The 133,163-nt window shown below is 47.2% G+C and overlaps 3 protein-coding genes across 4 annotated transcripts in view; 2 read left to right on the forward strand and 1 right to left on the reverse strand.

The window, feature by feature from the left end:
- Positions 1-4,852: 4,852 nt before the first annotated feature.
- On the reverse strand, positions 4,853-9,295 carry LOC119440640 (cholinesterase 1). Its single transcript, XM_037705532.1, has 2 exons — positions 7,791-9,295; positions 4,853-5,018 (listed from the first exon to the last, which is right to left on the reverse strand). The coding sequence occupies exons 1-2, from the start codon at positions 9,293-9,295 to the stop codon at positions 4,853-4,855; spliced, it is 1,671 nt and encodes a 556-aa protein (XP_037561460.1).
- Positions 9,296-44,286: 34,991 nt separating this feature from the next.
- LOC119442402 (papilin-like) lies at positions 44,287-105,096 on the forward strand. Of its 2 annotated transcripts, none has more exons than XM_049662118.1 (15): positions 44,287-45,833; positions 70,582-70,648; positions 77,549-77,769; positions 79,612-79,690; positions 81,505-81,607; positions 85,953-86,086; positions 87,286-87,481; positions 89,528-89,700; positions 90,298-90,496; positions 91,530-91,677; positions 94,190-94,427; positions 95,434-95,592; positions 96,670-96,819; positions 98,164-98,343; positions 98,907-105,096. In XM_049662118.1, exons 1-15 carry the CDS (start codon positions 45,811-45,813, stop codon positions 99,210-99,212), a joined length of 2,376 nt encoding a protein of 791 aa, XP_049518075.1. In that variant the 5' UTR covers positions 44,287-45,810; the 3' UTR covers positions 99,213-105,096. The 2 variants fall into 2 exon arrangements, with proteins under 2 accessions (XP_049518075.1, XP_049518076.1); XM_049662119.1 differs by having other exon boundaries at positions 94,193-94,427.
- A 20,558-nt stretch (positions 105,097-125,654) lies between these two features.
- LOC119440641 (BMP and activin membrane-bound inhibitor homolog) overlaps positions 125,655-133,163 on the forward strand; it is a 32,725-nt gene continuing 25,216 nt past the window's right edge. The window contains exon 1 of the mRNA XM_037705533.2: positions 125,655-125,745. Coding sequence (XP_037561461.1) covers positions 125,655-125,745 — 91 coding nt within the window. The remainder of the gene's footprint in view (positions 125,746-133,163) is intronic.

The raw sequence follows: 133,163 nt of genomic DNA on the forward strand, positions 1-133,163 counted from the left end.
TAATAATAATAATAATAATAATAATAATAATAATAATAATAATAATAATAATAATAATAATCAATCAATCAATCATGTTTATTTAACGTGCCCAGGAACAACCCTAAGGTCTGAGTGCTGGCGCACGCATACATTACAAACCAAAAACAAGACACTCAGGGAAAAATCATTAAAAAATAAATGAATAAAAATAAAAATTGTGAAAAGAAGAGAGTACGGTAAACAAAGCGCAAAGTAAATACAAAAGAAAAAGGAGGAGAAGGACACTTGAACAATACATGATATTATAATACAAGGCAAAGCTCGGACAAGAACGATGACAAGGAGTTATGAAAGATATCAAGTTCACGAAAGTAAGCGTTATAAAGATTCTGTATTCTGTGGACAGTTGAGTGTTCGTGATGACAGGCAGGCACTTGGAAAGGTCTATGTTCTCTGGTGATCTTGCGTGGGATGCGGAACATGACACAGCTGAGAAGTTCGGGACACGTGAGGTTACCGTGAAGGAGTTTAAAGAGAAACAGAAGGTCAGCGCGATTACGTCGGTCGCGAAGCGAACGCCAGAGACGCCTGCTGCAGCCACGGACACCTCGAGGGTTCGGCGCTAATGCGGAGAAACGGAGAAGCGCGGATGGAGTCGGCAGCACCTCTGCGCGTTTCCTCGTTGGTGCTGCTACAATTTGTTCCTCTCTCTCTCGCTCTCATTTTCTCTTTCTCTCTCCCGAGCATAGAGCGCGACGCTTCGCGAGGTGGTTGCTAGGCAACGCAGTGGCAGGCGGCACACATTACGGCCGGCTTAAACAGCTCCGCTGTTGATAATAATAATAATAATAATAATAATAATAATAATAATAATAATAATAATAATAATAATAATAATAATAATAATAATAATAATAATAATAATAATAATACACGGACCCAGGGGCCTATATTTCGCAAAGCTTTTTCGTCGTACGTGCTTGTTTGACAACGGCTGGGCACCTTCGCTAATATATCCAACATCACGATTAGCTGACAGCTTCTCTTTAGCTTTAGCGTAAGAACGTTTATTGTAATACGAGCCCTTATTGCAGCACCCGCATAGCTCTCTATTCAAGTGGTGCCGATTCCGCACCCCAGTCGAACAGCTGTAGCCAGGCCTGCGCGTCGCATCTTCTTACCACGAGAGATTCGACAGATGCAGATGCGATGAGCAGCCCCTAAGACAGCAAGGAAATTACAATGACCACTGCCTAAAAAACAATAATATTAATATGTGTAATACAAATCTGAATGTGCTGCTCCCCGACGTTGCCATCTCCGTTTTGTTCTTCTTTCTAGTATTTACGTGCGTCCAAGTCTTGATACCCGAGAACTTGGGAGATGATCTCTATCGCCATTGATTGATCGAAGCCCGCTAAAGAGATCCGCACCACAATCGTGGATCCTGTTCTGAGGAGCCTCATTAGCGCCTTGATCGAGGCTCGTTTTTCGCGGCGGTACCCTGGTATATCTTGCGCAGGCCTCTTCGCGGCCTGAGCGCGCTAACGATCTGCGAAGATTACCGCTCGCGTTGCAGCGTCGCATCCTCGCGCGCCTATAGCTAGCTATAGCTAGGCGCCTTGCAGTCGTAAAACGTAAAGTAAAACGCTCTGTCGCGCCCCTTGAGTCTCTGGCCGGCGGCTTTGTAAACGAGGCCCTGGGAAGTTGCTTGCTGCCGTGCCGCTGAATAAAAGGCATCCCGCGCCTTGTACAGGGCCGTAAAAGTGAGAAGCTAAAGGTTTGAGAAGAGGCAGCATCCTTCCGCGTACTCCGATCCGTTGCCGATGCGGTGCCGCTGTCGTGTCTCTGCTGCCGGGCGCCTCCATACACCTCTCAGACTCCGCCATGGAGGCACCCTATTCTCATTCCTATATACGGAAAAAGAGCTGCTCAGTCGCAAGATTCTTCGCTATTTTCTACCGCACTGTAGTTTGGATCGTTCATGCGGCGAGATGCGGGGTTTACCTCGCCCTGATTGCCCCGCGACTGGCCGCTCGAGGCACGTTGCGTGTATTCACGGGCTCCATTCACGCTCGGAAAAACACTTTTATGTAGCACGTATTGAACTAATGAAAGCTCTATCGGGAGTTTTTCCTGGTGCTCTACAATTTTGTCATTGACGCTTCTTATCTAATTATCATATTTGACACGTTGCTTAAATAATTAGGACTAATTATGTAATTAGGAGGAATGAAAAAAATAATCTGAGTATCTCCAAGCGACGGCAAACAACATTGCCTTGGTTCTGTCCAGCTACGTAGCATTTGCAGATTTTTAAATCTTGGTGCATGATAGTTGGGACACTAAACACTTTGTTCTGAACATATGTAAGAAGTGATAATCGTCAGTCAGTTATTTGTTTGTGCACATGATTAGCTGGCATCGATGATCTGAACGATCATCCTGCCATTTAGCTGTCGATCAACGATAAAAATACTTTTCCGGGAATTATTATCGCATTTTTACCGAAGTGTGCAAACGCTGATGCCGTACTTTTGTCAATTGCTATTAATTAAACAGTTTTTGAGACGGCCATAACCGATGCTCACTAAGAAGTGTAGTTAATCGTACAGGTCCGTAAATTAAGTCAATTGTTTTTGCGCACATTGTTAACGATTCGAAATGATTGCTCGATCTTATAATGACGTTAAGTTATACTTTATGAAGCTTAGATATGTTTTCTACGCTATCCTTACGAGGCTTATAGAGTTCCAGGCGAGTCAACGCACCTTATCCCTCTGAAGGTACCCTCTCAAACCTTTCTATAGTTAGGTTTGGGGGACGTCACAGAAAATTATTGACAAAAATGACGGTGTACAACGACACTGAGTAGACAAATGCATGCGGACCTCAGACATCCTTCACACCCAGCGGTTGTAGAAGATTGAGTAAGTTGTGTGGGCCTTGCGCGCAGGTTGCGGAGTTCCCACAACGCGTCACCACAGTGCCTTTGGAAGCGAAAATAACATTTGGTGGTACTTACTGCCTTGCAAGCAGAATGGCGACGCTATGCCAGGTGCCAAGTTCCTGCCGTGTTCTGTTTTTTTTTTTTTTTTTTTTTTTTTTTTGCCGCAGTATGAAAAAATTCACCATGTAAGCCTTATTTGCCGTTTCTTATATGCCTGTGTCGTGCGCGCGTTCGCGGTTTTGTCATCTTTCCAGATGAGGTTGGCAGCCATGCAAGTTGTACGGCTCACACCGTGAGCGTCTGTTATTGTCTCTGTGGCTCTGTAGATAACAGCCGCCAGTCGTATTGAGAAAACCCACGAGCCACGCCATCACCACCAAACAAAACGCTTACGCAGTTTATAAAACGTCTATAGACTTTTCCTTTGATGACCGTAGGTCGCCTATGATCACCAGTGCTATTGTGGGCTCGCATGGTTTGTCGAATAATATCTACTATAAACCTTCTGCAGGTCAACAGTGTGGAAGTTTATACATCACAGTTAAAAAAAAAAGAAAGGTTCTCATTTAGGTCCATATAAAGCACTACATATGCTTTGTAGAGGCAGAACAACAAGTCGATAAGATATAAAAGCGGTCTGTAAGAAGTCTGTAGACAATATACAGTGTTCTTTTTTTTTTTTTTTACTTCGAACACTTCTTTAAAAAAAGCCAGCAAGACTTTCTCAAATTAAATCACTACAGATAAATGTTATGCCCAGACGGACATCATTTGCAAGGCAAACCAAAGTAATTAATTCACAAATGAAGCTAATTACAATAATTAACTCCATAGTTACAACCATTAGGGCACTTGTCTATATTGCAAAGTGGGAGGGAGGAGGAAATCTTTTTGAAAGTTTAGTTACGCGTTTCTACGTTTCAAAATGGTGACGTAGCCCAAAATATCTGCAAAAAAATTATTCGTTCAACTTACCGGATCACGAACGCGGCAACGCGAAGCGTGCCTCTCTGTACAAACTTTCTGTGACGGTGAAGCGTGGCATAAAATGAAGGTGCCGTGGCATTTTACTTTTTCCCGCGAGCTTTTTGCGATTGGTGCTTTTCGCAACTCTCGATAAGAAGCACAGACAGTGGGCCTCTTCGATTATCAGTCTCTGACAGGCCCCGACTGTCCGATACGCTGCGCGCGCAACGCTCAATGGCTGAAAGCACTACCTCGGGCAGTCCGAGACTGTCAGGAACACATAATCAAAGAGGCCCACTGCAGCAGCAGGGGCGAGGCGGACCGCTTTATCGAACGATGTGGCGAAACTTCATTTTACGCCGCCCAACAACGTAACAGGGGAGTTGCACCGCAAGCACACTTCGCGGGGCGCGCACGTGCGTAATCAGGTAAAATGGACGAATTATATGACGCCAATTATATTGGCAGTCTACATAGCTGTATTGAAGTGTATAAACTAGTAATTAAACCTTTAAGACGATTCCCTTCAACTTTCTAACATAGACATGTGCCGTAAAGTTTTCAACTAAGAAAATAATAATGTAATTAATTTAATTATGAATGAATTGTGTTTGCTTTTCTGGCAAATGATGTCCGCGTATGCAGATAATTTATCTGTAGCGACATGATTCGGTTAAATTTGGCAGGCTATTCTATAAGTGTTCGAAGTAAACAGAAATAAATTTAAATGATACACTCGTGGTATAAGCCTGTGTAAGTTGAATTTATAAGAGCGCGCCACTGGTGACCCGTTCGTTTAACATGCTTCTATTGAAGTGCGTACCGGATCCGCACTGACCAAGGCGCCGTCCTCGGCCGCCTATACGAGATAAACGTCTGGTAGTCAAGTTATTCGCAAATTTATTTGTACGCAATATGCTTTCGTATGTGATCCGTGCGCGTATAGGGGATTTCTCAGGGAACTGGGACGCCCAGAACCTTGTACAGCGTGCGGTAGACGTCGCATCCTTCGCCGTGAAAATCCGATCCGATGCTGGCATTGACCGCACGCAGGAAGACATGCAGCGGTTGCTCCTTGGTGAACGTCGGCCACTCGCCGCCTCCCGGCACTGCAGGCTTCCTGCGAGACAAAGGCCAGCGCACTTCTATTTTCGCGTGCCACGCTCAGTGCTCCGAGCTCAAGGCCCAAGGTCAATGACCTTCAGTTAGGAGTTTGTCAGTTTAGTTACTAGTTCAAGCTAATCTACGAGCAAAACGTGTGAGTGGAAGAAGTTTTACGCCTGCACAGATGCTGAATACGCACGAGCGCTAAGATGGCCGATGAAGAGCTGTTTTAATTTGACGTTACGACCCCGGCTATGCAGACATAAGCAGACGAAGGTGCCCGCGGGTATTTCATCCTTGCCTTACGCGGAAAAGCTGAGTGGTTGCTTGTGTGTGTGAAAATATTTAGCTACCATTGTAACGCTTGAAACGGGAAATGTCAATTTTTATTAAAAATATTATTAAAGTACGCAGCTGTGATTCTTTATTATGACTCATTTACGTCTGCGAGCAGCTACTCGCCCAAATTAAGGATGAAGCATTGTTATGAGCGAAGCAGACATGGACGAAACACATGTATACAGAGTTGTGCACGACGTAGAATAAATCGTTGGTTGTGTTGTGTTTGTGGCGTCATAGCTAGTTTAGGAATATTTTTGTCCCTTTTCTCACTTCTGTCTCTCTGCTAGTGTTCACACCCGATAACACGCTTTCATCTTATTATTATTTCATCTTATTGCCTTATATTTGAGACCTTTCGTAATAAATTATTGCTATTTACGTAAGCGAAATAGTGTATACGGAAGTATGTCGTGCGACATTATCCTCCATGCACATACATATGCACCGATCAGGACAACCTTTCCGGTAACATATGAGCGGTTCTTAATCGCGACCCTCCCTGTCTTTCTTTTTTTTTCTCTCTGTCTCTCTCTTGATCGCAGCGTGCCGTACGTCACTTAAATTGTATGTCAAAATTAATAAATCTTATTTTATTCATACAAGTAGAAGTTGCGAACAGTTAGCGGGAAATAATAAGGTGGCGGCACTCAATGCAAGCTTGCATCATATGCACGGATCGGCCCAAATAGTACGGCAAGCTGCTGCTGCCAGCTTGCTAAAGCCTGTATGGTGAAAACGAGTCGAACGTGTTTCACAATGCGAGATTTGGCGCAAGGAATTTTCGGTTCTGTGTCAGGGGCATAAATCCTGCGATTACACACAGAGATGCCGCAGGTCGCTGGCACTTAAGCATGTTCGCTAAAGTAACAGTATAGCAAGGAAGCTATCTATAGCTACAGCCACAACTGTGCAGCTTGTACACGTGGCCATAAACGGGCTGCGGACCGTTTGCTCTAATGGCATCATTATGCGCAATTAGGGACGACGTTGGCGACCACTTCCTCCGTTTTTGACCAGGGGCCTTTTGTTGGTACCGATAAAGTCGAGCAATAAGTTATCTGGCCGGCTTCAACTTACGTCCTGCTCTTACAAAAGCGAGTCCGCTCGCAACCGCAATTAAATGGAGCTGAAGACAGCCACATAGGCTTCCACATTCGCCAACATACCGGCTGATAATATGCAACGAAGCGGGACATATGTTGTGCACAGAATACTCAGGTTCGTGTCATGAACTTGCTGTTCGACCTACACGTGCGAACGGGCCCGCCAGAGAGATCTGTGCACAGCAAAACTTGTGCGAGTGTTCGTTCACGAGCCCGATAGCATCTCAAGCGCGGAGTCAAAGCTGGAATGGTTCCACGACCTCGCGGTGCCGAAGCGAGGCTCCGTTTCGGGTACGCCCGCGGCCTGTTTGGTGCGTTTCATCGGCGCCAAACAAACGGTGGCCTGCAGCGACTCCAACAAAAGAACGTGGAAACGATTGTTGAGCGCGTAACCGCGCGGTTTCTATTCCTGAGATGTTTTCTTCGAGAGTTCTGGACTTGCCTTTCCCGCGCCGTCAGCCATTGGCTGGTGTTTTCGCATTTTCTGACTCCGAAACAAGACCTTCGGCTGGTTTTCGAACAATGAGGAGAGGCTTGCAGGTGTTAAGTTCACGGCGGCCGTTACGTCTTTAGTGCTTCAGAGCCTCGGACTGAGCCAGGTTCACTGTTGTGCGCGGTAAGCCATACGTAAACTTTACGTCCCCGGCTGATTTACGGTGCGGCTAAGCAGGCGTCCAACAAACGCTTTCACACAAGCACGAACGTGATAAAACGCCTCGGGCAGTCGAGGTTCTGTGAAGCTTCCGTGGTTTCCCTGTGATGTACAACTTCACACGCCCGCGTCTGACAGGGTCGTCTGTTAACGTAAAACAGGCGCTAGCTTTGTTAAACAGAACGCTACCTACTCAATTTCTTTTCACTTAACAATCAGACGGCTGTTATCTGGCTCTTATGTGTAAGCCGGGCAGAAGAATGACCGTGATAACTCAATATTTTTTAACTATTAGCAGACGTAAGGCAGCGTAATGGCACTGTCAGTCGCAAGAAAGGCAAGAAATACATGAAAACGGAAATGATTCAAGGTGCCACTCAAGTTTCGTGACGTTAAATTAGTCCTAATGTTATATGCTAACTTAAGGATAAAGCTTTCGGCGACACTGCTGCGATAGGTCTCCAGACTTTCGCCCCGTTATGTAGCCTTTGCTGTACAGAAGTCCACTGGCGTTGTAGCAGTAATTTGCTTCCAAAATACTATAGATTAGTCTAATCTTGAAGCCAAGAAGCCTTCGATGGCGCACAGCTCTCGCGCGAAAGCGGCATTAATTTGCTTATGGTTGTGACAAGCACATACAAGAAACGATTAACAAAAAGGGTGGAAAGTAGAAAATGTAGCTTGAGCGTACCCAGTGTCGACGTACGAGCCTATGACTTGCATGCAAACTCTGCTCTGCTCTCGATCCGCATCCGAGTAGCGCTCGGGAAAACGGAAAGGCATTCCGAACGTGAACTGGAGGTCCTCGAAATGCGTTGCACCCATCCAGGGTGGCCAAAGGCCGCGCTTGTATTGGTAGTCGAACACGTAGAAGTATACGGGACGGTTCGTCTTGGCGAATGCCTCGGAGTAGAATTTGGTCGGGCAGAAGATGACAAAGTCACCCAGGGTGTCCATCAGCGCTCGCAGGTTTCCTCTCCAGTCAGAGACCCCAGGTACACGGCGCAGATAGCTGCCGGTGATCATAGACTGCGTCGCCTTGGGCAAGAAGCCGAAGTAGTGGCGCGCTGCGAAGTCGGCTACCTCTTGTTTCCTCAGTTGGGGCCCCGACGAGATGTTGGCGAAGGATGGTCCCCAAAAGTAGACAAACATGCTACCTTCCTCTGTCATGCCTCCCGCAAGAATACTCTCCAGAGGAATGAAGAGGCCTCGGGCGATGGCATCCAGCTCCGGCAGCGGAAGGTAGTCGTCACCGTGGGAAGGAGTAAAGGTCACCAGCTCTGTGGAGAACTGGGTGTCTTCAGCATCGATTATCTTAGCGACGGGTGCCCTGCGGAGACATTCTATGACCTCCTCGGGATGTGTCTTCGACGACGGCTTCGACTGATCCAGGCAGCCAACGTACTTGGCGATTCGGTCGGTGTACGAGTGGCCCACGACATTCTGCGGCGGAACCAACCAGTAGTTGCTTCCGCTGGACATGATAGCACGACGAATGAGACCGGCGTTACGAGGTGCGACGAGCAGCGCACCGATTCCAATCGAGCCGGCGCTTTCGCCGTACACGGTCACTCGGCCAGGGTCGCCTCCGAACTGAGCGATGTTGTCCCGCACCCAGAGAAGGCCGAGGTGCTGGTCCCAGAGAGCGTAGTTGCCGCTGGATGAGCCAGGACCAGTGTAGAGAAATCCAAAAGAGCCGACTCTGAAGTTGATCGAAACGACTACGATATCGCCAACAGCAGCCAAGGCTTTACTGTCGTAAAGGGACGCCGAGGCAGTGCCTGTTCTGTAGCCCCCGCCGTGAATCCAGAAGAGTACTCCTAATGGTTTGGGTCTTCCCACGGGGCTCCACACGTTCAGGTAGAGGCAGTCCTCTTTGACTTGGTCTCGGTTTACCAGCCAGGGAACCGGAGGAAGAGAACCGTTGGCTTGAGCGCAAGGGCTTGCGAACTCTAGTGCGTCCAGAGTCGTGGGACGCCATGATTTTGTCGGCACTGGTCTCCGAAAGCGCAGCTCCCCGACAGGCGGTTCCGCGTACGGAATTCCCAAGTACCGTGCCACGTCTATGCCTTCCACCTCCTCAATGACCCCCCTTACATGGCCGTTGAGTGTTTCAGTCGTGATGTACCTGTCTGCTGGAACGCCGGTCGTAGCGATGAAAAGAATGAGTAGCTCTGCTGGCACCGCTGAGAGCATGGCTGACTGGCGTACGACTTGTGGTCCACCTTCGAGTCGTGAGCGGTTATTTGTGGCCTGTATACGGTGCGCCCTTGACTGTGAAAGACAAAGTTCCTGCTGACATGACTCAAAGTTAACGGTGCGTATCACACAAAAAAACCTTCAGGAGCCTTTAATCGTCACTATATACGAGCGCACTGAACCTTGCATTATTAATGAAGGTAAAGAGCTTTGCCTTCGCGCACTAGTGATTGCCTCGGAAAGCCACAATTAATCATTGCCAAAATGCTTGTGTAGACTTATCTTTATCCACAGCACAGATAAGAATAACTAGTTCTCAATCAAATTTATGTGAAGGGACTGAAAGAGGACTGTCTCGAGTTAATTACACGGTATGTGGCAAAAAATAATTCTTGCTGGCCTAAACTCAAAGGAGAGGTGCGCACCAGAAATTATGTGATAATCGCCAATTCGCTATTTAATGAACAAAAGTTAAGTGATCAAATCTAATTGGTAACGTTAGCACGCACATTCCAATTGCGAAATTGAAACCACTCAGTGCTTGTGTGCTTAGTAGAAGCCATGTGCACTTAGTAAAAATCCCGACAACACCAGTTTCGAGATATTCATCTCCAAGATTATCAACAAAAGGCATCGGTATTTCACCTTTAATACTGTCCCACGTAGCCCAAAGGTAGCCTTATGGGAAACGGTAAGCAGTATACCATTGCACTGCGCCGTACGTTCGGGGATGGTCATATCGAAACCGGTGACCATCTCTGGACAGTCTGGGGATTCGTAGTTAAGAACAACCATATTCTGGATTAAAGTGCTGGTTAGCGAAATAATACAGTTAAATTATTATTATATTTATTATTTATGTCACTTCAATGTCTGCCGCTGCTGTAAATCTTAACCAGCAATAATTATCACTCTCTCTTAAGTCCATTGTTCTCTTATTACTTGGAGACAGTCGTCTCTCAAACATATGGTGTCCCATAACATTTAATGAACAGAGCACTTCAAATCGAAGAATCACTTTCGATGTATATCCCAAAGATTTCAAGTAACGTGGCAGTAACTTGCGCTTTATATCGTTGCAATTTTAAGATCTTCCAATCTATATGAAGCGTTTAGAGGAACACAGTGCGTCTAGATTGCAACTGACCTTTGGTTTCGGTAGTGAGGAATCACATAATATTGGCGACAGCTCTTAGCTGGAGCAGTACGTTAGAGTGGTCACGCGTACGGGCTTGCAACGTGTCTTGATGCTGCAACGTTTAAATGCTAAAAAGGACAAAAAAAAAACTGTTAGTACACTATAGGAATGTCCTTTCCGAAGTACATTGAAGGCACCTTCTTGAAGCAAGTAGATTTTATTGAGATAACGATTGATTGATTGATCGATTGATTGATCGATTGGTTGATTTATTGGTTGCACCTCGTTATAACCGACGCTGTAGTCTACGCTTTAGAATTAATTTTAACCGCATGGCGGCCTTTAACAAGCGTAAGAAGTATATTTCATCTTACTATATAACACGCAATATATCGCGAAATATATGGCGAAATATATCCACGGAAAAGTATAAAGTTACCTGTCAAGAAAGGGGTCAGGCAAGGAGACACAATTTCTCCAATGTTATTCACTGCATGCTTAAATAAGTATTCAAGCTTTTAGACTGGGAAGGCTTAGGAGTAGGTTAAACGGTGAATATCTCAGCAACCTTTGGTTTGCAGATGACATTGTCCTATTCAGCAACAATGGGGACGAATTACAGCAAATGACTGAGGGCCTTAACCGAGAAAATGTAAGAGTGGGGTTGAAAATTAATATGCAGAAGACAAAGATAATGTTCAATAGCCTGGCAAGGGAACAAGAATTCAGGATCGCCAGTCAGCCTCCAGATTGTGTAAAGGAGTACGTTTATCTATGTAAATTACTCACAGGGGACCCTGATCATGAGAAGGGAACTTACAGAAGAATAAAACTGGGTTGGAGTGCATACGGCAGGCATTGCCAAATCGTGACTTGTAGCTTACCACTGTCATTGAAAACAAGAGTGTACAATCATTACATTCCACCGGTGCTAACATATGGGGCAGAAACTTGGAGGTTAACAAAGGAGCTCAAGAACAAGTTAAGGACCACACAAAGAGCGATGGAACGAAAAATGTTAGGTCTAACGTTAAGAGACAGGAAGAGGATGTGGATCAGAGAGCAAACGAGGATAGCCGATATTCTAATTGACATTAAGAGGGAAAAAATGTAGCTGGGGAGGCCATGCAATGCGTTGGATGGATAACCAGTGGACCATTAGAGTTACAGAATGGATACCAAGAGAAGGGAAGCGCAGTCGAGGACGGCAGAAAATTAGGTGGGGTGATGAAGTTAGAAAATTTGCAGGTGCAAGTTGGAATCAGCAAGCACAAGACAGGGGTAATTGGAGATCGCAGGGAGAAGTCTTCGTCCTGCAGTGGACAAAAATATAGGCTGATGATGATGATGATGATGATGATGATGATGATGATGATGATGATGATGATGATGATGATATCGTGTGAGGATGGTCGCACGCACTGCTTGTGCCCTTGCCGTAATCGCGAACCTAGAAACAGATTCACAGAGCTATCCTCTAGTAAGTGCTTTACCGGCAACTTAGCTATTGCTTGGTTTATCGTGTTGCTGGCTGTCAAAAGGCTGTCTGGAGCATACCCTTCCATATGCAAAGATATCTTCGTGAATCAGGCTAATGAAATTTCAAATTTCTGTTTCACGACTCGCAATTCGAAGGCAGTGGCACGCAGATCCGAAATTTCCGCCATCCTGCCTCCAATGGTTAAAGCGATTCGTCACGAAAAAAAGCACGTGGCAGGCCTGTCGGGCGCGCTATGTAGGCAGGACAGAACCCTTTTCTGGTATGTTTGTTTTCCTTGAACCCCGAGAGCCGAGTGCTTGCGAGCCGCCAATGCAAGACAGTGCCGCCGGCTGACCTTCCTGGCGTGCTGCCCTGTCGAGTAGCCGCCGCGAGAGGAGTGTTGAACGAGGGGCGTTCTTCTGTTGGGCCTTGCGTAACGCGCACCGCGCTCTGGACCCCGCCTGCTTGCTTATCTTTGACGCCAGAGAAGACCAAAAGGACCCGCCGCCGAGACAAACCGTATACATACGCCGCTCCATGGCCTGCGACCGTTGCAACAAAGATATGCTCGACGGCGACGCCTCCCTAGGATCTCAATACGGAGTCTTGAAAGCACACGCGCGACATCAGATACAACGTATTAGTCAGCCTTGGATATCATGTGCTCGCGAGAGTGTGAAATAGCGGGATATGCGCTAATATCCTGTAACTCGTGGACGCATTCTGCAAACGCGTTCACGAATCACGAGGCGCAATTCATTCATTCCAGCCTACATTGCAAATTATGTATTCTAATTACCTGCAATTGCAGTGTTGAAGTAGCTGATTAAAGAACATTCACTAATTACCTCTTTATTTATTCAATAAGGGCAGCAATCGCGAAGTCGCGCCAGTATTCACAAAAAATTTCTTACGCTATAATTGTTCGCAACAGAAAATTCTAGCCAGTCATGATGCTGGATATATCATTAGCGGAAGCGGCTGACCAATATATAGCAAAGAGAACTTACGAAAGCTCTGTGAAATCGGTCCTTCAAGCCCAGCGGTACTAAAGGCATGCCTGCTAAGCTGTAATTGGAAGACTAGCACCATTTTCGATATTCGTCCTTACAACCAAGGCTACGAAACACATTGACACTCCCGTTAAGTTTCCCAAGAGCTTTCCGCGAGCAGTGACGGACGCTCTTAACTAGAACTTCATTGCCTTTGTTTGCATATTTTGAGGACGGATATCTGGAAAGCGGTGCTAGTCTAAGAATTTCTGCTAAGCAGACATGACTTCGCTAGACAACGGGTCCTTGCTTCCTCCCATTGGATTGGCTACCCACTTCATTCCAGGCCTGGCACTACCAAGGCACAGCAGTGCCGCGGCTGCCAACAAGTCCTGGCGCTCGCTACGCGAATTTTACATGACCCTGAGGCTCCAGCTGCTGGTAGCAGGCTTGTTTATTTCGCACGTACCGTCCATGGTATCAGCTCCCAATATGCAGATTAATGAGTCTGCCCCATCCTCACTCTCTCCCTTTCCTTTTCACCCCCATCCCTTCCCAAACCAATGCAGAGCAGCCTTCGAAGGGATAAAATGTGGATAACAGTGTTTAAAACAATTAATGCTCGGCTTCAATTTCGCAATTGCTGCAAGAGCCATAATGTGAGTAGTTAGAGTTATTCAATTTTTCATTAGGTACTTGAGCATCGCGATTTCTTACCAAGGTAATTTTGCCTATTGGGGTAATCCAGCTGAAACGACCAAATAGCGCTATATGCTCAAAGTTATTTACTATTTTCATTTTTTTTTCTGAGAATCCGTTCCATATGTATAAGGAAACAACCAGTATGATGCAGTATAATATGGGGATCTAACGTCGTCGCATTAGCAAGGCTACAGTGGCTGATATAAACAATCGTCCACCCATCATTTCGGTCAGAAGTACATATCTTTCTGTCATCGCTGCCGAAGCCCGCTGCTTCCGTCTTCCTCTTAGCAACATTATCCGCATCTATCGTTTTCACGTTTTCACAACAGCAAAGTCCTAAGAGGGAGCGGACCTTGTGGCAGATGCGATAAGTTTACATTTATAACACAAAGTGATAGGCCTTTTTGTAGATGCTTGAGGCGCCAAGTCAGCATTATGGCATAATTACCGACCGGACTGCGTTTCCGGATGACTGTCTGGTCTATGAGCAGGCGTCTCACAGCTCGTTCTTCTCGTGGCATGGTTGCCTCAAACCGTATAACTCCCCGTCTGTGCTGACGATATTTGCATACGGGCGTCAGGCGTGACACGCGTTTAAGTCCACGCACGACTTCAAAAGGCCTCGACAGTAGTGTCGACATGCCTATAAAAGCGTTCGAACATGTTTACTCTTTGTTTTTACACGCAAAGCGATGACATCGTACGTCATCGACAAAGCCCTCTTTTGAAGCACTCACGTCTCTTGACGAAGTGATTTACTACTATTACGGACCTTCTCGCATTTCTCAGCGGGAAGTGTACTGGGGCGCTCCAATACAGTCAACACTGTAGTTATACGACGCAAGATTTTTGGTATTCTTGCTGTACAGCTTGCCTGTACTGGGAAATACTTGCACTATAAATAGCCGCAGATTTCAGAGTGATCAAGTTCAAGCCTTCAGAACGTGTCTTGGTCTCCTGAGAAGTGCATATTTCATCGCGACAGTGGGCACTGCCCGATATTATCCAATCGCACTCTACATCACGCCTGATGCACTGAACAAGCCCTTTCGCTTGCCGGCCAACAATTAGCCCGCATTAAGCATTCGCCAGTACCAATGGTAAACATTAGGCCAACTTAATTGTTAATAGAATTCGCGTCTACTACACGACTGGAGGCACCATTGTGGTGTATACACTGGCTTAACATAGAGCTAATTATTACGGGTATCAAGGGAAAAGATGGAGCGCTTTGACAAACTTTCAACAAGAAAACTTGAAATAGCTTTACTACGTGCACAAAACGCGAGAACCTGTTTACACAGATGGTTCGGTGAAGCTAAACAGCACTGCGGCTGCAGTCATCATCCGGGTGAAATCCGCAAAAGTTAAATTGAAGACATCTTTGGTGACTACAATGACCAGTACAGAACCTGCCGCACTAATTGCTGCACTTGAATTCATTAGTCAGGAGTTGCCGCAACAATTGGCGGTTTTTTGCTACTACAAGGCAGCCAAAACGTACAAAGCATACAAAACGCCGTGCGTCGCTGACTGAATAAAAAACTGGTCTCAGAGATTCGACAAACTCATCACCACAGCCATGGCAAGAGACAAAACGCAATTTTTATCGGTTTTCAGGATATGGCGGTGTCAGTGGGAGTGACCGCGCCGACGAAGCCATCTGTTTTGCACATGAGAGCAGTCGGTGTGATTTTGGTATTGTTTTTGTGGACTGACGCTCCAGTTGGGCACGCTTGATGTCCTGTAGAGAGAGAGGAAGCGAAGAGAGGAAAGGCAGGGCGGTCAACCAGACGAACATCCGGTTTGCTACCCTACACATGGGGTAAGGGAAAGGAGGAATAAAAAGAGGAAAAGAGGAAGAGTGAGCATTGTGTGTGTAGCGAAGCACCATAACACCAAAGTCAAGTCCCATAGCTGGTGATGTGCGTTGTAGACATCTGACGGAACCAAGGGCCAGTGGTCGTTGCGTGAAAAGGAGGCTGCGGGTGAGCCATGGGGCTTACTCGAGACTTGCAAGCACTGGATTGAGAGCATCCAGTACTTGCACTATACTTCGCGCTGACGGAGTATGCAGCTTGCTTAAGAGTATACGTAGGGTATTTACAAGGGACCGAAGCATCACAACCACTTGCCGGTATTCTTCAGGCAATTTATCGGGAGTCGGCATTGTGGACTCTACCGCGGTGCACTGTATTCTTTGATGTGACTGTGGTGCCGGGTGTGGCATCGGTTGTGACTCCGGCTGTGGCCTCGGCTGTGGCTTGAACTGTGGCGTCGGCTGTGGCATCGGCTGTGGCATCGGCTGTGGCATCGGCTGTGGCATCGGCTGTGGCCGTGGCTTCGGCTGTGGTTTCAGCTGGGGTATTTGCTGTGGCTTCGGTTGTGGCTTCTGCTGTGGCGGCGGCTGTAGCTTTGGTAGCGCGGGCCAGGCTTCAGTATTGGTGGTCTCCGGCACGACCTTGTCAGAGTTAGATGTCCTGTAAAAGTGCCTTGCCCCTATGGGAATCGAAAGTTGCGGCCATGCTCAAGTTACATTTAATTTCCTTCGAAAGAGAGAGAGAGAGAGAGAGAAACAAGTAAAGGCAGGGAAGTTAACCAGGCAGACGTCCGGCTGGCTATACCCTGCCCGGGAAAAGTGGTATGAGCAGAAGGCAAAGGCAAGATGAGACACAGTTCATGTGCACAGTCCCTGAATCTACGCTTATACATCTATCGCCTGGTTTGCGAACGCAATGTGAACAGAATACGTTCTACCTTTTGTGATACAGCTCGTCACTTATCAAGTTCAATGCCTTGCTAATTGGAATCGCTGTCAGCCCCATGTGCGACATATGCGGCTGTGACGAGACAGTCACACGTTTGCTCTATGTCCGCCCACGCTATAGTGCCAAGAGGCTATAGTGAAGTGCGCAGCGATTGAAAGAGTGTCCCCTTCTACTATCGGAACAGAAAGTTCTAGGCCGTCGTTTCAAATGGATCTCCGCTCAGGAAGCTACAATGTATACGCTGCTGAAGCTCCTAAGGTATACGACCCTACGTATAATAGGTTTAAGAAAGTTTAAGAAAAAAACAGCGACACTGTTTATGGCTAGGATTCCGTGCATTTTTCGTGTCCGTCAACAAATCTGTGTGTGCAAAAACGCTACCGCCCTCTCTTTGTTGATGTTACAAGCGCTTGCGCTGCCTAGTATCCTTCCACTCTACCGGGGTGGCGGTCCCGTCACGCGTGTCCAGTTTCTTCCGGCTCCCCGAGGTAGTTTTCGACGCGAATGTCTACCACTGAAAATAAAAGTGTGTGCGTGCGTCTTTCTTCGGGATGACCGCCGTCACCGCTCAAGAGAAATGAAATGGGCTCATACCTTTCATCTAAATTCTGTGTCACCTCTATGTCGTGTGCTAAACTGCTTCGCTAGTAATCCACCTTCACAGCAGTGGAATGGCGCGTGATCTTTTTTTTTTTGTGCTTTTCTCATCTTCTCTCCCCTTGCCTTTGGTTTCTTTATTTAATGCGACTAGCATTCTTATGATACTTCAGGCACGTTCCCTCAGCACCTGGGTACCGTGCTGAGGGAACTGGATTCTGCAGGAATTTCATTTCCTTACCTTCTGCCCCCTTACATACTTGCCTTCCTATACACCCCTCCCTTCCTCTCGCTTCCCGCCTGCTAACAAAACGCGCAAGTCGAGTATCGTGAGCTAGCCGAATGAATAACGCGCGTTTGTGAGTGAGCTACTTAGTACATGATTTGGAAAACAAACAGCTTCTTGTTTAGTCCCGTTTTTAGCGCTGTTTGTTTTCCTTGCCGAAATCATTGTGGAGCGTTCGATAAATGCGGAACTTGACGAAACTTGACGGTTCTCTTGTTCACGGTTGATAAAAGCATCGCGCATCGCGGTTGGAGTAAATTGTTAGAAGGTTAACAAAACATTCATAAGCGTTCCGAATGCCGAACATTTTTTTCTCGATGGCCTACTCAACACCTTCTTAACACGCAGTCAGTTGGCCTTGTTTCCCACATGCAATCATGCAATGGATTACCTTGGACCGCAGGGTCTGGGGTCCCGTTTACCCACGACGGCGAACGTGTATATTGAATTGACGCAGTCGTAAACTCTTGGCAGCTTGCCAGAGCGCCCGAAGCCAGTTCACTTTTACGATTCAAGGAGTGTAGGTGGGCAAGCAAGAACGAGGTGACGGACATGGTGATGGCAAGTAACTCTTGTCGTCGGTGAAGTGTTCCGGAGGCGTCACGAATAAGCGTTGAAAAGCCGAAACATAAGCAGGCCCGATTTATTTTTGACGTCTGCTGCCCACTACTGTTCTGCAGCCTGAGCTGAGTCAGTGACCCGGCAGATAAGAGCTATAGTCCATAGTAAGCCCCTTGGAGAAGCTCTGTGCACTTGCTCGGACTCGGAGGAGCCAAGAGAGCCTAGAACAGCGTTGCCAAACCAACCGTGTCTTCGGGAACTGGAGCTTGTGTAAGATAGTGGAAACGGGCTTATGGGTGAAAGAACAGTGAATGGAGGACGACGAGGAAGAAGAGTAAACACAACTCTAAGAGGGAATGGAGCATTGAGCCTTTGTGCGTCATGTGGGGATGTAGAATCACTGGACGATTTCCTCCTCCATTGCCGAAAATATAATTCCGAAAGAAAGGCCACACGCAATAGGGGTTAAAGCAGCCCCTATTGCGTGTGGGCCTTCCGCTCTCGGTGATTAATATTTTATCTTTTGGTACAAGTACCCTTGGTCGAGCCCGAAAGGAAGTGTGTCAAGTTGAGCATGAGTACGTCATTGCTACAGGGAGACTCATGTGAAACACCTTTTCCTCGTTATTAACGTTAGATCGCATCACTTGATATTCATTTGAAAGTGTTGTTACTTCACTATTGCTTGTTTTCTCCCACCAATGATCGTAGGTTCCAGTGTCTTCATTAAGTATATCTTAATTAACTATGGCCTAACTAACTGTTCCTTAATTAGCACCCAAGGTCGTGGGTTAATCGACCATCAATGGTGGTACCATTAATTTCGATGCCACTAAATTTTGGTGATATAACGCGAGACGGTCAATTTTTCGATAACGCCGAACATCGGATTTCTCCCCCATGAGCCACTTAACGCTTTCGCCTAATTAAACATAATTTATAATCTCTATTAATTAAATATAGGTAGAACATATCAATAAGTTATCAGGAAGCAAAGACTTCATATGTTTCCATTGCGAACCATAGCCAATCCCACTCTCGTGGCTACGTGCATAAGTTGAAGGAAGAAGAAGAAGAATGTAACATCACCTTGTTTCTTTAAACACCTACTGCCGACCGATTCTCGGCCTATTCCCCTTAGTGGGTACGAGCCATGATAGAGGTTCATAATCACCTTCTTCTTCTTCTACTTCAATTACAATGGCGCAGTCGGCGAACAGCTACAGGTTTAAGGTGACCCAGCCTTAAACACAGAGCTTCAGAAGCGTCTTCCTACTCCAGCGCCAGGACTTCAGGGGTCACACCATGCTTCCATGGATGCAAGTAGGGCCCGCTGGCCTGGCCATGGATTCCCAGACGGACGCTACTGTCCGGCTCGCGGACTCGCGGACATTGTTCATGGCTCCTCGGCTGGATTCGCAAGTGGTCGAGCGCTGCACTGCTCGCACCCACCATCGCAGGAACCCGCCACAGCAGCCGCAACAACACAAAACAGACTAGTTTCCTTTGCTACAAATTCAGGTCACTGGAATTGGTGACCTTTCTTCTCTTGTGGGCACAGGTGCTGAACGACCCGCAATACTTCGGCGCCACGCTCCATCCGCATTGAAAAGGCACCCGTAATGACTTAACTCGACTTAACTTAAGGCTTTGGGAGAGATGTCCAGCGTAAACTTATCTATACAGGCATGCTAGGGGAATTAGGAACTCGAGCCTTTCTTGATAATTCCTTCTCTTCTCTGTCTCTCCCTAAACTTTCACCCCAATTCTGGAGTAGCAAGCCAAAGACAGGCTCCTCGGGCCGACCTCCTCACCTTTATTATCAATAAGCCTTTCTTTAATTCTCTCTCTCTCCTTCCTCTCGAGCATGCATAAATTCCGTCTTCCATTATGACTTTTTCATTCATTCGTGTCTTTATACCTTACCCTTCCTCACCAGGGCTTGCATGATGAATCTGACCATTGTTTTTTAAAGCTGCGGTCTGACACGTCATCTCTGGGAGCCTTCGGCGCACTACGCATTAACTTGAAGAAGCCAGGCAAGAAAGGAGGTAGGGCTTAATTGATGGAACCAGGTGTACCTATACATGGAATGCACAGATATCATCAATTGGTTTCTTTACAGCGATCCGAGAAAGAGTCTGTGATACTGCGTAAAACTTTTACTATAATTTATTTATTTATTTAAAAATACCTTACAGGCCCCTAGAGGCATTGTGTAAGGGGGGAGACTACAATCAAAGGTAACTTAAACAATAGGTAAAATACACATGAGAATACATATACAAAAATATCGGGTAAGAAATGCGTTAATATACAGTATTAAAGTGTTTCAGTATGTACAAGGAACAAACCGAACGCTTTTGGAAGTGACAGCTCATTCAACAACAAAATTTCACACAGAAAAACATAATCAATAAAATAACAGAGAGAGCAAGACATAGTTAGACTATAAGAAAACAATATTTACCGCGTAGTTGCACATTAATAACGGGAAAGGCATAGACAAAAATAATAAGTTAGGTTATGTGGAATTGTTAGAAAAATGCGTTGTAAGAAGAAGCCGGAAGTTTTCCTTTCACATGCTTCAACGAATAAATGAACAGTGGGCGGTGCAAACAATGACACACATTATTCGGGTTAAACATGAGGGTTGACCATGTAAAACCAGCTTAGTTGTGCTGGTTGCTGTGAATAGCAGGAAAATGTGTGAAGATGAAATCCTTTGACAGCAGTGAGGCAGTGAACATTGTGTACAGTCGCTACATGAAAGCGCAAGCGCAAGCCAAATGCTTGATAATGAGTGAAGCGCTAACCAGCTAGAATCCATTTGTCTATTACAAGCTAGAGACGTTACGGGTGCAACGAGCCAAATCTTTCACAACACCCCTGTAGGCATGATTTCCGCATACCCATGGGCCAGATAAGTGGCCGAGTCCCTCTTATGCTTGGGCAGCCTACTCATTGAAAAATTAACTAAGAACGAGGTTGCGCGTTTATACGGGCAATTACCAAGAACACGCTAATTGCAGCGTTGACTTGAAAGAGAGAGAGGCGTTCTCCCCTTGGCAGGAGAGACATAATTGAGATTAAGCGACCTAATGGGGTCGTTTGGTGTTTCTGAAGAGTTGCTATGTATACAGATGACCCAATGAGGCACGCCTAATTGAGAATCTAGGTCGCGCTGCGGCCGATCCCCCACGCTCGCGGCGGCTGCTTTGGTTCAGCTAATGCTGCACAGGGAGTCGACGGTGCCCATTACGGCGATCGCGTCTACGCCGCACGAAACTATAGAGGGTATGTGCGTACAGTGCACAAACTATAAGCCTTAGTTATGCCTATCATTAAGGGAACGATCTGGCATCCTCTCCAGGAATCTTTGTCAACAGCGCCCTGCGAAAAAGTTTCGGACGATCGTGATAACGTGTAACCATCCGATGTAAAAATTATGCACATTCAACGCACATATTCGAATCTATGCGAGCCGAAGATTTCGTAGAGCGGTTGTTAAATGCTATAGAATTAAATGCGATGCGTATACAGTTGTCTGTCATTCTATGCTGCGTGTAATCTCATGCGATGTTTACGTTTATGCACCGCACAAGACACAACTTTAATATCGTGCAATGTTTATGCTTGCGCGCTTACCGTTCACAAGCTATGGCGAAACGCAAAACACTAGTTCATTCGAATGCACACTGCGATACGACGAGGCAATGAGATGCCACGAGAACGAAAGCAATATTGTTTGATTATTGTCTATGGAAGCATGGCGAGGAGAGGTGTATGCAGAGAGAAGGACGGAGCGAAACCCTTTGGTAAGGTCGACTATTATTCGCCCGTTTCATTCCTGCGTCTGTGGCCTAATGGAAACTGGCACGCACGCACTACGCGAAACACACGCCAATCGTACGGAAACGGTACTTGGTGTTAGCATTGACATTAGCGGTAACCTCGGCTGGTAAACCGAGGTTCGATCCCTTCATCGGACACGTAATTCCTTTTTTCTTTCTTTATGTATGAGCTATTGGGCAAGACAGCAGCAGCAGCACCCAGCAGCAGCAACAGCCGCTTGCAGCAAATTCCGGGAGGGTTCGCTATAAGAAAGTTTCGGTTTAACAAAACCAATTTTCTCTTCTGGAAATGTTCGAGTCGCCCTACAGAGCCCGGGAGTGCTCTACACTTGGTGCCGTGCGTTTACCCCCGATGACAGTTGATGTTTTTCACTATATGCACTCGCTCACTATGTGGCTAAGCGCATGTAACAGAGCAAGCCTAACGTCGTCTTTGTTCGCTTCTAGAGTCCGCTTGAATGAAAATGCCATTGCATCAAGCTATGTGACCGAGCCTTGAAGAAGGTCGCCTGGCGGCAGCCTGACAGCGACCAGCAAATCCTGGATGACGAGTTTGACCGATAAAGAAAAAAAAATGAAAAACCGACCGATACGAAATTCACACGTCTTTGGGAGCTATGCTCAGACGCTTTTAGGACTTGGGGTAGGACCGTACCAACTCATCGACTATTTTAGACAAGCGATTCCGTCTGCGTACACCACTCTCCTAACGCCGCTTAACGAGGCAAAAACAGACTCGACTTCACCCGAAGTGACACCAGGCACAGGCCGCATGCTTGCACGGCGATCCTCTGCCGCGACTATATTAAAAGCGGCAACCGCGCCGCGTCTCCAAGTGCGGCTGCAATGTTTCGAAAAGTTTCGCACGGCGGCTATTTTTGCGCGTCCGCCGAAGACGTACGTGCGTCGATGGACAAGCAAGCAAGCTACAGAGCCAAGAGCAGCAAGTATGGGAGCGAGCGGCAGCCGGCAAGTGTGCGCGGCTGCCGTGTAACTTCTTTTAATGCATGGGCGAAAAAACTCTCAGATGGGTCTTCAGGATCAAGGGGCGATAAAACGTGGCGCAGCCGGCGGACGGAGAGATCAACAAACAACCGAGGCCCAGCCGCGGTTGGCGACCGGGGGCCTCCTCCCACGGCGCGTCGCTCCGACGACGAGGACCGGACAACGACCGCCGAGGCATCCCGACTCCTCCTCTTGGGCCTCTAGACGTTCTCTTCCTGTTTTCCTGCACGGAACGAAGAAGCGAGCAAAAGTTGAACGCAGTATACGAGGAACGCGCACGACACGCGGACGAGATCGGAAGCTCGCCTACACGTGCGACAAACACGTGCCGGAAGCCGCGAGGCACGCCTGCCATGAGGCAAGGTTAACGAGGTGACGTGGCTGCCAACGCCGCAGGTGTACCTGTCTAGTGGTCTCGTTATGCGGTCTTTGGCGGAGCGCACAGAATGGGGTATAAGACACGTTCGTGTGCGTGTGAATGCATGGGGGCCCCGTCACCTCTTTCCTCTGATCTCCTACGTGTACTTCAGTCGCCGTTGATGGCCGTTTAGTTTATATTGGCTAATTTTTTTTCTGTCTCCTCAGCATGTTTCTTCGCGCCTTTCGCATGAAAAGGTGGCGGCGCGTGAGGCAGCGCTTACGGTAGCCACGTCGGGCTCGACGCACTGCGTATACGTAATGTGCACGCTGCACGCGGATCCGGACTCTAAATGAGCTCGCCTTTGTGCTCAAAGTGGAATGGCTTGGATAGGCTAAGTTATAGGACCACGGAGCCTCATCTTCCGGTAAACTACACATTCATTGGGAAAAAAATATTCATGTCACAAAGACCTGCAGCAATTTTTTTTTTCATTTTTTTGGAAAGAAGAAAATAATTAAGAACAATGAAGGGCCACCGTTATGAAAACGTGCCGTAACTCGCAAGGTAATAAGCGATGCTAAAGGTCCACAAAAACTTCAACTTTAACACAAACTCTCGGATGCGAGTGTCTCGTATAACGTCGCTAACTTACTTATACAACGCCCTCAATTTTTTTTTCTTTCGGGTTTTTACGTGTCTCACTGAAGCTCCCGACATGAAAATTGCGTAATGATGCAGGGGCCGCTTTTTAAGAAATATAAATGGAAACAAAAAAGAAGCGCAATGCATCAAGAAATGTATTAGAGTCCTTGCGAAATGTTTCAAAGCGACTCCGCAAAGTGGCAAGCTCTGTCGTCTGGCAATAGCGTGGAACGCCAAGTGCAATGTTGCAGTCGTCTGGCAATGTTTCAGGCCTCCTAATATGGCAAGCACGGCAGTCCGAAGTTTGGGAGGGCTCACATGCATCGCGAACATATCGCTCACGTCTTGCTGGTGTATAGACGATTGTTACGCGCTTGCATTGTGTTCTCTATGTACGTGGAGGGCTTTGCGCGGAGGGAACACTTTGCTCTGACCGCTGCTCATCAGTGGATCTTGGCAACAATAGCGTTCTCATCTTTGCGGCGCGATCTGAGAATGAATATCCTGCCTTTGACTGCTGCTGCTCGCGTAAGACGATCTTGGACAGGCGCTACCGTCGTGTACGTCATACGTACGTGGAGGGCATCGCGCAGAGCTCGTGTGAGCAAGAATCATGTTCCGACTGCAGTATCCAGCGCTTTGCGGAGCAGAGAAACAAGTAATTCATGTGGAGAACCTTTGCATGCCTTCGCGCGGCGGTGAGCGCACGGCGGAAAGACTTTGCGTCTATATTTTGCACCGCACATCCGATAATCTCCGACGTCAAAACCGTCACGTACGCATAAACCTAAACCGCCAAATCACGCCTTCACCGCTGTCCGCTTTGCACGCTCTGCGGCGGGAGCACTCGCTAATCTCCGCATTAATTATTTGTTCATAAACAGCCAGGGCGAGGGCGGGACATTTTCGTCAATTATCACGAGTGACCACGCAGTTCTTATGCGTCGACCTCTATAGCGGCGGAAAAGTCGAACACACGTCGCGCAAAGTTGTCCTTAAGTAGGAAACGCGCAGGCTGCGTAAACGTTGCCCGCACTCAGCGCTCCTTATATACGTGTAACTTCGCCCTTAACACAGGTAGTAATCCCTCACTGCGATTAACGCAACTATGATTAGGCTACCAGGTAAAAGCGGTTTGGCCTGAACGGCCGAAAGCGTATACGAACTTCCCATAGCGCAATCCAATTATAGCAGGCTGTGCAAGGGTTTCATTTAAGCGGAGCGGAATTACAGCACACCACCTCGAACGGAACGGTGGCGCAGGGCAGAGCACCACGTCTTCGGCGATCGGCAGAAGACACAACGCGAGACGTGGTGAATAGAAACGGAGTCACGTGGGAAACCAAGCAAAAATGATGTGACTTACCGCAGCACTTGTTCCACAATTCGCGGCCACTCGCCCGAGCCTTGTAAAAGACCACGGCTCCAAACACCATCAGCACAACGGCGAACAAGAGCATGAACAGCATGGCACCGCTCTGTGGACTCTTCTTTTTTGTCAGCTTCGTTCGGTTGGGGTCGCGTCACGAGCTCAGAGACAATGATGATTGAGGCGCGCGGTGGTTGAGGTCACGCTATTGGCGTTCCCATACAATATTAGCGGTATCAAATTGTTGTTGGCGCACGTGAAGTAATGATTGCTGCATCATTTTGAGAAATAAAAATGCTATACGCGGGCAAAACATAGCAAAGCAAAAATCAACAACAGAGGGCTAAGTGAACAGGTAACTAGAAAAAGAAGAGAAAGGAACAATAAGGGGGATAGCTCAGTTCAGGGTTAACTTATACGTCGTCATCATCATCGTCGTCGTCGTCATCATCATCCCTACAAGCTGTATTCAGCAGTCTGTTGGTCTAAACATTCGCTGTTGTCGATATCGACAACAGCTAAAGTCAGGTACATATTAGGACATATGTCCTAATATGTACCTGACTTTGGGAGAACAGAACAGCGTAAGAAGGCGAGTTGTAACTTTGTTTCAAGTTTACACAGCGTTGAAAACACTGAATCCGTGTAGTAAGCTTGTGGCTAATCTTCGCAATTCAATCTTGGCACTTGTCTTCGGAATAAGTAACCCTGCCGGGAGAGCCTTACATGGTTGTAACGCTTTATGGCATACAAATATATATATATATATATATATATATATATATAGATATATATATATAGGGGGGGGGGGGGGGGGGGGGGGGGGGGGGGCACTTCTACTGTGCCAACAACCGCGCTCGTCGCTCGACCGCACGGTCTCTTATCTCCACACGGCTCTGACCTTTATTCACTGTGCATTCGCCGCTCAGTTTCTGTTGAAGCGATAGACCGCACGTACCTTCGCCGCTGCGGCGTATGCGCTTGCTGCCAGCGTTTTGACAGTCGTTGTCTGCAGTCATTCAGTGTGATCTATTCATGTTTGTTTGTGCGAGCTCACACCACGCTTGTTCATTCAGTTAGTAATAGTCGGGCCACATTTTCCAACGCACGCTACACATGTAATGCTGCCCGGATCGGCAGTGCAGCGCTACAGGTGTGTCCCTTCGCACGCGCGCTGCCCACGGGAAGCGCTTCTCATCAACACCACCGTTTCACACGCGCCTTCTCGAGGTCATCGAGTCTCTCTTCATGTCGGTCTACTTACGCCGCAGCACACCTGCTTACTTAATCAGCTCATGTTTACTACAATTCATATTGCTACCAAAGCCGCTCACCTTACTTCGTATGACATTGCTGTGTTGCTATCGCATTCATTGCTTCGCCCTTAGGGCGAAACTGTGACATTTTTTTTTTTGTGTGATAGTGCTTTTTTTTTCTTCTTTTAATGTGATAAGCCTCCGGTGTGACTGCTATATCTTGAACATGACTGAACTTCCAGTGCATGGCTCTCTGTGCTGCACCGTGAATGGGCATTGGATTTGAATAGAAAGAGACAAAGGGCTGTAAAAGCAAGAAGGCAATGACGCTTAGCTCCTGCCACAAGAGAAATTGAGGACCTAAGAAGATGTGGCTAAACAATATCAAGAAAGACATGCACACTCCGAACCTGACGAAGAGTTGTGAAGGCTATGACAAAGTGGAATTCAGGAACACAGTGCGTCAGTGGGACCTACCTGAGAGGAGAAGATTGGAAGATAATTACGGTCATTGCCAACGACGCGTGTTAGCATGGAATCTGGGCAGCATGGAATCAAATAAGGCGGTTATGTCAGGAGCACAACATTTATTTCCTTTTAAATTCTCATTGAGTCTTGTTGAACGAGTGCTTAGGGCAGGTTATTCGCTCTCGCCCCGTCTGTCTCAAAAGACTTTCCATGGTCGAAGGCTCGCCGAGATCCTTGTCTACGTGACACGGTGCATGACTTCACGAAGAGGCACAAGGACTTCGCAGCGTGCACGCCAGCAAGCATAGACAAAGGGTGAAAGCTATGTTGTAAAGTACAAGGTCGGATAAGGAACTTTAACATTCGTCAAGGATGGAATATGAGCCCCTCACAGGAACTTCAAGGAGAACGTTAAAAACCGCACAAGCAGCTCAATGGGTTCATTTGATTCATGGAGGGCGCATCACGACAAAGACACGACGACATTGTTTCAGGCAGTTTCCTGCAACGTTCCTATACGAGAAAAGCGTGCCTATTCGTCAAGGCAGGCCTCCGTTGAGGGCGCGCAAGGAGTCCCAGCTGCGCGCGGGCTCACTCTGGCTTGAGTTTGAGGCCCAGACGCCTTCGACGCTTGTAGACCATGAGTGAAGCTAGGACGATGCAGAGGACGGTGAGCACCACGAAGCACAAGCCCAGCGCGTGAAAGTCTACTTGGCAGTAGCGGCAGGCTCGACAGCGTAGCGCCGCTTGCCTCTGTCGGTTCCACTCGACCATGAGCTGGTGGAAGTAGCCCATGAAAGGCTCCGCTGCTCGTCCCGTCGTCGCGGCCGTGGGTGGCATGTCGTGCCTAGAACTGGCGCTGAAGAAGGGTACGGCTGTCCGGAAATGGCGAAACAATTAATCGTCTTGGTTCGCAGGGCCTCGAATGTGTCGCAGTGGGTTGATGCTGATGCTGATGATGATGATGATGATGCCTCAATCAATGGCACAACCCACTGGGGGATAGGCCACGAACCGGGTGGTATTATGATAGAAATTTAAAATAAATTAGTTTAGAAATAAATAAGTAATAAAAATTAAAGGAAAATAAATAAATAATGAAGATGTGAAACGAACCGATAATAAAAGAATTAAGTAGTCTATACCAAGTTAGTCAGCCTTACCTAGATAGGAATATTAATATGAATTTAATAATTAATTAAATACAGTAAAGGATAGACGTAAATTTTGAATAATATTATATTAATACTAATATAATTGTGGTTTTGGGACATTACTTTTTGAATTTGCTAAATCTATAATTTATTGAAGAATAAATAAATCAATCATGGAAAGATGGGAAAATATTAATAGGGTTGATGCAAGCCTCTCTAAACGATGGTGTTGGATTCGGATTGGGTTCGATCGGCACTGATGATATCTAAAGCGATTAAAAGCCGCCGGAGCCCCTCCTGCGATGGCGATCACGCTATACTTTATTCAGTGAAGTGGGTCGCCGTCTCGCTACCTAAACTGGAAGCACGATTAATTGGACCGGCTGTAGCCTGCTAAATTAACCATGGCCCGCTCATGTAGACAAGCAGCCTGGCCTAGCGTGTTTGCCGCCAGTGTGTCCTGAATTGTAGAAGATAAGAACTACGGGGCTCAGATATCTCTCTGCGTATTCGCACAAAGGTTTTCCTAAGCCTGTCGGTATTATTTATTGCGCAACTGCTGTGAAGTGTCGATAAAGATATTGCAGACAAATCAAGATTCCTTTTTAACAAGAATAAAAAGAATGTTTAGTACCTATCTCTCATCGGTAGCTTTTATGAAGACGCCAGAGCTTTGTGTAAAGCCCGCGAGTGCAACACTACCGTTCTTAATTCCATCTAAATATGTAACATAAGCCCTACAGAGTTGCGCTAGATTGATTTTAAATCTTTTCTATCATTGGCGCGCCAATAACCCTAACATTTTTAGGCATATCTTCACGATTCTGATTATTTCGCACGTGCGAAAAACCGCGATGGAGCAGCAAGATAATGAAATGGGGTTGGTTCTCTGTAAAAACGTAACGAAAGTTTGTATACACTTTGCTGCAGATTTTCTTTTTATTTATTTAGTCTTTTCTGGCAAAAAAGTGGGTCTGAGCAAAACTTTTTCGTATTCGTCTTAGTGCGGTGACCAATACATTAAAGCATTTGTTATCGCTACAGAGATATTGAGATTGTGTAACTGTGAGATTGTGACCTTTTCTATGATAGTCTTCATTTCCCGCATTTTCATTTCATTCGCTTCACTTCCTCGGTGTAGGAAGCTAGCATACGTGGTACTCGTCGTTGGCTAACGGAAAGTTTGCAAAGCCAATCACTGCAGTGCTTCTATCACGCAAGGGTGAACGTAACATCTCGTCGTATTTAATTTTTTTTTTACTCCCTACCAAGCGTTTTCTTTTCTCTTTTTTTTTTTTTTTTGAAGCTTACAAAAGTTACTCGAATCACGTCACTGTACAGAATAATTATCCGCCCACGCAGACGTCATTTGGACAAGAAAGAAAAAAAGAAACAATGTAATTTATTCGCTAATTAAACTAAATATATCAATAAACTTCTTACTTACGAACATTACGGCACATGCTTATATTGACAAGTTGAACGAACTTCTCTTCAATGTCTAGTTACGTGTTTCTACATTTCAAAACTCCCATCCAAACCGAAATAACCGGCGTCTAATTATTTGTTCTGGTTTACCTTATTACCCATGCTCCACTTCGAAGTGCGGCTCGCAGTGCAACCCCCCCCCCCCCCCTGTAACGTAGCAGGCAGGCGTAAAATGAAGCTGGGTTCTACATCGCGATAAAGCGATTCGCCTTGCGCCTGCTGCTGAAGTGATTAGGCATTCAACTATAGGAGTTGCGCACAGCACTAACCGGAATAAGATCGCGAGAAGATGGAAGTGGCGACGGCTACGTCAATTTACGCCTCGCGTTTGCGTCATACAAGGGTTGGACAGAGAGCCGTGTTCCATATACTTGGTTAATTTATGCATTTAGCTTAATTTGTAGATTGATTTAGGTTTTCTTGGAAATGTTGTCCGCCTGGGTAGATAATTCATCTGCAGTGATGTAATTCAAACCCATCTTGTAGGCGTATCAAAAGAAAAAAGTGTTCGAATAAAAACAAAAGAGCACGCTGTATAGGCTCTACCGCGAATCAGTCGAGTTCAATAAAGCAGGAGACACTTTTACGTTTCGTGATGCGGGCATCTTACCATGCGCGCATATCACTGTTCGCGATACCCGCATTTGTGAGTGCCCCGCGATCTGCAATTGTGCGATCTGGGCGCTGCACTTGTCATGCTGACGACGCTCAGCAGTCGTCGTTGCAGATGTCGATGCGGCACCGTCGAATTGACGATGGCGACAGCCAAAAATTGCCATGAATGTCTTTTCTTTTTTGTCCTTCGAACCGTGCCGTGTGCTTCCGTTATGTATTTACATACTTTTACCATCGCTCCTCGTTATCAGGGGACACCGGAAGTTCTAAGTCGAAGCACGTCTCGAGGAACGTGATATCGATTGATGGTGCGTTTGAGAAGACAAGAGGAGGGCGGAATGCAGTAGGATCGCCGGTGCCATCGCTAGTCGGTATCTGAAGACCACGCGACACAATGCGATGCGTAAAGGCTTCTCCCCCTTCGGCGAGCACCCCGCTGGTGGCGGTGAAAGCTTCGAGGGAAGCTGAGGGTTCTGTACTTTCAAAAGCCTCGACGGCAGGTGGTCCGCACCGAACCATAGTACACCCTGGGAGCCGCAATTGAGTCCCCAGACTACGGTGTCAACCCCCGTGGCGCGCGTCATGGTGTCATACGCATGCATGCGGAATTCCGCACTGCGCCAGGGGGTCCTTCTTTATGACTCCATTGTCTCGGCCAGGGCCAGTGTCGCGCGGGAGCTGAGGCCACCCGAAAGGGGGTGGTTTCCTCGGTCTGTACGTGCAGCGTGCGATGCACGCCGAACCCTTCACCGAGGGCCCCAGCGGCTGCCGCTGGCGAGGCGTGCGCGACCGCGCGTGGGACGAGGAGTCGTCGTAGGAGGATTATCGACGCCAGTGTCTCGAGGAAAATATATGCCCCCGTATTTGCATGCGTGCTGAGCGGGGAACGGAGGTGTTTGTGAGGCCGTGACGGCTCTGTTCGCACGGAGGCGCAGCAAACGCGCTCGTTTCTTTGTGCTCGGATTAACTAATGGTTTATGAAATACGTTACGGATCTGCCTTCGTAACTGCGACGTGCCGGTGTGGCCGTCGGTTCTTCGGCACTTGAATGGAGGAAGACAAAGTCAAGCACCGTCGAGCATGAGCGAGAACCTTTTCCAGCTATATCCCTTCGCAAGTTAGTAGTTTCTTTAGTTGATGATGGTTTGCAACGGGAGCGCCAGCCTCTTTATATGACAACACAGGGAGAGTGCGGAGTACTCAGTTTATTGGAAGACTTCGAGCTTTGTGTTTTCGTTCCTCTCATACGAAAGATGGGCAGGTAGGTGACATCCATGAATCATGTTCAAGAATTAAGGGTCAGTAGAGGAAGTGAGGATGAAGATGCTAGGAAAATAAAGATCCATCATGCACTTACACACAAAAATACAAGAAAGAAAGAAAGAAAGAAAGAAAGAAAGAAAGAAAGAAAGAAAGAAAGAAAGAAAGAAAGAAAGAAAGAAAGAAAGAAAGAAAGAAAGAAAGAAAGAAAGAAAGAAAGAAAGAAAGAAAGAAAGAAAAACTGTAGGGTTGTAGAATACCATACCTAGCGGCAAATCGCGTTCTTAGCCTTTTCAGAGCACACCTCATGCTCTGTTTATCTATTTATTGAAAATATTCTTGTAAATATGGACCTATCCTATAAGGTCGGCCTGCATTCATTCCATTCCATGCATTCCATGCATACCATTCCTCGCGGTTCGCACGTTAGAAAGTGGCATATTGAAGAATGGCCGCAAGACATACTACATGTCCTAGCTCGCTCATAAAGTCACTGATAGGTTCTTTCACTCAATAAGTCAGTCACCATGTCACTCACTCACTCACTCACTCACTCACTCACTCACTCACTCACTCACTCACTCACTCACTCACTCACTCACAATAAGCCGCAGCTCTCCGCGGCTCACTCACGAGAGTTCTGAAGCCGGAGACCTGTAGCCGCAGCTCCTTCAGCCAATTCGGCCAAAGCTTTCACGCCGCGGTGCTCAACCTGAAATTCCACACCATGGCCACTCTGGCCACTTCTTACAGCCGCAGTCCATTAGGGCGGTGATTAACGCTTCTTCAGGGAGTTCCAGTACAGCTTTGAGCCTGCTCCGGCGAGACCGTTTAGGAGGAATCCTATTCAGCCCCGAATGAAAAGAACTTGCGGCAGGAATGGGCAATGCGCAGGCCACGCTTTCTCGCATCTTCTGACAGCTTTTTTCTGTTCTTATATTTTTGTTGAAGTACGCGCCATTTCTAGCTCCAGATACGGGCCACGAGAAGGCAACCCGGAGCAGCTTGCGGCAAGGGCCACCCGGGTGCGCTTTGTCGATGCCGGACGGGGTGCGTCTTGTTTTTGGCCGCGCCTGATAAGAGCGCCAGAGGGGCATGTAACAACGCGGAGCGCGTTCTTTCGAAACGCTTGGCGGCTTCTCGGGCAACTTTTCTGCACGGCGCCTTCTTTTGTTTTCTTCTGCTCGGCAGAGGCCGCCCACTTGATTGCTCCTTCTCCGCTGCGTGAAGGAAACAACTTGTAGCTGTTCACGTACTTTGTTTAGACGATAGAGCGCTAAAGGAGTAAACACATAACAGGTTCTTTGCAAACCAGCGGAGAGTGATCGGCATAAAGGAGGTTTAGTGTTCGCTTAACACATAGGGACATGTTTATAATGTTAAAAACGGAATGTCTTGCTGTTGAATAGAGACAGTCATCAGGGCTGCGCGTCGGGCTAGCGACTCCTCCTAAAAATAGGAGAATTCATGGTTACATTTCTGTAAATAAAGCACCCTGTGAAGCTCATTCCTCTCGATTCCGGTGTTTTATTGTAGCTGAATCATTGAGCTTATCGCGAGCAACAAATGGCGAGCCGCACTGCTGACTGTGCAGTATATGGAAATGTGTAGCATACGGAAGTGTTTAGTATAACGTGCATTCTTTGGTATCATAGGTTGTAGGAATTAAGGTATGGAGAGAGATGTTTGATGAAAGTTCTCACGTATTTTCAATTGATATAAGCAATTTGTTCTACTCCTATCCATAAAAGGCGCTGCTCTAGTGGGTTCAAGGGTGCCATGGATGCTTTCGGCGTTGTTTCTTTCATGTGAAAATTGGAGATATCTGTTCAAGGCTTCTTGAAGTGCCGCGCTGAGGAATCTGGATCGGATTGTGTATAGCACCAGTCATTAGCGATTTGTTCTTTGGCTATGTTGATAGGTTCCTTGACCTTGGGTTGAAGGCCACGTGTGTGCTAAGTGTTTTCAGGTGTATAAGTTGGCGCTATTGATTTTCTTTTGGCACCGGGCCGACATAGTCTTGAGTGGGACGTTGCGCATGTATTACGAATGTTCGAAGACATCTTGAAGTCACTTGAGGTTACTCAAGAGGTGCGCGAGGACCGCGTGCCGTCATATTTCTGGACCCAAGGCTGTACATTTCGGAGCGTTCGACTACGCATGTTGTACTGGCGAAGAGCGGTGACCAAGCTACTCGTGAAATTATACAGATAAAACAGTTAGCGCGGGTATGTGAGTCGTACATTAGGGGCGCGATCTTGTACGCGTTCCAAAATGGAACGGAGGCGTTCCGTTCCATCGAGCCGCACACGATTGGTCAATTTCAACCGTGACGTTCAAATTGACCAATAGTGTGTGGCTCGATGGAACGGAACGCCTTCGTTCCATTTTGGAACGCGTACAAGATCGCGCCCTAGAGCACTGCACGGGCTCGGGCTTACCCGAAAGCCCGGGCCCGGCCCGGCTCGTGGGCCGGGTCGGGCCGGGTAGGGCAGTTTTTTCACGGGCTCGGGCCGGGCTCGGGCACGGCATGGGCTTTTTGACCCGGGCCCGGGCCGGGCTCGGGTATTTTGACGCGGGCCCGGGCCCGGCTCGGACTTTCTGGTGGTGTGCATGTAACGTGCAGCGAGTTATCCTCGCGCGTCTCGACTCTGAAAACCTGTTGCCCCGGCGCAGCTGGAACGTAGCAGTGCTACTCCTGTGTACTTCCCTTTTCTTCTTCCGTCGTATTTTGCGCTGTTTGAACAGAACGTAAAAGTCCAGAAAGACCAAACTCGCCTCAAACCAAAGGATGCCATTGTATTCCTTTCCTAAATCAATGTAATTAACGCTTTCAGTGCGGTGTAAGCGCGTTCGCGACTTGCTGATTCTTCAAAGGCGAACTGGTAAACCGATTACTGGTAAGATAAGATAATTGGTCACACGGCTGAATTATAACACCGCGTCCATCTATGATTGCACGCATGTTCTCAACCGGCCGCCTAGCAGCAGCGCATTACGCTGCACCATGGATGAACGAGAAGCTTTCTTTCTCCATCCAAGCGCTGCGCTCAGGACCTGTCGTGGCGTGGAGATCAGTGGTCGTGGCTGCGCTTCGGCTAGAGTGTACTAGAATACGGTTGAGTGCGACGAGCGGCTGGGGCGACTCATGCTTTAGGGTGCCTCGATGCCCAGCGCCGCCGTCCAGGGTGGAGACAACCCCGCTGGCGCCGCCATATTGAGTCACACGAGCTGAGACTCAGCTACGCTTGCGTTCATAAATAGTGTTACTCGCGGCGCACTTCCAAGTGCTTTGCCTTGATGAGCATTTTTTTATCGGTATCGCATCTGCACATCTTTATAACCAATAGCCGTTAACTCGTCGAAGGTCCAAGACGTAAATGTATGGCGCCGGGAACATGCCCCAAGTTGCCTAATTCAATTTACATTTAATATGCCGTGTGTAAGTTTGAAATACGCACTATTTTTTTGCGCTTCTATGCTTGGTATATAAGGTTTGCGACCCCCTGTGTGTGGAAGTTTTTCTTTTTCCCTGTTGTATTTTGGTTTACACGTCACGCCTCCTTTACCGTAGCCAGCCACTCGCGCACGGCGGTTAGTTTCCCATGCGCTGCGCGTGCTCTTCGCGTTCGTTGCAATTATTTGACGATATCTACGCGCAATGTTGCTTTCTTTTTTTGCCCACAAAACTGTGTGCTGACAGGATTAAGCTGGTGTAAAAATAACTGCGATGTGAAAATAAGGTTTATTTAGTGCTGTAGAGAAACATGTAACGTAACTTGTCAGTGTCAATCTTGCGTAGTACACACAAGAAACCAAACGATGCACAAAGTACATTTACTTATAATGTCTAGTACAATCAATCATGAAAGAGATATGTACATGAAAAATTATATGTACTGTGTGGCGCCTGAAGGTTATGTTGAAAGACGAGATAAAAAAAATTCGCAAGGTAGGCTCGACACACAATTCGGGATAGTGAGAGTTTTTTTTAATTTATTCATTACATGGGGGGGGGGGGGGGGCGGAGGGGTTCAAGTGAGTACATCAACCTTATTACACACACTATAAATCGAAAACAAGAATGCAAACAAGAAAACGCAACCGCGGGTAATATTAATCAAGATATCCAGCCAGAATACATGTGCTACCATCAAATACGTCGCATCAGCCAAACACATCGATGGCGAGTACAGAACATTTTATAAATAACCATTAGAACACTGACAACTACATTGAAAAAATAAACAACACTGCATACATATCGCGTACAAAAACCGTAAATGAAACTAAGACAGTCAAATACAGATTAGCAATGTTTTTCACTTCGAAAATGTAGTCCATGATGATGTAGGGCTGTTGACTTTAACAGACGGCGCCCATCCTGTCGATTTCCCTCGTACTGGTCCTCTTCAAAGTGTTTCTAAGTACAAGTAAAACAACAAAAGTGATTATTGATATGAAAAGTTGCCTTGTAAATACAGAGAACTCATTACAGTGCTTAAAAATAAATTTTCGCAGAAGTAATGCTGTATTACCTCGCTTCACACGTTTCGAAGAAATGCGTAGGCTACAACAGACACCATGCCAGAAAGCGCCGAAACATTTTGGTCCCACGATGCCCCTTAACTCTACTACACCTGGGCATACCGTGCACAGGCATTTAAAGACCGTCACAGTACCCACTACGATCGGGAATGAGCACGAATGACAATCAGCTTACGAGCACCACGCTACAAATATATTCGTCTAAAAAATCAGCTATATAACGTAACAACCTGAGATTCGCAAGATATCTGCTGAGAAAATAACAATGCTTCGCTTGCCACGTACACAACAGCCGCTCTCCTCAGAAGAAGCACTGCGTTCTTTAGTCCCAAATAACCAGTAGCGAAAAAAGAAACTGAGGGAAAAAAAAAGAAACAAGAGACACACGATGTGTGCTTCCCGTGAAAAAGTAAAATAGGTGGTTTACATGACGATTTGTAACTAATGTAAGGCTATTTCGCGGCGAAGCATTTTCGTCAGTCCTTAAAATAAGGGTACTACTCGCATACACTGCGCCGATCAAAACGGCAAAAGCCTATGCGACGCGCGCTCGCAAACCATAGGCTACTCAGCATCGGTGCAGTGCTTAGTTCATGAGCGAACGTAGGTACGTGAGCGAGGATCAGAGAATACTTTCTTACTTAAATGAAAAACACGATGCGATAGTCTAAACTTTCTTGACACTTACCTCGCAAATGTAGGAGCTATCCGTTGCTTTCCAGTGATACCGCTTTACTTGGGCTTCCCATCTCTTCCTTCGCTCTGGGTCCCGGGGGAAGCGTAAACAACGAAACAACACGTCGATCCGGTGCACTTGGGAACACAACAGCCCGTCATGTCGACTCGATGCACTTGACAAGCTTGTCATTCATGCGGCTGAACACTGTCCAGCAAGTAGAAGCGTCAGCGAAGCATCCGCGCGCACTGTGTCTCGAACTAAGCACCGGCACCAAGCACTCGCAACCGCTCGCTGTGACTCAAGATGGCGTCGCAGCGAGAAAGCGGCGGCGCGGGTGCGGTCAAAGGATGGCACCACCCTGAACGGCGACACTGGCATCGAGGCACCCTACTCATGCTATGCGATGAGGCGCCCGACGTGGAGAGAGAGAGAAAACACTTTATTTGCACCCGTCAGAGAGTATCGGTGATGCAGCTCCCCCTTTCACCGTCTACCTCCCCCCTAGACGTCGGCCGGAATCAGTTGGCTTCCAGCGGCGGCCTGGGCCTGACAGATGGCTTGTCTTTGGGCTAATCTCGAGCTGTAGCGTGAGACACTCTTCACCAGAGGAGGCAGAGATGGCGGCGATTGCCCTGGCAATCACAAACCCATCAACCAGAATAACCATCACCGATTCTAAAAGTGCAATCAAAGCCTATGACACTGGTAAGGTGTCCAAAGAGGCCGCCAAAATTCTGCAAGCAGGCAAGGAGAACGTACCCAATGACGTAATTAGAATAATATGGGCGCCCGCTCATAGTGGACTCACAGGGAACGAGATCGCCAACGAGGTCGCCCGAGGACTTTACACACCGGGCCCCAGCGCAGGCATACTACTCCCTGTCCAAAAAGCGAGACTTGACCACATACAGAGAAATTGTACAACACTATAGAATGGGCAGGAGAACATTCCCACCCCCCCCCCCACCCATAGATCTCTCACAAAGAAGGAAGAAGTAATCTGGCGAAAACTGCAGACGGGTACCTTCCCAAACGCGTATATCCTACACAAATGGCATCCTGAGATGATCTTTTCGAAATGCAAAAACTGTGAAGGCATAACGACCCTAAATCACATGCTCTGGGCTTGCCCAGCGCTAAACGGTCTACATGGGAACAAAGAGTCATGGGAATCCTCCCTTCATAGCCAGGAAAAACAGGCCCGACGTGGAAAAATACTGTGGCAGCGTGGAGATAGAAGTGGATTGGACCGCATAAATGTCGCGCCGTTGGAAAGTGCTGGCGATACTGCTCGGCAGGGTCATTCGTACTACTTCGCGCGCTGGTATTTGCGTTCAGACGACTCAAATATGTTCATAATTGCATATGACATGTATTTATGCTTTAAGAATAAATGCCTTTCATTCACTTCTTTATTTTATTTTTTTAATGCCACTCGGTGGTCTTTCTCGGGCTCGGGCCGGGTTCGGGCCGGGCTCGGGCCTAAGGTAAAGGGGTGGCGGGCCTGGCCGGGCGGGTAACGTAGATTATTTCCGGGCCTGGGCCGGGCCCGGGTCTCGCCATAAAACTTTTGGTTGGGCTCGGGCGGGTAGCCCGACGTAAAATCGGGCCCGGGTCGGGCCCAGACTGAAAAAATCGGCCCGTGCAGTGCGCTATCGTACATAGGCAGGCGTCAGTATTTTTTACAAGGAGCTGACATTTCTTTCTAGATAACAAGGGTACGATAGTGACTGTGTATGCTATATCCACTCTACGTGTGCTAATGCATATATATATATATATATATATATATATATATATTTTTTCGTTCCTCTCGTCGAGATGGCACGCCGCCCTGCGCAGCTCCCATCTCGACGACCAACTCTGGGCATCCCAGCAGGCCTACGAAGCGGCGAAGAGGCAAGACCTCGACGTCCCATCGTGGGAGGCCTAGGCCCAGCCGACTAAACTGCTGGTTCTCAATAAAGTTCTCTCTCTCTCTCTTTGTAGTTTTTTTACCTTCGCACCCCTCAGGTGACGTATTGGTGTTCATAATTGAAATGCAGATACAGACAGCGAATTGTGTGTACTTCTGTCGGTGCTGTTGAAGCTAGCCCCCTTTAGTCCCTGGTTGCCTGCCACGGATTCGGTATTCGGCCTCGTACAGATCGATACCGTGTTAATTTTCCCGTCTCCTTAATCTCATGCGCTTGGCGGACAGTGCCGTTTACGAAAACAAAATGAGTCAGGGTGAGAACAGCCGTCTGTCACTTCGTTCTGCACAATTCGCATTTGCAGTTGCACATTCGGCTGGAGATAAAGAGATAACGGCAGACAGCAAGGACAGAAAGGCTAAGTGAAAGGTGCTTCTTCTCATAAAACGATAGAAATCGTCTAAGTGGGCTGTTGTATACCACTTACACGACTTTACACAAGTTAAATAAACTAAGGCTACTTACACAAGTAGCCTTTAGACGAGTACGCATGCCTGACGTATTGTATTAGCGCTTTCTCGACTTCGCGCGCTGTTGTCAGGAGAGGACAGAGCGCGAGTATGCATCTTAACTTTATGATGTGCTCCGGCGAACCGGTCTAGCAATAGACGAAAACGGAGCTTTTGAGATCTAAATGTCTCAATGAGAGTTCTGCCTGAACAGGATTACCATACCGACTTTGACAACATATATTGGGAATCGTGAAGCGGTATCAACATCGTTTCCGTTGCGGATGCGTTCATGACTCGTCCGAGTATATGATACCGACCGTTTAGGTACATTATTTGACGCAACTGCCTGCCTAACAAACTATTTATTGTTCTGTTCGTAACTGTCCCATTGTAAAACGTGTAGTGACAGAACATTTTTTCAAGTCTGTAGCGTGACCCATGCGTTGCAGAAATGTGGAAGCCATTCGGTGTACTTATACATTCCCGCACGTAGAGACCGCAGCTATCGGAATCACTATCGCAATCCAAGAATTTGTTTTATGCTATATTAATGGTTGGGCATCTCTTCCGCTACAGTATTATCACAAGGATCACAGCATAATAAAGTTGTGGGCATTGTATATAAGACTCTGGCTTTCTTTGTTGTAGAGTTCTATAAACAGACTAGAAAAATCACCATTGGCACCGTTACGACTCCTTTGTCTATAGGGTCCTTGAATCTGCCTGGCGAGTCTGCAGCCATTACGGGGGGCTCGTTGAATTTAATTTTGCCGTTGTGAGAGAGTATATAGAATTGGAGGCAGCGTGTAACGGGGGTTCAGCTGCAAAAGTAATTTGAACAGGAAGATTAAAAAGTCATACGAAAGAAAAATGGTAAACGTACGTCCGTTGCGCCACAAACTCTTCGAAGATACCGGCGATCGCGGTGGCGGCAGCGACTGGCGTCGACTTGGATGGGCGGGGCCGTCGTTTCTTCGGCGCTGGAGCTTTACGACGCATGTGCGCGACGAGAAGGCAGGGCCGATAAGTGGGCAAAGGTCGCGATTTCGATGTACGCCGCGCACCAGGAACAAACTTGAGGCACACGCGTCCCGCAGGTCATCATACGTGTACCTCGCGAAGAGAAGGCTCGCGCCCAAACGATCGAATACACGCTCATGGTACGACGCGGGAAGTTGCGCAAGATGAATGTATAACCGCGGCAAGAAGAGGGTCTCCCCCTCGCCCCGCAAGCGATACGTCCCTCTCCGCAGTCCGGGCCCTCACTTGTGGCTTCTCGAAACGGCCATTCGCCGGCCAAGGTGCAAGATGAGCGGAAAACATAGATAAGGACGTAGTTTACGGACATCTACGAGTATATATGGTTTGTGGCATGGGATGGATACGGCTGACGCAGGTCTGGGGTAAGCGCTGATCTGTGAGGGAGGGCTAGTGAAGTCCTACGTGAACCTCACTGACGTGCACAGGCCAACAAGCGCAGGCAAACATGATTAGCCATCCTAGACTAATCATGTTGGCGATGGGGATAATGATGATGATGACGACGACGATGATGATGATGACGGTTGTGGTGGAATGGTTGTGAATTGTTGTGGAATGAGTTGCTGTCGTTATTGTTGTCGTAGTAGTCGTCGTGGTGGTGAAGGAGGTGGTATTGGTGGTTACCGCGCATACGCCAGTAAATGTGCTTTCCGGGTGGCATGCTGCTTTTTTACCGTCCGCGCTGCTTTTACTCTAGGCACCTTTTATACCTCCGCACGAGTAACACGCCTTCGAACACAGAAGGGTGTTGTGCTCTACCTGGTGGTAGTTCTCAGCCAATTTTCTTTATTTTTTTTTCCAATTTCTTTCCCTCTCTCTTTTTTTTTTTGCGTGCCATTTTCTTTTAACATTAGATGCAATGCGTTACATACTTTACACTGACTGCAACTGCACGAACTAAACATTAACACACACGCACTCACCAACGCGCGTATACATGAAACATGCACAATGTACATGTTACATCTTCGCGGAAACCATACGTGATCAAATGTGTGCAGACTGTACCGATGGTTGGATAACGCGTACGTGCTCTGCTAGAGGAAATCTTGTGATGCGTGGCGGCACGTGTTCGCACGTGTTCTACAGTCACGTGTTCCGTTTAACAGTGCATGGACTATATGTACCTCTATAACTGAACTCCTGTACGTCTGAACTGTATGCGATGTGTACGTGCGTGTATACTCGTATACTGTGGTCTGGGATAAAATTCTAATTTCTACTTGAATTTATTTTTATTGCGATAGCAATTATATGGACACTCCAAAGCAGATTCGTGCCGTCGGCGTCGCCGTTGTCGTCGCCGTGAGGTTCCGTATGACGTCAACGGCGATGAAATCGTCGCCGCGCTCCGGACGCTGTATGTGCGAGTGAAAGGGCGCGAGGGACGCGCGCTTTCACGGGGAGCGAACGCACGTCGGAGAGCAAACGCGCGTTCTGCGCCGTGCTCCTTGAAGGCTGCAGAAATTAGCGTCTCTTTCCTCATTTCCATATATAGAGAGCAAACGCAACTTTTTCCGTCGCGCGAAAGGCTGTGGGGGGACGGGAGGGAGGGAGGGGAGGCGACGTTTAGCTGCGGCACCAAATGCGTATTTATATAAAAACGCGCGCGCGTTCTGTGCGAACTCGGACAAAACGCCGACGGCGTCGACAACAGTTCTGCGCGTTGCTGGTGCTGCAGCATGTCCAAGTTTATACAGCTGATAAAACTACTATCCTTACTCCATATAGCTCTCTACTAATTTGCTATCGCAATTGGTGCTTCACCTTTCGGGTGAAACTGCGACAATTTTTTTTTTCATCACTTTGTGCATACTATAACATCGTCATCACAAACCTAAAGGAACAGTAGTTGCCGACAACAAATAGAATGTGAGCATCTCAGAAACATTCGTTTAAGAAAGATGATATACGACACAATACAATAAAATACCAACCGATGATCGGATGGCTAATATACACCTTGAGGCCTATCAGCAGGTTGAGCTTACGAAGGTGCGCGTGTAGAAATACACCGATGCTGAGGTGAGAAATAGGGAATTCTGCTAGGCGTTATCATCCCGGATGAGTCCATCTATAGTCCTCTTCCCCGTGTGGATTCAATCTCCTGCCCCTCTTCTTTTTAAGAAAATATGTTCCTCTGCCTTTATCTACAAAGTCCATTCGAGAATCGGGCTGTGCTACGCACTTAGGCGAGAGAGCGTTAGATGTCTGTTTTGTCACGGCATATATTCTAAAATTTTTGCTAATCCGTAGGACAACGCCAATCCAAGCACCAACAGAAGACCAGTCGCAGGCCCAGCTGACAAGTCCAAGACCTGAGGACCAGCTGCGGCTGGTGAACAGGCCAGGCTATCAGCACAGGGTCACGGCTACTTGGAATAGGTGGGCCGCCCACTTTCGGGCATCAAGAGATTAGTCTCCGAAATAAAGTTTATTCACTCACTTGCCCGGTGTTATGTAGCAGTTCTATTCCAGTGCTATTCCTTCTTACGCTTCATCTGTGGTCCAAGCGCAGCCCTTCCTCCGTTATCTTCGGATTGGTGGTCGCTCGCGAGTGGTGGATGATAACGAAGAAATAGAATCAAGGGAAAGGTTTCCTTACGTTATACGTGCCGGCCCTGTTGTCTGCTGAGAAATTCAGAGCCGGTATAATTATTAAGGACTCCTTTCGCCTGGTTATTTTGCTTTCTTGTCACCCATGCACCGTTTACGGCTGGCCGATCGCGGTAATAGCGTAGGCGGAGCGCCGTTCGAACCACTGACGCAGCGCGAAAAGGAATAGCATTGGTACTCGAATCGTTACACTATCCCGGCCCAGTGTTCGGCAGCTCCGACAGGGTAAAAACCTTGATCCTGCAAGCGCTTCTACTAAGAAGGCCATGACCCTCTCCTTCCTGGGCTTCCAAGCCGCGGGAACGCGTGGCACTCCGCCCGTCTGCACCCGGCACGAAATTCACGCCTGCGTTCAGAGCCCAGTACCTTGACAAGTCGCAGGATCCATCATGTGACACTTACGACGCGGATGAGGCAGCCACAACGGACCACCTGCTAATTCGCACTGAGAAACATCGGCCTTGCTGGGACACAGCGATCAGTCGTTACATTAAACGACTCGTTCTATCCAAGAGGGGCTCCTGCTCACCGGAAAGCCATTCACGACAGCTTAATTTATACCTGTTGAGGAGTAAGCCTCTAATAGACTTCTTAATTTAATATAGGCAAACCATGCACCGGATGCGCCAGAAGGGTTGCCTTTATTTTTGTTCAGTAAACGTTTTTGTATCTCTCTCAAACGAGCACATATACTCGTACGCTGAAATGTTACATATAGCCGCGTATCCATGCGGCTCAATATGTCATCATTTATTTGTCAAACGTAAAATGGCAGTTTACGGTGCGCCGGTGGTCGGCTGATTAGCAAAACCGCTTGCGCTGCGGTACTCGCTCACTATAGCGCGGTCCGATCCTGGAAACAAACGTAGTATTTAAGTGCATGCGAAATCAGTTCGAAAATAATTATAATCTAATTAACTCGAATGAAATAAATTCACTCATTTCATGCTTTGTATGCTACACTCAAAAGTTAATCCTGGCTTTCGCGCACAACTTAATTTTGCTCGCTCTGCTGCTTTAGCTTCATCACATTCTTCGAGAAGCGTCGAACCAGCCGTGTAGTAACTGTATATCTTTGGTTCTTCTTTCTGGGGTTTCACGTGCCAAAAGCAGTTCTGATTAAGAGGCACGCCGTAGTGGAGCGCTCCGGATTAATTTTGACCACCTGGGGTTCTTCAACGTGCACTATCTTCGGTTCGGATACGAGAAATCCGCTTGTAATGGCACCCCGAACAACGGTCATCCTCTTCGGTTGTTCGCGTCCGATGTCATCTGCTGCACGACGTGGTCCGTATTCGCCTCGGTTCTTGCGACGCGGAAGCCCCAGAGCTAGTGCTGATTCGCAAGCTGTACCACGTATAAGCAATACCAACGTGAGACGACAGAGATGTGCTCGGCCTGCTCAGAAACGACGACAGGCACGCGCAAGACGTCCCACGTCGACGTGCAAGAGACGTCGTGAACAGGCAGGCACCAAAAAGAAAAGCTTGCTGCCGCTGAACGAGCCGGACGAGGAAGGGGTTCCCCGAGATGAAATGGTGAGAGAGGAGGCACGCGGGCAAGAGGTTTGTTCCTCGCCCTCCTCCTTCTCGACTCGAGACACTTGCACGGTGCTGCGAGCCGCGTCCCCGACGCGGCAGCGGAGCACGCGGCGTTTTTTTGCGAGAGCAGCGGGAGCAAGGCGGAGAAGCGGCGGACCGTTCGCGCTCCTCTCTGGGCGAGCCGCGCGTGCAAGCAAGCGGCTGGCTGCTGGTGGTTCTTGCTGGGCCAGCAAACGTCGTCGTCGCCGACGCACGCCGCTAGCGCCCCCCGGCGATCGCCACGAAGGGTGCACGCGTCGGCAGCAGCCCCTTCTGTTTGGAAGTCGTGCGCCTCCACAGGTGGCCCGCGGTGCGAGAGAGCAGCCAGCGCAGCGCGCGCACACACGCACGACGTTCGCCGCTACCGCTGCTGTTTGGCCGATGGATTCGTCAGCGGCGCTGGCCGCACGGGAGAAAGAGGCTGGCGCGGCGCCTGCCGGACCACGACGACTACTACGACGGCGGCGACGACTACTAAGCGCTTAGCGCAGCGGGAGGGCACGCAACCGACCGCTAGCGTAGCGCGGCCCCCGCGCGGCGGCGTCCGCTGGGTGGTCCGTGACGGACGGCGTTGGTTGCGCCTGCTGCGTTTGGAAAAGACTTCTCCGGCGTTCAACTTGGCTCGCTTACCCTTCTCTCGCCATCGCCTTGCCGCCCCCCACACCCCGACTCGCCGCCCCCTAGCAAGAGACGACAGCGATCGACACATCTTGCGAATCGCTCCGCGCTCTTCCTCCGGCTCCTCCCGTGAATTGTGCATTTTTTTTTTCCTCTCTCGCTGACGCCCGAACAGCTGGAACTCCCCCACCCGCTTCCATAGCCAACATCCGCATCCCTCCTCCGAAACTTTCTTCGCAACGACGGAGGAGTGTGTATAAGCTTCAAAGCGCGAACAGGTCGCAGCCGGCGTTCGACTCGGTGGCTCGCCCAGGAGCGGATGCTCAATAAGACCGATACGCGAGGCGAGCCGTTCTCTCTTGTCTTTGCTTTCCTCTCCTTCCTTCCCATCGGCGACATCGAGCGCGACGCGCAGTGTCGTCGTCGTCTTTTTCCCACGAGGGAGCTCCGACTGTCTCCTAAACGTCACGCGGGAGTATAGTGTCGCTCGTGGCTGCATCACTCCCACCGCCGCCCACGACATACCACCTCCCCCCGCCCCCCCTCCCCCCTTCGTCTTCTTGTTCTTCTCGGCTGCCTGTGTGCTACACGCGTCGTTTTATGCCGAGCGGGGCATTATTTTTCGTCCCCGCTTTTGTTTCCCGTGCCGTCGTGTCCGGGGGGACTCCTGCGAGAAGATGGCACTGGGCCGCGTGAGTTGTGACCGGCGGCAAATTTAGCGTCGACCACAAAAAACGCCCGCCTACCCGCCGTTGTCGGCGTCTTCTTCTTGCTCTTCTTCCTGTGGTCGTAGTCTCGCGCGACGCCTGGCTCGCACACGCTCCGAACAGGAAGCGGTGGTCGCGCGGCGCCGCTCCGACCGTAAAAGCGACGCAAGTGGACGACAAGCCTCTGCAGCGCAACAGTGCATTGCGAAAGGACGTGTCGCCGGCTGACGTCACCGATCCCTGGGCGAGCTTTCCGGAGGCCCCCCTTCATCGCGGCGCGAACTTGAAGAACGGGAGCCATGGGCGGAGCCACGCATTTGAGGTGAAGTGAGAGTTTTATTTCTTCGTCGCTTTCGCGCGTGCTGGTGCGAATGTCATTTTCCTCCTTTTCTTCATTTCGTTTCCGCGCGAGATTTTCTTTGTCTTTCCTGCGTTTTTTTTTAATTCTTATTTCACTGCACTGTCACTTTTCGATTTCCACCAAACCTCTTCACAGAGATGCGCAACGTTTCGGGTTGGTCCCTTTTACTGATATCAGGAACCACTTCGAGAGTTAACAACACGAAGAATTTAAAGACTCAGAAGCACGAAACAGGGGTCGAATTACCAACCTTTTCGTTCGCAAGTGCTCTTTGCCATTGGCCAGCCAATTTCATTAATGATATGTCCAGCATCAGGCTGGGCTGGGATTTTCTCTTACGAATAATTATGGCGTAAAATGTTTTTTTTTTATACGGGCCCTGGTGTATACCAGCGCTGCCTTAATTAGCAACTACTCGATCTTACTTGCCGCTTGTTACCTGATAGTTTACATTTATATATAAGCATATGTGTGTCTGCATGTAAACATTCCTGTGATGTTCGCTTTGGGATGTTTTCTTTGTCAGCAGGGCAGATGGTGAAAAATGATGTAGAACGAAACGCAAACAAATTGAGTCATACTGCGGGTTGCGCGATAAACCCTCGCACAAGTTACTGTGATAACTCCGACGCTTCGGTGGGGCATATCATTAAGTAAACACCTGGCCACAAAAGTTTACGGACCGTGGTATCTCAGAAAACGTTCAATTCCCGAGCAGCCTGTAGCAGTAGCCAGTAAAATTGCATACGACAATGTTGTTAGCATACTACAGTCGAGGCCCGAAATGCAAATATCAGGCTGCGTTGTGAACTGCGGAGATATTGAGCTTTTTCTCAGATTTCATGGTCCGTAATATTTTGTGGCCGGGTGCACTCAATATGACCAACAGCGGTTTCGCCTGCGTGACCGTTTGAACACCCTTGGAACAGGATAATATTATCATATTATCGTTCCCAGTTCGTTGTTCGACTCGTCCGATATTTTCGCCAAAACGTTTTCTCTCCAGTCTTTGTAAAGGCTCGCTTTTCCTCAACCATTTAACCCGTAAGCGCAGTCTGTGTTTGTTCTAGCGGTCTCTACTTATTGCCAAAGACAAGCCCTAATTGTACAGGCCGTACCTTCTTTGCTTTCCTTGCAGAGAATGAATTACTCTGGTCACTTTATTTCACATAGTTCCTTCGACTTCGGCGCCAGTCCGCTGTCTTTGAAGCTTTACGTTCAATTCGTTATCAGCTAGTCAGTATTTTACATTCGAAATCTAGACGGGCATGAAGGCGAAGCCTCCTCCCTTTTCGGCACAATTGTCTTTTACTAAGATCTATAGCGAAACGTAACGGGTAACTTCACTAGAGTTTTCTACGGGCTGCTTGGCACATAGTCATGCACACACTCATGAGACACTGCTTTCTTTTACAATAGGTAAACACGCGTGTACCACATTCGCTTATTAGAAATGTAATATGCTAAAATTCGGCGGAATGAAAGAGTATGGAAATTTTCGATTGATTTTTTTTTTTTCGACGAACGTGGTAGTTAAATAACTATACGGGCATAGCACACGCAACCCGCTGAATCTGTCTCGCCGCAAACCGCTCACAGCAGGGGATGACATTTCCCCAAAGTAAATGTGTTTCACGTCGCACTAGCCGAATCGCTTCGACACCTCCACTTAAGTAGAAGCATTTCCATTCTCGCGTCCAGCCCGTACTTGTTCCGTGCCATGGTTTGCTTGCAAATTGTTGGTTTACTCGGAGCGTATAAGTCAGCACTACAGCTGGCAGATGAAGTTCCTTGTTTCTTTTCAGTTCTTGTTGCCGTCCAAGAGCTTGTGTTCTTAATATTTATTTCACAACTTGCATTTCTTATTCATGTGGAGGGGAGCAATTAGTCAGGGTCATGAATTACGGTTAATAACAGCTATTTATTCGGCCTTAAACGTTGTGCAAGTGGCGTGGGTGAAACCGGTCCACGACGATCTAGCACGTTTCGTGAGCGCCGTTACACGAGATGATTTATGCAGATTACACCAGCATCGTCACTGCTTTTTTAGCTCTTCTTTCTAAAGTTCTTCACTCGTGCGATGTGGGGCTGCAGGTTGCGAGTGCAAACATGCTCCGCTTGAAGGCAGGACACTAAACAACGAAAATAAAAAAAAGAGAGAAGAACGATCAGGAGCAGGGAATTGCGAAGTTTTACTTAAGCGTTTTGGTTAAAGCAAGTCACGTATTCGCAAAACGCTCTCTCGTCAAAATTGTTCTTAAGAGCAAATTCAAGTCAATCCTGGGCCCGTATTCTGAAAAATCTCTTACGCCAGACAGCTCAAACGCTCGGGAACACCGTCTCGAAAATTAAAGTTTATTTCATCATCATCATCTTACGCCAGAATTGTTCGTAAGAGAAACTTTCAGCCAATCGTGAAGCCGGACATATGATTAGTGAAGGCGACCGGCCAATGGTCATCACTTACGAACAAAAAACTGTGAATTCGGCGTCTGGGCCCGTATTCACGAAACGCTCTTACGCTAGAATATTTCGTAAGAGAAAATTTAGGCCAATCCTGACGCTGGACATATAATTAGCAAAGGCGACCGGCCAATGGGAACGAGCACGTACGAATGGAAAGCTCTGTAAATTCCGGCCCTGATTTCTCACGTAACTAAATAAAGCACGCCCCATTCCAAGAATATGTCACTGGCTTGCAATTGCCTAAGTACAGATTGGGTGAAATTTTAACGGAGAAGAAATATGAATGGCGTTCAACTAAAGTGACGTGCACATATCGGACACGGAAGTGACAAAGAAGCAGCGCACTTGACGGAAAACGTCAAATTCAACCGCAATGACATGTGCAAATTATTCCTTTCATTCTGTACGAATTGCTTTCAGACTCATGACACATGTGTTTAGGTTCGTGAGTCTGTATCTTGGTGTGTTATTATTCCGTTTGTATAGCGCAGGTTCGCGAGTGCACAGTTGGCTCTCAAGTACAATTTACCGCGTTGCCACCAAGCAATTACCATTGCGTAGCGTTATCATTCCTCTTGGTTCCATCTCCCGTCGTGCAGTCCTTGTCAAAAGGCACGAGCTATTTCCCCCTTGGTTTCCTCGGATGAGCATGTGATAAAAAAACAAGAACGAAACGTAGTTCTCGGGAGAGTCAGAAGTTGCCAAGCCTGCTGCAGTTAATCTCGACACCCTCCGCACTGTGCTTCTTATGACCCAGTTACCCACTACCAGAATTGCTCTGTTAGCCTTGAGAATAAATAGCGTCGGGACGCAAAGCTGATGGAACTGAAAACGTACGGCAGCGAATAATAATGAACGCTTTCCTGTAGCGCGGAGCAAATTCCGGTTTCCCAGAATGGATAAGACCGCCCGAACTATGATGCCCCTTATATGCCACTGTAGCTAAACTTTACGTCTACTGACTACCTGCTAAGTAGCACCTTGATATCTCTAATTTTCTACATGGGAGAGTTTATTGCAACAACTTTACAAAGATAAGCTCCGTTCGGGACCGACGTTGGACGCCAAAGCTATGTTTATTCTAGTGATTACACCCCCGCCTCCAACGTTTCTGCAACCTTGTTAATTAATTACTGGCTTGCGAAATAAACAGGACACACTTCAAGGGACTCACAAGTACCTTGACAAGCTCGACTCACCATTCTAAAGTTTTACCACGCCGCTACTCCCCTGTGTGGTCTCTTTCAAAATCGCTATTGCACACACCGAAGACTGTGGGCGGACGTACAGGACGGATGCGCGTCATAGCGTGTATGAGCTCTTTCTTACATTACTGAACTACTCGCAGCAAGACTCAATAAAAAGGAAGCCAGGCCAATCAAAAGTACCCAGCCGTCGTTGACTTACTGCGACAACGTATTTGGAAAGTTATTGCTCGCCACCCAATACGCGTGCTTTTGATACATCGGGCTTGAGTCTGACCTCTGTAATGTTACATTAGACTTGTCGCTTTAGAGCACTCAGAGCGCTTTGGCAACGCGCCTTACATACGGCCGGTCCAAATCGAGCTATCGGAACACATTCTCCTGGTTTATAATATTCAGAGCGCTCGGAGGTGCCCTCACCTTCGAGTTCGGAACGCCACTGAGATCCTGCAAAAATTCCGGTCACGTGGTTCCTCCCATTGTTCTGGAAGCAGCAGAAAGGTGTGCTCGAGGATGCTTTCTCAGGCAACATTTTCTTTACACTTGTACACCTGAATGTTCAAAATTTGCAGCATGATCCAAAACATTCACGCTTTTTTTTTTTTTTTGAATGTCCAGCCAAGCTACACAACACAAATTAAGACAGCATATCAACAGTGTACCCCTATCCCTCCAACCAAACTCGTGTGAAGAGTGGATCGCACTCTCCTTCCTGAGAGATGCCGAGCTGTCCTACGCCGACTTCATGCCGGAAATTCTTGATGAACAACACTGTCAAGCCTCCGCATTAAGACCAATAATAAACGTTTACACCTGTCTCGAAAGGACTCGGTATCGCCTAATTCAATTTAATGGAACGTCGCAGAAGCCAGATCAAGGTACCATAAGTATCTATTGTCTGAAGAAAAAATCCTAAAGCACAATATTGCAGCAGATGATGAGCTTTTGCCGTATTCACAGTATCCGGACACTTAGATCACGTCGTTGGGTCATCGGACCGTACCAACGCCTCAAAATGTCAAACTGCACAACAGTGCCGCAGTAACAAAGCAAACAGGTCGGTACAACTGCCTTTGTGATGGTTTACCTTCATTTCCTTAAGCTGGACTGGTGTACTTTCTTTCTTTCGCACACGTGTTTTTTGTCACATACTTTCGTGGAAGTCATAGCTCGACATGGCTTCACCAAACGGTTGCTATTTCTTACCCATTTGGCCTCATCACGGGAAATGAATGCTACTGTAGACAGAGAGAGAGAGAGAAGTTTAATGATACGAAATGCAGAGAGGTCGGCCTGAGGTAAATTCCTCTAGCCAGCTACTCGGCGTTGGGGGAAGGGAAAGAGGGAAATTTCGCTATACGCTTCATCTCATCTCGGCAGCAAAGTTCGGGCGTTTATCTCGGTGGTCTTATTGAGATTGCTTCTCAATATCAGGGCACGAAGGCATTGCTTGCGGTAACATAGAATTGCCTCGCCACGCCACTGTATGGCTAGGATGACATGTCAATAGAGAGGTTTAGATTAGGGGGACGCAAGCGTAGGGGGCCCCCTAGCGCTCGAGGGCCGGGTACTGCGCACGCGCAGACCCTAGCGCTTGGGGCCGTTACGCTTGCATCCCCCTAATCTAAACCTCTCTAATATAGAGACATTCCCATGTCGGGTGGTATAGTGAGGCGTAGTCGGCACTGGGACGACATTTATACGAGGCCAGGGCGTGAAGAAGGCTGAGGCGTGGATATGGGGTTGTCTGATGTTGGTGACATACCACAGCTTCTTTCCTCGAGAGGGACTTGTGTGGGTATATAGGTGACTGTTGAGTCTGTAGCAGTTGGGGGATGGTGCTGTATTTTATAGGTACGGTTTCCGCCGGTGGAGTTGAGTCGCCTTGCCCTTGCGGGCGCCCGGGTGGCATGATCTGGGGCCACAGATCATGCCACCCGTACGCTGGTTTCCACGAGGGGACTCGTGTGCGGCGGTCCGTACGATGTCTACGTTCAGCAGTATGTTGGTGTGTTGTAGGATTCTGCAGGCAGTGGTGGAGAAGCTCGCGATTCCACGTGGTTGAAACGCTCATTCACGTTCATCAACGCAGGAATGCGTCACAACGCTACATCGTTCTCGACTAAACGCTCCCTCGACGATTGGCCCTGAGCACGTGGGGGGCTAAAGAAATCTTATAGATTTAGCTTGGACTTCCGATTTCTAAGCCGCGGGGAGGCCCCTGGTTTAGTTTTGTTTCCCGAAAATACACCGTGGATCCGTAGTGAGAAAGTGCTGCATATCAACGGCAGGGAGTTCAGCAGACCGAGTTAGGTAACACCGCTAGAGGAAGCGTCTGGCGGAACGCCTTCGAAACTAGTAAGAAAGGCTGGCTGCACGTGATCGCGCTAGTCGCGTATATATACAGGGACTGTCCGCAAGCCAACGTGTTACTTGCACAATTCATCATCGTATGATGATGATGATGACGATGAATGCACTAGAAAACTTCAGTCCACGCAAACGCTCTGCATAATTCAAGGGCTGCGCCGCATTGACGAATGTCATAATAACGAGGCATGACTGCCTGCTCTTCTGTCTTAAGAGAGTTGTACACACGCGAGCTCAGCTTCCGCTGCCTTGTGACCGCAGTCTGCAGCGGCACGCGCTGTGCACGCGCTACGCTGCTTGCCAGGGCCAAGCGGGCCGATAATGAGGCGCTTCCCTGTTCCGCCGCTGCCGCCGTGTAGACGTCGAGCGCGTCCCGAGGGCCAAGCGTGCGCTGCTCGGCGCAGTGAGCAAAGCGCGCGCGCGCGTCTACTGCGACGTGCAGCTTCCGCAGAACGGACTGCAGCTGTCACTCAATTAGCTCGCGCATTCATCAGCGGGACTTGGCCGTGGCTGCAGCTCGCTGGCTCACTCGCTCGAGCGCGCGGCTCGATTGTCGGGCCACCGAGAACGGGGGGACCTATCTGTCATCGCCGCCGGCCCCGGGCGCGCAGATTTACGGCCGACCACACGTGGAGATCCGTGCACGACGAACGTGCTCTCAGTTTTAGTATTTTTCTTCCCCTCCATTCTCTCTCTCGCTCTCTGTATCGTTCCTTCTTATTTTCGCGTGAATGTATTTTTCCTTCGATATGCCGTATTTGCACTCGTACTACGGGCATCAGTTACGCATGGCCGACCACGCTTCAGATCCGCGCACTACAACCGTGCTCCCCATTTTTTTTTAAACACGAAAGTGTTTTATTCCGGGGTCCACCAAGACTTCACTGACGTATTTCCGTCACGGAAATACGTCATAGAACATAATACAAAGAAAGAAACCAGAAGAAAAAGTTCCACAAACATGCAAAATTTGGGAATCGAACCCACGACCTCTCGGTCCGCGACGATAGATCGCCGAGCGTTTAACCCATTGCGCCACAAACGCATTCGCAGAGAGCTACACAGACGCGCCTTATATATCTAACACTCCTCCGTGTACCCGCGCTCTTGCTCGGGGCGGTGCCGCCGCCTATGAGCAGAAAAGAGAAGTACTGCATTATGACACTAAAGCCCGGGATACATGGAGCGAACTTTCTCGACGAACTTCACGCGTCAAGTAACGACGCGGCGACACGACGCAGGATGTTTGCTGTGTTGCAATACATGCGGCGAACGCCGCCGCGCGTTGGCCGCCGTGTTGGCGGCGGTCCCGGCCGCCCGCTTCGAACTGAATTTGGCGTTGTCCTTGTAGAATTCACTTAGTTGGAAGCAAATGACTGCGTAAACGGCTTTCGCTTAGTCTCAGGCCGCTTCGACGACAGAGTATTATGGATAACCTTGAGTAGTTTTCGAGATCGCTTCTCGTTTCGAACGCGTCTAAGCCTAGCGAAAGAAATATCCGATGCCAACGCCATCTATCGGGGAAGTCGGGAGATAGGCATGACGACAGCATGTGGCCTCTGAGATCAGAAGATTTCTGTTGAAGGTTGTTGTAGAGAGCTTGCACTGCTTGTCTGTTTCCTCGCAGATCAGCGGATATGGGATGTACAAATACAACGCGATTCCTGAGAGATCATACTAGGAACTACTCAATCGGTGCAGAGACATGCAGACACGGCAACACCAACGCGATTGCAGACGACGCGAAAAGGCGCGCGCGCGCGAAACACCAGCATGCATTGCGACCGGAACTAGTGCCTCCTGATTGGCTGTCGTCCACCGCTGCGCGCTAGACGCTTCCGGCGGCGGCGTTCGCCCGACGAAAATGTTTGGACAGGCAGATCGGCTGCGGACGGCAAATTTCTTGACGCCGGCCGTCGGACGTTCGCCGCCCGACGAAGTTCTTCGCTCGGACGCCGGTTATTCGCTCCATGTATTCCGGCCTTAACGCGCACCGACAGTGAACGCTTCGGTGGTCTCAGTACTACGACGCCTCGATGCCAGCATTCGAAGGGACGCTGGCATCAAGAAGCACTACCAACGCCACCTAGGTGGCGTTCACCGTACTCAGCACAGCGGAGCGTGGCCTCCGCAATTAGCTCTGAAAATGTTTCTGAAGTTGATCGCGGAGGCTGCAATTACGACGCGCTGTACGCGCTGATTTGACTCGGTGACGATTCAGTTACGTGCTTTGTCTTGCGCGTTGTATTAGTGTGTCAGTTACGTGCTTCGTCTTTCGCGTTGTGCTAGCGTGTGCAGCGTAGTGCAGCTTCCATATGCACGACGGTTGCTCATGGTCATCGACGTTGGTAGTCGTGATGGAGGAGACGTGCCACCAGGCGTCAGCGTGGGTGCATCAACGCCTAAGGGCGCTTTAGCCACAAAACACCAATAGACATTATATATCAATGTGCAATAAACATTACACTACTTCTGTGAAGACACGTTTCACTTTCGTGTTCTATACCGATTCCTATATAAGAGGGATCAACCACATTTTTTTATTCTTTCCGTTTTCTACTCCGACTGAACCTGCTTTCCATCCACATACCTTATCTTCTGACGTGTTACGCGCACCAAACATTCGAGAATCCCAAGGAAGACATTAAACACCCTTGTCCGCCCTGCCATAAATGCTTCCGATTTCAAATATGACAAAAAATATGGAAAAAAAACTGCTGGATATTGTGCCATAAGTAATTAGATCACCCCTATACCACCACCAATACGGCATGATGACAGATCACCCCTATTCTGTGTTTCATTCTTCTGAAACATTTATTTTCCTTTCTTTGGCATTAAAAGAAGTTTTGTTCAGTTGACGATGTAAGCGACCAACGGCCGGTGTCCGGGCATAGATAAGAGGACTTTCACAAGCGCGTGAGCCAAAAAAAAAATGATAATAAACTATAAAAAACTATACGATAGCTCGTTTAACATAACCTCAAGCATTTTATCGTTATTCGCAATATCGAGCGGCTACGCTGCTGGTTAAACACTAATTTAGACATTATCGCATCGCTCATGCCGGTTTGTTACCAACTTATTTCTCTTCTCTGACGCCCCGGGGATGATGGATATTTTGTTTACAGGAAAGGCAGTATGGTCGGCCTGAGCTGATGCTCTATATAGCCTGCTACTCTACACTAGGGAAGAGGGAGGGGGAGTGAAAGTACAGTGACGAATGATGGTGAGTAGAATGGAAGGAGTGGACGCGTGTGCATATTACACGACGGCGCCATATTAGAGCCTCTCGTCCAGTGCCCCGGCATGCAGGAACTCCAACTACGCTTCCGTTTTATGCCTCGCAGCTGTAGTATCACGCCACTGGCCGACAACAGAGCCTTTCGACAATTAAATATTTCGCATACACAAAATGCGACCAGACTATTACTAAGGCCTATAGCCTTCGTCTTCATGCGTTCGCGCAATATGTTTCTGCAATGTACCGTCAACTATCTTTTAAAGGAGGTCATCAATCGCTACACTCAATAACGTGTTGTGCTCGTCAGGGCTCTTACAAGGCGTGCTCGCAGTGGCGCCTGCACAATGGGGGTACGCATCCATCTCCGCCCGCGTGACTTGTCTTCGATTGGCTGGGAAGCAGCAATGACGGGTGTGGCAGTGATTCGAACGTTCAAGATTCCCTAATTCATTCCTTAATTTCCTTCGAAGTGCACATACGCAATGCGAAAAAAAAATTATTTTGAGCGAATAGCCTAGGCTAGTGCAGGCCCGTGTCCGCGTACACACTTTACAGCAGCAGAAACCAACAAATTTATTGAAGGTTGCGTACGTTATAAGTTCTAACACGGAATGAAAATGTATCCAAGTGACAAGAATTTCGGAACGACGTGACACAAAGAATGCTTTTTGTCACTACGAAGCAAACATAACGAAAATAATAAAGCAACGAAGTAATTACTATATACATAAAAACGAAGATGAAATTGTTTCTGGGAAATTGCTTTATATATCTATAAGTGAGCAGGTGGCTTGTGTTTTAATTAATTATTCTGTATGGCGCTCAGTTACGACGCCCCCATAGGCGCCTCAAAACTTCTATTTTATTTCGTTGAGGAAGACTATGCGCGCAAAGATACGGCATTTCTTAGCGCACGACGACGCCGTTCGCGGCGTCTCTTTTTCATGGAAAACAGCGCGTGCGCGTTTTATGCACGCGTGGAAGTGCTACCACGTGATCTCCCGTTTACGGCCCGTTCGAGCAGCATAAAAACCGCGCCGCACGTTCGGATTTCTGGCCGTTCGGCGCAACGAAGACACACGTGGGGGACGTATACGCACGTAGGATACAAATATATATATATATATATATATATATATATATATATATATATATATATAATATATATATATATATATATATATATATATGCGTTGGTATAAGTCTCGTCGGCCGAAAAAATAGTTGCTTTTCTTTGTCACGCCTTTTTCTTTCTCTTTATTTTTTTTTCTTGTGCGTAAGCAGTAAGAGGTGGAAAAATGTTTAAATATTCTTTTCATATGCTAAATCTCCTTCGTGGGCTGGTTCCTCCAGATTCGTTTATTATTTTTTTTTCTAAGTCTGTCGTCTTTAATCCGAAGGCGTGCACCATTTCTTGTTCGTGAAGTTCTCCAGCTTGCTCTTTTGAGTAAAGAAGCCGTTGTTTGGTGGGAACAAACTGGGGGGGGGGGGGGGGGGGGTTGCAGTATACTATATTTTATTCTCTTACCTTTTAAACTATAAGAACGCCCGAAATATTACACGCGAGAGGGCGCCTGAAGCTTGGCAAATGTGTACGAAATTATTACGACACCTCCAGAGAACTGTGCGCGCCCCACATAAAACAAACGGCGATGGCAGAGATGCTCTTATGCGCCGACGTTGAATGCTTACCACCAGGATAGTAGTTGCAACACGCGTTGCGTGAAATCGCAGCGTCCTCCGAGGCGCGCGTATAGCGAACGCGGTGTGCGACCCGGAGTAGTATTTCACACGAGCGGGTAGTGTGGCATTGTCGATGCATAGTCGTTTATAATACGCACGCGTCATAAATCAAGTGAGTTGGTACGCGGCCATGTGCAGCAAACAAAGCACGCGCTCTAATGGCTTTGGGAAGATTAAATGATCCTTTATTCAGATAAAAATTAACAGAAGAGTGCTTAATGATGTATAGGGCGTACCCCATAGAGGTAGGCTTCTCATCAACAGTGGTGGTTCTCGCGCCGACTCTGCATATGTCGGTGCAAACATATACATGTATATGCCATTGCGGTATAGCATATTATTTTCATCGTGGAATCGCTGTTGCTTTATTTAAGAAAACCTGTGTAACTTGTTACGGCAGACCGATGGCGATGCCTGCGAATATATTCAAGCCAGTTAGGAGTCCATAACTGTAGCAGTAAAAAGAAATCAAAACAGCGAAATAGACAGGGGAAAGCTTGCCAGGACCTCAGAAAGTGCATGGTATAGGCTTGTCCCGAAACCCTCGTGGTGCTTGTGAACGAAAGACGGTCTGTACGTATACACCGGAATCTCTGAAAATAAGCTGGGTTCCTCTGGACAGGAATCGATAGGGGATGTACGAAATGCTGGATGTGGGCTTTTACACCCCATTGGGTTCAACGACACCGTCATTGAGCTGAGGGTAGGCTTGCGAGCGAGGATGTAGTAGGGAAGAGATGGTGAAAAGTATAGTGGCACCAGCTCGTCCGCTTCTGCTTTATTTCCACTTTTTTGGCGATGCCTGTCAAAGTTTGGATGAAACTCGATGTGCGGGGAAGCTCACTGGGGGAGTTTCGGATGTCACCTAATCCTGCAAAGGAAAATATTTTGTTCATTTACACGTTCCATTTGTTTCAGCGAGTTGTCGCTGTTTGACTTCTCTTTTTTTTTTTCTCAGTTATATTGCCCAAAGAATGGTTTGGTATACATAAGTGTTTTACTTACCTTTCATGGAAGAAAAAAAATCTAACTTTCAAAAGTTGAGTTCCCAACGAGTTCTTAGATGAAATTTTGAAGCCGCCTTGGTTCCTTGATCGAACTCCCACATGCATGCTAGCCTACATACATACATACATACATACATACATACATACATACATACATACATACATACATACATACATACATACATACATACATACATACATACAGCAACATACATACACTACATACACACACACATACATACACTACATACATACATACATACATACATACATACATTACATCATACTACATACATACATACATACATACATACATACATACATACACACCCACACACACACACACACACACACACACACACACACACACACCCACACATACATACACTAACATACAGTACGGAAACATACATACATACATACATCACATACTACATACAGTACACACACCATACATACATACCTACATACTCATACATACATCACATACATACATACATACATACATACATACATACACTACACACCACAACACACACACAACACAACATACATACATACATACTAATACATACATACATACATACATACATACATCATACACATACATACATACATACATACATACATACATACATACATACATACATACATACATACATACATACATACATACATACATACATACATACATACATACATACATACATACATACATACATACATACATTAGCGCGTGTTTCCTTTGGAACGGGTCCCTCAGTGAAAAGTGTATTGCTGACAAGTGGCGTAAACGTGTCCGGCATGTGGCCTCACTACACACAAGGGGCGGCAATCAGAGGCCTCACGTCAAGCCATGCGCCGCGTGCGGCGCGAAAGAAAGAGCGACGGGTGCCCCTCCTGGACACGCGCGCAAGTATCGCGGCCTACGGCATTTGAGCCAGCAGCGCCGACCGAAGGGATCAAGCCTTCCGAAGGGGCTGGGTCACGCGGACGCGCGCCTGTCTTTCTGTAATTGCCTCACGACGCCCACGTAAAGAGCGTGACGGGATTGGCCCTCTTGTTCCGGCTTGGGAATTGAGACGCTGGCGGCAGCGGTGGGAGCCACTATACGCAACCGCACACCTGTCCTGGGCACGCTGTGGGCTTTTCAAGTTGCTGCGCCCTGTCGTCTTCATTTTCGATATACCGCTTTGCGCGCACAAGGCCTTCGCGCCTCAATATGGCTCGTATTCGGCCAAAAGACAGAGCCTCGAGTTTGGTTGCGCGAACACGGCGGGGGGCACGCCGGATCCGTGTGCCCGAAGGCTTTGGTATTGGACAGAAAGCCAGGGAGACTCAGATACGCTGACAGAACTGCCAAATCCTGCAGTCGGCGCATTAGTCTCGGCCGTGGAAGCCGCTTTTCTCGCGCGGACAGTGACGGACGACTCTGTGAGACTGGCCACCTACCGGCTTTCTCGCCCACAAGAAAACTTCCGAACGGTGTCGGTCCTGCGTCATTTTTGACGAAATATTGCCTCCAAGGAAACATGACCTTTGCACTGTTCGTCAATGAATCCTGCATGTGAGCAGGATCGCTTGGTGTGTGCCTCGCGGTGATGTATAGCCTTGAGCTTCCGCTGGAAGTGTGCGTGAACGCGAACAAGGAACGGGCATTCCGTCTCGTGGAAGTATGTGGGACAAGAGAGTATTGAATCTGAGATATGTCTCATTTACTAAGCCAGGGCGTGGACAGCCTATAATCTGCATGGACCTTGTAGTGGGAGAACAGGAGCACTTGCAGCTTCTTCAGAAGTGCGCACAGGTGGTCTTGCGTTGGCCTCGATGACACCACTTATGCTACAGGTTCTCGTCAAAGCACTTTTTCTGACGGTTCTAGTTCCTCCGCTTGAAAGCGCTGAGTGCTAAAGGGGCTCTTGAACACGGTCTCGCTGGCGCCGTTGCTTTTCTTCCGCTCCATCTCGGATTTCATAATCTTCAAGCGAGTTCGTTTAGGTCCGGTGCGACTAATAGGTGCAACGCGAGCCCGCTCGCGATACTCTAGCAGTCCTGGGTGACCGTGGTCGATCCTTTCTTGTATTCTCTACCGCCGAATCCTTGAGGCATTGCGCATAAACCGTCGTAAGCTTTTCGAGTGCGATGTCTTCACCGCCTTTAATCAGATACACTGTTACTTCATATTCTTGTGCCGCTTTCCCCCCAGGACATAAGCAGTGACGAGAAAATGTCTGGTGACCGCTGATATCTCTTTTTTCGCAGCCAGGCATGGAAGCAGAAATGAAATGGAGTGTCTACCATGCACTGTTGCACGGCTGTGCCATCAGATATTTAAATTTATTGCTGATGTCGTGGTCTCTGAGCTTTCGCTCCCGAGGGTACATCTTGCAAAGCCCTTCAAACTTCATTCGTAGTTGGACTTGGTTTTGTCGCACTTCTGCAACTACGCTTGGTCACGGCTAACATGGCTGTCCTTAGTACTGCTCGTTCACTATGGGATTCATCTGTCGCCTTTATTGTATCATCAAAGTTGCTAATGACATTGCCCTGTTTATCTCTGACTGCATGCGCCATGTGCCTGTCTTTGCCTTATTAATTTCGTGCTCGACATCCTTATAGAATTTAGTAGAATAGAAAAATTCAATTTCATTACTTATGCAGTTCGTTTCATTTGAGCTATAAAATTCATTAATGTTTCCCGCTATGGCCTTGCTTGCTAGAAATCGCTGTACTCCCCCTTATCAGGAACGTCTCCGCAGCACAAGACGTAACCATTAGTCAGCATTAGATAGCCTGTCCTGATGCAGAGATTTTCAGCTGCAGGTCTGGCAATCGCCTGTAGGGTCAGATGCTCTGCAGCTGCTGGGAAATGAAAGTCTACTGCTGAGTACGCAGCTCAAGAATAACAGGGACAAAAAACACATAAACAGTGCATGATAAGAGCGCTGCGTTCTCATAAGTTGGCTATGAACCTACTTGCCCAAATCAAACTTCTGCAGAGTGTCGAAGGTTAATTGCAAGACTAGGGCTTCACGCAGCGCCACGGCACTTTCGTACTATAGTACGAACGCCCTAACTATGGCAAGAACAAACTAGTCGAACGTTATAAGATTCAGCAATGAGAAATCAGCCACGAAAGAGCCGTCCGCAGTCATCCAAATCCTGATTACATGAACAAGGAATTAAGCTTGCACGCTATAGACTGATTGACTGACGCACATAACCAACTATACATATATATGTTACTTGCACGCCCCAGACATTTTATGCCGCTTCGGCTAACCTAAAAATAAAGAAAAAAACGAAAACAAGAAAGCACCGCATTTTTATAGTACCGGTGCTAAAGAGCTGGATGCAAACGCGACGGTTGACCCTAGACAAAACAACCTGGACCTATATTCGCAAGAAAGTTCTTACGCTAGAACTGTTCGCAAGAACAGATGCCAGCCATTCGTGACGTTGGACATATTATTAGCGAAGGCAGTCAGAAAAATGGAGAACAGCAATTACAAACTAAAAAGTTTGCGAATTTGGCTCCATGGTGATCTTGCAATTTTCTGTTCAGTATTGTAGACGTGAGAATATTTACCTATCTATTCAAATCTATTGATTAGGTAACACTGCGTGTAGTCCGCAATTACTCACGCACGGAGGTGGATACTAGGATTGCTTTTTGTAGTATATTTATTGTATTTGTGCGCTAGTTGACTGGTGATGTGGTTAATCAGTGTACCTCCCACTGTAGACTGATTACGTTCAAGAGTCATTACGTTACGGCCCACAGTCGCTCTTTCTCACTGTATTGGTGTATACTCGAAATTTGTCCTAGGTCACTTTGTATATAGAATAAATGGCCGACATTCTACACGAAGTTCCACACTGGCGTTGACATGTGATGACATTCGCACTTGTGCATGTTTTTGTCCTGTTTAGTCAGCCTCTCTCATTTGAGGTCGTGAGTTCAAGACATCGCGCTTCCTCTTTCGCATGAAGCCCAGCACCGCCAACTACGAACGCACCCGGAAATTGTCTTCAAGAGCGTCCCGCCTTCTTCTTCGCAAAACAATATTGAGTGTGGCACTACCAAGCTCAACTGCTGAGTTTGCAAGTACGAATTCTCACACACACTGTGGTGCCCCTGCTGCTTACGAATTGGAGGTCACAATTGTAACTCATTGTCGCACTGTCAATTTGCTAATCCATTCCAATGGATTAACAAATAAAAAAGGGTCGTTTGTTAAACCACCGGTGCAGGTTATAAAGCACCTGGAATGGCCGTAATTAATATAAGACCTTCCACATAAGCGCATCTGGTCTGCCGTAGATTTAAAACGGTGATATCAATCAGGTTGTCACGTCCCTACCACACCCTATATATGCCTAAAAATAGCCCAGGTAGAGATCATGGTGTCGCCTTTGTTTTGTAGATTCACGCTCCTTTCACTGATCTACTGCGCACATGCGCTCCCCATTTTCTTCATCTACAACTTCGTTATGCGCGCACAAAAAAAAAAAGTAAGAAAAACTTGGAACACTTCCGCTCCATTGCTTCACTTTCCAGGCGCCCTCGGTTTTTAACTGATCTGTCGAGTCCCGTAACGCGCGGAAGGTCGAAGCAGCGGGGAAGCGCTGCGCTTGACTCCCTCCATTTCAAGGCAATGCATGCAGAGTCGACAGGGCGACAGTGTAGCTATATACTATAGCGAGAAAAGGAGTCGACTGGCGGCGCGCACTCGAGCGTAAACAGGTGTGACGCGCCGAGTGCCTTATAACGACGCGAGAGGCAAAGTTATGGGCGGCTCGGAACGCGACCTGTCGAAGCTGCCAATGCTAACGGAAAGTCCCTCCTCGGGTCACGTTGGTTTAGAGCGGGGCCTTCCTTCTTTCTGTCGGGTCTTTCTTTATTGCCAGACGCTTCTTTCTTTCTTCCCGGCTCCCTTGCTGCAGGTGTCGCATAAAGCAACGGTTGCAGCAAACAGCGGGTCCACGAAAGAACCGCTATACCATGCATTCGCTTCGTCGACGGTGTCTCGCTGCTGCTTCTTCAGGCGTCCGGGAACAAATCAATGATGAGTTCGATTCCGCAGCGGCCGTTTCGCATGTTCATTGGGTGCGTTGTGATCGGCGACACAATGATCGCAGACAAGTAATCTTCAAGTGCCGAGATTCAACGCACGATGACGAGACCGGCGTGAGAAGAGAGACGACCAGAACAATACACGCGGGATGTAAGGACGTTTCAGGGGCTCTATGCGACAATAAAGAGCCATCCGAGATGAAAGGACAAGTTTATAAGACAGTGGAACGGCCGACGACAGGGTTGTACAGAGTGAAAGCGGTCCAATGAAGAAATTACTCTGGAAATGTCACTGGTGGAAAAGACAATGACGAAATTAATGTGAGGAGCGACAAGGAGAAAACCAATTCACGCAGAAACTCATCTGGGAGTTGTTTAAGTATGCGTAAGCATTGTGCCACTTGCTCATCTCCACGCAGCCCGGCGTCGTTACCAATGTTATGAAACTTATCAAACTTACTATGAAACCCTTATCAACCCTTATCTGTCCTTATCAACCTTATCGGACACGATCCGGCCTTTATCAACTCTCATCGGTCCTTATCAACCTTATCGGACTAGATACGGCCCTTTTCAACCCTTATCGGTGCGTATTCACCTTATCACAATTGATCCGACCATTATAAGCCCTTATCGCTCTTCGGCACCTTATCCATCTGTGTCGAACCATTATCAACCGCGATGCGACCTATATAACCCCTCATCACTCCATATCATTCTTATCAACTCAATGACTGCTTATCTGTGAGTGTTGCGCGACGTGCAGCGCATGAGCCCTCAGAAGTCGGTTGCATTTCGGTCGGTGAAGGGACGCCCCAACTGCAGGCGCATCCCGCGACCACCGAAACGCATCGGGGATTTCGCGTGTTTGGCATTAAATTTTCGCAAGATCAGAATTTGCCTGATGGCTACAGTGCTCCCAGTCGGCTCTCCCGGTGGTCCTAGAGATGGATTTTATTCCACCATTACCAACTCTTTCAACAAAGCCTTCACAGAAGCTGTTATCCTTTGACATTTGTTTTGTAGCGCCGGTAAGACACATTCATATATGGTTCAGATATATTAACCTTCTGCAAGCGTGGGTGTTTAGCACTCAGCTTCTGAGCGTGGGGTTGGGGTCGTAGATTCGAAATTCACCACCACCGACGTTCTTCCTTTCAATTTTGTTTTATATACATGAATTTCTTTATAGAAATTCGTCTTACATGACGGACGGACGGACGGACGGACGGACGGACGGGTTTATCGTTGGGTATATATATGCATTGAAATGTAAAATATTGGAACGACTGCATTTGAGAAATGGTCAATGTAGCGGACATTGCGGGACATGTTCAAGAGGAAATTTTGCGATGGTTTGGTCATGTAATGAAAACACACGAGGAGCTAAATCGGCAAGAGAGCGGTGACTTTCGCTATGACGGCAGCGTAAAACGAGGTCGGCCTGAGAAGAAATAGGTGGATGATATATAATCAGAAAGACAGAAAACGTCAGGCGACACTCTTGCAAAATTACCTCCGTCATGCAAAATCCTTGTGAATTTGATTGAGCATTTGTAGCGCCTCTTTTCGGTGTCTCTTCTGTCCATGACAGTGCATGCGCATACTTGACGACTGCTAGGCGCACACGAGCATACGTAAGACTCCTCTATTTTTCAATAGAGGCTCCTCTATTTTGAAAAATAGAGGAGCCTTAAGCATACGTTCTGAGCTACGCATTTGCGGGTGCGTTGGTTATTGGACATCGCGACGGTAGAGCGATAAAAAGTTAACACAGCCCAAAAAAGGCGCTCTTAGTTTTCTTCGCGCAACCAAACCCCACCCTCCCCAACCTCCTTGTCACCTTGTTATGGTTTATTTACCCAACGTCCGCCGACTTTCAACTGCAATTTTACGACGCTCGTTTATTTTATGCTAAGTAGCTCTCCGCCATGTGCTGTTACTATCAGCACCCGTGCCGCCTCAACGTTGTTTCGTTGCCATATCGAGCATAGACATACAATGCGTCAAATCGCAAAGTGGGCCTTTTGTGGCATCGCCGTGGTTTTGTCAGCGTAAGTGTGGGAGCTCTTAGCTCGTAAGTGTGGTTGTTCTTAGTTTCTAGGTATATACGAGTAAACACGGGTGGGGGCAATAATGTATCACTAGTATCAAAGAGCACCCTCTTCGTGACCCGTAAGCAGCTGAAGTCGATCGCATAATAGGCATTAAGCCTTTTACTAAGGCGGGACCACGTACTTACTGTATACCTATTGAAATCACTTTCCTTAGGGGGGCAGGCACGCTTGTCGGCTCGTGCTTGCGCGCGGCGTACAAAGGTCCGCCATCGAGTTCGGCCGCGGAGGGGAGGAAGCGGACGGGAAGGGTTCCTAAATGCGTCGGTGGTTCGATGCTCCGGCGTGGCTTGTTAAAGGAGGCAGCCAAGTGGCTCATCTGATGGATGGACGGACAGGCGCAAAAACACGCCGCCGTCGTGTCGGCAACGCGGCGGAGCAACCGGGGGTTCGAGAGCGCGCACCTTTCGCCTCCTCGGAACCCGTGCGTGTAGACACACAAACACGCCGTGTTCGATACGGGCCCTGTGTGGGAGTGCCCTTCGTGGATCCCGAAATAGAACGCGTCGATCCACCCGCGCATCTTTAGGTGTACGCTGTGGGACATCGGGCGCCTTGCTTCGTTTTCTTTTTTTTTTTTAGTTACCTCGTTAGAGCAAGTACGGTGAAAGTTTTAAGTTGTTGCACAGCTGTTAAGCTGGAGCTGAAGGCTGGATTCATGCTGCAATTTGAGCGTGCATTACTATAGGGTGTGCTTTTTTTCTTCTCTTGGAGGAGTGAAGTGAAGTGGGTGACGTGGAACATATATTATTTAATCCTGCCAAGGTTTGGTCTTGAGAAACAGAGTCCAGTCGATAGCTTGGTAAGAACAGGATTGCTCCCCAAAGAACCACGAATAATGCAGTGTGAGTTTTTGCTATCTCTGTTCGCATTTCTGGTCTACACTGATTTCATAGACACGTGGTGACGTTCCTTTGCGACCTGGGAAGAGTCTCTCGGATACGTCAATCGCCGGCCCAAATTGCTATAGGCAAGCCCAACCCTCCTGGAGCAACAGAACCCAATGCTCTAGGTATCCCAAGGCAGCACAGGAGCATTCAGCAATCTGCGTTCTCAGACGGTCTCCCGTGCAATGGCTGGCCAGTAAGATTGATTTTAGCTTCAGTGACCAAACTAGCACCACCGAATCCATCATGACGTAGCCGATGGCTTAGATGCGTCTCGAGAACTAGTCGAAAACTCGGAAATTCTGGCCGTCAAGGTGAATCAGTGGCTATGGCGTTCAGCCGATGAACTCTAATCACTGGTCACGTTCCTAGCCGCGGGGGCTGTATTCCCATTAGAGCAAGAACACCCGTGTTATTGTATTCGGATGCGCGTTAGAGAACACCTCGCAACCAGCTTAATCCCGGTGACCAAATTAATGCAGAGCCCCCCTCTACACAGTGTCTATCACAACCCCAGCGTTGCTTAATTTGAGAAGTTACAAATCAGCGAATCAATAAATCAATCATTCAGTCAGTCTATCAATAAATCAATCATTCAGTCAATCAATGAATCAATCAATAATTTTATAAATCACTCAGTCGAATCTTCGCGCAGGCATGCAGGCTTACTATACGGCAGCCCAATTCAGCGCTTACTCAGCCCGACCTGCGAGTGTTTCCAAGACATACAAAAGCAGCCTGCAGGCCAGTAAGCAGACTCGGTCTATTTCTGTGAGGTTCACATTACCGGCCAGTGTGTGTTGGTGGTAGAAACTGTCTGTAAAAATATACTAAATGTATTTATTTGTATTCCTGTATATACACGGCCACTCCACTCTACTGTAGTCTGTGATGAAGGAACTGGTGTGACTGCAGAACACGGGACCTAAGGTCAGGCCCATTTCAACGAGAAACTTGATAAGCGAGTGTAGCACGTACGGGAAACGCTGCAGTTCTCCGCTATTGGCCACCTGTTACGTCGTCGTTAAGGAGAACAAGACGACCGAAGCTATATTCTAAAGAAAACTCTCTAATCGGGCGTCTAGCAACCCCTGCCTCTTGTATCGTTACGAGAAACGTCAACTGTGCGTTTCGTCCTTATTTTTAGCGACACAGGGGGCTATACTGTAGGGGGAAAAAAAATACGCGCACGTACCATCTGCCCTCTTCGTCGCGTCTCTGTAGAGCGCGCTCGCGCTGTCCTTCAGGAATTTCCGCTCCTTCGTCAGCTCGGACGGGCGCTCCCGTTTTTGACGGGCGCGTGCAGCGGCGCAGGATAGCGCCCTGTACGAACGACGACGCGCACCGATATAGAGCGGCCCATCATCTATAGATAGGGACCACGTCCGTCCGAGGCGCAGCGCTTGCACGCGGGCGCGCCCGGCGCGCCGACGGAGGGTCGTGCTCACGGCGCTCATTAAAGGCTCTCACTGGAACGCACACACGCGCACGCGAGACTTTAAATAAAAGGGGAAAAAGAAAAGATCGCGAAGGTTCTCAAAATAAACGGTTTCTTTCACGCTTCCCGTAAACATGCGGCAGCTTCTGCACCGCCCTTCAGAGCTGCCCGCAGTGGGCGGCCTCGCGGCCAGCCGCGAACGCCAAGCCGGCCACGCTCGGACGGCAGAGAGAACAACACCCTGCGGTCGCCCGTCCCCATCGCGTGCCAGCGTGAATGCCGTCGGCACAACGTCTGAGGTCATGACCGTGAAAGGACAAACCGATGGCACGTGTATTGACAAGCCATAATAACTGCTTATAGGACCCCAAGGGGGATTCCGCTGACCGTCTTTCCACTCGGTAGCACAAATGCTGCGAGGCAGCTTAGCCACCTGGCGCGGAGTACCCAGAGTGGAATACCCCAAACATAAGGCGCACCAGAGTACGCGAACTTCGCCGTAACTCTCCGCTCCACGCAGACTGCACCGATGTGACGCATCGATCGGTTCTGTGTTGCCTGTGGTTAGAAGTTGCCTTCATGAAGGCTTACGCAAGACTAATGGCTGGGAGTGCGACATGGTATGTCCGCGACTGCAAAGAGAGCATCGACGATGCACTTATTGCGCCACCGTACTGGTATAGGTATAGGGTTAAACGGAGTCTAATTGAAGAAACTATATAAATACAATCAACGTCCAGTGCGTTGTGGCGACTACACGATCGTCCTCTGTCCATGCAGACACTACTGGAACACCGTCCTCATCAATCATTGGCCCAGAAATCAGTAAAGGCACAATCCGTGCTTTTTGAGAACGACTGGCCTGTGCGATCGCTTTTGACTCCGTGATGCTGTTCGCGCACGGGCTCACATTCACCGCCTTCCTCCCTCTCGTTAACCAGGCGCTTTTCTGGTTAACATCCCTACCTGCTCTCTTCTTTTCTCTCTCTCTCTCTGTTGAATGTCAAAAGTCACCCGCCGTGACTTGGCACGTTTGAAAGTCGTAAAATGTATACTATATTTTTGGAGACACAACCGATCCAGTGGTGGGTCGCGTTGACAAGTAACCAAGGTATAACTGCGCTCCCATGCCGCCTCAATGTCGCTAAATTTCGTTCTTTGCCTCCGTAGCGTCGCAACGCTAAAGAAATATGAGGCTACTATTCAAGTCCGTGCGCCTAGTTTGCTTTCTTTCTCGCGTCATCGCACATTTTGTTTTAGCATGCAGGAAAGTAAAAGTGCACGCATATGGTTTAACCCACATAAATATATTGTCCATGTTAACACAGTGACATACAGACATAATTTCGCTAACGCACAGGTTGCAGTTAATATAAATTTACTTAGGTAGAGTAACGGACAAAAGCACAAAAATAACGTAGCGAACAAGAAAAAAGAGACCAGGCTTATCTCAACAACAGTTCAGTCACAGCCATAAGGGTCGAGTTGCGAAGACTCACTGTTGAAATTCGAAAATATTAAAATGTTTGGTTGCTTCGGAACTTTTGAATGCAGACGAATACAGCGGCCGTCGGGGCCGGGAAACTGAATTTCTTAACTTTAGGCCTTTCTTCTCGCTGCAAGTCTCGACGGCACACAAGCGTTTCTGTCGACATCTTTCAGACTGAAACGTAGGTCGCCGTGAAAAATCATAGCCTCACACGTGGTTGAATGCCGCGGAACAGCTGCGCGTCGTTTTTTGCTTGAGTTTTTGTAGGCCAAGGACCAGGATGCGTGCTCGTTATCCGTTGTGGGAAGAGCCGATCCCACCTGCTAAGCGGTATTTTTCTTGTCTTTAGTTATACCGCTCTGCTCTAGGCCTATGGAGAATATAGCTGCATTATCCGAGACCGTTACAGCTGTGCGCATAACGCTTCGTTTAGCGAGAATTTTCAGTGTCTTAAGTGTGGCGGTCTTTTAACATGTTTTCATTGCTTTCATGCAAACTTTAGAGTTCAACCATACGTCTCTGTGAAGGCGTTCAAAAAGTGATGGTCGGGTTGCTATCCCCTTCAGTCGCGCATTATGATCGATTGTCGATAAGTGTACGAAATTTGCATAATTTTATGCCAAGGTGCTGCAGACTCCATTAAGAGTAAGTCAAGGTGGTAGAATAAAGTTTTCTGCATATTATGATAATGAAGTCACCATAATTAAAGAGTGATAAGTATATAATTATTGTGCCCTCAGTAATGATACTGTCTCTTCATAAAAGAAGTTGAATCAGTAGCGCGAATGACCTGAACAAGTTAATTATTGGTTGCAAGAAAAATCATGAATAAATCGTTGCAGAAACATCAAAAAGAAAAAAAAATCATATTGCAATTGCTATCAAAACGCCCCTACGTCACACATCCCGTGAAACACTATAGTGCCTTCTCCAAAACGATCTTCGGTAGTGATAGATTTCCCTCACAAGTAAAATGAAAGTACTCGAGGTAAGCAGAACGTTCAATTTACCCTAATCTTAACGTTTGTGGTCTATTCCTTGCCATAACTACATATAAATGGCAAAAATAAGTCACGTCCACGAATGTGTACACCGTGACTGAAGCGGCTATTGCAATCTAGAGCAGGTACACAATGGGCGCGCGTTTATGTCGCATTTGCGCTCATGCAAGTTCTGTAATTACACCCTAATAGCAAAATTTTGCACTTCATTGAAAACATCAGTCGATATCATCGAAGTAGCTAAGCCTCAGTCGGGCCGGTTACTATAGCGTCCTTAGGATAATGTGGCGTTACATGATGTGATTGATGACTGGACTTGTTCAGCTTGTTGCTGTGAAGTACCAAAAGGCACATGATTCTAGTCAATGATGTAAGCATGTTATAAAGCTGTTTACATAGCAATAACCGCCGGAGTAACGAACACGACACTAACAATACGAGACCTGTTCACCCAACGCGAATTCACATGCAACTGTGCGGCGCATGACTTCGATTGAGAAGTAAAGTTCTGAAGGTAAGTTTTTCAGAGAACTGCGACCCAATTTCCTTTCAGTGTTTGTTTATGTTTTTTTTTTCCTTCTCATTCTTTTTTTTTCTTGCTTGCTTGCTTGCTTGCTTGAGCCGTGCGTGCTTATCTGAGACGTAACGTTTTCGGTCACATCTTGCAGGTGGTTGCTCCTTCTCTGTCTCTGCTGGAAATCGTTGACGCTGTCCCCCGAAGTTGGGCAAGCGCCGGTAAGCATATTTGCATTCGCCTGCGCACGCTAACCGTGACACGTGTGGTGTCCTTCAAAGCGGGCACCAACATGCATACGTGACCTGGAACGGGCTCGAATCGAACCGCGTGGTGACCCCATATTGCACTTCTCAGCTGTATTTGTTTTCATACGTTTCTCTTTACTTCATTCTTGCGCCTACGAATGAGAAAAAAAACAAAGGCTCGCACGTATACGAAAAACTTCTCCTGCTCTTCCTGGTGGCTTCATGTAGTTCATGCAGTTCTGTCGGCAGTGTGTCTGGTTTTATAAACATTTTTGTGCTTTTAGTAAATAAGGACTTCTGTGTATGTCAGTTTCTTTCTTTCTTTCTTTCTTTCTTTCTTTCTTTCTTTCTTTCTTTCTTTCTTTCTTTCTTCTTTCTTTCTTTCTTTCTTTCTTCTTTCTTTCTTCTTTCTTTCTTTCTTTCTTTATTCTTGTCATGCATTAGGGACATTGGAAGTTAGTCAAGTTTGAGGTAACGTGCAAGTACTGGCTTTCTTGCCGCCAATAGTTGCCGAGTGGATATGGCCATACAAGCGGATATGGCATAAACGCAACATGCGGATGCATGACGTACTGCAGAAAATGCTATACAACTATTTAATTCCAGTGGGCGCACTGAGGCTTTTCTTTTTGTAACTGCGTTATTTTTACGTAAGTGCCAACTTGTCCTTTGATGATTTCTCCGTTAAGTGTTAACTTATATAGGGTTATATTAGTTGGATTTATAAATTACCGTAGGTCATATATAACAGATCCTATAATTGTTAACATATAGCTAAATTCAACGTGGCAGCGGCAGTTGCAATCGTACGAGAACAAGGTGAGCAGTGTGGGCTTCCCATGGGCCGCGCGACAGCCAGCGAAAGTTAAAGCTCCTTTCAGTGTCGCAAGATGTCAGTCGAATGTCGTTCAAGAGAAACATCTCTTCTTGCCCACCACCATCGTGGGTTGGCGTCATCGTGCGTTCAGATGCGTCTTCTTGAGTTTCCCCCCGTCGAAGCATACAGAAGGGACGAGGGTATCTTCGTATGTGGCGGCTTCATAGGAGTGCGTCGCATGCGTTGTACGGCGGCGAATTCCCGTAGAGACTCAATCCCCACTGTCTCGCGTTCTTGACTGTTGGAGGTCTGATTCTCGGTCTACAGATGTCGGCCGCCGCCACATACACAACAGTCTCGCGCACATCTGGTTCGCCTAAATACGCAGGCTCATTAACGCAGCCCACGTCGCTGTACCTCGTCGTCTTCATCTTCGTCTCATGTTTCTCTCTGTCCACATCCTTAGAGCAACCGTCGTTCGCCCCTCCCCTGCCAATGCGTTTTTTTTTTTTTTTTGCGTCATGTATCAATGGCAAACAGCTATCTCTTCCCTAGCGGTACCGACGAGCAGGCCCTCCGCAAAGGGCAACCGAAAGACACAATGATGAAGACACCGGTCGGGGAGAAGACGTGAGCTACATTTGTTGCCCGGCACTCAACTCATTGCGACCGCGGAGGGAAAGACGACACATACGGCTCTCCGCCGGACGTCCTCAATCAAATAAATGAAGTGCGCCAGTCGCTTTCTAGCAGCCACCGGTGCTCTCTCCGAACTCCTGCTGCACGCCGCTCTTCCAACACACTTTCACTCACGTCCCCTCGTTCTCTCCGAGCAGAACGAGCAACTTGCCGTCGCGTACACTTTTCCCACGTTATTCTAATTTGTAAGCTGCGAGTCCATGAGAATGGACTGTAGTAAAGAAGGGAGCGCGAAGAAAATGAAGCAAATCGCAGAAGTATATGGTGGGACGCTGACGTAACATTTCAGTGATATGTGTGTCCGGAGAAGGAGGGTGCTCGAGTAGATGCGTACAGGGAGAACTTCAGCGTTCGAACTGTCACGTCCACGTTCCGAGAACGGGCACCGAGCAGATGATGGATTCCGAAAACTTCTCATTGCGATCCGCCCCAAACGGAAGCGGCTCGGTCTAAAGATTCCAGGCAGCGAATTAATTGCAACTGCAATCACCGCCCATTGCATCATATGATTCTTCGGCAAGTTTGTACGCATCACAGGCGCTAGAAGGCCAAAGTTACATTTTACTAAGGGTGGCGGGCGTGAGATTGGCTGGCATATAGCACTGCGTAACCGTCGACCCGAGTGGAACGCGGATGTACGGTCCTCTCTCTAGCTGCGCCTCCGAAACGGCTCTGCGCTCACACGCACAAACACAGAGATGTACGCGCATCGTGGGGAAAGGCAAAAGGAGAGCTCGAAAACAGTAAGACGGGATGAAGACGGATGACGTCCTGCGAAAAAGCGGCTGCGCTTTATGCCCTCTGCGCGCTCCTCGCGTTGTCGTGGCGTGTGGCGCTGTGGCGGGACGACGAAGAAAAAGAGCTCAGCTTTCACGTCGCTCTGTCAAACGATGCGCCTTGTAATTCAAGCAGGAGTCGTAAGGCTGCCTTCTCACTCTCAAGATCAGGACTCTTTAACCTTGCTCTCGAGCAGCTTTTTTTTTTTTGCCTTTCCTTTTTTTCTCGCGTGCTTTCTTCTATTGCGTCGTGCGGCGCGTAGGCTATGGTCAAGTTCGAGCTAGTTTATTTTCAGACAAGGCCACCGCCTGCGTTCCTTGTTTCAGTCGCGGAAATTTACGCCTCCGGCTGGTTTAAGCCATGGACTGCGTCAGTGGTTGTTCCAGCCGTCGCCGCTCACCGGAATTGCTTATTGTCACATTGTAGCGACGGTGAAGTACCAGATAGTGGCACAACTGCGAGTCCTGAAACGAACTCTTTATTGGACGAACTTGTGCTCAGGGAAAACAAGTAGCACTCAAGCACAGATATAGCGGAGAGCGCAGTTGTCGTCGGTCGTCGAAATTTCTCTTATCTACGGGTCAAGTGAGTCGTTTATTTATACGTGATTCATTGTACACATTCCAGCGTAATAGCGCGCGCTTGCGTTGGTTCCAGATTGTTCACTGATGTTCACTTCGTGCCAGTAGCTCACCCAGGATCTCCGCCAGGGGGAAGGGGGGGGGGGTGAATTTTTGTGGCGGGGAGGGGGAGTGAGGGAGCAAGCATTTGTGCATAGTATGCAAGTCCCTTGCTTTAGCCAGAGCAATCCAACAGCAAATAAAATGCCTAATAATTATATAATAATAATGAGAACAAGGATGATGATGATGATGATGATGTTTATTTCTTAAGCGTTTTACTGAAAGACTTGAAAGAGCTTGATAGGGCCAAGACGCTGGTCTGCAGAGCAGTTCACGTGGTCATCCGTTGAAGCTCTTACCTAAGCGGTCGTGGCAGCAGTGAATGCTGGCAGTGTCTGAGGAGGTCACTTATGACTGATGGAGTGGGCGAACTCAGGAATGTCAGTAATAGGGCGGTTAACTCGACCTCAGGGGAAGGGGGGGGGGGGGGGGGGGTTAGAACCCCCCCTTGTTGGTGCACCACTGCTTCGTGCATGCAATCTGATTAGACAAGATTCCTTCGCTATTAAATTAGCGACAACATTCAGGAAAGTTCCGATACATGAAGGTGAGTCTTGCGCCGAGCGATAACTTCGTAACTGTGGTTAGCCGGTGAAGAAATGGTCACCGAAAAAATCAAACAATGCACGCGTGTCAATATTATACGGCACGATGTCGCAGCAGGGAATACCGTATGGGGTACAAAGACGACCGCAAAGAAGTTGAAGATGGCGGTGCATGTACGCTGTGAGACCCTGCTGCTAACGCAGGGTCTCACAACGTTTAGATCCGCAGGAAACGCTGAAATCTGTTGATTTTGGGATGTTACGCCTCTCGCTTGACATCCGCTTTTTTGTGCATGCTTTCGTGTACGAAAGCTTACTGAAGTAGATCCTTGGATGTCGTTTAAGCAGATTAAGAGGTTTGTGATGGAGGTGATGTTCAGTCAAAAGACGAGAGTGGGGAAAGTTCGGGCGGATCAAGCCTGTGGCGAAGGTGTGCCGGCACTTGCATTATAGCATTGCGCAATATCAGTGCCCACTCTGATATCAAGTATGCGAGTGCTGCAGAACCTTCTCTTGCTAAAAGTTCTTTGTGTTCCCCACCCCCTCTCATAAGACTATATATGGCTATAGTGACTGCCATGTTATTACTCTAACAAAATAGAATACACCGTAGTTCACCAACCGGCGACTACATGCCATAGACCCGCATATGATATTACAACTTTTACCCGGTTTTAACCGACGGGAAGAAACGACTGTGCCGCCTGCGGCGATTATAGGAGTTTCTTTCACAATCGCCCACTCATTCCTAATTGAAATGACGGACAGTGACAAGTTGCAGCACACGTGATGTTGAAGAAACGACCAAACATATACTGTGTGACTGCCCCGCATACTAAGACGATAGGAGCGCCCTCCGAACAACTTTGGGGCACTTAGATGACAGGCCTTTGACAGAGAAGATCTTGGGCCCACGGCCACAAAGACGCTGGCCACAAAGGCGCTGCTGCGTTTCTTGGAATGCACCAGCCTGTACGACCGCCTGTGACTGACTCAGCGATGAACGCTTGTGTAATAGTGTAAAGTGTGAACTTCTCTCTTCGTTTCCCTCTTTCAATCCCCCTTCCCCAGCGCAGGGTAGCCTACCGGGCTCCGCCTGGTTAACGTCCCTGCCTTTCCCTTATGACTTCTCTCTTTCTTTTTTGTCTAAACTGTGCACTGTATTATCATTCATTTCGTCGTGCTAAACGCTAATTACAAACCAACTTTTCTTACTATTACTTTCCGAAGGCACCCTCCCCTCTCAATTCGAAGTCAACCTCCCCTCTCATGCTCCAAATGTTGGCATTTAACGATGGCAATAGCGCAGTGTGCTCTTGAGTGCCGAAAGGTGGCGGACCGCCATGCGCAGTCTTTCTTTCACACTCGGGTTTCTCAAAATGTGGTGCGAGGGTCGCTTCCCAAAGGCGAATTCGCCGTCGAGCGCCCACGGCCGTACGAGGGACAGCTTCCACGCGCCCCTCAGCAGCCGCAGCCGTTTGCGGCGTCGGCGCACGTCGTGCATTATGTATACAGAGACACGAGCACAAAGGGCCTTCGCCGGAGCCTCGCCGAGAGCGATGCCCGTTTGCATACACGAGGCGCGAGGCCCTGTTCTTCCTCTGCAAACGCCGTGCCCAGCCAGCACGCGCCGTCAGCCTGAAAGGGAAGGAAAGGGGGGGGGGGGGGGGGGGGGCACATTACTCGGAACACGCGTCCGTCGCCTCGACTGCCGCCGTCCGTCGCAACAGCAGCAAACAGCAGCAGCCGTATACCAGCCACGCCAGCGGCGGCGGCGGCGAAAAGGGCCCGCGCACACGCGAGCCGCTCGCATTAGCGTCGCGCCCAGAGCCCGCGGTCCGACGTACCTAGAGGATTACTACGGCCACCAGATTTGCCGGAAGCGTGGGGAGGAGGAAGTGAGAAGGGGACATGGGTGGCCTCGAATATCATCGTGGTGAATCGAGCCGTGCTCGACCATCACGCCTGCCAGAGCCTCACTTGTCCCTCTGCCTTGGTATACCTTATCGCCATTTTTCATTTGGTTAAGCGTGAGCGCGCAGCATACGGAAATTCGCACTTCTACTTCCTCCTTTGGTTCGTACCTTCGTACTCGGGAAATTAGGGCGAGTTAGAGCACGCCCTAAATTCCCTAATTAAGGGGCCAGAGCACGCTTGTTATTGCACGATGTCGCTTTAAAGCAGCTCGATAGGCTGACCGAGCTCTGAAGCTTCAATCACGTTGGTAGAAAATGAAGCGCGATGATAACAAAGTAATATTCGGTCCATAGGACATGCTCGTTTCATGCGAGTGAGTGAGTGAGTGAATGAGTGAGTCCTGGAAGGTAGGCCTTCTGTAGATACGGACGCAGATTTTGAAATCAGTCGAGACAAGAGCTTGAATTTGGACGTCAGAGTAAGCTAGTTTTACGAAAAAAAAAAAAAAAAAAACAGTCGTGCGATTCAGCACCTCAGTAGAGAGAAAGGGGAAAGAGGGAAATGTGGGCAGGTTAGCTAGACCTTGTCGATTTTGGTCATCTACGCGTGGGGAAAGGATGGGGGGAGTGAAAGGCAGAGGGAAAACAGGAATCGTGATCAAGCACCATACGTATCTACAGTCACACACTCAAGTCTGTCGCCCTCAGGTATACTGTAGAACTCATTTCGCTTTCTAGGCTGATAAGCTGCGAGACCAGGCTCCCAGTAATTTCGCTTCGGTAAAAGGCTGATCGTCCAGTCTACACAAGGCACACTAGAGAGTCCAGCGTTGTGAACTTCTCAACGAAGGGGGACACGAAGATCACTAAGCCTGGAGCGGTGTTGTAACGCCGGCGTGTTGCGAGGCATTTTGTTCTATGGCATGGTCAAAGGAATACGATTTGATCGCTTTGAAGGCTCCTCAACAAACCCTACATATGCGTTACGTACACAGCAAATAGTAATGAATGAAGCTCAAAAATACACTCGCTTCTTTTGTCCAACAGAACGCACTTGTCATGGCGACTTATATGCACACAGCTCTCACACTTTTGACTAACGAAATAAAAAGTCACTTACGAGCAGCAAAGGGTTCTTTAGATGGGGAGAGTTGATGTTTGCTGGGAAATGCAGAACTTTCTTTCTACACTGAAAACCCTAGCACCAGTCACACAAACACTGTAGACCTTGTTTTTCTCTGTGCAAATAGAACACAGCGTGCCGAACACTGGCACTCAGTTATTTTAGAATCCGCTTTGTTTGGTCCTGCGCTACTAATTTTGAAGTTTCGTGCTCGGATCACGCTATATCGACTTGTAAGAAGGTTGAAGCTGCCCGTGGGACTGGGTCAGGGGCGTAGGTCACGTTGACAAGTTCCCTTTTCGCGGCCTTACAGCATTCGACGCAATCGAAGGCGGCAGACCTGCGCCGGCGCAACAGCATCGGAGCGGACGGCAGCCCGCCGTCGTCCGCCTCAGCGGCGGCTGCCGCTGAGGCCACAGCCGGTGTGCCCTTGAGCCGAAGCTGGACGAGCTGGAGCCCCTGGTCGCCGTGCTCGAGATCATGCGGTGGCGGGCTCTCCTACCAGACACGGCGCTGCCTTGGAAGGCCTCCGCGGTGAGCATCACGGCTGGCCATCGCTGGGTGTCTTGGATTTGTCACCCCGGACTGCCCGAGACGCTGCTATATCAGCCAATGAACGATGGCGTGCACAGCGCCTCGGGCAGTACTGGGCAGTGCGGCACGACATATCGAACAGACCCACTTATGGCCTTCTTGTATCATCCCTATCTCTTCCCTGCGAAAGATTTCGCCGGCTTCTTGTCAGCCGAAAAATGTGAAATGGTGAATGTGGTCGGTTTCTATAAAAGTAAATGTTGCACTCACGCAGGAATCATCAGCACCTCAGCACTAGCTCTCGGCGATATTTTTTTTTACCGGTGTCAGGCGCCACTCCATGCCTGAAAATGTAGTGGACTGGAGCAAGATTCAAACATACAACCTTCAGATTAGAGGCCGGGTGTTCTACCTCTGCACCACGCCACCACACGTCCATCAATCACTGAGAACGAAATATTCTTTGCCCACGAGCGACGAGACAGGTATTTTAAAGAGAAAAACTGAAATGCTCGCTGTTGGCCTGAATCGCACAGTTGTGGCCAGCTAATTACGGGTCTGGTAGAAGGGAGAGAAGCTTTATAGCTGCGATGGAGATCAAGATGGATAAGTTTTCGCGCGTGAAGAATCGTCTTTACATCTGCTTACAGCCGCTTCCCCGGAATGCACTGCGCTATACTTCGAGCCAGCCAGCCAAGCTCGGCCCCTCAGAAAGTCCTCGCGATTACCAGCGGCATTAATAATCATGGCGCCACGCTTATTTAATCAAGGCTATATAACGTGCAACGAAGCCAGTTCGTGATTGCGAATGCAAAATAGCAAGCAGCAAGACGACGGCGCTCCGACTTCGCTCATCCAACTTCCGGCGTCCCAAACGCATGTAACACATGTAGTTATTAAGGTCGCCCCCCCCCCCCCCCCCCCCTTCTGCTTCAAGGCAATGGAGCCCTAAACCACGTCGCTAACGTTTAGAAAAACGACCAGCGTTTAGGGCGCTCGGGTCGCGTCTAGCACGCTCAAAATGAAAGAACGGCGCCGGTTCCGCACGATCCGAGCCGGGCGAGCGAGCCGAGTGTGTCCAAAGGGTTGCCCCCTCGGCGGGCTGCTCGTAGCGAGCGCGGTTCACGGGCATCCTTCTTCATCAAGGGGCGCGCCCGATGCCGCCGCCGCCTGCCTTCACCATCTCCTATGCCACCCTCGCCCGCAACGAGGGTCGGCGAGAAACTCGAGTGTCGACGACCCGCCTCCCGCACAAGGTTTGGCAAAAGCCTCGAGTCACGGCCTCGATTCCCCCGACGCAATTAGGACCCGTGAGTGGTATACGTGCTGGAACTCCGCGAACGGCGGATGGGATCACGTTCTTGACAAGCGTTTGGCGCTGTTTTGCTCCTGTACTGGAACTCGCGGTTGCAGCCGTTCCGTTTCCGTGGCTTTTTAAGTGCCGACGCCTTGGCCTTTCCTATAGTTCCTCTGCTATGCCAAGAAACGATGCAAGACGTAGCAGGATGAAGTCTGCATGCTGCTAATAGCCTCGGAGCCTGTACCTGTACCTCCTATCAGAAAAATTCGTCGCTCACCCTATACTCTGGCAGCATTGATAGGTTCGTGACCATCGGCTTGTGCGAGTCGTTCCTGTATGACGAGAGTTATCGCGCCGCCAACTATAAGTCGTATACGACGGAATGGCATTGGTGCGGTGCAACGTTATCCGTCGTTATTTATGATTCAAGTATATCGCGCAGTTTTTGTGTTAAACACCAGTGCACGTATCTGCTACCCTTCGCTTTATGCAACAGTGCAAAATGCTCCCGCATTTTTGGGCCCGTTGCATTGTACTCGCAGACATCGGCGTGTGCGCAACAGCAAGAAGGCTGGTCGCTGCCGTGGACCTGCCAAGCGTTATCGAATCTGCGGCGTTGAGGTACGTCATGATGGTTTACGAGTAAATTTACGACTAAACCTTGAGCGTGGCATTCCAGCACAATCCGGCAGCGATCTTCTTTTCTTTCCTCTTCCCTGGTGTCTTTTAGATGAAGTGGCGGCGCCTTTAAGGCCGCTCATAGTCGATTGATGCAATGCAGTGTCCTAGAAGTGTGACTTCTGAAAGTTGGCAGTTGTCAGTCTTGTCTTGACAACTGCCAACTTTCTTGTCTTGTCAGTCGAGCGCTGCTCTTTGCATGCTAAAATTAAGGTACTCACAGATTCGCCTTTTTTACTTTACTAGGCTAAAGATGTGAACATAAAAAAATTTAGAAAACAAAACAAAAGCGAAACAAAAAGAACGTGGATAATTGTTTTTTTTTTCCGTAGACACTCAAAATTTTTGTTACATTCAATTTGCTATGACATATTAAAGCTGCTTGTGTTTTTAACAGGAATCTTAATCGACTTCAATACGTATTCGGTAACCATCATAACCTTCATTCTCGCGTTGCATTTAGCACGTGTTTGTGCATGTTAGCTGCATATCCTCTGATTGGCGACGATAAACTATAAGTTGGCTTTTTTTTATGACACAGCAGCCGCTTCTTTTATACCACGCTAAGTTACAGGAGTCGTGAAATACTCTCCTGCGTCTTACCAGATGCCCATACGCAGCCAGACCTGAATAATGGATAGAGATTTCATCTACTAGATCATCTCTCTACCGTATACGCGACTGTAACCTTATACAAGGTCTTCGACACCAAATCCATTCTTGATCTCAAACGTTTGCCAATTGGAGAATAAGGACAAGCATTTTATTAGATTATTATAGCAGTATTGTCTCATTATTGTTTACCGCACATAAACGTTATCATTCATTCATTCTCTATTTCATAGACTTTCTTCAATGCTTCCAGTCTTTTCTGAGGAATCATACGAAGTGCTTTTTATACATTCAATTTTTTTCTGGAAAGCTTGCACTTCTGTGTAACAAGGCAGACATAAATTTCAAGCCGACGTCTAGCAGAAATTACGATGCCGCTTCTCCTGTCAGCCAGAACGAATGTGCTATGCATGCGCTACTGCAGTCATTTCATAATACGTTTACGCGACAGAAGAAGCATAGGAACGGCCTTTCAAATGTTCGCATAGTCATCGTTCGAAAGTATTGCGTGACTTTAGACATGACAGTTGCGTAGTATTTCTGTTTCATCACGTCACTCGCATGTTCACGTTCCCCTTTTGGAAGTGCACGCCATATTATTGGGCATTTCTTTACATTGGTCCTAAGAGAAGGTCAAAATAGGGATTCAAATTTACACGCAGCTTATAAAAAAAATCAGGGGCCGAATTCACAAAGTCTCTCGTTCGTAAGCGCTTTTTGCTATTGGCTTGCCGTCTTCGCTAATAATATAACCAGCATCTGGATTGGCTGTAATTCGCTGTTATGCAACAATTATAGCATAAGAGCCTTTCGTGAATACGCGCCCAGCTTATGGGTATAGCGCTGCTTGAAACACTGAGTGAAGGAGTGCAAGAGTACACGTAATTTGATCACTTTTCGACCCTTTTTTTTTTCTTGCTCTCTTCTAGGAGAATATCCTATTTAAACACTCTCTTACTATTTCTCTAGCCGTTAGGTTGATAACAATTGCGTAAGTGATTGCTGGGGGTGCACAGTTAGCAAGTAAATCAATTTGTTATTTTCGTGCATTTTCACACTGTCTTTATGTTATTCGTTGGTTTTTTTTTCCTTACTCTTCTTTAATTCCTGTACGTGTTGAACCCTCTTCTTCTGGACCACCGTAGCCGTGTAACGCAAACGAAACCGACCCGAGACAGGAGCAGTGCTCTGCCTTCGACAACATGAGTTTCGGAGGCAATAAGTACGTGTGGAAGAAGTTCCTCAGGGGTAAGTACTTTCTGCCAACTTTCGTAAAGCGAACGCTGTCGTAAGAGCGGGTGTTCTCGTATAGTTTGTTTCATTGACGATGATGTCCCAGGTATTTTTTTTTTTGTGTGTGTATAAGTGACTGAGGCTTTTGCATGTTTGAGAAAGCCATGGTGTAGCCGCATCACTCGGATCTTTTGTTCGTAAATCTGTTTTAAAACTCCATGGATTTCATCAGTAATGTGGTTTCGTGTAGCCCATTTGATACTCCCGAAAACTATACCTCGTCCTGTGAATGTACCGAATGTAATATTACGATAAGATAAGCAAGCTCTCGTAGAAAAGGAGCTTCTGTGTGTGCGGTTTCTACGCAAAGAACTGCGCTGCAGGCACTGACACGGACACCAGAAAAAATCTTGTTTCCTTGTTTATCCCTTCACCCTCATCAGTTGAACTGCGCATTTAAGGCCTGTTTTTCGTTATTATTATTATTATTATTATTATTATTATTATTATTATTAGTAGTAGTAGTAGTAGTAGTAGTAGTAGTAGTAGTAGTAGTAGTAGTAGTAGTAGTAGTAGTAGTAGTAGTAGTAGTAGTAGTAGTAGTAGTAGTAGTCGCATTCTTATCAAATATTATTATTATAATTAATATAACGAAGACATGCAAGCATAAATACAACAAATGTCACAATTTCGGCCGAAAGGCGAAGCATCGATTGCGATAGCAAACTATTGGACAGCTATACGAAGTAAGGATAGTAGTTTTATCGGGCGTATAAACTTGTAAGCATAGACATACTAAGTGAACAAGCATAGTGTCACGCGCGCACAAGCAAACGTGAACACATCTCACTCGATGACCGCGGAAACTCGCCTGTCAAAACGCCGGAGTGAGAAAGTGCGGCAGCAAGCAGCGAGCGAATGTACCTTCGTGCTGCGTCTCGCTTCAACGCAAATTAAGCCACGAAAACACAGCGCGTGGCGTACTGTGTCCCCGACGCAGATGGTTTTCAAGATACAGCGGCCCAGAGTAGAAGGCTGTAGAACGATTTTATCGCCTTTGAAGTTTATACGGAACCTCACGGCGACGGCGACTGCATAAATGCGCCTGGAGTGTCCATGTAATTGCTATCCTAATAAAACGAACATTGCCTGCTTGTATTAGCATGATACGGAAACTAAAGACGCTCGTATACCTAACACCGTCCGAAAACGCGTTTACAGAAACACAACTACACGGTTATCCCGGCGGTTAATTGGTAATGGCCGCATGCTTCACAGAAGACGTCCCGCTGCAGACTTACTCCTTCAGCACGGCAACCACACGTTACGTAACAGGTCATCTTCGCAGAGCAGCGCTAGCTGGCGCCACGCAAGCTAGAGAGCTATCCTCGGCAAGTCAACAAAGGAAGCTCCTCCTGCCAGCACGGAAGTGCGCGTGCCATGCTCACGATGAGTGCGAGAGGCAGCACTCGAGCGAGGGAGGACAATGAAGCAGCCAACGAGATGCATGCCAGCGTGCGGCCTTGCTTGAGGTCTCGTAACCCTAGCCGCCCCGCGCAGCGCGTTCGGAGAATCGTAAATTGACTCTGAGCCCCCCCTTCCACTTTGTTCATTTATGCGCCCCGTGGCGTCCTCTATCGGTCAGAGAGGGTGCGAGCACTGGTTCCGGTCGACGACTCTCTCTTATCAGCATGAGAGCGGCGGGCTCGAAGCCATCTTGGCAACACGCCACTCGCTTGTTTCGGCTTTGCGCGCGTCAATTGGTCCATGCTTGCACACGTTCTTCCTTTCTTTCTGTGTTTTTTTTTATTTACTCTGTGCGCCCGCGCATGTGGAGGCTGATTGTGCGCACACCCACTAGGGGCGAGCAATTCATCTGAGCTATTCAAGTCCACCCACTTGCGACACACGTTGCAAACCGGCGCCAACACTGCCGATCGATTATTCCCCCTTCCTTTCCACGTGCCTAACTGCGAGCGAAGAGAATCCGAGCAGTGTCGGAGCTAGCTGCACCTGAAACAGCATATATTAAACTGAGCAACTTGATATGTGACATCGAGTAAGAGACGACTATGCAGGTATGCTTGGCGCTCCGCGTCACGCGAATCCTCTTGTCCGGTCGCAACAGTGTTTCTCTAAACTGCGACATCGCGCTAGAAAGTAAAACACCAGTGTACCGAAGATTTGCGACCATCGAGCCAACAAAAAACGAATGTGCAAAGTTCACTCTCTCACGATGACCGACCAGCAGGCTGCAGCCAAGATGTCCAGGAGACACAACAGCGAAATAACCGCGAACGTTGAATTTTAATCTATATCGCCCCGCTCATAATGTGTGGAGACGTTGAGGTAGAATTTACTTTTGACAACATTCTAAGCAGAAACATCAGTTTGTAAGTAGGGCCGGTATAATGTAAATATCGTATTTCAATGTTATTCCTTCTCGGGCTTCGTCAGTGGTCCGAGCAGCGCTCCGCCCTCATTATCACCGGGATCAGCCGATCCTGGACGATAAGGAAAGAATAGAATCGAGAGCAAGGAATCCGCACATTATACCGATCTAGGTTCGCGTGCTTTTCTGATACTTTCCAACATATCTTGCATTCGATACAGCTGAAAACGCGATAGTAGGCCTTCATATAGTACTTCGTATGAGCGCCCAATTCAGGCATGTTTTTGAGCTGGATTTTACGCATTTCCTTTACCTTACTTTTGGAATCTATTTGTATATATCATGTTCGAACTTCATCGTGTTCGAACCTAAACGACATAAGCGATCGCTGAGTCAATGCGCAGACCAGGTACAACGTGGTTGGACAGCAAACTGTAAACGACACCTAGAACGATTACTCATTACGACGTGGCTTGAAATTATTCACATGGTGACATTCACGTGCACTTTACCTATTTATCAGTCAAACACATTTGAACGGCCTCCAACTCGGCTTGCGCCGCTACTTCTTGCACCTGGACCAGAAACAAGGGAAATGCACTTAACCTGGAACCACAGTCGACCACACACGGAGCAACTAAATCCAAATTCTGCGTCGAGAAATTTCTTCTTAAATTTAGAATGTCCACCTTTGAAACGATTGACTGCGTTGTTCCTTTGCCGCGGGGCCGCGTTTTCGGTTACACGACATTCATCCTCATACTGCCGCACTTGGCGCTTGCGCTGAGCGTCCTGGACACAATGTTGATCCGTGGCACGAGCCGTTGTTCGCATTGTCGTCTCTGTTCTCTTCGCCACTCCTCGTATGCACACTGCTCTTCAGAAGTCCTCACTATACGTGGCCTTCCCGTAGCACTGTCACAACAAAAATGCAATGCTTTACTAGGTGGGCCGTCTCTCTCTCTCTCTCTCTCTCTCTATATATATATATATATATATATATATATATATATATATATATATGTGTGTGTGTGTGTGTGTGTGTGTGTGTGTGTGTGTGTGTGTGTGTGGTGTGTGTGTGTGTGTGTGTGTGTGTGTGTGTGTGTGTGTAATGTAGTGACGTCACGTCCTGTGTTACAAACTCTGCTGTCAAAAACCTGCACTTTATATTTTACACGGGCATTGACGTCACGCCCCTTTTTACAAGCGGATGTCACTATCAATCATTCGATGATTTCCATTGTTAACGACTGCCTTATCTTCCATCAATCGCAGGCTTCAAATTTAGCCTATGATTGCACTACCTCCGGGATCGGCCCACGAAAGAGGTTATTTTTGGCCACGGACACGACAACTGCATGGGGGGGGGTAGAGGTATATAGCTTCGCTGTAAAAAGAAACGCATACACAGGGGCACGAGACAGTAGGTTCATCTGCCAGTTAACTATACCGCTCTGTCCATAGACTTCCTTTCTTTATTCTTTTCATTTTTTGCTTTCTTTGGAAGCTGATACTAGCCCCTTCTTCGACACATTAAACAAAGCGAATCTCCACCATCACCCGCGCCAACTACACGCATATGTCTCTTTCTGCCTTAACCACTTAAGTGCCCTGACGCACGCGCGGTCTGCGCTGGATCCGTCGTTCACGAACGCGTCACAGGCGACGCGCCGCAGCTGCACAAGGGCGCACGTCGCGTCGCTTCTGGTCAACGAGACGAGACGATGCGCAGCGCGCTGGCTTGCTCTGCTTCCCGGTCGCCGCGTCGCGAAATATATGGTCTGCGTGCCAAAACAAACGAGGCCCCTTTAACTACACAGGCTCGCACATGGAAAGCTCTCAACAAGCGCTGATCGTTGTTGCAAACCGTGCCAAGGAATGGGGTATATACGCCGCTGCATGCGCCGATCAATAAACACACAATGTCGTCGGTGACACGCGGACGCCGCGGTTTCGGCTTGCCCGCAGAACCCGCCGACTGCCAGTTGCATTGTCAGCCGATGGGCCATCGCTTCTACGCCACGCTGGCCAAGCTGGTGAGAGACGGCACCCCTTGTTCCACTGGCCTGGACGATCGCGTCTGCATTGGCGGCAGCTGCCTGGTAAGTGTATAGTCCGCGCAACTGAGCGGCCGTTTGAAACTTTTAACGGCGAGCTCGCCTACTTCTTCCGGAATCATTTGTAGCCTCCTTGAAGCATATGCGGTTTCAGTTATTTCTCGGCGTTCAACAACATCTATACGTCAAGCGAAACTTGCGCGCCTCCGTCGCATGACGAGCGCACGGGCCATCTGTTCTCGAGAACACGCGCGCGTGCCGTTAATTTGAAAAGCGAGAGGCTGCCAGTAAATGGCGCCCGTCGCTGGGTGTTGAGCAAAGGTGTATGACGTCGACGGTGCCGAAACCCGCATACTCATTATGAGCACTGATGACTTAATTACCCCATAGACCGCGTCGCGGCCAGTGAAGAAAGTGAAGCTTTATGTTCGATGCTGCGTCTTCCGGAGCCGCCAAACGCGTGTGCCTCATTTAGTTGGCAGGCATCACTTATACAAGGTCGGAGACTGCGCCAACCGCTCCGAAATTATATTCCGGATTCTTTAATTACGGACGCATTAAAAGTAACGTGCGTTATGTCACTCAGGTCCCAATGAGTCAGCGTCTTAAGTTACAAGGTCTCGCGTTGAAAAGCTATAATTACGCTTGCTTTTATATATATATATATATATATATATATATATATATATATATATATATATATATATATTGAGTAATTATCCGGACATCGCGCTTAGCAAAGTGACACATTCTTTTCTTTTTCTCCCTACTTTTTTTTTTTCAATACCGCTGCGTTCGGCGCTTTGCTATCCCAATTTCCGCAGCGTTTCCTCCGTACGAACTACTTTTCACACCCAAGTTGCCTTGGTTATCGATCGTTTCTTTCGGCGGCGCTAATTGCTAACCGTTTGTGCGCAAGTATGGTTTGTTAGGATGCGCATGAGCCACTCGTAGTAGCGAACAAGGTTACAGCGAATGTGCCTCGCGGAAGAAAAGTTCTTGCGTGCGGGAATATCGCACAAATCAGGTGTGTTAATTGTCTCACTGCAGCACCTTCGCGAGGCACCTGTGATGCACTTTGCAGCGCACGCGGCAGCTTTCGCCTTCGTCCGAAGCCTTACGTGCGAGAGAATAAAGATTTCCTATAGCTCGAAGTTCGCGAGTCTCACATCGAGCCATTGTGGCACACGCTCGTCGTGCACGATGTTGTGACACGCTCTTCCCCGGCGGCGCATCTCTCACAGGCAGTGGGCTGCGACGGCGTGGTGAGCTCACGCCGCAGCGCCGACCTGTGCGGCGTGTGCGGCGGTGACAACGCGACGTGCCGGACGTTCTCGGGCCTGCTGACGCTGCGCAACTTGTCCAAGGACTACGAGGTGATCGCGGTCATACCCAAGGGTGCGGCCAGCCTCGTGGCCACGTCAGAAGGAAACAGACTCGGTGAGGATCATACGCTGTATATATATAACCGACATACAATTAAACACCATCGCACGATGATGAACTGACTGGCACGGATATTTGTGCCCCCCCCCCCTCCTCCCCCCTTGTCGGCAATGTTCTTTAGTCCGCTCTTACGGTGTGCGCGAGTGTTCGAAAAACAGCAGCCTCGAAGGTGGAGTTTAGATGCTATGTCGTAAGTTCAAGTTTCCAGCGTAATTCAGTAACTCTTCTGTGACTCAGCAGATCCGAGCCAATGGCACTCTGAGCAGCTCCATTTGCAATGTACCCCTTCACAGAAAAAAGAAGTAAATAATTGTGCAGTTCCAATGTACACGTCGGAATCTATCTGAAGCAAAGCTTTTGTGAAGCGGTTAATTAAATCCTATTAAAGTGGTTAATTAAACAGGCTTTCAAGGTACTCTCGTTTAAGTATAAGTAAACGAGAGTACCTTGAAAGCCTATTTTACCCGGATGTAGCTTGAACGCATGAGATCATTTGGAAGCGATTAAGCAGCACTGCTTAATCGATTTCTGACAAAAACGTATACGAGAAACGGCTTAACGGTAAACAACAAAACCCACACTGGCAAGGACCTGGACGAGGACTTTTAAATAATTTCTTCATCTCTGTTGGGAGGAGTGCACATGACCGAAATTGTATGAACTTTATGGCATTCGCGAATATTTGCAACCGCATTTTTGTTTCCCGTAACGACAGAAGAGATTGTTCCAGAATTTGTCTCTCAAAACTAGTCATTTAGTGACGCGGGTGGTTTACAGATACGGCCAGCTAAATATCTCATTATTATCATAGAGCCTGTCTTAGAACACATTAATAATCTAATCTTTAAAACAGGAACTTTTTCTCATTGTCTCCAAGTGGCTAAAGTTCTCGTTATTTATAAAAGTGGCGAAAAAATAACATGTCCAATTACAGCCGAACTTCAATTCTGCCTGTCTTTTCTAAAATAACTGATACATTATTACACAAGCTAATAACGTCATTTTTACCAAACACTATATTATGACTCCTTGTCAATTTGGTTTTACAAAAGAATGTTCAACAAAAAGTGCTCTTCTCTTGTAACATAAACTATTATTGGTGCTTTCAAAAGCGAACTGTATGCCCTCAGAATTTTTGTCAACTACTCCAAGGCCTTTAATACAATTAACCACCATTACTCTACTAAAAAAACTATAACATTATGAGTTCCGCGGAAACTTTCTTGGTGTTATACACACATACCTTTCTTATCGCCAACAAAGAGTTGAAACAAAGGACTGCAGATCTACCCTCAAACCAAGTGATAGATTGTGTGCCTCCGGGTAGTATCCTTGGGCCGCTGCTGTTTAACATTTACAATAAAGATTTTGTAAATATTGATAAATCTACTAATTTTATTGTTTAAGCAGGCGACACTAGCTTATTTTTTACAGACCACAATCTACCTAAACCCGTATGCAAAGCAAACAACGTACTCGCATTGCTGAATACATGGAGCGCAAATAATTCCTGAATAGTAAAGGTCTCGAAAACAAGATCCGTACTTTCCTTTCCAACAATTAAGCCCATTATGATGGACATAACCGTCACTTTTGGTTTATAGACCATTTGATATTATACCTGTAGTAAGAGCCAGGGTGTTCTTTTTTCAAGAAAACACGCTGTGAAATGCACATGCCGAAGATATTCACTCTAAGCTCTGTCATGCAGTTGGCTTTCTATTGTGCCTGCGGTTTCTGTTGCCACTACTTGTAAAACCCCTGTTATATAATTTCCTTTTCTTATCAACATTGACGTACGGCCATCTTGTGTGGGGTACCACTACAGTTTCTAACGTATCTAAAGTACAAGGGCTACAAAAGAAAGCTGCGCGAATAATCGCAAACGTACCACGTCACTCGCATACTAAGCACACTTACGATGTCTTTAATTTGCAGCCAATACCTGACATATATAATTTATTGATTGATTGATTGATTGATTGATTGATTGATTGATTGATTGATTGATTGATTGATTGATTGATTGATTGATTGCAGCCGTGAAAGACGCCGAGAACGGTCGCTTCATACTGAACGGCAACGCCGGCGTGTGGGATCCTGCCGGCGTGTACGCGGGCGCAGGCACCCGTTTCCACTACCGCGTCCAGAATCGCACCGGCACCCAGTCCTTGGAGGCCAGAGGACCTCTCGCCAGGCCTGTCCACCTCATGGTACCAACATTACATGCATGCTTCTTATCACTCACACTACGACACGCACAGACGCGCAAGAACAGACACATGTATGTTCTCATGTGCCAGCGAAGGCAGTAAAACTGAAGTGGACCGTTTCAAAAAAGACTAAAAAAATACCTGCGATCATGGGACATTGCATTGCGCGCTTGACGCTTGATTTATCTTACATCTTTAGTTCGTTAGGGATTGTTCCAAAACTTCAAATGGGTATGGTAGAAGGTTTTTTATGATGATGACTATGATGAAGACATGGTTGTTAAAGAAAAAGAAAATTATGATCACCCCTTAACTGATGTCCTGCACAGCAATGAGACGGTGGCCATTAATGCGAACGATGACATAGGATAAGCCGCCATTTCTCGCAGCGTAAGGCACGAAGCATAACATATGGCTCTCGGCGAGGATGTGACTCGTTGACATGAGGCAACAGTGTACAGCAACTAGTAGTATGTGGACGCCTGACCAATGTGCCTGGCAGCAAATATTTGCCATAGTATGGGTGTAGTAGACATCTTCACCTCACCTCTTCTGCCGCACTCTGTCTGCGTGGTTGACTGCCGCTGTTTTCTGCAGCTGGTGTTCCGCAGCCCAAACCTAGGCGTCAAGTTCCAGTACAGTGTGAGCAGCCGCGTGGCCAACAAGGGTGTGCCCCCGTCGGCACCAGCGGACGAGCCTTCGCTCGGCGGACAGTTCCTGCGGTCACGCGCCGTGCTCGAGACGGGCCCGTTCCGCTGGCAGCTGACTTTCACTTGCAGCAAAACCTGCGGCACAGGTAACGCTGGCAGGCCGGCCACCAGTACAACCACTATATATTATTGATTTATTGATTGATTTTATTCTCCCAGTTAGGTATCACTCAAATTACACAAAATTTTGTTTTGACCCATAGCCGTGATTGGTATATGGTCGAATTCTGAACCGCACTTCTAAATAATTGGCATGCAGTGACATGTCAGCATGGCAGATACCACACGGCAAATGCACAATGTTTACAAATATCCATGAAAACTCGCTTGTTTTGAACAGATGAACTGTAGTTATAAAGGCTACCTTCGAAAGTGAGCGCTCATTTTTACATAGCATTTTCTTCATGGACGTAATGAAATGCATTCTCTCTCCTTCTCATCTATTCCTCCCCCTTCTCCTCCTCAAATGTAGGGTAGCCAACCGGGCACGTCCTTGGTTAACTTCCCTACATTTCCCTCTTCGTTTTTCTCTCTATCTCTCTCACTGCCATTGCATGCGCCTGCGTTTCTCCTTTATTCTAGTTAATGTTAACGCTTACAGGTATTGGCCACAGGCTTCGAATTCGGATGGAGCTCTCGGGCTTCACAAAAACGAAAATGAAGATAACCTTATAGTTGAATATTGGTACATGGTCAGGCTCGGAGACTCGCGATCCTCCGCCAAGATTAAGAAGAGCGTATAGGTTACACGGTGACACGAATCAAAAAGTAAAACACTATCATGAAGATCAAGATAACGATTAAGAAGATCATGAATATTAAGTGTTACAGGTGAACAGACTAGGTCACTTGTAGAGTCAACCTGATCACCATTATTTCACGTAGAGATGTGATATACCTTTTAAACTGAACTAGCTTCAGCGGCTGCACCGACCATAGCTCTCAACGACTGTTGAAAGCGCGAGTGGGACACGGGCATTACAAGTCGAGCATATTCGACGTGACAACCTGTTCAATGCCAGAGATCATGAGCTTTAAACAGTCGCGGTGACTTGCGTTTAAGCCATGCGAAAGCAACAAGACAGACTATTTCGTAACGGGAGTGTCATTCTTGTGCAGGGCTGCTGCACACGGTGGCCAGTTGCGTGCTTTCGGCCACTGGAGCGCCGGTGCCAGAGGAGCACTGCTCAAACCTTCCACGATTGAGGACCCCGCCGAGCCCGTCGCAACCGGTGCCGTGCAATACGCAGCCCTGCCCCACCGACCGGTGGGTGCCTTGCGACTCGGTGTTCCTGCTCTCTCGCTTCGACGTCTAAAGTGGTTCATCCAGAGTCAAAGTGATGGCTCGGGTGCCAGGCACTCTAGCAAGAAGCTACAGTCCTCTTGAGCATCTTATGGGGTTAATTGTAGGCCGTGATTATGTGTGCCTGCGCCGTCACCAGTCCCCGTCACTGAGAATAAAAACTCAAGCCATCAATAAGGCGTACTTGAGGAAACGGTCACACTAGACTGCATTTGGTTAGCCCCACAAACAGACTACTGCGTCGCCTAATGTAAACATGAATAAGACCAAGCGAGTCCGACAGTAGGCTTACACCTGCAGTAACAATTGTGGTAAGGCTGTCCTCAAATTTGATTCGCGCAGAAAAAGAACGATGCATCGGTACGGAAAAGGAAATTGAGGCGTGAGCGTGGAAGGAGGTAGGAACCATCGCGATAATCATAGGCGCCTGTTTAGATCTGCTGGCGACAGGCTGGTCCGAGTGCTGCTTCAATCAGCGTGTCGCAAATATGACTATTCCGCCCCTTGGCCGTGGTCGAGACTTGCCTCGTCACGCTGAGCACTGCTATACTCAAGCTAAGCTTTGGTGTTATGAGGAGTAGGTAGGCGTTGTGCCCCTTCCAGTGGTGGTTGCCAGTCGGCTTCTTACTTTTTTTTCTCTCCCTCTCTCTTCGAATCGTACATATGTTTGCAAGCCAAATAATAATTATAGACCCTTGTTTCTGATTGACATATATATATATATATATAGGGCATCTGCAACAATACTAGTAGCCCGGATGAGCGCCGTTGGTATCTTACAATTTATTAATTTAAAGGCAATGAATTTATAAAATAGTAGAGAATTCGTTTACAGGAAAGGTATAGGGCATCGGGCCCGTGCCGGCTGTAAGCAGTAACCCGCCGGTTTCATTATCATCATCAACTACCTATTTTTATGTCCACTGCAGAACGAAGGCCTCTCCCTGCGATCTCCAATTACCCTTGTCTTGCGCTAGCTGATTCCAACTTGCGCCTACAAATTTCTTAATTACGTCACCTCATCTAATCTTCTGCCGTCCTCTACTGAGCTTCCCTTCCCTCGGCAGCCATTTTGTAACTCTAATGGTCCACCGGTTATCTATACTTCGCATTACATGGTCTGCCCAGCTGCATTTTTTTTCTTAATGTCAACTAGAATTTTTCTCTCTGATCCACACCGCTTCATGTCTCTTAACGTTGCGCCTAACAGTTTTCGTTCCATCGCTCTTTGCGTGGTTCTTAACTTGTTCTCGAGCTTCTTCGTTAACCTCAAAGTTTCCGCCCCATATGTGAACACCGGTAGATTGCAATGATTGTACACTTTTCTTTTACGCGACAGTGGTAGGCTCCCAGTCATGATTTGGTAGTGTCTGCCGTATGCACTCCAACACATTTCTATTCTTCTGTAAACTTCCTTCTCGTGGTCAGGGTCGCCTGTGAGTAATTGATCTAGATAAATGCCTGCCGGTTTACGCGGGCTAACAAGGGAATATGTTTTTTTTTAGGAATGATCATGGCTGTGAGAGAATTGATGTCAGCTTGGAGTCATCACAGAAAAAAATGATGTGAGAATCATTTAATAAACGCGCCACCAAGCAGTGATTGTGTTATGATTCTAGGGATGCAATGTTACAGCCTCTTTGTTTGCATCAAGTATGCACTGCTTAATCCTAGTTCGACTGCTGAGATGTAATTTAAGTTACAACAGTGTGTACTATACGTACCACTCTCATGCACTTTCAGACAATGGACTTGCTTTAAACAGGGATTGCCATTGCATGCGATATACTCAAAACTAATAGCGGCACCGATTGCCAATGACACGGTACCTTCCGCTGTGAGCTGCCTGGCTATCTTCAGCGTACGCACAGGAAAGCGCACTTTTGTTGATTACTTGAGCCGTGTTCCAGAAAATTACAAAGCATGTTATGCCGTATTAATAGCCTTATTGAGAAATTTCAATACTTCGAGTACAAGGCAAGTGCAAACATCGTGCTGCAAGAGTTTCCGTATATCTAAGACGACCCATCTATTTCTTGCTCTTATTTGCTCAGCCAAAACACACCGACTGTGTTGTCCGACTGCCGGCTTCCGTAACTGCGCTTGATCAGGCAAAAACATCTGCACCGGCCAGGTGATGAATAAATCGACGATTGGCCAGACCTCTTGAAAGCTGGCTGCACTGCTTAACGAGTCTTTATGCGGAAAAGCTAATCCAAACAGTAGAGGGTGTTGCAGGGGGAAACTCGCGAGCAGGACCAGGAAACACGACGAATAAAGAGAAACCCGCATCGAAACTCACTTCGTTTTAAGCTGAGCGCCGCAAGAGTTGAGAAAGACGCGTTTAGGCGGAAGCTGACGTCCTCGTACACTACGGAATACTTTCATATCACACTTCCTTACGCTTTCTCTGTCACGCGTACTAATGTTCGCTCGCTATTGTGCTTTCTATTCATCCGTGACGGGACTCCTACAGCAGCAGCCGCAGTGGCGCTGGAGGCGACATGGACGGCAGTCCTCGCTGGCAGGTGACCTCCGACTGGTCCGCCTGCTCGGCCACGTGCGGCGACGGCCTGCAGCGGCGTACCGTTGTCTGCGTGGGGCTGAGAGGCGGCGCCCTGCGGGACTCGGCGTGCAATCAGGAGAAACCGCCCTCGGTGAAGCCCTGCAACTCGAAGCCCTGCGCTGTCTGGCAAGCCGGTCCCTGGGGGAAGGTATACAGCATGCCAGATACACGCTCGCATCATCGAGCACGACTGCCTGCATACGATTAGGCTTTCGAGCGCAAGGTCTTGAGAGCTGTGCTGGTGACGTTGTCTGTCATAAAAATCCTGATTCGGAGACCTCGCTTGAAGAATGATCAAATTCTAGCACGGTTGATGAATATGGCGTTTGAACATATCACGGTTGAATTGCAGTGCGCCCGCACATGCAGGTATCTGCAATAGTGCAGCCATGTGGTTTTTTTCTCTCTCTCTGAATTTCTTTTTCTTTAAATATATTACTCATATATTTCTTTAAATATAAATAGATGCTTAAATATTTCTCTTTTCGGACAAAGTATTATCAAGAAACAGCCTCTCCAGGGGTAGCTGCATTTACTTGCAACTTTTAAAATACCTAGCAGAAAGTGTCTCACCTCTACAGCTTAGTCGGTGCAAGACTGCGATAATTGAAAACCAGGAAAGAGAGGCACCGCCAAAAAATGAAAAAAAGAAAAAAATGAAAAAGAAGGATCGTGGCGTTACTTTCAGAGCAGCGAATTCTGCGCGCATGTGATGATCCGTCTATCTCAAAGCTTAGGGAAATTTCTTGTGCTTAAGATGTCCTAGACAACTTTGCAGTCACGAAACGCTCTAATCAACAAGTATCCAGTTCCGAAGTTGTCATTTCACAAATATTCGCCCGCGAAGGCATCCAATGGATGCATAACGCACGCAGCCTTCTTCCTTAGACTTCTGATATACACGTTTTACTGTCGGAGAGCCTATTTTTAGGGTAAAAGTAATAATTTTGCTCAATTGCCTTTGGTTTCCTTGCCTGCCTTAGGCCTTTTCCTTTCTTTCTGTTTTTCCTGCGCTTCCCCATAAAAGCGCGGACGCTAATCATTTACTGTGACGAGACAGTGTGAGGTTCAAATGAATGCCGCGTATCCTGCCGAAGAGTACATCCGGCGCTATACTATCTTACTCATCCCAACCCTCCAACCTGTGCCCGCAGTGCAGCAGCGAGTGTGGGAAAGGAATGCGCAAGCGCGAGGTGAGCTGTGGGCCAGGCCTGAAGGTGTCTGCCTGCAAAGCCTCCGAGAAACCCGTCACCGAGCAGGTGTGCGAGATGCCACCTTGCTCGAGCACCTGGTTCTTCTCAGCCTGGTCCGAGGTAAGCTCTCTTCACTGTACTTTTCTTTTTTCTCTCTCTCTCTCTCTCTTTCTTCGGTATTTCTTTGTTTACGCAGTCAGAGGCACTTGAACAGTGTCGTGGAGCCGGTGCACAAGCGTCAGTCAACTTGTCAGTCATTTAGTTAGTTACTTAGTGCGACGAATAGACAAGCGTATGTACATACATACATACATACATACATACATACATACATACATACATACATACATACATACCCGCCGTGGTTGCTCAGTGGCTATGGTGTTGGGCTGCTAAGCACGAGGTCGCGGGATCGAATCCCGGCCACATACATACATACATACATAGCAAGTACATACATACATACATACATACATACCTACATACATACATACATACATACATACATACATACATACATACATACATACATACATACATACATACATACATACATACATACATACATACATACATACATAGCATACATTATACATGCTACATACATACATACTACATACATACATACATACATACATACATACATACATACATACATACAATACATACACTACATACATACATTTGCAAATATAGATTAGGATAATTTTAATATGCGTTAACATTATGGCCAAGGCATTCGCGTACATGATTTTTTATTACTTTTTAAGAATCTGGATCCATTTAAAACGGTCTTTGAGTATATTTCTTTTTCTTCGGCTTGCAAGAAGAAAAAGAGTGAATCTAGAAGTCATTTGTACAGAGTCATTTACAATTAATTTTGGCTTACCTGGAAAAGTGGCTTGAATAATCGCGGATTTACCACGCAGTTAGCTATGAACGGGTGCTTTAGTACATGTGACGAACATGTTTCTCGAAATGTTCAGTAGCTTTATGCATGTAGCGGACTTGTGGTATAGTAGAAGCAAGTGTAACGGAAATTTACTGTATACTGCAGTATATCTGCATGCACTTATGACACTATAAGCGTTTATTTTGTGCGAGTTTCCGTGACCACCTCAGCTGCAGAGGAATGCAGCAAGCTTGTGTACTTGAACATGTTCGGCGAACTTTTATTTTTCTTTTTTTTTTGCGCAGTGTTCCGTCAAGTGTGTTCCGGGCGTTCAGAGGAGACGAGTCTTCTGCGTCCCCGGACAGAATGAATGTGACATGCTGGATAAGCCTTCGTCCCAGCAACCATGCCTTGAGCTTTGCACAGGGACCTGGTTCGTGGGACCCTGGTCAAAGGTGCGCCATTGAGGTCGGCAGAACTCACTCTGCACTCACAGGAGTGCAGAGTTATTTTAGAAGAACACCAAAGGACCTTTCACCAGGTTTGGCCACTGCAAACAAGCAAGTCCTGTGCTCATAATCACACGGTGACGATTGTGTCTTCAGAATATTACAGCTTTGTACGATGCGAAAATAACTGAGAATTCAAACGTAAGTACGCGCGCCATTATTCTCGTTATTCTGCGCCGTACAAAAACACAAAAAAAGGAAAATGTCACAAACGACGTGGTGGCATGGAGGTAAGGCTGATAGGAAGTGCTAACATAAGCACACTCTAGCTTAGGCGCAGATATTCGCATGCGATCGCACTGATACCATTGCCATATGTGGTATCGTTTCCGAACGCACCCAGCTCGCATGCTAATGTCTAGGTAGCTGCAGCACAGTGTTAAAGCGTCTGAGTAATGAGCGGAGTGGACAGAAGGATGATTCGTATCGAATTATTGGTGCCGATAAAGCTGAAGCGTCTCATGCTGCATTGAGGTAATGGATGAGACAAAGCGTCGCGCAGAACGCGCACGTAGTCGAGGCTTGATCGATTGTATATAGTGTATTGAGTGAACGCCTGAGATTGATGGAATGTGGACAAGATATGAAGAGGTAGTCGAAGGGATGTGACTAGTGAAGCACTAAGCGGTACGCGGAGGAGAGACGGGCGTTTTACTGTGACTTATGAAAGAACTTTCAGACGGCCTAGTTCACGCATACTTGACATGAATAAAGCGCACAAGACCAAAAAAAAAAAAATAAAGAACGGCACAAAGGAAAAGGAGTGGACACGGGAAGAGCGCTTGTCCCTTTTTTTATTGTGCCGCCTTCTTTTTTCCGCTCACTAGGTATGTCTAGTTTTACAGTGGTCGTCTAAAGTATGCGTTGAGGTGTGACATAAAAGGCATGTTGTTTAGCACAGTATACTTAGCTCGGGGCTGCTACGAGCCTGTCACATTTTTTTTCCTGCAACTTCTCATCATTAGAGGGCGTCATTATCTTACGCAAGCAAGAGACAGAATTGACGTTCTAATCTCTGCCTATAGGAAAGCACTCCTTTACCGTAATTGTGCTGAACTCAGTGCTGGTTGTGTACAGAGTGCTGACCCCCCCCGACATTTTCTTTTTGCGAATCTCTCCTGTTTCTTCTGTCTCTTTGGCCCACCCTTATAGAGCCATGATCGCAATTCAAGGTATCTTTCACGTGATGACTGTGCCTGTAGCATTGCACCTATAGTAACCTTTCCTGCCAGTCCTTACTGTATTGCCTGTCGGCCACGCGGCGTGATCTGCGCGCATGTCTGCTCGCAGTGCCTTCCCGGTTGCGGCAACGGGACGCGCGAACGCCAGGTTCTGTGCGTCGGCCAGCAGGGAGGCCGATGGACGACGGTGCTGCCCGATGGCCACTGCGGCTACACAGAGCGGCCGCTCGCCTCGGAACCCTGCGAAACGCCCTGTGCGCCAGAGTGGCATACGTCCGCGTGGAGCACTGTAAGCGTGTACTCTCACAAACGATATTCAATCTTATTGACGAAATTGTCAAGTTTTAATACTTAACGAAGCCTTAAGTTCGAAAAATTATTGATTCCTATGAACATACAGGGAAAGGGACCTCATAACGAAAAACCACGAGAGATGGCTTGAAATTTCGTGTTAGAGACCCGACTACAGGCACGGCAAATAGCAGCACAGCAGAAGTGTGCCAGCACTAATAACAGTGAAAGAAAAAAAAAGGTAAAGCAAGGGAGAGTTACATCCTTGTACACATATCGCACAATCCCGGACACAAATCGGCATCTTATACGCATACAAAAGGAAAGAAATAATAGTCAAACAGCCTATACAGGCAAAGAAGACACATTACTTGTTAGTGATTTGTTGTTACAGAAAAAAAGAACACTAAATTACGAAGTCACATTGCTAAGGAAATATTATTATATAAGAAATCGCACAACTAGCGCAAGTTATACTACACAGTGAATGAAGTGAAATTTAAAGTGCCTAAACAGGTCAACGTAAAACATCTTTCAAAAATATTTTCACTGTTGGCGCAGTGTTCGACTTCATGCGGTGGCCGCGGAAGCCAGACGCGCCAGTCGCTGTGCTTGGACGTCAACGGGGAAGTGGCAGGCATCGAGGCCTGCTCGGAGTCTTCGCGACCTTCGGCCAGGCGTCCGTGCGGCCTGTCCGCGTGCCCCGCGGAGACGGCCGAAGAACGGGGCTGTCGGGACACCCGGAATCGGTGTGCGCTGGTGGTGCAGGCGCGCCTCTGCAGCTACCCGTACTTCCGCCAGGGATGCTGCGCTTCGTGCCGCCGCGCCGCCTCCAGCCACCCCCCGCCGGATGAGGACAGCGCCTGAGTCCGTGTTTCACGCTCGACGAGGAACATCTCTGCAGGAAGCCGCGGCGGTCGCATGCACGCCTCTTGAAGAGTCCGTAGTGCAGCACTTCCTGAAGAAAGCAGTTCGGGCGCTTCGCCAACACTACCCTAACAACGACTTGGCACTCCAGCAACGCGATTGTTTCATCCGGTTCAGGCCGTGACCAATCGGAACATAAGCGGGCGCAGCGTGCTTCTTAAAGGGAACCTCGAGCAATAGGGTTCTGATCGCCAAAAGCGGCCCTGGTGGGAAGTCGTCATCGCTTGCTGTCGTCTAAGGAACCAACCTTGCGAGCAGTATGCTCATCAGGCGAGAGGAAACCTCTTGACGCCTATGAATTATCCGGCGACAAGCGTCATGGCCCCAATCGCCGAGCGTGGATGAATTTATTTCATTGGAGCAGTCGCTGACCCCCAAAGTGCCCTGGACGTCGAAGCGCTGTCGCACCCTAAACTTGCACCTGCACTGAGCAAACAGTGTTGATTCGCCTGTGCGCTTATTGGCAAGCGCCTGAACTATAAGACTTATGTATCAGTGGCTTTGCCACCCGTGTTGTTCATTGCCTTGCCATTTTTTAGCGTAGACTAACGCGTTTTATTTACGCACCTGGATGACGTAAACATATAGGAAACTGTGCTGACTTTGACCTTGGCCAGCAAGCGTTGCTTTCGCTCGTGCGGGCCTGGTGTCCCAGTTATTGACTGCGATAAAGTGTCGATTGAACTATGCGGCGGAACGCGAACTGGAAGCGAGATATCTGCAAGGCTGAGCGATTATCTTTGTACATAGTTAGGTACTATCGTATAACGAGGGTACCCTCTAAGTGCAGCTGTTGTTTCTCGTAGTTATAGACGCATATGTGTGTCGTGTATAACAGGCAAATGTGCTACATCTTGAGTACAGTGAGGAGATTCGTATTTCACTTGCCCATGTTGCGCCTTCGCTTTACGCAAATATTGCTCGGGAAAGAAAGATGGCTGTTCTTCATCCCTGCAAATTGAACGCGGCACATCAATGTCCCGCTTGGACTAACGTTTGGAAGTTGCTATGTGAGCGTAGCGGTGTATAATATTGGAATGCCTGCAAACAGACGACGTGCGCCGAGGCTTCGAATATGCGTTTGGAATTGTCTGTTCGCGGCCTCTTATTGAGGAGTGAAATACCGCGGCGCGCGAGTCGTTGCAACTGCTGGCGCATAGTACAAGGCGCAGATAATTTTTACGATATATTGAAGAGGGTCAAATAACAGCTTAAGCACTCATGCAGTTATCGCCCCTTTCCACTTATGAAAATGTTCTCCACTCTGACGTTACATCCCACTGGATACTCATAGGAAGGCGTAGCTTGTGCCATATATGGCGTGTTAAATTTAGAGTACGTCGTGATGTCATATTTAGTATTAAGCATCCTGCTACATGCTCTCCGTAGGAAGGTTTCGCGCTCGTTCCATATTCGAACCATGCGGTGAAGCTGAAAGCAGGTGCACCGCTGTTGAGCAGGCCGTGTGATTCAGGGAAACTGACTTGCACTGTTTCGGAGCGAGTCCATAGAGTCGCTCACATTAGTGCATTGACATTTACGGAGCTCACTTGTCGCACGGCTTTACTTGCAAATTACGGCTTAGCGCCCGTCTACAAGAAGAGAAAAAATCTGCCAATTCGAACATAAAATTTGTTGCGGAATGCAGGACGAATGTAATGCTTGGAACAGGAAGCCTTTGTTCTTGGGCTTCAATTACCAGAATTGTCGTCTTGATCCTCCAAGTTTCTTGATGAACATGTTCAAAGTGTTGATTTGTCCTTTCTGTCTCCCTGAATGTGCGCCAGAATGCGAATGTTTTAGTTATGTGCCGTGTTGTCTTTACCATAGCGCGAACTCACTGTGATTATTGACTCTCTGTGGAGTAGAAAACTTGGAGCAGGTCACTGGGGGAGGGGGATAAAAGTAAGTGTACGCTTTTGTGTGCGCAGACTTGAACAACAAGGAATGGCTTAAACACATAGGAGGAAGTTGTTCATCACCTCATTCAGCCTTTACTATTACATGCAGTGGGGCCTGCTTTAAGGATAACTATGGTTTTCCCACTGGCGAAAACGTTTAAAAGGTATGTTCCGCTTTGACAAAGCCATAAGCCGACTACCAAAAACGTACCTAGTTTATAATATTTCAAGAAAGTGGGCATAACCTTTGCAGCCGGTTTAACTGCGGAAGATGCAGTCGATAGCGCAGCGCATCGGCATCCGCGCAGCATACAAATTAGAACGAGAATATTTTTGCATTTTTGTGGACATAGAAGTTGCACGAATATGGTTTCACGTCACTTAACGTCCTCACTGATAATGATGATGATAACAATAATAAGAAGAAATAATAATAATAATTCATAATTTAATGTAGTGTTCAGGAACATCTATGAAGCCTTTGTACTGGTGTACTTAAAAACTAGGGCGATACATGACGTAATAAAACAAATGAGGAGAAAAAAGCAGACGTGGCCATAAAAGCGAGATAATCATACGACATTATTATCTACACTTGTGCAGAACACAGTAAATGAACTGGGATAGGGATAATACGTGCTATATCTTGTTGATGGTGATCGAGCCATAGGATATTGTATATTGCTATATGGCTGCGCAGAAAATTCTAAACAAGAATTGCAGCAAGTAACAACGTTTTAACAGCTATATCAGCAGAGCAGACACTTCGCATTTTCCTGAGCTCCTTGTAGATAGCGCGCAGAGTACTCCCAGTATAAGACAACGTCTTTTCTAACCTAATGGGGCACACACAACTGGGAATAGAGGTCGCTATTTACCGAGCCCACATCGAATGGTAATACCGAGTGCGTCCAGCTATATTATCACAGACATTATACGCCACCGCAAACGAGCTACAATACCTCAGTCTCATCGCTCGCCGCGGAAACGCAGTGTTCGAAGCTAATATTCACTGCCACGTTATCAGCAGTCTACCACCACTCATTAAACGGACACTGCCAACGAGTTATCACTGGAGCATGGCGCATAACCTAACCATCGCACCATTTTTTTCCTCCTCTAATGTACAGGTTAGTGTTGTTTATGCGTGAGCTATGAATGTCACTCCTGACACCTATGTCTACAGAACTTCCAGAAATTAGCATAAAATGATAAGTACATAAATTTCTTGCATTATTCCAAGGCCAAGAATAATCTAACTATTCCATTCCAGCGATATTTCTTTTCACACTCGATCAGTCCTCCTACAGTGCCGCGTTCTGTTCACGTTATCACTGGAACTGGCTAGTCGTGAACGGTGAATGATGAGGAAGTAATAGAACTGAGCGAAATAAATGCTCACAATAACTATACCCATCCACCTTGTTTTCTGTGGTTTGTAACTGGCATAAGCAAGCATTTTCACGGTACATACAGTTAATTCGGCCTAGTTCCGCATCGCCACATTATGCCTCCTCCCATGTTCGCGAACCCATCCGTATATAGTCTGTTGTTTGCCTAGACAAAATTTTAGCAGAATTTTCTCACAGAAGGACACGAGATTCGAAGGAATCTTTGCAGTACGTCACTGACTAGCCACTGCCAAGCTTTTACCTTTCTTTTTCTCGACTCGGTGCCAGAAAACGTTAAGTCAGACACAATAAATTGTGAAGTTCGGTCTGTGTGCCAAAGATTCAATCAAGTGCACTGTCATGCAATGGCCATTTGTTTCAGTGTTTTTTTTTTTTTTTCACTTAACTATGTGAAATACTATATGCGTGCCCAAGTGGTCATGAGAGTGCAGCGTTGGAGCGTATTCATGAAACACTGCGAGCTATGCCCTACGTACAAGCTCACGTGTGTCTGCGCGTGTGTGTCTGTAGTGAGCTTTCTCTTTGACTGAAGCTCCTGTCAATCGCTGTGCACGCATTTTCTCTCTGACGTACAAATCATAATCTCGAACTGCAAAAGTGCCAAATTTTTTCCAACATAGTAGGCACCACGTGCATGACGCAAATGTTTATACAGAACTAACAACTCTAAACACTGATCGACGAACAGGTCTCCTCGAACAACTGTGTTCATATACAAACAATGGAAAGTGTTCTTGTGGCTAGAAGTATTATATAAGTCGTAAATTGTTAAGCCTATGGTAAGCTTAGTTTAAATTCGACGGAGCTGCTAAAACATACTTCGCAGTGTTTCTTTTTTTTTCCTTTTTTTAGAAGCTTCTTTTACCGTAAGTAATCAGGGGCCTAATTCACGAAGCGTTTCCTTCGTTAATACTTTTTGCCATTGGCCAGCCGCCCTCGCTAATATATCCGGCATCAGGATTTACTAGAATTTTGTCTTACGAAAAATCCTAGCGTAAGAGGTTTTCGTGAATACGGGTCCAGGGGAGCCCCCAACGTAAAGCCGTTCCCAATGCTATGGATTCACACGACGTAATCATTCATGCGTGGACAAGCGTGACCGTCATTCAGTATCGCTCCGCGCGATGCGACGTCCTTATGTGTGCCGGAGTTTGGGGCCGCTGAGTGACGTCATACTCGTCCGCAGAACGAACCAGTGATATTGTCCGTCGTGTGAATCTAGCTTTAACGTGGGAAAGGTCGCGTTGTTTAAAAGCCGTGTTAGCGAAAACGAAGTCCGCGAGTGGTGTCGCGGCATTTCGGCAGCATGCAGTTTTTGTGCCATGGTTCCACTGCCGGCCTATATTATACGTCATAGGTTAGCGGAGTGCAGCTTTCCTTTGTGGACGAATGTGCGAGATTTTTCTTCGACGTACATAAAATTCGTTCGTGTTGTGTCGTTTTGAAGGCGCGAGCCCGTGGGCAGGCAGGCGAGTGGTTGTTTTCAATGCCAGCAGGTCCTTCGCAAGTGCTGAGCCACTGCGCCAGCACAACTCCTGTATATTCTGAGACCATTTCACACTTATGTGCACGAATGACAGAAGACATTGTTTTATGGAGCACGCAGGTTTCTATCCAGCAGAGCGGAATTTCGTCACCTCTCACTAAAGAGCTGAATGTGTTTCATTCAAGTTGTACTCAACCGAGAGAAATATGGAAAGCTCTTCATCGAAATGCAGAGAATTCTGCGCCTGCATGATACTCTGCGTAGGGAGGGGGGTCGTGGGCAGAAAAACCCTAAGAGGAGGAGGACGGGAAAAGGAAAATAGAAGGCAAGATAATATATGATCACGGTATCTACAGATGAGACAAGGTGATGGTACTGAAATCTGCAGGCTAGAGCTATACTCTTAACGACAAATGATGCCAGAAAAGATGATGATTTGTCTATGCTTGCGAGTCTTTCGAGACAGTTTACTTGGCTCTACAGGAAACCTTATACAGGCCTGAGTAGCTCTAACAGGCACAAAAGAGCTTTTTCTTTAACACCTTCCATCCAGGCGATGTAGAAACGCAAAAACAAAATATAGTAGGCGCAAGTTCCTTTCGTAGATTGGCAGGGGGCCGCATTGCTTGTTGAACGCTGCCTTTTGAGATTTTTGTTTGTGCTTGTCGCCGTGTATATTTATTAGACGCTGTATTAAGCTAATGCAATGGTCAGTGTAGCGGCATTGCGTTGCTGTACTCCGATTTTGCATTTAAGCGTTGCAGAGTCTCAAAGGAATGATGCAGAATACAGCATGACTGCGTGTTTGGAGATATGTGCACTGGTACTTTTTTTTTTTTTTTTTACTCAAAGTAAGAAGCAAGCGCTATGAACGCGCCTTGCGAGCTCTGTCGCAAATTCTTCGCCTCGCCAACTTCGCTCTACGTAACGCTACGTAATTCCACGATGATGAACGTCTGTGAAATGCCTTTTTTTTTTTGTTGCTTTGTAGAATAAAGTGAGCGTCCCAGATGTACTTATTCATACTTCTCGTAGCGTGTCCAGACTTTGTGTCATTAACTCCCAAATTTACATAGATTTGTTCAGAATACGAGGTTCTGTGCTCACCCGCCGTGGTGGCTTAGTGGTTTTGGCGTCGCTCTGCTAAGCCCGAGGCCGCGGGATCAAATCCCGGTCGTGGCGGCCGCATATCCTTGGGCCATGTCCTACGAATTCTTGCATGCAAAAGACCGCAAAAGCCATTTTGCACTTCGTGAAGGATACTGGATTGTACGAACGCTTGTGATAGCGGAGATTCCTCTGCGACTGACTACCTATGACTGATTCTATTATTTTCTTTTTTCCCTTATCTATTCTTCCCCTTTCCCCATCCTCAAATGTAGGGTAGACAACCAGGCACGTCCTTGGTTAACCTCCCTATTTTTCGCTTTTTGTTTCTATCTCTCTCGATGGGGACTAAATGCAAAAAAAGCCCGTGTACCCTACATTGGGTGCACGTTAAAGAACCCCAGGGGTTTCAACTTAATCCGGAGCCACCCCTCCCCCCACACTGTAAAATAATTTACACCCTTAAAAATGAAAAAGGGTGTAAATGTGTCTATAACTCACACCCTCAGGGTGTTACTTATATAAATCGTACCCTAAGGGTGTGAGTTATAGACACATTTACATCCTTTTTCACTTTTAGGGGTGTAAATTATTTTACAGTGCGCCCTCTACAGCATGCATCATAATCATATCGTGGTTTTGGCACGTAAGACATTAGAATTTAATTTAATTTAGGTTATGGGCCACGTTTGCAAGTTCCTTCATTAATTTTGTTATTTTGACGGTTCATTACGAACAACGTGCTAAAGCAAACCATCGCATACTGACTGCTCGCGAGGCGATGGTCAAAATATATACTGCTTACAAGAAGTACGGTGGAAACATTCTAGCACAACAGTTTGTTTCCAACAGCAGCCCGCAAGCATATAAACGATTAACCTCGCCACTCACTCAACATTCACAACAACTCGGTAAGTATTCTTCAGAGCAGGGTTGGAATCTGCTGATGCTTCGTATACTCGTACCGACATACTTGGGTAAGAAAGAGATGGTGATATGTCGTTTGCCAAACTCCATAAAATGCTTTGTCTGGTCAATCATTATGTGCGTAGAGTCGCACGTGCATTATTGAGTGCTTGCGGGCATACGTGCGCGCTTGCGAGTGTTGCTCACTGAAAAAAATGCGAAGCTTCTTCGCAATATCGGGCAGATGAATTACGGTAATAGTAGTGAACAACGAAACCTGCAATGTGGTTTCCCCGCTTCGCCAAAACGATGCAATCACTTCTGCTATCCAGCACGATCGCCCAGGGTGTCGAACTGAACCTGAACCGAAAATCGTACACGAACCGGAATTCTAGCTGGAACTGAACCCGAACCAGAACCAATATTACAGAGGTTTAGCTTGTCCGCTACTACTTCATCCCTACTACATACGCGTCTATTAAAAGTAGGTTATCCTCGCGTTGCAGTAGCCACTGTCGCTGAGCGCTTAGAGAAGTCCATAATTTCCATAACACGGTTGCAGAAAGCAATAATCACAAGAAAAGAGTCGTACGTATTCCATACATCCATTGCTTATCGCACAGGCTCAAGAAAGTAGAAGTAGATACGGTGTCAACGTTGCTTTTACGGCCACCAATAAGCTAGGTAAGATTTCCACCGCCGAGCAGAGAAAGAATCAGCAGGTAAAATGCAAAAGCCGGACTGACATGTGCTTCGTAAAACACACGAACAAATTTACGGACTGCCGTACTGGTGCGGTATATATAGTGTTCCTTTTAGCTGCGGCCGCTTCTACGTATAGGGCAGACAGACCGTTGTGTTCATCAGAGATTAATGAAGCATAAAAGGTCATTGACTGGAAGATGGCGATCTAATCTTTCTTTTAACCGTCGAGACTAAGTGCACGCCAAAATTCGATTAATGCGGTGTTTTATACAGGCACAATAACGAAGTAACGCGTCTAATAGTCGAGGCCTGGCATATCAAAAGAAGTGGAAGCGCATGCGTGAGCCAGCCTTCGGTTAACTTGTATAAAGAAGAAATGAAATGCTTAAACAGTTACCTATCGCGTAGGCCCGCACGTGTGCCTGATTGACAGGTTGGGCTACCATATATACCTGAGCACGCCCAGATAAGTTCCGTGTCTACTTTATTTTCCGCCACAGTGCGCCCTACAGTTGATAGTCGGCGTTTGTGTTGTCTGGTTCTCTTCTCTTGTGTACGTGTCTGCACGCCTTACCTTCTTTCACGATGAATTCATACCAATTAGTGGTGGTATGTCACTACCTGTGGGGTTAGCCCAGCAGACCTGGCAGGCAATTGCTCCGCCTGAGCGTCTCTTCCTGCCACAAATATATATATATATATATATATATATATATATATATGTTCGCCAGTTCTGTCTCTCGCAGAAATGTGAATAGAATACGTGACACTTCCCCGTGTACTCTCCGCTCTTTTCGCGGGACGGCTAACTGTTCGACAAGTGGTGTCCATGGTGTCCGGAAGTCTCCTCCTTTCAGGGCACAAGTGCTTAAGGACCAGATGAAATGTTCTATGCCGCCCATTTCATTGTACTCGGTGCAAGATGTGAAAGCAGCACCGCTGACTTTCAACACCCAAGTAGGACTGTAGGACGATCCTGTTCTTACTCGGTATAGAAGGATGGCTCCTACACTCTAAGAAGAAAAGGAGGAAAGGGGGAATTGAAGTTACTCCTTTAGGGGAGGAACTCATTTGCCACAACCATTCCTCCCTTTAAGGGGTAAGTGAGAGGGGATGAACTGTTACTCCCCATGCGGAGGACTAACAGTTGCTCTTTTCCGATGCTCCTCAAGGGAGTAACGGTTATTCTTTCCGATGCTCCTTGAAGATGGAATTAATTAGATTAGCCATTTATACGCTGATAAAAAATGACTGGGCTGAAGAAGAAAAGAAAACGCGCCGGCAAGTAGATTCGAACTCACGTCTTCTCGCTCACAAGTCGGATACCCTAACCACTTTACCATGGCAGCTCTTTATTTTTTGCTGAACATGGTATTTATTACAATGAATGAAATGTTGTATTTACAGGAACTATTTACAATAATATGAGCACCAGGTGGACATAACTAATCAAACGTCAACGAGCAGTCCATATGAAGATAACGTCACGCACAGCAACACCGTCCTTCACAGCAAAAACTTGTAAGGGGAAGTTAAACACCTAATAGAAATGTCAGCCGGCTTGATATCCACTTTTACCATGGGAGCTCGGTTGACAAGACAGGTTACCGAGACGAGGTTAACCACTTTAACGCAGGTGCGGCAATACAGAAGAGACTCGGCGTTTGGTGTATGCTATGCCGGGAGAGTCTAACGTTGCGCATACTTACATATATAAGCGAATACATAAAGAAAGCTGCCCGATTATTCTTACGGTGATTTAAACTGAAACATTACGTGATCTTCATGTAGCGAGCGCAAACGGGGCACGCAAGACGACAAAGAAGGACAACTTCTCTATTGCTTATTAGCTTGCCCCTTTTGAGCTACACATCGCTTCAGTTAAGTTTATAATCTCCTTGGAACGAAAGGAACTCCTTAGGTACTATTGGCCAAGAAAATCTGGTAATCCATTAATGACTTGCGCGCTTAATTTGTATCGTTCACTTATGGTGTGCACGCACACAAAGTGCACGGTTCTTCAGATTCCACCTTTTAAATTTCAGGCAATTTTCTCACGAAGATGCAAAGTGCTGCTTTACATCTAGTTCAGTAGACAGTATACACGAACTTCCAACTATTCATGATATATAGACAATACCGCGTTCGCCGCATCACTCCACCAGGCGGACGAAAACAGCAGAGTCCATGGGGAGTAACTGTTGCAGTTCGTCCTCGCCGTTACTCTCTTTCGGACCAGGGATCGTACACTGACTCTCAAAAATTTGCACACGCCACCCACACTTCTGCAGTTACTCCCTTGAGGGACGAAAGTGCCCTTTTTTGGACTAACTGTGCAGTTACTCCCGTTTTCCCCGAAATACTTCTTAGAGTGTATGCGGCTAAGTCCCTTTTATAATAGAAGGCTGATGCGGTAGTTTCCAAAGCGAACGAAAGTCTCAACGAATTGTCTATTTAGGATGTCGGTGATTCGCCGGAGCTCTCACTGTTGGATGTCATGAAAGCGCTTTATTGGCAAAGGCATATGCTCTTTTGTTGCCAATGATGCCAACACGCGTATGTATCCACTGAAACCTTATCTTGATCCCTTTTTCTGCGATTTATTTAAGTGATGCAAGCGAACGACGAAAGAATTTGTTGGGAGGCACGCTACAAGATAGTTGCTGTATTGCTGGCATCTAGTCCGAGAGTATGACGGCTTTCTGTGCAGGTCTATCTGATATTCGATGGTCGTTTTCCCGAATACTCGTATTCAAGTCGATTATAATTTTTTCCTGTTCAAAGAAACCTATAAATTTCGTTTGGTTTACCCGTAATCGCGGAAAAAAGAGAGCGCTAGGAATGGACGCGTCCAGGGGCCGCACACTCTTGCGATGACTCTGCCTAAGATGACCGCCTTTATGTGTATGGGTGCAGGAGCTGTACAACTATAAACTTCATTGATATTCATGTGAAAAAATATTTCTGTCTCCTAACCGATTTCATCCACCTTCTGACAAAGCTTTCGCATGCGCCATGCGGGAAGTCGATAGCATTGTGCAGTATATGGCGCCGTAGGGCAAGATAAAGTTTTCCGTGCTGAACCAGAACAGAACCGGACCGAAATCAGAGCTCACTGAAACCGAACTCCAACCGAACTGATATTTGCGTCGGTTTGACATCCTGCTATTTCGTGGTACCTCGCGTCGGCCAACCCTCTACGACACAGCGCACTTAAGCCCATGAACCACACGCACACTACTCGCCGTGAATTACCGCAGAGCGAAAGAATGAAGGTGCCTTACTTAACGACAACCAATCAGATTGCCCACCAAGCACATGTTCTAGCGAAGCCGACGCTCTCAGTGTGCCTCATGTATCGCATTTTTTTCATTTCCTCTAGCCTATTTAACCCTGTTGACTTCATTATTCCGCTTTCTGCATCGTTTATTGCCTCGGCATTTCGTGAATACGTGTCCTCTAGCGCAACGATAGCCGAGTTTATTGCCTCTAATTGCCCTCGCGCTTAACTGTTGCCCTTCAAAAAATGGAAAGAAAGAAAGAAAGAAAGAAAGAAAGAAAGAAAGAAAGAAAGAAAGAAAGAAAGAAGAAAGAAGAAAGAAAGAAAGAAAGAAAGAAACTTGTAACTTCTGGCTTTCCCACAACAGCGATCTTTGCATGGAGAAGCCCGCCTCACAGGCCATAGGATACTCAAAGTACTTACGTGTGTGTAAATAGCGGCGCTAACAATGGGGATAACGGTAAGCGTCGTTGCAAATAAATCATGAAAAAGGATGAAGAGCACAGCTGTCATTATGTTTAGGTCCCCTAGATATGACGGTTCCCTAGATATCAACATTCTATAGAACTGTTTCTCAGTTGACTTCACTATCAACCAGTACATGCGGCACCATGATCCAATGTCCAAATACATTAAATTTAATAACAACTGATAGAAGACTCGCTCCAGCATAGGTTAAGCGAGTTTTAATCAAAATCTAACAAAAAATATATAAAAGAGCCTAGAGAATGTTTTTGTGTAAAAACAAGTAAAATAAAGAGCGCTTTATTAAAATCAAATAAAAAAAATGTCACAGTTTCGCCCTAAGGGCGAAGCAATGAATGCGATAGCAACACAGCAATGTCATACGAAGTAAGGTGAGCGGCTTTGGTAGCAATATGAATTGTAGTAAACATGAGCTGATTAAGTATGCAGGTGTGCTGCGGCGTAAGTAGACCGACATGAAGAGAGACTCGATGACCACGAGAAGGCGCGTGTGAAACGGTGGTGTTGATGAGAAGCGCTTCCCGTGGGCAGCGCGCGTGCGAAGGGACACACCTGTAGCGCTGCACTGCCGATCCGAGCAGCATTACATGTGTAGCGTGCGTTGGAAAATGTGGCCCGACTGTTACTAACTGAATGAACAAGCGTGGTGTGAGCGCGCACAAACAAACATGAATAGATCACACTGAAGGACTGCAGACAACGACTGTCAAAACGCTGGCAGCAAGTGCATATATACGGCGCAGCAGCGGGCGAAGGTACGTGCGGTCTATCGCTTCAACAGAACCTGAGCGGCGAACGCACAGTGCATAAAGGTCAGAGCCGTGTGGAGATAAGAGACGGTGCGGCGACCGATGAGCGCGGTTGTTGGCAGAGGAAAAGTGCGCCCCCCCCCCCCCCCCCCCCCGCTCCCTCCGGCGCTGGCTTCCCACTTCGTTGCTTGCGCGTGGGAGATTGAGTGCGTTCGCTCTCCGTGATAGCGCGCGTCCCAGCACGCTTCCGCTCGGGCATACGGCGCGCGGTGGATTTTATCTATACGGAACCTCACGGCGACGGCGACGGCGACGACGACGGCTACGGCGACGGCAGAAATCCGGTTGAAGTGTCCATATAATTGCTATCGCAATAAAATGTGGGCAGCTTGCACTAGTGGTGCAAGGCTGGAGTAAACAGTGGAGCTGGTGATCGACCTAGCTTCTTCCAGGTTTTCCTAGGCTTGGCTAGGCTACGTTTTGCTAGGAAATGCCAAGCGCAGCTAGACACGGTATTCCGAATCAGCTCACCGCCGACGCGCAGATTCTCGCTTGGCCGCGCGACGCGCTTCAAAAAATGAGTGGCTACTTCTTCAGGTGTCCGGATCTTCTTCGGTCATCCCATGTCAAGGCTACATGTACTCGCCACAGAGTTAACGAGAGTGCTGCCGCCGTCGCGGCAGCTCCTAGCTTTATCTCCCCGGTGACGTCACCATATTCTAGTACACTCTAGTCACGGCCAAGCTGCGCCTCCACATTTTCCGGGGCGTCGCTGGTCGAAGCCTGCCGAGCCGCCGCCAGAGGCGCCTGCTGCAGTCACGGACACCGCGCACGTTCGGCGCGAACGGGGGAAATGGGGAAACGCGGAGTCGGCAGCATCTCTACGCGTTGCCTCGTTGGTGCTGCTACAATTTTTATTGCGATAGCAATTATATGGACACTTCCACCGCATTTCTGCCGTCGGCGTCGCCGTCGTTGTCGCCGTCGTCGTCGCCGTGAGGTTCCGTATAGATAAAATCTTCGCCGCGCGCCGTATGCCCGAGCGGAAGCGGGGACGCACGCTGTCACGGAGAGCGAACGCACTCAATCTTCCACGCGCAAGCAAGGAAGCGGGAAGCGAGCGCCGGAGGGAGCGGGGGGGGGGGGGGGGGGGCGCATTTCTACTCTGCCAACAACCGCGCTCGTCGCTCGCTGGCACCGTCTCTTATCTCCACACGGCTCTGTCTGACCTTTATGCGCCGCTCAGTTTCCGTTGAAGCGATAGACCGCCCGTACCTTCGCTCGCTGCGGCGTATATGCGCTTGCTGCCAGCGTTTTGACAGTCGTTGTCTGCAGTCATTCAGTGTGATCTATTCATGTTTGTGCGCGCTCACACCACAGTTAGTAATAGTCGGGCCACATTTTCCAACGCACGCTACACATGCAATGCTGCCCGGATCGGCAGTGCAGCGCTACAGGTGTGTCCCTTCGCACGCGCTGCCCACGGGCAGCGCTTCTCATAAACACCACCGTTTCACACGCGCCTTCTCGTGGTCATCGAGTCTCTCTTCATGTCGGTCTACTTACGCTGCAGCACACCTACTTACTTAATCAGCTCATGTTTACTACAATTCATATTGCTACCAAAGCCGCTCACCTTACTTCGTATGACACTGCTGTGTTGCTATCGCATTCATTGCTTCGCCCTTAGGGCGAAACTGTGACATTTTTTTCTCTCTCTCTCGCTCTCATTTTCTCTTTCTCTCTCCCGAGCATAGCGCGCGCCGCGCGCATGCTCTCCTTCCCTCTCCTTAACGTCCCGTGTCAAGGCAACATATGCACGGCACGGAGAAGAGGTGAAGCAGACGCTGCTCCCGCGAGGTGTTTGCACGCTAGGCAACGCGCGGTGACGTCATAGCCAGGAGCAGTTTTTGTCCGCACTACGCGGCGCAACCAAGAGCTTAAACAGCTCCGCTGTTAAAATGGAAAAATAATGCGGAAGTAACACGCAGAGGGCAAGCAGGTCTTAACTGGACCCTGAAACGCCGGGCGGAACACGGAGGGCGCAACTTGAACGGGGGAGCATGAAAGTAAAATGAAGGCGAACAAGACTAGAAAATAAGGCCGAAGAGAGACTACGAAGTACTATGAAAATTCGGGAAAACAAAGCACACTTTATGGTTAACACCTGCCGGTGTAGCTTGGCTGACATAGCGTTTAGCTGCGGAGCTCGAGGTAATATTCCGACGACGGCGGAATTCATAGGCGCCTGGGTACTTTAATTCAAATGCATGTTAAGGAGCAGACATTCTGCATGATAGTAGACAGCTGTGCAAAAGGCAACCTTGAAAAAGAACACACTAAAGCACAGCAGTATAATGAACCACAGCGCAAATTTATACTACCGCAAACAGAAATGCCGGGATGTGCTGACGTGAGCAGCAACTTCTTGGGCGACATCTTGTAACGCTGTGTTCAAGCAAAGCAGGTAGAGCTTTTATTGCCAATCACTGACTGTCACAGACCCCGGTGAACGAGGCGCAGACGCCGGACTAAATTCCAAAGCCGACTTATCAGCTTCCGAAAATAATCCCACGAAAGCAATGACAATTAAGAGTGGGCCCTCTGGTGCGCCAGCGAACGCCGGTTGCTGTCCAAAGACCGAGTCAGAGCCCAGAGTTGACAAAACAGAACAAAATATATTCTTCACATAAGGCAGTTACACACACACTTGCACATTTAGGCTAGACAATACAATACAAATCAGATGGGTATTAACAAACACAAGAAAATAATTAACGACAAGCACTAAGAGTCCAACACGTAAAGTACAAAATAAAAAGGAACACTAAGTGTCCAATCGTATTCACCAGTGTTGGTCTAGAAGTCGGACGATCTCGGCGTAACTCAGGGCAAATCTCGAAGAAAGAACTTCTTCCGGAAATGCAGACGCTCGATGAACTCGTCGACTAGCTTGCCGGGGAATCCCCTTCTTCCGCAGACGCTCGGTCTTCACGTTACATCACTTCACCGGTGTGGACTGCACTCTTAAACTCCCGAATTCCTGAATTCCCCTAAACGATTCTCGCACGGCGGTTATATAGCTTCCACAGGCGTTCTCGAACTTTCCTATCGGTGTCGTGATCTCGTAGCATGGCGAAAGCTTGGGAAGCTTCTACTCTTTTCTCGTACCTTCCGGTTAACGTCGCTTCGTCGAGGCTCTTCTATAGACGTCCAGGCGCCGTTCGCGTTGTTGTTTGAGGCGTCTGCGCTCTCCCCCTCTGTTGAAGTTGCCGCGGGGCTGGCGTGTTCTTTCGCTGGCTTGCGTGACACGCGGCGCGCGCTTGTTTTACGCGCTCTTTTGTGACACTGACACTATTACAGTTCTCTCATGGCATAAGTTTTTTTTTTTTTTTTTGCCCACCGACGTATTCACCATTCCTGTCGCCCCCTTTACGAAAAGCCGTGAAACTCAAGAACGTTTGGAGCACATCATGGTTGAACTGGCATCACGGGATGCCGGCGCTAGTGCTACTGTTCCTCAGATAAGTCTACTGCATAGGCAAGTGCACCTAAGCGTGAGCTGTGAAATGCTTGCGGCTGCTGACGAATCCAGGGGCATGTACACCGTGTGGTCACGCATAACTTTCGCAGCCCACCTAACAGGCAAAAATGACCACAGACACTTGGCCGCTTGGCAAGGTTAGCCCCGCTATACGCTCAGTCATGCCAACATAAGCGTATTGGCGTAGTCGCGTGGTGAGCGCGCGTCAGAGCCGCTGCACCGAGAGGAGTGCAGCCCCCGAATTTGCGAACAGTAGCGTACGTCGATAGCTCACACATTCACGTGTTCCTTTTAGAGCGCAGCTCTTAGGCACCCGTTCCCGCGTTGAGCGTCGTCGTCCCTCGGAGTAACCGAGCGAACAATCACAGCGAAGGATGAAAGAGCGAACGCGGAGCGCAGTGGGGCATGAAAGACGGTGAGAGCGAAGAGATCGCGAGAAGGAAAGCGGAGGAGGAGAGTAGGGCGAAAGGGTGAGGAGGGAAGCGGAGTGCCGCACAAGACGTGCTCCACGGCGGCGACCAGGCATGCGACGAGCGCGTCCACCGATACCATATGTGGAAACAAAGCGCTGGCGTGGGATTCGGAACCACTGCGCATGCGCTCCTTCACCTGCGCCGCCGGCGATATAGAATGCGTTCCGCGCGAGCCACGCGTTCCTGTGTTCACGCTTTCTCTCTGAACAATGAACGACACAACCGGTGGAAATGCTTTGTCTGCCGCTGCTGCTAAACGAGCTGCCCGAGCAGAGGCTCAGCACTGCCGCCGAGAGGACGCTGTCGCTCAGAATCAAATTCTTTACCAGAATATATCGCGAATTCATAACACCTAAACAGCTGCGCTCAAAATTCGCATAGGGAGTAGCGTAATCGTCTGTGGAATTTTATTTGTTTTTGGCAACTTTACAGCCAGTCAGTCAAATAACTTTATCTAAAGGCCCTGCGAGTTTGTGGGACGGCAAATGGTCCCGCCTAGGTGACGGCCAGGAGCTCTTGAGCCCTGGCGGCTTCCTCATCCACGTTTCAATAAAACGTTCAAATGGATCGCAAGATACCGGCCACTGCGCGTGCCGATCCAAGCTCGTCCGCTGCCACCCAGAGGAGCTTCATCCGAGCAAAACACTGAGACTTTGATGAAAAGTTTTAAAATTTTTATCGTGACGGTCATTGAAGGTCACGCGAAAAATGTCACTGTAATATAGCAAGCTCAAAACAGCGCGCCGAAAGTGAACAATCCTATACGTATATAGATAGGGACATCTCTCGGGGCAGAACAGAAGAGGACGCGCAGGAGGTTACACTTAAGATCGCCAGATGGTAGCACTAGTTCATCCAGCACCAATGAAAGCAAATCGTTTTTACTTATTTCGTATTTAAAATGCACGTGTCGGAAGAAACAAAATATGGTTCCTTATTCATCAAAAAGTGTCACCAAATAAGTGCCATTATTCACCGCCACCGGATGTTCTAAACTGCTTAACGCGAGGCGAGTGCAGTCCGCCGTTGTAACCCGTGTTTTTTTTTTTTTTTTTTCTGCCTCAATGACCCTTCCGGTCATTAGAAAAAAAATAAGAAAAAGGGAAAAAAAGGGGGTTTGAACAATTCCTAATCAAACAAGGCACGAAAACCGTCGGTTTCTTCTTCCTCTAATGCTGTGCGTCTAATTCGTTTTAAGTGATATTCATACGTTTCGAAAACGCGAGGAATAACGAACAAGGGTAACACGAATGTTGGTGGACAAAGCTATACAAAGAACTCACAGCCGCCAGATGTACATTTCAAAGAAAATATTTCAGGAAATAGCAACTCTAACAAAAATGTCACAGTTTCGCCCTAAGGGCGAAGCAATGAATGCGATAGCAACACAGCAATGTCATACGAAGTAAGGTGAGCGGCCTTGGTAGCAATATGAATTGTAGTAAACATGAGCTGATTAAGTAAGCAGGTGTGCTGCGGCGTAAGTAGACCGACATGAAGAGAGACTCGATGACCACGAGAAGGCGCGTGTGAAATGGTGGTGTTGATGAGAAGCGCTTACCGTGGGCAGCGCGTGCGAAGGGACACACCTGTAGCGCTGCACTGCCGATCTGGGCAGCATTGCATGTGTAGCGTGCGTTGGAAAATGTGGCCCGACTATTACTAACTGAATGAACAAGCGTGGTGTGAGCGCGTACAAACAAACATGAATAGATCACACTGAATGACTGCAGCCAACGACTGTCAAAGCGGGCGAAGGTACTACGTGACGGTGCGGTCGAACGAACGACGAGCGCGGTTGTTGGAAGCGTAGAAGTGCGCAAAAAAGATCTTGTTAGCTCGGGAAGTTGTGTAATGGCACGTGACTTGTGGTCATATGTAACACGTGTAAAAAAGAAATAAAATGCAAACTTAAACACCTAAACAAAGTGTACACAAAAAATGTGGTTGATCCCTCTTATATAGGAATCGGTATAGAACACGAAAGTGAAACGTGTCTTCACAGAAGTAGTGTAATGTTTATTGCACATTGATATATAATGTCTATTGGTGTTTTGTGGCTAAAGCGCCCTTAGGCGTTGATGCACCCACGCTGACGCCTGGTGGCACGTCTCCTCCATCACGACTACCAACGTCGATGACCATGAGCAACCGTCGTGCATATGGAAGCTGCACTACGCTGCACACGCTAGCACAACGCGAAAGACGAAGCACGTAACTGACACACTAATACAACGCGCAAGACAAAGCACGTAACTGAATCGTCACCGAGTCAAATCAGCGCGTACAGCGCGTCGTAATTGCAGCCTCCGCGATCAACTTCAGAAACATTTTCAGAGCTCATTGCGGAGGCCACGCTCCGCTGTGCTGAGTACGGCGAACGCCACCTGGTAGTGCTTCTGCGAGAACGCGTTGGTAGTGCTTCTTGATGCCAGCGTCCCTTCGAATGCTGGCATCGAGGCGTCGTAGTGCTGAGACCACCGAAGCGTTCACTGTCGGTGCGCGTCAGTGTCATAATGCAGTACTTCTCTTTTCTGCTCGTAGGCGGCGGCACCGCCCCGAGCAAGAGCGCGGGTACACGGAGGAGTGTTAGATGTATAAGGCGCGTCTGTGTAGCTCTCTACAAATGCGTTTGTGGCGCAATGGGTTAAACGCTCGGCGTTCTATCGTCGCGGACCGAGAGGTCGTGGGTTTGATTTCCAAATTTTGCATGTTTGTGGAACTTTTTCTTCTGGTTTCTTTCTTTGTATTATGTTCATGACGTATTTCCGTGACGGAAATACGTCAGTGAAGTCTTGGTGGACCCCGGCATAAAACACTTTCGTGTTAAAATCATAATCAATACAACTGTTTAAAAACTTTTTTTTGTACTTTGTAACACATAAGCATGATACTTGTACTTTGTAACAAATAAGCATGATACGTTTCCCATTACGTGTTATTCGAGCACGTTATAGTAACACTCGATATATTAATCTAAAGGGTCGACAAAAACAAAGAAAAAATGGATTTAGCAGCGACTATTCTTTTGTCATTTGTTATAAAAAGAAAAAAATCTTTATTTTATTGCTGAACAAAATTTATCGCTGCCAATTGTCGCGTTAGAAATTGACCTCGGAAGGTAATTCCACTGATCCATTGCCAGTGAATAGAGGAAACCCGAATGAGGTCAGTGCGTTAAAACGGTTGTTCAACTTTATAAATCCGTGGGCAACGCGTGGTGATGTTTTTCTTGCTGCAATGCAAGTTCTAAGTTTGTGATATAAGTTATAAAAACAGGTAAGTCGGATGACTTGCAGTATGCTATTCAATTATTCATGCCTAAGGTCACATTTATTTATGATGTGCTTGAATAGGGTGAGTAAACTTCTGCAATGAATCAAACGGCTTTGTTTTGTAATGAATAATTATAAGGTAATCTTGGTGAGGATATCACACTAATGCTGCGGGAATTCGAGCTTGGACCTTCGTAATGGAGTCGTGTTTGCAATGGAGCCGAGAACGGCCCCTGGGCAAAACGGATGATATTAAAGGAAGAGGATTGGGGGAAAAGACTCCTTGCAGAATACGGTCACTGATTGCTTACTTAGCGTCTCTCCTTATTTCACTTATTAGCGTCTCACTAATCTTGGCGCGAGTCGTTGTCAGTCGCAATCAAATACATCGAAGTGCTTTCCCTTCTACCTCGTGGACTAGGTTTCTTTCCTTTTTTTTTTGTTTCTGTCTTTTCTTTCCTTGTTTTCTTTCTTCCTGCCCTTTTATTTTATTTGACGTCCCTCTTGGGCCTCCTGACAAGTACGTTTTGCCTGTATGACTTTAGTGTTGTGCAAAAAAGCGCGCTTGCGGTGCCTGCCGGCCGAGTGGTTGATTCAGATCGCAGCCAGAAGAACGCCTTCAAAAACGTGCCTAGTAATAAACTATGAAGCCGAAACTTAGGACACAACAAGAAGCATACTTAAAATGAAGCTGAACACTACGCAGAAAGTTGGGGAACGAGAAATGATAGGCGTAACATTTAAATACAGGAAGATGGCGCAGTACGTTAGAGAGCAAACGGTGAATAACTCATATTCTAATTGCGATGAAGAATAAAGAAAGTGAAATTGTACAGCTCGTTGTAACGCATAGAATACTTGACCGGTGGTATACTTAAGTAGCAAAATCTTACTCGAAGAGTTCTTTCGTCTTAGCTTGATCGCGAGCTTAATATTGAACTGCATTCTTTTTCCCGTTTCAACGTGATTTTAAGTGATAAAGAGTAGCCGTATACGCCGTGCTGAAGTTTTATTATTATTATCATAAAGAAAGAAAACACTCCTCAACAAATATTCTGTATCAAGAACACTGTATCAAAAACACTGTATCAACACTGTTTCATATTTCATAGAGAATTCTGAGTAATTCTTTTTTTCCTGCGACTATCATTGAAGCACCGAGAAATCATCCCCAGGATGTGATGGAACTAGGATTCATTCAGCTGCTGGGGGAAGGCGTAACGACGAAGTGGGAACTGTAGTATATACAGAGACTACGTCGTTTCGTAGTATCAAGGGCGTAAAAGTGGCAAGAAAAAAAAAAAAAGCTTCGGCTCGTTTGATCTATATCGTTTGCGTTGGGCTGCTAGCTATTACGGGTGTTATATAGGATTCTTCATGCATGGAAGTCTCCGTGACACTAAATTTATGTCTTAAAAGAAAGTGTGGAGCGTCTATTGATGCTCCAAGACAACTTCAGTGGTGCAGAACCATCGATCACTGAGAGTTTGACTGAGACAGCTAGCTCGACTGACGGAGTTTAACGCCACAAGAAAAACACCTGGCTTATAGGAACAGCCTAATGGGGTGCTTTGTATGAATTTTGGTTTCTTGGAGTCCCGCTAAAGGGGGCCTTCAACAATTTCTTCTTTTTTTTTTTTTTCAAGCTGTGGAATGCATTCCCCATTAAAGGGCATTACTTAACGAATATCTTCCAGCAAGACGTATTTGAAAGCATTGCGTTTGAGAGGAGTTAATGCCAACCAAAGATAACCTTCAAACGCCTCCGCGTAGCTCCCGCTCCTTCTTTCACGCCGTGCTAAGGGCGGGGCAAGGCGTTTCCAGCAGCTTTACGCGAACTGTACGTCACCCTGATGAGCTGTCTATTGTTTCTCACGGTTAACATAACGGGGGCGCCTGATATAACGTCACCGTGAGGCATGGAGGAAGGCGCAGTCTTTCGCGGACTTCCGTTGACAACGTGATTGTCACTACTTCCGGTTTTGGTGCGTGCGACTCGCTACAGTTGGACTGTTCGCGCTCACCGAATTCAGCTGAGTTACTCTCTGAATATTGTGTATGCTCCCTTACGAATCAGAGCCACTGCTAAAATTTTATGAGACGACAGATGCATTTTTGAGACACTGCCTTTCATAGCTGGATCGAGGCGCAAATGTCGTGCTTTCAACGAGCGAATAACCTCGCCTTCGTTTATTATTATTATTATTATTATTATTATTATTATTATTATTATTATTATTATTATTGTTGTTGTTGTTGTTGTTGTTGTTGTTGTTGTTGTTGTTGTTGTTGTTGTTGTTGTTGTTGTTGTTGTTGTTGTTGTTGTTGTTGTTGTTGTTGTTGTTGTTGTTGTTGTTGTTGTTGTTGTTGTTGTTGTTGTTGTTGTTGTTGTTGTTGTTGTTGTTGTTGTTGTTGTTGTTGTTGTTGTTGTTGTTGTTGTTGTTGTCGATTGCTTGCTTTATTGATTGATTGATATTATTGTTGACAGCTGCCTTAAATGTGTCGACATATAAACTGTACAGGAATTAGTAAGGCTAGAAGTAAGAATGCAGCGTTGTCAAGTAATGTTAATTGGAGCTATTCATGTACCACCTAACTTCACTTCCGTCACGTTTGGGGATCATCAGATCTATTCAACACGTTGTGACCACGCATTTAGAGCACCAATTACTTATTCTTGGTGACATTAACACATCTGGTATTCCGTACGCGGAGCAACACACCTATTCCCACCACAATAATTTCATAGCAAATAAATGCTGCTCGCGATGTTAGATTCCCTAGCTTTAAACTCACTTCAGCAACATCATTTAACTGAGAACAATCACAGTATAGTCTTAGACTTGTGCCCACCAAAAGTACGGAATGTAACAGTGCCGCGCGCTGACATTTCCCTAGTTCGTCCTGACACGTTTGCTTCCTTTTTTTTTTTTTTTAAGCACCCTAAAAGTTTAGCGCACGCTTCGGTGACTGAGCTTGCTGCGCGCACGCTGAATGAATACTAGTTACAGCCCAACTAAAGGTACGGCAGCTTCTGAACTTTTTAAAGACGCCCTACAAGCTGCTGACTCATTGTAGACTTCTCCAGCTTAACAAGAGTTGTTTACGAACTTAAAGCCGCCAGTGCAAACCTAGGCAAATACGCTTGCTAGCTCAATTGCTTTAACCAGTCGGTACTATAGGCCTCTCCGCAACGACTGCCTGAAAGAAAGAAAGAACGAAAGAAAGAAAAAGTGTTTTAACTTAAACAGTACGTATTTGACCTACGGGGCGATCATTTTTAAGTTTTACGGAATTTTAAAAAATAGATTGCGGCAGAAGCATAATTCTTGTCCTTGAGCTGGATTACTCGAAGTGGCGGACATTACTAGCACGAGAAATCGAAACACATACTCAACTAATTACCAAGCAATTCACTAATTACCTTTTTAATGAATTACTTTACGGCACATATTGCAGTGTTGTACACGTTCCTCTAAAACAGGAACGAAAGCTCGTTCCTCGTTCCTTCCCAATCTTAGAACGAGTTCCCGTTACAAGTTCCTTTAATGCGAAAGGAACGCGTTCCAGTTACACTTCGAACATTGAAACCTGTCATTAAATTAAAGTTACATTTGATTTTTTTAATTAACATATAGCGTCGCATATTCCTGAGGCGAAATAAAGGGCGCGATTTAAAACTCACATCGAACTACGGATATTATACCAATTTGAACATCGCCAGCGGCAGATTATCTCGAGATAAAAAGAATCAAAAGAAACGCTCCTAGAATTTTTTTCAGAGAGCAGCGGACATATCTCGAGATAAAAAGAATCAAAAGAAACGCTCCTAGAATTTTTTTCAGAGAGCAGCGGACATACTCCAGACATGGCTAACTGCAACTTTGGTGCTTGTCTATTACAAGTGCAACACATATGGCACTTTCCACTTCGGTCTTCAAATGCGCAGTCAGGATTCTGCGCTTCAGATCTGCAAATAGAAAGTTACTCATATGCACCAATATCCTCCTTAGACCCGAACACAACAACGGTACGTAATCGTTCTTCAAGGTGTTTTTTATTGTCTACTGTTATGCCTTGACCTTGAAAAACAATTTTTAAAATTTGAATACCACGGATAGATGGTCAAAAGCTCCGCCTCCATGTGCGTGAAAAAAAAATTACTATCTCCATCATCTCCTCATGTTAACTGTGGTAAAAACTGCATTTCATTGTTTAAACGCTGAGATGAAGATGGAACTACGTGTAATACATTGTCATGTTGCTGCCATGCCCGGTATTTTCACGCAATCTCGGTGACTTCGAAACAAGCCTTTAGGTTGCTCTCGGCCGTCTGGGATGACACAGAGGTCTAGACCAATTTGTTGTCAAATTTCTCGAAAGCGGATGACAAGAATATGAGTAAACCACTTTTTTACAGTTTCACATGCGCCGTACTTCATACCCAGAGTGAATATTTTGCGTAATCACTTCCGAGTGCAATGTGCTACAAGGGGTCTTAGGAGGATATAATTAAATTTCTTGCACAAAAACCGCATCGAAAGAAACAATACACAGGCGTTTAATGAATGCGGATTAAATATTGCAGTATGAGTAAGGGGGAAAATGTCCAGAATACATATTCGCAATTTGGCAAAGACCCTTGTTTGAACTAAGCAAGAGTTACATCTCGATTTTGGTGTCCGACAGGCCGGCACGGAGGAAAGAAACTATAGGAGGGAGCATCACATGACAATCTTGAAGCCTAGCCATAAAAGAAATATAACGGAGAACACACGAAAGAAAATGCACCATAGTCACGTGACAGGCAAGCGGTACTGCTTTGCGTCTCATGCAGTCGCACATCCGCCCTGCATGATGTGCTGTGTACGTGCGTGCGTCTGTTCAATGCCGTGGAACATTTACAGAAGGAACGCCGTTCCCTCTGCCGTTCCTTCATAAACGTAACGCGTTACCGTTAGAGTTCCACCGGACCCTTAAATGGAACGGTGGCGTTCCTCCGTTCCTCCCAAAGGAACTAGTTCCAGGAACGCCGTTCCGTACAACACTGACATATTGCAATTTACGAATTGTAGCCGGTTAGCTTGCAAGACGTATCCACTTGAAATGAATTTCCAGGGTGACATCAGTTTCGAGATATTATTTCCCAAAGTGTGGAACAAAATACACGGACGTTCCAGTTACTTTTGTGCTTCTGTGCACAAAGGAGTGTTTTGTTAAAAACAGTAAGTGGAACAATAGTGCATCTTTAGGGCAAGTTTGATGGCGCATGTCTCTAAACTGGCGTCATTCTGGAAATTAATTTCAGGTAGATACGCCTTGCAAGCTCACCGGCCAAAATGGGTAAATTGCATTATGTGCCGTAAAGTAATTAATGCAATAGATAATTAGCGAGTTCTTGTTAATTCGTTGAATACAGATTTCGATTTCTCGTGCAAGTACTGCCCACCTCTCTGAATAATGCAGCTCGAAGACTAGAATTATGTTATCTGCAACAGGCTATTTTTAAAAATTCCACAAAACTTAAAAAGGATCCCCCTGTACATATATATAGCTCTTTCTGCTCTTGCCTAGCTGTAACCAATGGGTTCTCGTTCAACAGTTATAGAGTGATTCTACTATAGAGTGATTCTACTCAAGTGCACAAATATGGTGGGGATTTGAAAAATCCTTAAGAAAGTATAAGCGACAAATTACAGCGATATTGCACATTCCTTGCTCCCTGCAAGTGAGTATAGTAGCGCTGTGTCCGCGTCGTCCATCTGTGCCTCGTCCCTTTTTATGCGCTATTAAGTACAAGACATGGAATACCAACTCGCCCAATCTTACGCTCTTTCTGGCATTAACAATTTTATGTAAATTGCTCGTGGCACATGGCACAAATATAATCATGATTGAGTTGTATAATCGAAGAGGCGGCCATTATTTGAACAGGAAGTCAATATGCATAATTTACAAATTAACAGTATTTCACTGATGAACTTTGTAACTAATTACTTTAGCACACATATTGCAATTTATTAGTCGAAGCCAGCAATTTCACAAGACTTGGAACCAATTTTGAAGCTAGCACCAGTTCTGAGATTAGCGCTGTCAAATCTGCGGTCAAAATGAATTGTTGTTCCGCTTACTCTTTTACAACACTCCTTTTTTTTAGCACTGAATGCCAGAAATAACTGGCAACACCGTGAACTTCGTCGAACACTTTGGAAACAAAGATCTCGATAACGTTGTCATCCTAGAATTAAGAAATTATTTCCACCCATCTCAGAAATTATTTCTAAGTGGATATGGCTTGAGAAATCACTGGCTATAATTCGTAATTTGCAATACGTGCAGTAAAGTAATTCGTTTAAAAGTTGATCAGCGACATTTTAGTAGTTAGTCGGTTATACATTTTGATTTCTCGTTCAAATAATATCCGCTTCCTAGAGTAATCCAGCTCAAGAGGGATAGTTCTGCTACATGCCACGGGGGATTTTTTAAGTTTTCTTAAGAATTAAAAAAAACTATCTTTATTTGGTCCAATTTTTCACGGCACCATTGCCTTGAGTTTAATTTATGATTTATTTACAGCGTTGAATATAGGTTGTAAAGTATCTTTAGCGTGAACCTATATAAAAATACACGAACTGCTTCACTCAGAAAAGCCACGTTATCATCAACTCCATATTACAGGAAAAACACGTGACGACTGGCGTTGAGTCGCGAATGCACGCATGAGGCAAGCACTCCCAGTTTCGTGTTTCATTGTGCAGACGGCGGCATCAGCGTGCTATTCACTTTGAGCTCCGAAAACGACGACGCGTGTCCGCTTGCTTGTCCTCGTCGTCAATGTGCTTAAAATAAAGTTAAGTATGACCTTCAACGCATCGGTGATGTGCCGCTCCTTGCATTACAGTAAACAGAAGCGCAGGCCGATAACGCAGTATCCGAACAAGGGAGACGTGAAGAACTCGAGTGTATGCTTGAAATTCATTCGTCTCATAGACAAGGCGTCGTAGCCGGCAGGAGGAGTTCTCTCGAGTTGCCATCACGCGATAATCAGCCACGAGAACATGAGTCAGATTCAGGCGTCGTCTCGGGAGCACGAGGAGACCGAGGCCGACAGACACGATTGTGCGGCGTCCTGTGACCGCTCGGAAGCAAGTATGCGAGCCGCCGAAACGAGTCACCAGCTGCGCTGACCCCCGCTTTCCGTGGAAGCGGAGGCGGCTGAGTCAGAAGCACAACGGCGATGATCTGCCAAAAGTATAACGCGCGATAAAAGGTTTAATTGGCGCCGATGGAGCCTAGAGGGTTCGCGAGCGCAGTCGTGTATGACCACTTAGTGTTTGGCTCATTCCGTATAAATATACTTGTAAATTCTAAGGTTTTACGTGCCACTCATTCCATCGCAGACTATACATATCGCACTGCAGATACATAAGTTCAAAAGCTATGTGGGCTACCGATCCTTTATGACCGTTTGAGGGATTTAACGGGCACCCTCAGTGCAGTCGACGAGCATTTTTGGCATTCAGTCCCAATCGGAATGCGAACGGTGGTTGGATCCGAGATCCTGGTATTCATCAGTTGCAGAACGTCACAAATCACTGAGTCATTACGGCGAGATAACAATTTGATCGCACCAGCTTTCGTACGTTCACGGCGAAGGAGGAACGTCAACGCTTTTGAGTTGCATGTGGTAGAGCACATACCTAGGAATTTTCGACATTGCCCCTAGCTGCGCGCCCATCTGTCGAACTTCACCGCCATGCACCAGCGTAGCTCAATGGCCAACATTTTTTGAGAAATGCTATTTAAAAGTCCGCCCAAATTCCACAAACTTTCAGTTAGTAACGAGCCCTTTCCCGAGCGAATTCGCGGCGCCGCTGCTCAAACGCAGCCTGCTTAACAGCGGAACGCACCACGCCCGGGCTTTACATCCTGACGCCGAAACTGATCTGAGGCTAGGGAAGCCCGGTGGAGCACGCGCCAACCTCCTTTCCTTCTCTTTCCCTCCCCGCGACACCCCAAACGTCCCTGATTGGTCTTATTCCTTTCTTTCTCTCTTTCTTTCTTCTTTTCTTTCTTTCTCTCTTTCTTTCTTTCTTTCTTTCTTTCTTTCTTGCTTGCTTGCTTGCTTTCTTGTCCCTGGCTCATACGCGCATACCCAATGCGGGTATGCGCCACACGTGATTTTATTATATTTAATGTTGACGTAACTGACGACCATGTGATGTTATTGATGCCATGACCTATCAGTCATGTTAGTCATACATTCGTACTCTTCCATACCAATTTCAAGTGAACGAAACGCGAGTTTTCGACAGCTTGTGAGGCAATACACTTGTGAGGCAATACATTAAAATTAAATTAAATTATGGGGTTTTACGCGCCAAAACAACGATCTGATTATGAGGCACACCGTAGTGGGGGACTGCGGAAATTTGAACCACCTGGGGTTCTTTAACGTGCACCTGAATCTAAGTACACGGGTGTTTTCGCATTTCGCCCCCATCGAAATGCGATCTTCGCTTGAAAAAGCACAATACGTAGCTATGTATGGTGACGCATGTGTCAGGAAACCTTTGATTGCATTAGCAACAAAAGAATTATGCTTTTTGCGCATGTCATAAATGCATACCACGAGCCTCCTCTCGTCGCGCGTGCTTAGTTTTTTTTTTTTTTCTGACATTTTCGGAGCACGTATCTAGTGACGCACCTATAGTGAAGGATATATTTGCTGCTCATCTCAGAACTGAATCTATTGTTGAATGTTAGCGCTGTGTGTATGTTTCGGTGCATCTTCGTCCGGCCCGTCTTACATGCACTACGCCAATGGCATTTAATAATTCCGCCGATAGCCGAAGCTAGTAGCATTGTCTTAAATTTCTGGACATGGCTTTGTTGACCGTTTCTTAGGAAGTGCGCAAATCACGTCAGTCCAAAACTGGACAAATTACGGGCCATGCATATATAGGTATACTTACACTGCAAATAATGCAAAATCATGATGTCGTCGCTTTCACCTTTCTTTATTATCATTATTGTTAGCATCATGCTGGTTTTTTGTCGCGAACATAGTGCTACACGCTGCAACTTTCCTCTTTCCTTGTGCCAGTGGCGCACCGACGGGGTGGGATTCGGGGGTTGTAACCCCCCCCCCCCCCCCTGAGGCCGACTTAACCCCCCCTTTTGTTTAACCCCTTTTCTTTCCTTACGCATTTGAGTGCTGCAACTAAGATGCAAGACGTGCAGTCGTCTGCACACTAGCAAAAAGCGCATTTTTTGACAATTTCCCGTGAAGAAATCGAAATTAGTGCTGTTTAGATGGTATTGGCAAACTGTCAACCCAGCCCTGGCAGAGATCCTGGGTGCGCTACTGCCTTGTGCTGCTGCACTCCCAAGCTGTACAGCTATTCACTAGCTATTCACTAGTACTGCGAGAAAGAAATGAAATGGACTAAAGAAAGATCGAGTGCCTAAGTTCGTACGACGCACACCCGAATAAAGACTTTGAAACAATCAGAGTAACCTTTGTTCTAGTTCTCAAAAAACGTCCGTAAGAAGCTCGGCGCCACATACTACTCCGCTCACGCATTCCAAGAAACGGCTGTTGGACTCGCTGATTGCCTCTGAAAGAGGTTCACGCGTATTTCGCATAGGTTTTACGTTCACGAAATAAGTAAAAGATAGGGTGGAAAAGTTTCAGCCTGCGTTTGTTTTGTTTGGCTTAATTCCGAATGCAGTTTTAGGCAGTTGCATCACGCGCGAAAGACTTTCCCGTGAACTCCACAATGAAGCGGGGGAGGAGTAGAAAGCAGCTTTAAATGCAACCTCTTTCAGGATACGTCTTCGGACGGTGGCGCCTAATGATCAATACTCCGCTGAAAGGCAGGCGCGCATCGCCCCCCGAGTACACGCTAGCCCCATTATCTGAATTCCTTAATTAAACGCTCACGTGATCTCCCTTCGGCGCTTCATTATCGCATGCACGCTGCTCAATTAACGATGCCCAGCGGGAGCACGCACGCACGAAAAATTACCGATACGTTCGGAACGAATTCAATTACACGCCAACGCAGGCGTACTCTCGTCTTTGTGTCTTTAAGACAACGCCTGAAAGAAGTCGTGAGGATATCGTCGGGAAGAAAACCGCCTCGAAAAGAATAACGCCACGCTCGTCCAGATGCTTCCCATCGACGCTGCGAGCGAGCGCGCCTTCGCGTCGCCACACTGTTTCAGACGGAAAGGATCGGGCTAAAGCGACGCGTTGACAGTGAATGAAGAGAGCGCCGCGCCGAACGCATACTCGGCTCGCTTCGAGAGAGTAACATCTGCGCCTGTCATTGAGATTGAAAGGGAAGCCCGCTTAAGGCGCACTCGGCGGCGCTCACTCGTGAAAAGGGGAGGCCAAATTTAAACGCTGTCATTAAAAGCGGCTCGAGAAATGTAGTATGCGCGTGAAACCTCGAGAAGGCTTCAATAGGTTGGCTGGGGAAACTATAGAATTGGCTCGCTGGACGCGTGAGAGACCGCGCACTGCCAAGTAGTTTTGCGTGACAACGTGGGACGTCCGCTAAAGGCTCTAGGTGCGCGAAAAAAAGAAGAAAACAAATTAAGAAAGGAAAGGTAGAAAGGCACGAAAATAAATAGTGAGGAACCTTCGGCGAAAAAGCACATTGCTTTCTGTCTTTATTCAAACTCTGTCACTCTAGAAGATGGCGTGGCCAGAAAGTTTTTTTCAAAGCGCGCGGCAATCTTCCGAATGTCCAGCTGTCGGGCAAGTGGGTATTAGGAAAAGAAACTTCGTCTTTCGGATCGGCCTTATTGGAGGGGACGCGTGCCCAGTTCTTCCTTCTCCCTCTCCCTGTCGCCTTTTCCGCGCCTCTAGTGTAGCGAACGTTTCTATATATACGGCAGATGAGCAACGATGCGGTGACGTTAGCTCAACCCCGTACATTGGATGGCGTTATGTCCCGGTCTACATTACGGGATTGTCGCCAAGCTGGTCTATGGTTGTCAGGCGCAGTCTGGACAAACACCTCCGACCTTAAGAACTACACGTAAAAGCTCATGCGGCTTCGTGTGTATATTTCCAACAGTTTAATGTCTTCCTATATATAGGAGTACACGGAGGCGCCTGTAGACTCTTTTGACCGCTGTGATTTGCGCCCTTTTGATTGCAGAGTGGAGTCGCAATTGGTCGTACGCGTGCAATACTGCAGACGTGTATGGGTAGACAGTCATCAGCGTACAAGTGTAGTGGCCTGCATTCGCGTCTCTGCAGGTACCAATCCCGCTTTCGAGAACAGATGCAGCAGCGAAACTTCGAGTGCTTGCAAACGATGCTACACAATCGCTGTGGAACACACCTAGTTTGTAGCACACACGTCTGCATCGACTGGACCCCTGCCTTCGACTTCGACCTCCACATGGACTATCCCGATCCAAAACAACGGTACTTTGCCGATTGTGACTTGGCGTCCCATTTACAAAGTCGTTTGCTTTCCACGTCGGATAGGAGGATAGCGCTGCGTGTGACCACTGCGGCGACGAGGAAACTATCGAACACGTATTTTGTCATTGTCCTCGATGCAGCGCACATAGGCAGTCACTTGTGACCGCGCTGGCGCGTCTTGACGATCGGCCGCTTTCGCAGCAGACAGTCCATGGAACGCCGGCCTACACCGTCGCCACACAAGTTCAGTCTAGGCACTCTTGAAGTTTTTGCGTTCGAGTAGACTATCTGACAGACTTTGGTTCTCACGGATTTTTCCAACCTCCTCTATTTTTTATTCTTTTTATATTTTTTTCGCGACTGCTTTTCTCACCCCTATTTTTTCTGCCTTTCATTTCCCCTTCCCGCAGTGCAGGGTAACCAAACAGAATCTTTTCGGGTAAACCTCCCTGCCTTTCCTGTTTCTCTATCTCTTTCTCTCTTCGCATCTCATTTAACGGCCGACTGGCACTGCTATAGGGTTAATTGCAGCGGCTCATCGCAGTTACGGTTCCCGTGAATTCTGGCTTGCCCACTTAAAAAAGATCTAAGGCTGTGTTCATTAAGTGCAGCCAAGCCGGTCACCTAGTATAATAACTCTATCGGGGTATAGTTTGTAATTAAAGCTATTTCTAAAACGAACCCTTGCCGGGACCAGTCGAAGATGTACCTTAATTTGTCGATGAGCGGACTTCAATACTGCGTTCTTGGAATGCATTAGTTTTACCAACGATCGTTGCTGCTCATTGGTAGGGCCCGTCTCATTTCGTTATAATTGTCCTCGTTCTTCGTTGCCGCCAAAAAAAAGCAACAGTCACCAGTACGTTATACCTAATAGTACAACGCATATAGTGCATATGAGTATGCATGCGTTGTGCCTTAGTGATCTTATAGTGCGGTTAGGGTTTAATCGCACTGCTTCTAAATTGGCTGCTTATTAAAACGCGCCAACCTTTATCGTTGCTTTGAAAGCAATGATAAGGGTTAGCATATATCATTTATTTATTACTTACTATTATTTATTTATTTTCGATACTGTCACTCTTAGTTGACATCATAGCAGGTGGGCATTGCAAAGAGATAATCATATTTAAAAAAAGAAAGAATCCTCATTTGAATACATGCACGATCTCCACACACACGTACAAAAAAAATAAAGAAAGAACAACCGAAAAACCGAAGCACATCCGCCAGGGTAGAATTAAAGCAATAAATGTGCTCTAAGCAGTTTTTCACGCAAAAAAAAAACATCAATATCGCAATAAAGTTTAACAGTGTACAATTTGGCGCATTGTGCTCACAAGAGAAAAAAAAATTAATCGAGAAAAAAACCAAAAGAAATCAAGCTTCTATACAGAACATTTAAAGCAAATATCACACACGTAATTCAAATTAACATTTCGAAAACATGCGTGCTGCGCACACGAAACGAAGCACAACCACCGAGTGAAGATTACAACCAGTTTGCCAAGCAATGAGAATCAACGCAGTAACAATGCATGCGCAATGTGCAAACACCACAAATAATACTGGAAAATAAAAAGCGAAGCAGAACCAGGCACAAGATTCCAATTGCGCGGCGGGTTGATGTGTTTTCTAACTTTGTGGTGAAAGTGGACAATGTTTCGGCGTCCGTGACGTCGGGATTTAACCGATTCCATTCGCGTATCGTAACTGAAAAAAAAAAACGATTTCCGAAACGAGTCATTATTGAAAGAATATTCCGTTAATGTGTATTTATGCTTATGACGAGTCGGGCGCGACTGTGAAAATGCGACATACTTAGACACAGCTATCTTATAGCTGTCATGCAGGAGTTGGTACAAAAACTTGAGACGTGCCTGCTTTGCCCTTGTGGATAGTGTCCTAATGCCATGAGAAGCCAGAAGGTTAGCGGGAGAGTCCATGCGTTTGCACTTGTTATACACACTTGTTTATATGGTATTATATATCATATCAGCAAACAGAAAAGAAAAAAACAGCTGCCTTTCTCGCTGTATACTTGCAGACTTGCGTACGCTGTTTCTGGATGCTGTTTCGCTACTATACGTGCATATATACGCTGGTGCCGCGGAGATGCACATCAGCATTTGCATGTCAGACTTCTGAAGAAAACACGAAACAGGAAGGAGACCGTTGTCTATTGTAATATTTCGACGCGTGTCAGTACATGTCTTCGTAAAGCAAACAAGCCACAATACAAGAAGTTACGCCGTGGCAACAAAACGAACCCCGTCTCTGCACGGAATGATATGCACGCGGCTGCGCACAGCGTGTGCAGCTGGTGTTGTTCGCCGTCTCTCATTTATCACGTTCGCGTAAACAGCGGAAAGCTGCCGCAGCCGTGCCCACGACAGGGACACCACCAACCGCGACAACCACCTGCACCAGATAACCAACGCTGCTGCGGGCGTCACTTGTAGAGAAGCTTATTTATGGACACATTTTGTTTGTTAAATTCTGCGGTCGCATAGTGCCAGCTTAATTAAAGCATGGCCTCAGCGAATCGGGGTTCGTGTTCACAAATATGGGGTGCAACTTCCCCTTCTGCGATAACCCGGACGCTTCCGTTACGTACTTCTCAGGAACGTTCCGCAATGTGATCATCGGACACTTCATTTGCGTGATAAATTAAATCATTCGTATGAACGTATTTTTTTCTCTAAAAAAATAATTGGTCCAACAAAAAAGAACAATCCGTCACTCAAGTTGAGTCGCCGACCATCGTGCATTATTGACCATTGCAACGATGCCGATCGTACCTTACAGAGATGTGCCTCACCAATCATAGAAAGCCTATATAGAGAGCTATCCATAAAGGTCTTAGACCATCTTGGAGAATAATATTAAAAATCTCAAGATTAATTGTTACTGATATACCAAAATAAAAAGGGCGTGGCACACGGATCTGTAGCGGCACTGTCCGCTGGCAAAAAGAAAAAAAACTAAGCATTATACAAAGTGTTGGCTATGATGCGCAGAGTGGCAGTAGTCAAGTCGTCAAGGCGCTTTTCGGATTACGTGACATCGTTGGCGGTATGAAAGGTAGAAAATATCACGTGTTTCAACGAATCCGAAAATA

The sequence above is a fragment of the Dermacentor silvarum genome, chromosome 2 (assembly GCF_013339745.2).
Source record: "Dermacentor silvarum isolate Dsil-2018 chromosome 2, BIME_Dsil_1.4, whole genome shotgun sequence".
In the NCBI taxonomy this organism is placed as follows: Eukaryota; Metazoa; Arthropoda; class Arachnida; order Ixodida; family Ixodidae; genus Dermacentor; species Dermacentor silvarum.

Coding starts and splice junctions, on each gene's coding strand:
- LOC119440640 (XM_037705532.1), bottom strand. CDS start 9,295: ATGCTCTCAGCGGTGCCAGCAGAGCTACTCATTCTTTTCATCGCTACG. Junction 5,019..7,790: donor GGCTCGTACGTCGACACTGG/GTACGCTCAAGC, acceptor TTTGTCTCGCAG/GAAGCCTGCAGTGCCGGGAG.
- LOC119442402 (XM_049662118.1), top strand. CDS start 45,811: ATGGGCGGAGCCACGCATTTGAG. Junction 87,482..89,527: donor GTCAGAAGGAAACAGACTCG/GTGAGGATCATA, acceptor GATTGATTGCAG/CCGTGAAAGACGCCGAGAAC. Junction 96,820..98,163: donor TCGTGGGACCCTGGTCAAAG/GTGCGCCATTGA, acceptor GTCTGCTCGCAG/TGCCTTCCCGGTTGCGGCAA.